This window comes from Ciconia boyciana, chromosome 7 (genome assembly GCF_034638445.1).
Source record: "Ciconia boyciana chromosome 7, ASM3463844v1, whole genome shotgun sequence".
NCBI classification, from domain to species: Eukaryota; Metazoa; Chordata; class Aves; order Ciconiiformes; family Ciconiidae; genus Ciconia; species Ciconia boyciana.
Window position 1 is genome coordinate 46,786,629 of NC_132940.1, and position 129,315 is coordinate 46,915,943.

The 129,315-nt window shown below is 43.0% G+C and overlaps 3 protein-coding genes and 1 long non-coding RNA gene across 5 annotated transcripts; 2 read left to right on the forward strand and 2 right to left on the reverse strand.

Moving 5' to 3' along the window:
- The first annotated feature begins 5,104 nt into the window (after nucleotides 1-5,104).
- Nucleotides 5,105-43,089, forward strand: SGPP2 (sphingosine-1-phosphate phosphatase 2). The gene is made up of 5 exons (XM_072868610.1): nucleotides 5,105-5,317; nucleotides 20,434-20,592; nucleotides 33,043-33,222; nucleotides 35,763-35,852; nucleotides 42,544-43,089. The coding sequence occupies exons 1-5, from the start codon at nucleotides 5,105-5,107 to the stop codon at nucleotides 43,087-43,089; spliced, it is 1,188 nt and encodes a 395-aa protein (XP_072724711.1).
- On the reverse strand, nucleotides 37,553-47,340 carry LOC140654831 (uncharacterized). 2 transcript variants are annotated; one of them, XR_012043542.1, is made up of 4 exons: nucleotides 46,144-47,340; nucleotides 41,976-43,931; nucleotides 40,682-40,831; nucleotides 37,553-38,156 (listed from the first exon to the last, which is right to left on the reverse strand). It is a non-coding gene; the product is annotated as an uncharacterized lncRNA (long non-coding RNA). The 2 variants fall into 2 exon arrangements; XR_012043541.1 differs by having other exon boundaries at nucleotides 40,682-43,931.
- A 2,870-nt stretch (nucleotides 47,341-50,210) lies between these two features.
- On the reverse strand, nucleotides 50,211-91,659 carry FARSB (phenylalanyl-tRNA synthetase subunit beta). The gene is made up of 17 exons (XM_072867775.1): nucleotides 91,553-91,659; nucleotides 90,226-90,281; nucleotides 88,903-89,057; nucleotides 88,292-88,364; nucleotides 87,700-87,815; nucleotides 87,098-87,248; nucleotides 85,747-85,855; nucleotides 83,281-83,351; nucleotides 81,873-81,934; nucleotides 81,735-81,786; nucleotides 80,000-80,061; nucleotides 79,361-79,568; nucleotides 78,855-78,935; nucleotides 75,795-75,887; nucleotides 73,538-73,655; nucleotides 66,651-66,803; nucleotides 50,211-50,481 (listed from the first exon to the last, which is right to left on the reverse strand). Exons 1-17 carry the CDS (start codon nucleotides 91,608-91,610, stop codon nucleotides 50,330-50,332), a joined length of 1,770 nt encoding a protein of 589 aa, XP_072723876.1. The 5' UTR covers nucleotides 91,611-91,659; the 3' UTR covers nucleotides 50,211-50,329.
- A 1,278-nt stretch (nucleotides 91,660-92,937) lies between these two features.
- MOGAT1 (monoacylglycerol O-acyltransferase 1) lies at nucleotides 92,938-117,415 on the forward strand. Its single transcript, XM_072867776.1, has 6 exons — nucleotides 92,938-93,031; nucleotides 103,252-103,430; nucleotides 103,853-104,054; nucleotides 106,764-106,938; nucleotides 110,477-110,676; nucleotides 113,809-117,415. The coding sequence occupies exons 1-6, from the start codon at nucleotides 92,938-92,940 to the stop codon at nucleotides 113,961-113,963; spliced, it is 1,005 nt and encodes a 334-aa protein (XP_072723877.1). The 3' UTR covers nucleotides 113,964-117,415.
- Nucleotides 117,416-129,315: the final 11,900 nt, after the last annotated feature.

A 129,315-nucleotide genomic window follows, 5' to 3' on the forward strand; every position in this document is an offset into this window, starting at 1 on the left:
AAGATTTTTTCTCAGACAATTTCTTCAAAATGAATTTTATTTGAACTTTGATATGCATTAGATCAAAAGCAAAAGATTCAAGTGCTGTGAAAACCATAGTCTCTTGTGCACTGATTTCTAAGGGCACCTTCTACAGAACTTTGCCATCTTTTCACCTTACTTCAAAATCTTCAGTTCTTCCAGCTAAGCTGAGAAAGCTCCTTTTGTTCCCTGTGAGGTTAGTGGGTGGTTGGGTCTGACATTCAGTACAAAAGTTTCAGATCCAAAATAATGTGTTCAGTAACATGTCAACCTTCTTAAATCTTCATCACCTCTCTAGCGATTAAAGATATTAGTATGTCCTTTTCCCCTGGTACCAGGACATCTCGTAACGCAGTGGCTCTGTGCCTACTGTATGGCATTTCAGTGGAGGCTTCAGTTTGTCCATGTTCACGTCATCTCAGTGTTTTTTTGTTTGGAAAACTGCAGTTCCAACATCTGCGTGTAACTAATAACTAATAACCCGCTGCTGCCTGAAAGGGCTATGAGCTGAAGGAACTCTAAGTACGATCCTCCGCAGTGAAACGTGGTTGTTGTCCATAGAGAGACTATAAAAGTTATGCTCGTATCTGCTCCTTCAGACCCATTCCCTGACAAGACTTGTCTGGCTGTCAGGACTGCAAACTCACACTGGCATCCAAAAACTGAGCTGTGTTCCCCTAGCATCGTTATCCACCCCCAGTTGTGGAATTTGTACTTCGCTCTTAGCTTTGTTGATGCTGGAGGCAAAATTATCCACCATCATGACAGTGACACCCGTTGTTGTTAAGGAAATGCCTTCAGTGCAAGGCACTATTTTCAGTTTTCTCAAAAGTTGCCCTTTGTATTCTCATCTTTCACGCTTATCCTCAGCCCAGAGGTGATTTTCTTCCCTTGTGAAAATGTAGCTGAATGCTGACCAGCTATTAGTGAGATATTTCGGCCCTAGATGAGGTAGTTTCACCAGTTAAAGCTTTAAAAATGTTTTTTTTGCAGCTGGACAGTTTATAAATAGCTTCTTTTAAACACTCTTAGAATGCTACTCATCTAGTCCTTTGCAGTGATGTTGCTTCCTTTGGTTTTACAGAAAACTGTATTTCTAAATGTCAGAAAATCTGTATGGGGCATACAAAGTGTGGGACAGTTCTTGAATTTTTTGTTTTATTTTCTTTTTTTTTTCTAAAGCAAATCCTGAGTATTTTTCTTGGCCATCAGAGGTAATGCGAGGTAGGTCTCAGGAAAAGGCGATTACAGCATTGTTCTATAAGAGGAATAGAAAGAGGAATGATTCATGCTCTTGCTTTGAACAATAATAAACAAGTTGGTCCATGAGCAGTGCAAATGATAAAACAAGCTTCCTATAGATTTTTATTTGACATTTCTAGGCACTTCCCACTGCAATAGTCAGTCTTCTGCCCTCGGTTCTCTCCTCAAACCCTCCATCCTCTTTGTGGCCCAAACACCTCCCACTGATGTGCTGCGGTCCTTCCTATGACCTTCTATTCCATCCTGGAAGTATCTCTATTTCCCTCTTCCTGGTCCCCCAAAACCACGCTGTCGTATCCTGCAGCCATGCCCATATCTGTTGGGTACTGGGTAGGAAAGAGGTGGAATTGCCAGCAGCATGCCTGGAAATAAGCGTGTCCTGAGTGGGGCCATCAGGCAGGCCAAATTATGTCTCTGCTATTCCACTGCCATTTCTCCCTAAAACTGCCGGAGTGCAAGTCTGTGGAAACTTCTGCTCTCATGATGGACGTGGTTTGAATTTGCCAGATGTTCAAAAATTGGCTGAGAGGATGTAGCAGAGGCAGATTGATCAGACTGATCATTATCTTCCTAAGAAAATGTCCAAAAGCCATCGATGAGTTTTCTTTCATTAAAATGTTGTGCCCTAATCCCAAACTGAAATGTTTCTTTCATTCCAGATATCAGTCTATGTTAGGAACATAACTTTCACAAATCCCTTCACTTTCCTTAGCAAAAAAGGGGTCACAAACTTCCATCATCAGCTTATGTACCACTTAAAATTGCTCATGTTGATTCAATGACTGTTAGGCATCTGGCCTCTCCAGGCATTCCCACAAATCCCTTTTGCTGGATATTTGCACCCCTGGGCCCCCAAGCACCTTTGTAAAATGCCCCCACACCTCCAGCCTAATTAGGGTCAGCTCATTTCTAAGCTAGGAATGACAGGCAGCATCCTTTCCACACAGCCTTATTTTGCCAAGACAAAGGGTCACTGCAGTCTTGACTGAAGGGGATGCTTAAAGTTCCTTCAGATCTGGCACACTTCAAACCCGGTTTGCATTTTTTTTCAATGGCGCTGCAATTCTGGCCTTGCTTGTTCTCCCATTCCCCAGTGGTTCGTATCTGCCTGCTGATTCCCCTGTAAGTCGAGAGGGCTTGCTTAGTCTGGTGTTCCCCATTCCACACAGCAGGAGGAAGGTCTCTCAGGCCTGGCTTTGTCTGATGCTTTGCTACTCAAGCTAGCATAAGGAAATACGGGGGTAAAACTGCAGGCAGTTGTTCTGCGTGAATGCCTCTGCTAAAATAGTCTATTAACCCAATCTAAAGTTGCAGCTCTATTAAGCTGATATCAAGAAAATGGTAAATTCTTAAAAATAGATTCCCCCCACACCCTTTTTGGCTTTCTTGGAAGCCTTAGTGAATAAGGACAAACTAAGAGCTGGAGTGCTCAAAGAAATGGACAAGGCAGACTAAAATTAACAATAGGTAGAAATCCCCCCCCCCCCTTTTTTTTGGGGGGGGCCTCTATTAGGTTTAGAGTAAGTTTGGAAAAAAAATCTCAGTCATCCTGAATTCTTATCTGCTGGATGCTGAGGTCCTCACTGAGGCACACTCTCCTACTAACCTAAGGGTTTGCCTGAAGAAGAATTAGGTAGAAGCTGGCTGTGAATTGTTAGTTCTATTTTAATACTTGGGAAGTATTATAATGACAATGGGGAGACACAAGTATGTAGGCAGATCAGATAAATATTGACTTGTGGTTGACAAAGAGATGTTTTAAAATACCTATAGAGTGCTGGGCTCAGCCATGCACTTTCATTCCTGCTTTCCTGCTTTACGCCGTGTCTCTGGATGAGATCCTATCTCACTGGCATCAGCGGGAAAACTCCCAGCCACACTGGTAGGGAGTTTTTTACTCTTAATTTTACTCTTCAAATTAACATGTTAAAAACTCTCCTATACGCTGTCGTATAGGTGGATAAAATAAGAATGAAATAGTTTTGAAGACTCTTCCTGCAATACAATGAAAATAACCATGAAGGAACTATGGACCAAACTCATCTCTCATCCAGCTCTACTGAAGTCAGTCTATGTAGAAGGAATTAAGCAATATAAATGCAATTTTTAATTGAAATTCCACACTTGTGGACATTTCACATATCCAAGAAACAGGAAAAAGAACAGAAAAGCTTCCCAGATACTTGTGAGTGTACCTAATAAATTATACATCAATTAAAAAACAAAACCAGAAGTAAACAATGAATAATTCCTGCAAGTAAACAATACAAACGTGTAACCGAGCCGGAACGGGCAGCCTTCCTCCTCAGCCTGCGCGAACTGGTTCTGCCAACAAGCGAGCTGCAACCCTGTCATCACGGCCGTGGACGAGTGCGTGCGCACACAAGCAATGAGGAAAGCACTTGAAACATGATGTCACCTGGAGCTGTGGTTGGGCAAACCTTGAATGACAGAAGATTACATTTTGAGAAGATAAAAGAAAATGAATCACACGAAACAATTAGATGGGATCTATGGAGCCTGCCCTAGAGTCTGGATGGGAGTGAAGGAGACCTGTCCCAGTAGTTCCTCGCGGAGGCCACACTGCCCACGGCCGTGGAGCTGGCCTGGCCCGAGCTGGGGCTGGGTGAGGAGATGACCCCGCCGTCTCGAGGGCACTGGCACTCGCACAGGCTGGGTGAGCAACTCCCACAGTCCGCACAAGCAATGGCACAGGGACAAACTGACTTTCTAAAAAGCAAAGGAGCATGGCTTTGGTTTTCAAGGGCTCTAGAAAAAAAAGCCTGGATGCAATCCTGGATAATTTGGGGTATTTGAGAGGGGGAAAAAAGTAACAAATTTGCAATGAGTGTACATCGAGCGAATGATGATTTTGTAATCTTTGTACAAAATGTATTTCTGAGGATAGAAATAGGCTGTTCTAAAAAATCAAATGCACCAACAAAACTAAGGTCCTTAACATTTCATGAGCAGAAATCAGCAAGTATCATCCACGGCAAGTTTTGCAGCCCCAGAGCTTGAGGGGTATCTTCCAAGTGATAACTTCTCTCTTTCTGTGGGAAATTCCATAGCTGTATTTAAGGGAGAAAACACTTGCGGATGTGTGCTTATACGTGTATGTGTACATGTGTATGTATACAATATATATGTGTAAATATTCAGGACAAAAAATAAATGCTGGCTTCAAGACAGGACAAAATGAAACTGGGGCCAGCCCAGGGTACGTTTTACACCCAAGAGGGGAACTGATGGCGGACGAGCCCAGGTAGCCCTTCCGTCCGGAGCAGCGGTAGCGTGAGTGCCAGCGTAGGGAGGGGACGAGGCTCTCCCCTGCAGTCCTCCTCACCTGCCTTTTCATGGCACGCACCCACGTCTAAGTGTTTTCCAGGGAAATCCCGAAGCTCTTGGTGAGATTCAGGGCGTTTCATCGTTAGGTTAAGGAAGCGGGCTGTGCTCATCTCAAGGCAGGTTATATTCTTTATTTTAAGAGCGTCCTCATGGGAGGAAAAATGACAAAAAAGAGGGATTGCTGACTTTCCGACTGACGCCGGGGGGTGGCGGGGGAGGGGAGCACGGCCCGGCCGGCAGGGGGCGCTCCGGGGCGGGGCGCCGCACCTGTGCGGGCGGGGCGGGGCGGGGCGGAGAGCGCCCGGGCGGGGGCGGGGGCGAGGGCGGGCGCACCTGGCGGGCGGGGCGGGGCGGGGCGCACCTGGCGGGCGGGGCGGGGCGGGACGCACCTGCCCGCGGCCCGGCGGCCGCCGGGGCCCTGCGCGGGTTGGGGCTGCGCGGCGCGGCGCGGAGCGCGGAGGCTGCCGGCAGCATGGCCTGCCTGCTGGGCACCCTGCGCAGCTCCCAGCCCGTGGCGCGTTTCCAGCGCTGCTGCGGGCTCTTCCCCGCCGGCGAGGAGGGCGGCGGCGACCCCGCGGAGGGGGCCCGGGACTGCGGCGCCTGCAACGGCGCGGGCGCGCAGCGCCGCTCGGCAGCCGCCGGCCGCGGCCCCCGCAACGGGCTGCGGAGCGGCCGCGGCCCGCAGGTGAGTGCCGCGGGGGGCGGCCGGGCCCGGCCGTGACTCAGCAGAGCCGCCCCCCGCGGCCGTACGCCCCGGGGCTCCCCGGGGTCCCCCCACGCCCCCCATCCCGCCGCCTGCCCGGGCGAGGGGCCGGGAGGAGGGGTGATGGGGGGGCCGGGCTGCGAGGGCGCGCCGGTGCCGGGGAGCGCTGCGCGGGGCCGCAGCCTGGCATCAGCTCGGCCCCGCCGGGGAGCCGTTTCTGGGGTTCTCCGCTTACGGCCCATCGCTGGCGCCCTCGACATGAGGTAATGGGTGTGAGCGGGGTCTGCCTGCAGCGGGGCCCGGAGGAGCTCTGCAGCAGCGCGGCCTCGCCCCGGGATGCACGTTTTCCCGTGGGCAGCGGCTGGGAGCGCAGTTCCGTTTCGCGTGGATCTCTCTCCGTCCGGGGCTGCACCCATCGTGGTGCTTCGCTGACCCACGGCTTCTTGCTGCTCTCGCATGGGATGGGGCTCGGCACGGGCGAGGGGCTCTGCCGTAGCCGTGCCCTCGCTGCTGCCCAGGCCTGTGCTAGCTCGTTTCTGATTATTGCGGCGGGGGCTGTGATGGAGATGGGCTGCACTCCCTGCGCTTCCCTCGGGCCAAGCAGGTCTCGGCGTTTTCTGGCACGGTCTGTAATTCACTTGCGTATCTGAAGGGAACAGGGAAGGGCATGACGCAACCGATGTGTACAGGTTGGATGACCTGCTTTTTCTCTTACTGTAATGACTTTAATTCATTAGCAGATGGCTTTGTGGCGCCTTTTGGAAAGGTGGTGTGATAATGGTCTTCCAAACTCTACCCGCAAAGTAAACGTGGGCCAGCTGTGAACGCCGCAACTCTACCGCTCTTCCCCTCTCATACTATTTTACCCTTCCCTCTTCTACATCTAGTGCTTGGTTTCCCATTTCAAGCATCTAAAATTCTTCATCAGCTGCCGTTTGACTCTTTCTCAATTAGAAGACACGAAAATTGGGGTAGTCCTTCAGCCTGTTCACTTCTGAACTCTACAGTAAACTATTTTTAGTAAATTATGCAGATAATTCACTAAAAGATTTCTTTTCACTACTTGCTTTTGAACAGTGACATGACTAACGTAACAGTATTGATACTAAAATCTTATCCAAGTTAATGTTCCACGAACGGAGCCATTCATTTCACCTGGAGCAATTGTTTTGGGTTTCACAAAATAAGAAACAACTACCTTTACTGAAGGGTGAATATGTCCTGGGTAAGACTTCATGAGACCTGGAGATAAACACAGAAGAGTTTGTTTCCACATAATTTGGACACTCACTTCTGAAGCATGTGAAAGTTGGGTTCAAATTCAAAGAAAATGGAGACGGGAGTAATGGCTTGACCAATGTTTCAATGAAGTGCTAGAATTATAAAGATAGACTCTCTCTGCTCTGTGAAAATCCATTTATATAAAGAGGATTCTTCTGCAACCTGCCAGGAGAAGCAGAAAGTGAATTTGGATCTTCCTTATGCCAAAAACCGTACTGCTCTTGCTAAATGAACTGGGGTTGCCCTGATGTATCTGCGAAGAAGTGGAGGAGTCTAATACACGTAGCAAAGTCTTTGGCCGTAAACTCTCTATGGACAGTGGTGTTTTCTTGCTCTTGGCTGCAGGCATTTGCAGAAAGGTGCTTAAGCACTGCCCCTGCATCTCGCTCCTGGTGACCTTGGATGGCTCTGTGCTCAGCTTGAGCATCCCTTTCTGAAGCTTGGGGCTTTCAAAGTCTGTATTATCAGGACAGAAGGTTTCTATGAGGTTATACTCCTTTGTCTTTACTGTCACAATGCAGTAGTCTTAAGCTTTCAGATTTTCCTATGTAAGTTCTTGAATGATCAGTAGGTTATACCTGTGAAAACAGAGTATGTAACTGAGTGCTTGAGTGAAGATGACGTGAATGGTTGGCCAGATGCTGGGGCTGCCACAGCTCCATCTCCCTAGGACATTCCCCTTTCTTCTGGGCCAGGTCTCCGGCCCCTGCATCTGATGTGGGCTGGATCGTGTGCCAAGGTGGCCCAGCTGGAGGGACTCTGGGGAAAGGGAGCTGAGGGCTACCAGCTGGTGGTGGTTTGGGAGGGGATGGACATACCTGGTAGGGATGGATGCCATACTGCATGGAGGGAAGGGGGGATCCCTCAGGAGGGTAATGAGGCAGGATAGCTCATGATCTGGGAGAAGGAGGCCTTTAATTACCTGCATGCATTTGTTGCCAGCAGCGCTACTTGTGATGCATCAGTGTCATCTTTTATGTATAACCTGCAGATTACGTGTGGGGTTTTTTTTTTTAAAAAAAAACAACTCAGCAAGGCCTCATTACAGTGGTCAGTAGCGCAATGAGTGGCTGTATTTCTGAATCTTTGTGATTCAGTCCCGTCTACCCAACAGGAGCTGCCCTGAGATGATGGGACAAGGAATTAAATGCTTAGGTGTGACAGCAAGGGCTGCATGTGTTTCTTAAATATTGAATCAGTTGCTTAGCCCATGTTCTTGATGTTCTCTTGGTTACCAGATCAGTTAGAAACACTTTTTAATACTTCAAGTGAAAACTCAGGTATCTGAGGATGATACAAAATGGTGCTAGTCCAACATGCTAGCTGGATTTATGCCCTGGCTTGGACTTAATATTGAGCACATGAGCTTTTAGTGAAGGAACTGTTGGGCTTTATTACTATGGAAGACAAGACAGTAACTTCTTGTAATTATCCTGTCTCTAGCTAATATTTCTTTGTTTTCTGCACTCCTTTTGAATATTAATTTGTTTCACAGGGAAATTCTTTCTGAAACTGCTTGGAAGAGATCTTTTCCTGATGCTCTGAAGTCCTTGGGTTGCACACTTAAAAATACTGAGTTTCTAAAGACTTGTCCAGTGTTTTAGTGAGTGGCCAAATAAATGTTACATATATTTAAAAAGTAGAGCTCTGCTTATCTGTAACCTCCTGATTGACTTTTGCTCCTGAAATTGACAGCCTGAATTAAAGGGAACAAAGAAAAAAAAATCTCTTATTCAAAGTTCTCTGTAGAGATTTGTTTGTTTTTTCTCCACTCTTCCTTTTCCCAGATACTTTATCATCTCTTGAGATCTGTCTTTCTGCCTTTGAAAGAGTACAGTTCGTATTTACTCTGTAGTTATACCTTAACTGTCAGAACTGCTCTGAACTGGTGCAGTGTTCACAAACTGCCCGATCGCGTTTAGTGATTGTATAGTTCTTGCTCGTGCCTTAGGTGAGGAGGCTATAATAAGCAGGATAACAGCAAGGTGATGGTAACAGAAATGGAAAAGGTAGGTAAAAACTGCACATCCATCTCAGATGTATTGCAGTCCCCAAAAATGTAGTGCATTACTGGCAAGACATAGATGACAGCACTGCTTTTGCTGTGATGGGATATCTGGTAACTTGAAGTAGACTTGCTCTAGAGCTTGAGTGAAAGTCTCTCTTCTGTGGTGTTCCCTTGCAATAGATTTTTGCATCAGCCTCAGAATCTTGCTTTTCTTTTAAAAATCATATTACTGGCTTACTTGGTTTCACGTTGTTTCCCTTTCCATGCAGCAGTAAGCTGACAGTAGCTGAGGTAGGTTCAGCAGGTGAGACAAAGCTTTGTGAGAAAAGCCCACGAGCACCACTAGGAGAGCTGGCAGCAAGGCATTTCTGCCTCAAGTCCTAGCGCTTTGTCCTGCTAGAGAATGTAGCTGAACTTTTGGAAGTTCCTCAGTTTGGAGCTGCAGCTGGAGAAACATGAGATCCAGTTTCTTATTTCGATGGGCTGAGCACAAGGCTCACGTTCCTCAGCATCGCTCCCACTGCTCTGGTACTTTGTGTTCAGCTCTCCCCTACCTGGTGTGGCGGATGAGGGAGCTTGCCTGTGTCCGATTTTTGTTGTAAGGTTCCCATGGAAAGCAGCTGGTAAGGGATGTTGTTAGTCTGTATGAACGAGACGGTTTCATCGGATGGTTTTGGCCAGCCCTATGAGTGATGGTCCTTTGGAAGATGACAGTACAGTCACATCCAAGATTCAAGTAGTGTGTGGCAACCCTGTGTAGATCTGTTAGTGCTGGGTTTGCTGCTCCTCAGCAAGAAGACCAGTGTCCCCTCTAGAGAACAGGCAGCAAAGCTAGGCCCGTGCTGTTTGTTACCAGTGTCTAGTCATCTTCTAGATCTTGCTGCAGAAACATCTGATGCTAATAAAGGTTTGTGAAACTTCACTCACTGACTGTAATAGGTATCCTGTGTGGCTGTGGGTGCCTGCTGCTGAGGAAGCTGCTGCTTGGCGAGGTGGGTGGCGGTGCAGGGGGCATGCGAGGGGCTGCGCCGGGAGCCTGAGTCCTTACACCGATGATTAGGTGCTTTGTGACTCGGCACTTCCCGGCTCCCAGCCTGAGTCATCTTTTTGGAGGCTGCTGGACCTCGTAGTGAGGAGCTGTCAGGATCCTAGGATTAATTCCAGTACTTGGAGGTGAGCCACTTACTGTTTTATAAATCTGCTGAATGTCTTGGGCCATTAGTTCAGATATCAACCAGAAGAATAAAAGCTCATCTGCTGTCATGTTTCTCCTTTGGGTCTCTGGAGAACAGGGGTAGGTTTAATGCGTGAGGAGCCAGAGAAAATCTGTTCTTCCTGGAAAGTTCCTTTGGACAGCCAGTTCCTTTACTTTACCTCGTGTGTATGCTCTGCAGGGAATACTTATGGGTTGTCTGGGCAATGGAAGGTGACTATTGGCTGCTATGGCAAGTAAATCCAAGGTCTAGAATGTACAGGTAGTGTTGTCTAAACCATGAGATTTTTATTTAAAATGGCTATTCAAGCTCCTGCTCTATAGGGCTTCATATCAGTTCAGTATAGTTAGCACCTGTAACTTATTTTTCCAAGGTAAACTGTTATTGGTCTAGATTTAGAGGTAAGTGAATGCTTTAATATAGGGCCGCATTGTTAATTTATTACTATTTTATTTTATTACTATATTTGTGAATATTTTTTACTAGATGTAAAAAAAAAAATAGTATGTTTAGTCCTTCCTTTTGAAGACAACTGGCTGTTGCAAACTACTGCTAATAGAGTTCCCTGCCAGTTCTGGTATGCGCAAAGCTGTGTGGTCATTCTGTAACAGCAGACCAGGTCATTGTTATCTTCTTTGCAGCTAGATCAACTTGACATAATTATAACTGCTTACTTTTGCTAGCCAGTTTAATTAGGTGTATTGCCTTCAGTGTTCCCTATTGACATTTCTCTGTGCAAAAGGAGAAAGTTGAGATACTGTATTTTCCAGGAGAAGTGTCAGACACCTCAGTCGTGCCACAAAGATCGAATGTTTGCATGGGAAAGGGCTCAGAGGCATTAGCAGCGAGGAACCTGTTATCTGACAAATAGAAGGCCCGTGGACCAGGATATATGACACAAAGCAGAGGACAGAATAAGCAAAACACTGTAAGAGGGGTCTAGGGAGGAGAAGGGGGTATGTACGGCAGGGTGGCTGTGATGCCACTGTCACCCCTGCCTGTGAAGTGCCAGGGTGAATAGTGAACTGGCACAGATTGAAGTGTTAAACCTTGCAAGCATGTGCCAAGCAGTGCTGGCACATGGAGGCTGGTGGGGTGCCAAGGGGGCTTCATGCACAGAGTCACTTGTTTAGCGGCGTGAGAGATCCTGGCCGTCTGCTTGAACAGAGCTTGTTGGTGACATCGGGTCAGACAGTGGTCTCCTTGTGTGCTTCCCCATCGGAAACAGCTGACTGGCATGGCCTGCACTAATTGCAACTAATAATGAGAGAGCAAGTGAATTAGGAACATCTTATCTACAGCTCTCGTCCCCAGGGCCTGGCTGCTGAGGTGTCCTCCAGCATGCCGCTCTACAGTCGCTGCTGCAATTCAAACACCATGTCCTTTCCTGTTTACAGTGGTCTCTGCCTTCCAGGAGCACATCTACCCGGGACTGGCATATTTGCAATGATAGTTAACCTGAAGCCTTATTCGGCACTACCTTAGAAAACTGCTCTTTGACTTGAATCCTGGAACTATCTGCTGGGGAAACAGTCACTTCTCCCTGTGCTGTTGCTTGATTATAACAGATTAAAAAAAAAAACAATTTAGTTGTCTGAAAATGGTATGGTGTTACTCTACCCATTTATCTTCCCGAAGCCTTGCTGCTCCATGCCTCTCAAAATAGACCTTTACCACGGAAACGATCTTTGTGCAGGAGCAGACTGACTGGGTTTAGGATGCTGCTGGGTAGAAATACATGACTAATCTATGGTGTCAAATTTCCAGGCTATAGTTAATTTCTGAATCCAGAAAACTTAACACAAGAACAAGCTTTTTGCTCTGGAAAGAAACATAATATTGAAGTCCTTGGTCATTTGGCCATTCCTGTATGCTTCTGTTGGGTTAGGCTGCCATCAGCTGGGAGGTCCCCAAACCCAGGCATGCTGGGGTAAAAACAAACTGGGGGGCTTCCCACTCTTCTTTCTCCATATCTCTGGAGAGCAGCCTGGGTATCTAGCAGCCATGCAAGTCCTAGTAACGCTCTGACTCATGTGTTTTGGCAGGAAGTCAAAAATAAGAGGTGGTGGTGCTCACAGGGAGCTGGTGTGTGGGCAGGGTGGCTGTCTAATGCTGTGCAGTTTGAAAACTGTTGTTGTGTGACGCATCCTTCTTCTATCCAAAAACGCTTTTAGTAACACTCAACCTTTCAAGATATGAAATACGGTTGAGTTTCAGAGGGATTTTTTTGATCTCCATTTCGAAACAGGAATCCCCATCCTTCTGAGCCCTCTGTAATTTACTTTCTCTGGTTATTAACTCAATTTTCTAACTATTTAATATTTTTTTCTTGATATTAATATTTGAATTTCTAACTAGTCAATAACTTTTCCCCCCTCTGTCCACAGACATTGCAGCTACCTAACCCTTGAAATGACTTCCTCAGACACTTTCAGGTGTAGACTCTGTGGTGCACCTCACAAAATTGCAATCTAATTCTCACGAATTAAAATGCAATTAAACAAACCTGTTCTTCCACTGTAAATCAGGGAGGAAGGAAGCATTTTCCTTCTGCTCTTCCCTCTCTTGCCTCTCTCTTGCCCTGTTACTTCTTTATTGCACAAATCAGCCAGTTCTTCCTGGAATGCAGGAGAATGCTGAAGCGCATGGGAAGCTCTCCCACCACTTTTGTCAGGGGCACCTGAAACAGCTGTGTCCAACCTGCCTAACCTCTGGCTGGCAAAGCAGGGCTGGTCACTTGCTGAGAGGATGAAGGAAGTGAGCTGCCTTTACAGTGCTCATCAAGAAGTAGACGCACGCAACCCTACTTATGCCAGTGTTGTGTGGCTTTCTTGGCAGGAAACTGCTGTTGACACTCATCAGTGATGAAAAACAAAAGTGTAAGAACTGGATGTCTGAGGAGTTACTTGGGCAACTGGAACAGTCGTGAGAGGGACAGCCTTCTATAAGGAGCGTGCAAGGAAATAAACACAAAGGCATTACCCTTTGTGTCAGGGATGTGTGTATAGGTGTTTGCTCACAAGTCTGAAGACCATGGTGGAAGGTAGACCTCTCTGGGTTTCTCTGAATGATATTGGAAGAAAAGGGCTGAAACATCATTCTGATACCATGAGACTACTGTGTGGAGAAGATCAGATGATCTTGCCTTTTTATTAGCAACTAGCACAAGCTTCAAAGCATATGTGCTGGTAGGAATCATGGATGTCAACTCTCCAGGCATCTGCTAAGAAAGGAACATATGAAGTTGAACGGCGTGCAAGTTTGAGTGCCATGAACAACACCCTTTGATGGAAAGCGGTGAGTTCAGAGGCTGTTCAGAACAGGTTTCATAGCCACGTGGAAGTGAGAGGCATGCTGCCTGTGAGATGAATTTAGGAGGAGCTGCCAGTAGGCTGGAGAACAAGAACACAGAAATCAAATGGTCTCATCACGTTGAAGGTATAGTTGAAAACTGACTTTATTCAATAGGTGCAGATACCTATTGAACAAGCAGATGTAATAAATACTCAACTACAGAATGGGAAACAAGAGTCTTGGTAGTGCTTTCATGGAGAAAAAAATTATTAGAGGAGATCACACGTTGAGCATGGTTCAGTGGTGGCATGCTATTCTGAAAACAGCTTGTAAAATGAATGAAACTGTGCAGGACTGTTCCTTCAGCATTACTGTGTCATGTCTGATCTTTGGGCACTGTAATTCAGGGCAGGCATGTTAAGTGCTGTGTCTGGAAAATGCTAAATATCTTCTGTAAGAAGTACCAGGTACTGGTACCTGGAAGTAAGTACCAGGAAGTAAGCAGTGGAAGAGAGGACAGTTACGTCCTTTTTTGAACACTTGTAATGAGCTTCTCCTGTGTCAGCCTTGCAGAGGAAGGAAACAATTTGTTTCTTGTCTCCGGTAGATAAGAAAATAGTCATAGGTTTAAATTTCAGTGAGAAAGTTTCAGGCTAGGTGTCAGGGAGAGCAAAGCACATGGGGATCGCCTGGAGCAAGCAGTGGAGCCTCCACCATTGGCGTCAGTAAGGACAGGTTAGACAAACTTCTGTCGAGTGATGGGAGTGTAAACCATCCGTCCTTGGTGGACAAGCTGGACTAGACATTGGTTAGGCTGACTTTCAGGAAACACGAGGCTGTCCTTCCAGCTGACTGCAGGCATAGTCCTTCACAAGCACTCTGTCTCATTAGCAGCCATTCCCTTATGTCTCTGAAAGACTTACAGGGTTTTCTTTTTTCTTTTTTTAATTAAGAAGGCTTTCTTTTAGGAAGATGACATAATCAATTTTTTCTTTCATTGATTCTTCCTATTAATTGCCTAAGCAAGTGTTCTGTCAACTCTAGTCTTATTTTATTCCACTTTATATTTAAATGGCTTGGCAGATTGTTACATCTACCTGTGTTCTTTCAACAGAAGGAAGGAGGGCTAACTTCAAGAGCAATGTAAAGAAAGGTAACCTATAATTCAGTCTACCTCCTGAGTACTAACCAGAGTTGAAGGGAAAATAATCTGAAGATTAAAAAGATGAAATCTTCAGGGATAAACTGAGGTGTCTTAACTATGTCCTGGACTGCTCCCAGCTGCAGTGTGCTGAGTGTGTGTTGATCGTGCAGGTATGTGTATCTGTCTCAGCTGACCATCCTTTACAGACTGGAGGGGAAACTTTGGATGAAGATGCACTGATGTACGATGTGATGAATGGTGCGACATCGATTGGGCGAGCATTGTGCCCAGCATGGCAGCGCTGGTGGGAGTCCTGGACACACCTTTCCTGTTTCCTGCGTGACTGGTCTCGGCCTTTGGTCCTGCAAAGCCTGGTCCATTTCAGCCTAACAGCTTCCAGCCGTCCCTAGTGCTGCTGGCCGTGTGGCACTGCTCTGCTGAAGTACCTTGCTGAGAGCTTTACCTAATGGCCTTTTTTGGTGCTTTGAATGAATTAAGAAACTACTGAAATGCTACCAGAAGTCCGCCCAATTTTTAGACTCCCTGCTTGTTCTGTGCCTGAGACTACTGAAAGCGTTACGGTTGTCTGGCTTGAAGCTCGCGCATTGTTACTTCTCATGCAGGGATTGGCTTGCTTCTGCATCGAATGGTGATTCAAGGCCATGTCCCTAATCATTATGCCATTAGTGCATGCCACTATAAATGCATGTGCAACAGCTGCGAGTTGGACGTTGCATATGTGTGTAGCAGTCGACAAGCCCCTTCTGGTAATAGCAGAGCTGGTCGGAAATTTATAGTGTTGAAGGAGGGTTTTCTCGTGATTTCTGTTTGTCTCTATCCCCACACTTCTCAGGTTTCAGTTATCTCTAGCTGTCTCTCCAGCAACAAGGATGCTATATAAACCTGAGCACCTCTTGTTAACTGGCTGCATCACATTCTGGAGGGGGCTGCGGGGGTTGGGGAAGAAAATAATTACCTGATTAAAAGTGCTTGAACAGAGCAGGAAGCTGTGCATATATATGAGCTTGGTTAGGTAAGCTTTTCAGGCCTTGGGGCTCCTTACGTGCGTTTGTAGGCTCTGTGTGCTACTGCCTTCCCTTCTGCTGTCTTTCTGACATCTCTGCAATTTCTTCTGTGTGCCTGTATCCCTCCTTTGCTGCCTCCTCCCTCACCAGCGGTCCTGTGCCCCCGACCCCTCCCTGCGAGGGGCTCACGGCCACAGCAGGATCTCCCACTGGGGCACAGCCCCTTTTTCCTGGCCACCCTGTTCTTTCACCTTGGAGCGGTGAGTTTCTAGCCTTGTTGCTCCCAGGAGGGGTGAATGCATAGGTGCTGGAGATGTTACTGGCCGCTCTCAGCTGCGTGTTGGATCTTCAGAAAACTCTGAAATTGTTTGGCACTTAGCTGTGCAGATGGATGGAAGAGCTGAAGCCTTTGATATAATGGTTTTTGCTTTTTTTATTTTCCAAAATCTGATCACCGATACCTAATTTTTGGTTGTGATGTCATAGGTTGTTTTATTAACTCGGTACAGTTAATAAACATAGAAGTGGCATAAAACTGACTGCTTATACGGAATACTGCAATACAGAAGGTTTTTTTCCCACCAGTTATACTCCACACTGTACTGCACTGTGGGACTGAATTGTCTGATTTCTCTTGTCTCTGTGTACAGCAGCATCTAGATGGGAATTTTTGGCCTTTTATTCTTGTGCCTGGTCTTTGGTGGCTTCTCTCAATTTTGTGCCCTTTTGCAGCATAAGAAAAAAAATCCCTTAAGTGAGAAGTATCACAATGCATTAACTAGGGGTTTTGGGAGGGAAATTCCTGATCTTCTGCAAGGGAAGGGAAGCCAGGGACTTCAAGAACTTTAATTAAACATGCACATCTTCTGAAAGATCCAAAGCAATTGAGAGCTGAGCACAAAACATTGGTTAATGGTATCTCTGGGTCAGGCTCTGAGCCTTAGGTGTCTGATGCTGCAAAGCTTGTCTCTAGAGACAGGGCAGGGAAAGCCAGTGCTTTTTTAGTGTTTTGATGAGAGAGATCCTACAGCTATTGGAAGGAGTGGTATCTTTACATAGCTTTTTTTTTTGTCTTGTGGGGGGTATACCTCTGCCTAAAAATAGGTTTTAAATCCATTACATTAGTGGTTCAGCTGCTGTTCCTTTACTTCAGCTATAAAGGCTAAATATTCCTTATGTATGTACTGTCTAAAATTATGGATCCCTGCTTGTCATGGTTTAACCCCAGCTGCAACTAAGTCCCACACAGCCGCTTGCTCACCCCTCCCGGTGGGATGGGGGGGAGAATCAGAAGAGTAAGAGTGAGAAAACTCGTGGGTTGAGATAAAGACAGTTTAATAGGTAAAGCAAAAGCCGCGCATGCAAGCAGAGCAAAACAAGGAATTCATTCACTCCTTCCCATGGGCAGGCAGGTGTTCAGCCATCTCCAGGAAAGCAGGGCTCCATCATGCGTAACGGTTACTTGGGAAGACAAACGCCATCACTCTGAACGTCCCCTCCTTCCTCCTTCTTCCCCCAGCTTTATATGCTGAGCATGACGCCATATGGTATGGAATAGCCCTTTGGTCAGTTGGGGTCAGCTGTCCCAGCCGTGTCCCCTCCCAACTTCTTGTGCACCCCCAGCCTCCTCGCTGGTGGGGTGGGGTGAGGAGCAGAAAAGGCCTTGGCTCTGTGTAAGCACTGCTCAGCAGGACCTAAAACATCCCTGTGTTATCAACACTGTTTCCAGCACAAATCCAAAACATAGCCCCATACTAGCTACTATAAAGAAAATGAACTCTATCCCAGCCAAAACCAGCACACGGCTATACTGTGTCATTGTGTTAGTGTCTCCCGAGAGTCACCATGGTGGTGGTTTTCTCTGCTGGCCCTGTCACTATGGCTCAGCAGGGAGGCTTTGGGGATGCTCCCATGCTCCGTGGGAGGTTGGGTGGGTGTTGCAGCAGTGTAGGGGCTGCACTTGGACCCCCAAGTGTGCATGGGGCAGCACCTGCTGTGGGCGACCCACCCATGACCAGTGTGCAGAGACTGCAAAATTAGGATGACCTCCAATAGCCATTTTCTGTGCCAATACTTCAGGTGAGTATTTAATTTAGAGACTCACATGAATGTGTAACTCTCTTGTAATTTGACCAGTTAAGTTTTTTCAAAATAGATATTTTATAGTTGATGAGAAAGGTCATTTGTGTGAAATTACCTGTCTTCTGTGTCTGCGAATGTCGTGGCTTATTACACCTTGCTTCTGAAATGTTCTTACGATTCTGACTTTCTCTACAGCCTTTATTACTGCCCATTAAAACTCCTCTGATCCAGACCGAATAGTAATGGAGATGGATGGAGAGGCTGACTCACTGAAAGTGCTTCAGAAGTGGTGGGAGGCATCAGGTCACTTCAGTACATTAAATATAAACAAGTCTACAGATCAGAGTTCTTTAAAAGTAGAGATTGAATAAACTTCTGAAAGTATTAGAAGATGCTAAACATTCACACAAATAATTGTAATGTTTTTTTCCTGCACTGGGGTTAGAATGAGAATCAAAAAGGAAGGCACTTCACAAAGCACAGTAGTCTTTGCTTTCTCTAGAAATAATGGATATAAATAGTAAATGTGAGCCAATTGCTGCAACCGAACGTAGATGTCTCATGGGCCAGGGTGCAAAGGTGCATGAACTGGACTTTCTGTACTTAAAATGCTTTAGGATCACAATGAATGAAAACATTGCATTTTTTTATTACCAGACACTACCTAAATGAAGCGGAGTGATTCTGTGATACCTTGCATGCCTAACATGTGGCTGTTACCATCGTGTGTCACAGGCGTGATCTTTGTCCCCCGCCTCACGTGTTGGGCTGTCCACAACTGCTGATGTAGTGTTTAAAAAAAAAAAAAGGTGTTAAAAAAACAACCAGACAAGTGGGGAGTGATTTTTGATAGAAAAAGAAAGGAAAAAAGAAAAAGAAAGGTTTTAAAAATCACGTGGAAAGACTTGGCCCTGCCTTCTGCCTGGAAATATTTTTTAACTCCAGATTTCTTTTAGAACCTGAAAAATTATTTTTTTTCCCCACAAAGCAGATTACTGGACTTAAAATTTTATCCCTCGTCCCACGAGTCCAAGTATAAAAGAGTGACCTTAGGGATATGTCTGGTGATCTCTGATCTAAAGCACACGAGCGTGTAATTCCTAATACATTGGAGACTGATGCTTAATTGAGGAATTAGCGATGCCAGAAGAGAGCTTTCTTTGGGGCAATGTAAGTATGGCCAAATATGGTTTCAGGATCTCAGACAGAAGCATCAGAATTGCTAATTGCATTGGGGGTGCTTTCTAAGTGGCCTATGAGACTTGAGACACTTAGACTGATTGCTCTGTCATTTGGCCAGCCATAGCATACTGCTGAATTATCTTAGAGGGATGCCAGTAACTCATCTGTGACCTCTATTACTAATACATGGGGGAACACTCCTGTGACCTCAGTGTTTCAAAAGCGTTGACTCATCTTTTCTGTTTATTGATGCAAAAATCAATTTAAATAAGTTGTTGGGTTTTTTCTGTGATAGGTGAATGGATGCAACTTCTTTCCATCTTGCTTTTGTTGTCTTCATGCGGTTTGCCTCATCTCCATATTGAAAGCAGATTAAGGGACTGGAACTTCTAATGGCTTTTACAATGAGTCACAGTTGCATGTGTAGACTCCTTAGATGATTTTTACATTTTCTCGCTGGCACGTAGGATGAGGATTTCTCTCTGGTAGATTAGTTACACAGTCAAGTCCAAGCATAATAGTTTGTTCTCTTAGAGTTTTAGGAGCTTATGTCCAAGCTATATCTCAACTTAGTGTGTCTGTACTGAAGCCTTCATGATCCCTTCTCAGCTCTCATCTTTAGGAAGTTCTTTCATCTCATATTTACACACCAACTTCCATATTTTATTTTTTTCTTTTTGGGGAGATGGAGAGAGACAAGATTGCCTCCCTTGCTCCTGCCCCCAAATCAAAAATCCTCTTCATATATATCTCCTTTTTTCTGAAGTGTACAGGTGTTTATATAAAATGGGATTCACTTGCATATTGCTCCTGCTAACAGGGTGGGAGGCTTCTTAGTGGTGTACTAGTCCCAAATGGCAGCACAGCAAACCTTGCCCCAAGTGACCAAAGTCATGGCCTTAATATACGCTGTTGTGTGGCTTCCCAGCTCTGCCAGGCTGGGTGCAGCCTTTGAGAAGAGAGAAAATGAGTATGTTAGGTGGGGTGCATCTAATGAAATCATCCAGCTGCCAAGTCCAGAGGACAGTGAAACCTGTAGCTTAATAAAATGAATAAAGTCCTAAACAGTGTCACCTGATACAGTTTGCAATATATCTGCTGGTAATGTTTCAAGAAACACCTGGTTGTTGTTACTTAAAGATATTGGAGCGAAAATTTGGTGGTGACAGGGGCAGCTCTTCGCTCTGCCCGCACACAGCCTTGTTTCCCCTGGATCAGCTCCTGCTGCTGCGATTACTGAGCCGACTCACATGTAAGGGCTGTAGCTTACAGCCCCAGTATTTCAGCGCGGGGCGATGGGATGAGCATCCTGCTGTGGGGGAACGCGGGGTCGGAAGCGCACGGAAGAGCCCGGTGTTGAGGGCAGTGCAGGGGATGCTGTTACCAGTGGCACCCGACGGCAAATTTCAGGGACTAGCAGGGTAATCTTTGCCTGCTATAATGAGGCAAATTTAAAATTAAATGGTTCAGTAACTGCAGTTTACTTTTTTCATCTCAAAACACATTTCCGGCAAAAGCAATGGTGCCTCTGTTTATCTACAGATGTAGAAACTTCAAAGTTAATGCATCGGTACCCTTTCTTAAATATACTTGATTTCCCTGGAGGAAAGACTGATCCGATCTCTTGAAAATCTTTGTCGTTGTGACTGCTACCCTTAGTTAGTTTGAACAGATTTCTGATCTGCAGGAAATGTAATTGAGCTATCACTGTAGTCTTCATTTTATTATAAAAATTGAAATTCATTTCTTGACACTTGTTCCAACAAAGTATTTGGTTTAAGGGCTGGGAACTGTAACAGTTAAAATATCTGAAATGTTTGATTAATTTGCTAATTCGCTAAAACTTTCTAAAATCCTCTCATTTCCAGGGTTGCGTGCAGAAGTATATTGTGAAGAACTACTTCTACTACTACTTGTTCAAGTTCTCGGCTGCTTTGGGTGAAGAGATTTTTTATATCACTTTCCTTCCATTTACCTACTGGAACATAGATCACTCTGTGTCTAGAAGGATGATAATTATTTGGTCTGTAAGTATTTCTGTGACTGACTTAAACATGTACTTGTTAATTCTCTAACTGTAGCAAATTAATATTTGAGAGTAAGAATAACCCTTCAAACAACCCCCCCCCCACATTATTTATATGTGTAACTCGTGCATTCATGAAGCAGAGGCATTGTGATGCTGAGAGCACTGAGGCACGAGGCGTTAGCTGACGCAGGGTGTCTGTTCATTTCCCTATGTCTTGCACTGACTTATTTTTTTCAGCCCAATAACTGAGCTGTTTTTGATAGAGTTTGCCCAGAACAGTTGGGAAAATGCTTCCTTCCCAATGTATCATGGTATTTTAAGGATCCTCCTTTATCATCTTAGGAAATCTTTCTCTTACTCCAATTTCTTCTGCATAACCTGTTCGTATAGTTCTGGCTCAGTTGAATGAGTATGAATCTAATAGGAAGGGGATTGCAGGCTGCAGCGGAATAAACAGGGTGCTTCTGCAGTCACTTGAGGGGAAAAAAAGTAAATCAGATTCTCTGTTGAAGGCTAAGACTTAAAAGCATTGATTTTTGTTAACACCAGAGCGTTCTCAAATTAACTGGCTTCAGCATTGCTTCAGCCTTCACAAATGTGGTTTGGGGTATCCAGAATAATGTATTTCCATTCTGGCACTGAAAACCAGTAGATAACCAGGCACTTCAGTGTGGGAATGGCTGTTATTTTGTCGCTGCCATTGCTCATCTTGGTATCGATCAGATCTTTGCTGCCCAAATAAGACCGTTTTAGAACAAAGAAGGGAGGTAGGAAGCATCTGTGGCAGATGGCAGACCCTGGAGGTTTAGCTGTCAATCTACGTTGATTTAAGAAATGGAAGCTTGGTAAAAACTTGGATGTGATATCTAGCTTTGTTTCTTTACAGTGAAGCTTCTCCTTGATTTAGTCAATTCCGGTTAATAATATTCTGTCTTTTGTCCAAATAATATGATGGGAAATAATAAAAACAATCTGAATTGGGTCCTACACTTCAAACGCACCCGGTCTTGGACAGAAGGCATCAGTTGTTCTGTGCCAGTAACCCTAGTCAATACATTTTATAAAGAGAACATGAAAAATAACTTGCAGATGAAACTTAGGAGTAGGTGGACACTGTATAATTAGAGTTGGGTTTTGGCCAGGAGTACACCTACTGCTTCTGGAAACGTGCCACAGAAGATGATAATTGGTAGTCACTGCCTTCTGGGTTTGCATATTGCTCAAAACATGACTCTCTAGAGCTCCTCACATGCCCTTCTGCAGACTTGCCTTGCCTTCACCTTGCAAGGAGTCCATCTGAGTACTGGTCAGATCTAGGCTGGTTTAATTAGAGTATTCAAGCATGTGATATTATGATTATTAATATTATTCTTCAAATTAGGGAGTTCTGGAGTTGCATTTTATACTGAAAAGGAGGAGCTGTTTTAAATACACAGGCTTGTGACAATCTGTAGTTTAAAACATTTTAATTATATGTAATTGTGAAATGGCTAAAAATGTCTGTGCAGGCTATGTGTTAATGTTATGGCAAGCTCAGCTGGGTGGCTTATTTGCTGGTGAGCAGGCTGTGAACAGGAATCAGCACTCACGGTGCTGTAAGTGGTGTCGGTCTGTCTTAGACACCTTGGTCACGTATGCAACAGCAAAATCAGCTTAGCGGCATGGGAGATGCCAAGGTGTTCAATGTAGCAAAGCTGTGCTTTTAATGTACTGGAAGGTTTTTGGCGATAGCACTGGCAGGACGCCTGCCTGGCGACACCCTGGTGAGCAGGAGTGCAGATCTGCAGGCTATCTGCAATTCAGAGTTTTAAAGAAACGCTTCTGTTTCTGCATGGATGACGATGTGGGGCTGAGAACAGCCATGTTAGATAAAAGTGAAAATCTAGGTAGCCTGGTAGTCTCTGACAACAGCTGCCGGTAGAAGGCCGGGAAGAGCACTAAGGGGCAAGTGCAGCACCCAGGCACAGTCTGCAGAAGGCTCTTGTGCAGCTGGGGAAAGGAGTTGGTATCGAATGGAGATCCATAAGGAGGTAGTAGTAGTTCCCTTTCAACACTGTTTGGTATGAGGAGAGGTTGTTAGTGAAGCTCTTCAGGAGGGAGAGAGACGGTGGACCAGCAATGACCTTTTTGTGAGCCTGGTGCCAAGCACACGGGTACGTTGGGAACATACGTTGGTAAAACACGGTCGGCAGGGATGGTCGTGACGAAGGGGGTTAGACCACCGTGTGGGAGAAGTGGGCTTACCCTTGGGCAGTGGAGAAACAGAAAGGTGGTACTGTGTGGTACTTCCTTTTGTGCTATTGGGGAAATGGTGTGGAAATGTTGGAAATGACAGTCGGGGTCCCAGCATGAATCGGGGGAGTTTCTTCCCTTAAAAATTAAAGCAGTATTAATGCTGTTTACAAGGCCTTCCTGCCATCTTATCTGGCGTAGTTTATGCAGAGCCAGTCCCCCACATTTGAGAGAGATAAATTCGAACTGGAGCAGGGCCAGGGATGATTAGGGAACAGGCTATTTTCTGAGGAGAGACTGAAAGCTTAGCTAAGTCCCTAACAAAATGAAGTCGGAGAGAGAATGGGGCTGGCTGTAAACACCAGGGGAAGGAGGGAGCTTCTTAAAATAAAAGTACAGTGATGAGGAGAAATATGCATAAGACAGTTGTAAATAAGCTAAGTTGAAGCCAAAGGTTGTGAAATAGCTCTAGAAGGGCAGAGGGCAGTAAGAAAAATTACAAAGAGAGGTTATTTCAGCAGCAGCAGAGGAGTGGGCTTGGTGCCCAGGGATGTCTTCTCCACTCCTGGGTCCCCAAAACTGGCTGCGCGTGGCTTTTTGTTTAGCTGGACAGCTCTGGGAAACACTGGCTGCGGCCACATCCAGGTGCTTTGGGAGCTTAAAGCAGCACGTTGTGCTTCCATGGTGCCTTTCCTCTGGAGATTCACAGCATATATGTAGGCTTTCCCTTTCCCTTTACGGATAGCCAAGTGACATAACCGCCTGAAACCTCCAATCAAGATGCTGGGTCAGTGCCAAAGGTACCCTGGTGTCTTCGCTTCCCTTCTTCAGCTCTTTGAAGTAAACACTCTTGAATCTGCACAGACGAGGCTGCGATGCCTGTGACTCGCTACTTCAGCCAGGAAGTGCAGAGATGCAAAAGAACTTCACATGAACCAGCCCCTAAATGTACTTTAAATTTACCGCACATCTCGACTCGAGAGGTGAAAGTTCAGTTTGTTTTTTTAAATCTCTGCACCCCTTCAGGGTTGAAAGCTTTATTTTGGTGTGGAACTTCAGCCTGGAAAAAAGTAGTTAACAGTTTCTACTTGCCATTCAGGATGCTTGGAAATTTTCTTTGTTATTTTTTTCAGGGTGTGTGGATGTAAAATGTACCCACACCTCTTTTAAGCCTAAAAAACTTTAATTTGTACAATATAAATAAGAGCTGGCCAGCGTGGACTTTGTTGGGGCAGGTGTGGAAGCTGTCGGCGTTTGACAACGATGAGCTGCTGGCTCAGGTGAAGGCGGCATCTCCGAAGGAAGGCAGATTTTGGGTGGCTGACGGTACCAGGCGGGCACCCGCCGGGCTGCGTCTGTCCCTCCGGGCTCCCCCAGCTGGGGTCTAGGCGGTGCTGGGTGCAGCACGGGCAGGTCTGAGAAGGTCCTGGGTCTGAATCCGTAGCAATTTAGTTTCCCGTCTTGCTTTTCAGAGGAACAGTTTTCCAAAGGCTGTCAGCATTTAGTTACTCGGGAATGATGAGCCCTGAACTCTGGCTCTCAGAGTAACTGGAGTTTAATAACCAGCAGGAATTTACCCACAATCATTATGTGCAGCAATTGAATCCCTGGATGCTGCTTAGAAAATGCACTTTGCAGCAAACTCTGGGTTTAGTGATTCTTGTGTGTTTGTTATTTTTTGTGCTTCTGCAACATTTCGTCAAAACAAGCTTGGAACAGCTGATAAACGTAGTCATTGGAAAGTCAAACTCTTTAAAGCGCCATATATTACACTGCATAAGAACATGTAAGACTGTATGCAGGCATGTAAGTAACTACAAAATGTTGGAATACAAAAATAAATGGTCCATAAAAGAAAATGCCATGTGCAAGATGATAAAGTGTTTATTGAGAGCGAATTTTGTACGTGCTGGTAGCTGTACTCTACCCTTGAAGAAAAAGTGCCAGTGAAGCTTTCATAACTGAGACGCTGAATTAAGACACTGCATATCTGATGTCACTTCAAGACTGCTAAATTTCAGTCAGAATAATTTAAGGTGAAGTTTAAATCTGAAACCTTTTGTATTTCACTAGAACTACAAAGTGTAACAGTTTCTCAGTTTTAAGTGTTAGATGATAAACCAGATCAATATGACAGTAGTTTTTCCTGCTACCAGGAGACTGTGCCCAAATTTCTCTTATTTAGACCCCTCACAAGATAGCTATCTTATAATTTTTGTCTGAAGCCTTCTTTTAAAGACAGAGTGAACATCCTAGGACGTTGGTCAGTTATACTTCTGGAGGCACAAGGCTCTCTTGATCGTCTTGTTCTGGTTTTGTTTTTCTGAAGTCTGACTTGAGAGAGACAAAGTCCTCCCTCCTATGTATGATTTTTTTTAAGGAGCTGCCTGTGCTGTCTCTTCCCTCCTCCTGTCCCCTGCTGCCCCTTGCCGTGACATCCATGCTGCGCTGCCGCTCGCTGCTGAGCGGCACTGCGTGTGGTGGGCTGGAGACCTGCCTCCTGGATGTGCTGCTCACCTCATGGCCGGGACAACTTGAGTAAGTGTTTGAGCATCCCACCGGCTCAATGCAAACTTGAACGTCCCGTTGCACCTGACCAAATCCTTGACAAATGTCGTGCAAAGTTCTTGCGCAGCTAGCACAAGACTGCCGTGTTTTCTGGAAAATGAATAACCACACTGGAGGTGGCAGGTCCTCGAGCTCCCCTAGCCAGCCACCCTCTCCCGTAAGGTGCGTGTGCCTCAAGGAGGTGCCCAGCCTCGCGGTCGCTGTTGGATGCTGTCCACATGCAGAGATGCCAAGTGGCTCGGGGAGGGGATGGAGAGCAGGATGCGATCAGAGGGTGGCTTCGGGCCCCCCAGCCTGGGGGTGCCTGCGGTTCTGCGGGGCTTTATCCACCTGGGCTGCCACCAGGGCAAAAGGCCAGCAGTGCTGCCCAGTGACTTCCATGGTTATTTCCCTGAAGCCAAACCTTAGTTCTTGGCATTGACTGGGGATAGCAGGAGCAACTCCAGAAGAACATACTCTTCCTCACTCTGCTCCTCTTTCACTGTGAACCAAGTGATGTTCGAGGGGCACAGTCACAGCTATTATCTGTTGCAGCGTTATCTGTTCACTTAAGCCTTAGTTGGGGGATGCTGCGAATAGAAGCTGTGAACAGTGCAGACTGGATGCTTGGTTTAATTTCCGTATGGTGAATCAAAATTACACCTGTCTTGACAACCACAGAAGATAGCTGGCACTTTCAGGATACAGCCTTTGCTGCTGCTTGACTAATCTCCTGCAAATGCCAGTTTATTAATAGTGCATCCTTATTTTTTTTCCCCCTCTTTCCAATGTTCCTGATGTGTTCTGTCACTCCTATCAGCACACAGAGATGATGATAAAAACAAAAGCAACATCACTTTCAAACTGTAAATTTCCTTTCTGGGAAGATGACAAATACTATTGCAGGGCAGGGTTTCTAGAACCAGGTTATAGAGTTTCTTGTTTTGGAGCCAAAACAGCAGATTCGAAGTCAGGCTGCCACAGCATGAGTCTCAGGGAAGAAGTTGCCAGTGCTATTTGACCCCACATCTTCTCTAGAATTTAATCTTGTTCTTTTAATTGATCAATAGCGCAGATGGGAGAGCTGCAAAATCAGAAGTTGAAAATAAATATGTTCTGGTTCACTTTTGTTAGCTGAAATATTACAGAGTGCAAGAAGAATTGCTCCTCCCGACCTTCTCACGCCTGTGGGACAGTTGCATGGGTCCGTCCCTGTGCGGAGGTTGTGGCAGAGGAGGGATGACTGGTGCATGAAGAGGACGTGCCACACGCAGCACACCTGCAGCACTGGGCCTGTTTCCTAAAACCTGCCAGATTCAGGGTCTGGGCAGCTGCCATGTAAATGTTCCAAAGGGGAAATTGTGCCTTGAGGCACCAGTCCCATGCCTCTGCATATGGAGCTGGCTCGGCTGTGTTTATTTAGGTGCCTTCATACATGTCTGCACTGTGGTGGTAAATATGTGCAGCTCTCTTGCTTCCTGCCATGAAAGTGCTGCCCACAGCGATTGCAAGAGTAGTGAGGGAGAACCATTGAAAATGCCAGGCAACACCTGCAGGTGAGCAAACCCACTTCTGAAATTACTGAAGCAATACTGGAGTTATGCGGATGTCGAGGAGCCATGTCACTCTATGGGACTCTGATGCCCACAGGGAGGGGAACAGCCCCTCACCCCAGAGGGAACCCCCACAGATGTTGGGACAAATGCATTGGCACCTGGACCTATGTGGATGCCAATGCATCAAGTTTGATATGTCATTGTTCGCTAAAGCAAGATCTGTTAAAACACAAAGATAGATTCCTCTTGTTTACCCCAATACAAAGCCCTGGGTGAGGATGTATTTTTGGAGATGAACCATATATATGACTCAGAGCCAAGTCAGAGGAAACCTCAGAAAAAGGCTGTTGTGCTGCTAGTAATTGCTAATTACACTTGTGTAGTGAGATGTAATACTGTTGAGCCATAATGACAATAAAGCTTTGCCTTTCCTTCACCTGATGCATTGGCTCTGAAGGATTGCTGTTCCCCTCACACAGCCCAGGCCGCCCCAGCAGTATGGTCGGCAGCAAAGTTTGAGGAAAGTCTTGTTTTTAAGTTCCTTACAGCACTACAGAAAAACCCTTTGAGAGGGGAACAAGTGTGTACAAGTGAGAAGTCTTTACCCAAGTAATTTTTAAATGCTTCTTGCATTTTTTGTAAGGATTTCATTCTGAAGGCTTCAAAGTCATCTGCGTAGCACTGGAAATTCAGAAAATCCCAAACCGAATAATGGTGGTGTGGGCTTGGGGTTAGAAAAATGCCCCCATGTATCAGGCTTTGCTGCCTTGGCCCACATGTTCAGCCTGCGCAGTTATAAATGCGGGACCCTCGGGAGGGACGGCAGCTTCGGTGCAGCCTGTGCCGCATTGCATTCCCAGCACACCCGCAGCGTGCCGAGCTGATGCGGTAGCACCTGGCGGTGCAGAAACAGCAGAGGCTGGTTCAACTCTGAACCGATTAGGGTAGCCCTACCCTAGATTTCAAGCGTGGCTCAGTAAGCCAGGCTGCTTACTGCTTCACCGCGGAGCAGAACAAGACATGGGTAATATACTCCCTTGCAGTGCAGGGTAGGAGCCCTCAGGAGGAAAAGCCTGCCTCGCCTCGCCCTGGGCTCTCCTCTGCCTGTGAATGCAGCTCATGGGTTCAGCTGCATAAATGAAGCGCCCAGTTTGTGTTTCAGTGGGACAGAGCAGTGGCAGGGGCCGCAGGAGCTGTGCAGCCCACAGCAGAGCAGCACACAGCCAGGGAGCTCCCGGGGCAGGGAGGAGCGGCAGCCACAGCCCCGCAGCCATGGGCTGTGCACATGTGGCTTTGGAAGAAGGGGCTGGGAGGATGCGTTTTATTTCCTACATCTCCAGCTGGTGCTGCTGTGTCACTGTCAAGTGATGTTACAAATATGAAGGAGCTGACATAACTTCCTGAGGGTCCCCACCGTGGCAGCAGTATGTGAGCAACTCTTCCTTATGTGTGTGTGTGTGCGTGCGCACCTCAATACAGAAGGGAAGGCGACATTTCCCTGCGTTATACGTGGGCATGGTTGTTGCTAGTGACCCCTCCACCACACCTCTGCTCCCGTGCCATGGTCCCCCTTGCTTTTGCCATAATTTCTTTAGTAAGGACTTGCATCGTGGCATTTGTCACAATCGTAGCTTGTAGGACTTGCAAATACAGAGGCAGAGCAGAGTCCCTTTGCCTCCCCTAACAGGGCACTCCCGTGGGAAACTGGTGAGGGTCTGGGAGTGAGGGCTCCCTGTACAGACCTGTCTGATGCCCCAGGGCATCACTTTGCTTCTGCCCAGGTTTGGGCCCCGCTTGTGGGTGTCCAGTGACCCGGGAAGGCTGCGGTGCTGACCTGTGGTGCTTTTCCCTTTCCCATCCTTGAACTCCAGCTCCCTTCTCTCCCTGCCAGCCTGAGCAGCCCCCCTCATTTGCCAACACATCTTTGTAAGTTGGATGTGAAACGGTTAAGTTTCATTTGGAAAATTTGAACAGTCTGGGGTACATGGTAGTTAGAGTTGCTGCCGTCAGCTTTCACAGTAAAGGGAATTAGCCATGCCCATCCCATCAACTTCTGTGAAATCCCAACTAAATTCCCGTGCATTTCTGTGTAGTTATCTGCTCCAGCTAATTGTGTCCTACACAATCCATCACGGCTTTGACTTTGTGGCTTCAGTAATGGAAAAGTCTCCAGGTTCAGACAAATTCCCCATGCAGAGACAGAGGTACTTATTAATGTGCAAATTAAAGTTATTTATGCTGAAGATGTCTGCAAACTGTTTTCCACCAGAACTGCAGAAAATTCAGTTTATCTGTGTCACTCAGATGGAGTGGAAGAGAGCCTGTGCTAGAAATAAACACAGAATAGCAGCATTGAGAGCTGTAATATAGCACGCTAGGTAGGCAAAAAAAGTCAGCAAAGTAGGAAAGAAGCAAACAAAACAATAAAGCATGAAGAAATTATTTGCTTCAAGATTTCTTTTCTTTGCCATGCCTACAAGACAGGAAATGGTGTCTGGTCACTCAGTGTTTAAGGGCCTGTTCCCTCTTCTCTCTAACATTCAGCTTTGGCCCTGGAGACCCATCGGGTGGAAAAGTCCATGAGCTCATAAAGACTTTTGGAATGGGTTTTATTTAAATCTTAGGTGAATATGGTTTGAGTCTAGCTCCTCCTTCCTCCCTAAATCTTCCCAGCCTGTGTGAAGAAAGGGGAGCTGCGTGAAGCCCAGCACTGCAGGCTTGAGGCATCACCCTGCTTTAGCCTTTGAAATGCATAAACTTGTTGCTACAAGGTGACAAGCTCCTGGGTCAAGCCTTAACCTACCCTCCCCTGTCTGTCTGAAGCTGTCGCGAATGTGCTTTTTGGCTTACCTAAGCTAGGCTGGAAGTCACAGCAAAATTACCCAGTCCTGTGGACTTAAGCAGTCCCAAGTTACTTGCTGGTCTGGACTTGGGGTAATTTCTGCCCATGCTAAATTTATTCCAGGGCCATCAAAGATTTTTGGCATTGCACAAATAGGTAATTCAAGTCAAGTGTAGGTGAGGCTTAGCTCTGTGTTCATCTTTAGCCTGTACCCCATGCTCATCTCTCCATCTCCCTCTCCTTTCTAGTGCTTCAATGCTTATGGCTCACAATGTTTATTACAGGGGTTTTCTCATCTGCTAGGTTGAAAAAAGCTCATAACAGGCCAAAACTTTCAGGCTGCTTGCTTTCTTTCCTGGGACTGTTAGAGTGTAAATCCAAAATGACAGAGAAATAAGATCAGGAAATAATGAAAAGTGGCTTAAGAGAGGATATGCCAGTTAACCAAGGCAGATATCTACCACCCTCAGAAGATGAGAGCTGCAATAGAGTGCAATTCAGATATATCCTGCCATGAAATAGAATGCTGTAAGTGTGTTTCTGCAAAACGCTTGTCATGTAGTGACTGCATCGGCAGTGGCCTCCTACTTTTTTTTTTTTTGCTATTTGTGGCTGAGCTCTGGGAGTTTGTGCCTGGTACACTCACAGGGGTACTGCCCTCAGTCGCCAGCTGAGTGATGGTCCCTGGCAGGACTGGCTGATGCTCTGGGCTGGGCTGGGGAGGGATGCGCAGGTCCCAGCTGGTGCTCTGCCTGCCCCGCTCCGTGCTGCGGGGCTGTCTCCCCGGGGAGGGCACCCCTCTGCCCACCACAGGCAGATCTGGCAGGAGCTCTGGGCTGCTTGCTGTGCTGTGCTGCGAGCTGGAGAGCCCGCGTGGGGCCTGGGCAGTCCTGTGTTTGTCCCGCTGCTTGTGAGCAGCGTATGGGGAGGCAGGCGAACCAGAGCAACACCTTTGCTGGGTGGCTTTTAGCAATGGTGCACTTGTCATCTTTCACCTTCTCGGGGAAGGCTGCCAGTTCGGCTGATGGGGGATGTTTTACTGCACCCACAACTGCCGCTTCTGCCAAATGATCCAGGACATTGCATGTAAAACCACGTGCACAGCACGCAGATAAGCTAAAGGCAAAGGTTGGCGCTTCAGAGGGCGGTGCGTAGTCTGAGCGTATCCTGGACTCCCCTTCATATTCTATGGAGGTTGTCTTGCCTCTCATTACTGTACGTATCTATACAATATGTTTTTTTAAAAAATATAAGGGTCAGAATTTAATCTGGAATGCCAGGAAGGAAGGTATTGTGAGGATGCCTGGTATTTCTGCTTACCCGTACCACCTCCAGCATTCAGCCTGTTTTTCACCATCAGAGGAGTCCTAGCATAGCCTTCATTTCAAAGATGACTCATTTCCCTTTCTGTAATACTCTTACGTACTAGTGCTAATAATACTTCTACAAGTGGAAGCCATTATTTTAGAGGACTGCTGATAAACTGGCTTGTCCTACCTTGCCTCTCAGATGGTATAATGAATGGTAGCCTCAATATTTTATGTTCCGTTGGAGAGAGTAATTTTGCTTTCAACCCTGGAATTTAATTAACATCCAAAGATGTGCCTGCATCCGTTTGGAAACTGGTGGCATTAACCTAATAAACCCACACAGTGGTTTCTTTAAGACTCTTGTACCTTGAGCCTTTGTTTACTGTGAACAGTCCAGGCAGGGTATTTGCTGACTGCCCTATGCCCGATATATCAGGGTGAAGCAGGAGCAGCCAGGTGTGCCACAGGTGGTGCCGATAATAAGGCGGTGATGTGATGCACGTGATGAGGGATAAAGGATGCAAAGGCAGTAGCAGTCACTTCTCCAGGCTCTGGTCTGGCTGTAAGCCTGGCACTCCCTGCGGCATGCCGTTTGCTGTAGGGAGAGGGGGATGAAGGAATGTGACATTTTGGCTTTTTCCTGGTCACGATTTGTAAATCCTGAATCGTGATGTCTTTCTTTTAATGTGAAGCCATTTTTTAGGTGGCTGGTGGGAGAGAGAGGGATGCAATGTGGCTGGTGACAACTGTGGCAGTGGATGATCATGTTGCTGTTCTGGCATATGGCTAACACCAGCATGGGAAGGGTGTTATTTTAAGACCCCTTCTTTGCTAGTGGAAGCATGAGAAGCAGAACAGCGAGCCGTCTCGCACAGCAACTGAGCTTTCATGGCAGACGTCAGTTAACCCGATTTTTGTATTTAAGAAAAAAGGCTTGCTTTGTTTTGTAGAGCTTCCTTTGCATATGTCTTGCTGCACTATCCAAAGGAAGGATAGGGGCAACAGAAAGCAAATACATCCTCCAGGCACAGCCTGGGTGATTTTTTTTCACAGCCTTCTCACTGTGGATGCTGAGAGCCTGTTGCCTTTGGGAACGGGGTGCTGAGGAGCAGAGGATGTCAGCATGGCGGGTGCCCAGGGCACTGCTGGATGGGCTGCACCTCTCAGGGATGCTGGTCAGCTTTGCCTCTTGTCTCTGCTTCCCATTGCTACTGCTGGCAGTGACCTGAGAATATAAAGTTTCCCCCAAAATCACTGCACCGCAGTGCTCAGTAGCTAATTCACGGAGCCCTTGCTTAAACCTCTGGTGTCCCAAGCAGGGCACAGAGGCCCTTTGTTGTTAGGGAGTTAGGCAGGAGAACTGGTAATTTCTGTTGCTCATCCAGTTTTCTCTCTGCTGCCTCCCCAAGGATGCCAAGGTTATTATTTAATAGCCGCACTGGTGGTGTGTCCCAGGGGGGTTCCTGCAGCACCTCGTGCGGTGGGTGCAGTGGGAGCTGCTGGGAACAGGAGAGCTGGTGCTGCCCTTGGAGAGCTGCTGCGTGGAGCTGGGAGGGACGTGGCTGGGCAAGGTGGTGATTTGAAGGTGGTGGCAGAAAAATTTCTGTTATACCTGTTTGCTTTGCAGGAGAGGGGTTGTAAGGGATAGGGAGGAAACTTAAACTTCTCTAGCGTGGGGTGGAGCCAGCTGTCTGCCTCACACCATCATGTGTTGCCGCATTTCGTCAGCAAACCCTCCTTTTGGTGCCACTTCTGATCAGGTTCCAACATGGTGCAGTAAAACCGCTGCTTCCTTCGCTGACCAGGATAATGGAAACCCCATTAATAATTCAGGGGATAAATTCTGCGCTTGGGGTGGTGGATTTTGCAGGAAAAAGCGCAGGAATAGAGGTGGTTCCCAGGTGGGCTGAGTGGGGGTTGTCTGTGCTGACTGACAGCCCTGTGGCCTTTCCTCTCCCCAGATAGTGATGTACATAGGCCAGGTCTCCAAGGACATCCTGAAGTGGCCTCGGCCCCTCTCGCCACCTGTCGTCAAGCTGGAAGTGAGGACGAATGCAGAGTACGGGATGCCTTCCACCCACGCCATGGCAGCCACTGCCATCTCCTTCTCCTTTCTCATTGCAACCATGAACCAGTACAAGGTAGGGGGTACTAAAGAAAAAAGAAAAAATTAAAAAAAAAATTTAAAAACCAAAAGTATGCGTCTGCTTCCAGCAAGCTACAGAAAACTAGCAAATCCAAAGCTGTTGCCACTTCCAGGGGAGCTCTGTATTTCTTTTCACCGACGTGTGTTTTTCCCTGTTGTTACCCATAGCTGGCCAATAATAGACACAAGAAGAAATTTAGTGGAAATCTCCTTTCTTTAGCACGAACCCCGCTCAGAGCTGCAGGCGGGCTGCGCTGCCCTTGGCGGGTTCGCTGGTTTCACGTGTGGGGTGACCGTGGAGGGAGCTGCGCTGCTCCTGCGGAAGATGCCTGGTGTCAGCGTTTCGTGCTCGCCCCGTGCCCGCTAAGCCGATGCTGCATGTCAGGAAACACCGGCTCCCAGGGAAACCAAAGGGGCTCTGTGTTGCCTGGTTTTTGTATGATGCGGGAAAAGCCTCCTTGGAAATCCCCTGGCTCTAACCTGTGTTGGACTAATAGCATACAACACAATTGGAGAGCCTGTTTGTCAGAGAAATAACAGCAATTTCACTGCACTGGAGCTGTAGGCTGCTTGGGGAGATCTCAATTATTTTTCCCAAACCTTCAGCCTTTTATCTTTCGAAAAGGTTTATTTCCCGGAAACTCATTTCTCCGTGATGATTATTTTAATTTCATTTTATGAATCCAAACACGTGTTTCCTGTACTCTAGCAATAATAACTTCCTGGCTGCATCATATTTAAGCGTGTTTCTCAGCCCTCTCAAGGGTATTTCAAAGATAAACCCGTGTAACCAAGAGGGCTCGCAGTACGGCAGGGGGCTCTCGCTGTCACAGTGTCCCTGGGTGTCCTCCCCGCAGTGCCAGCGTGCATGCAGGGACAAAAGGTGGTCACTCGTTTGATGAAAGGTGCTGTGTCCTGGGGCTGTAACTCATAGAAACGGAGATCTCTGAATTAATTTAACTTCCAGACTCATCCGGTCCCAGCTGTGAAGCAGTGGGCTTTGCTGCTGCCCACAGTGCAGGGATGAGTGAGCAGGTCAGTGGTTCCCAAAGCTGTGCTGCCAGCCCCCTGCTCCCTGGGAATTGCATGGTAACTGGTCGGAGCAGCTTGGCAGTGGGATGGGGATGGGGAGGAGGAGCCATAAGGTAGGATATTTGTCAGCCCTGGAAGGCCAGATCCATCCCATGTGTCAGCACTGCCAAAAAGACCTGGTCAGCAGCACTTTCTCCTCCTCCTCCTCGACTGATAAGCTACTACCAGTGGGACACGCAGCTCTTCACAGGCTGTCTCGTACTTCTTGGAAACTGCCATGAAACAATAAAGCTGCTGTAAAATAATTAAATGATTTAATTGCCTCTATTAAGAAGGAACAGTCTACCAGTACATTATGCTGCTATCTTCTAAAGCTGCCCTAGTCATCAATTACCGATCTGGACTAGCTCCCAGGCTGCCTGCTGAGGGGGGAGTAGAGTGGGCGTAAATCCTCTGAAGGCTTAGAGAAGTGAGGAAAAAATAGCGTTTTATGAACTGGGAGTGACATCTGCAGCCGGGTCTGAGCTGTCTGTTCCGGGGGCTAGAGTACGCCAGGGGGAGGGGGTCAGAAGGGAGTTGTTATGCTTAAAATTTCCACAGACGCATTTTTGCGCTGACCTATGGCCACCCTGGTCAGTCATCAGCCTCTCAGCAGTAGATGGAGACTTTGTGTCAAATCAGGTGAATTCATTTCATTTATTTATATTTTGGGTTGGTTTATTTTTTTCAGAAAAATGTCCCTTACAGACTGAAAGGAGCCCACCAGCCCACTCGGTTTCAGCATTTGAATGAATGGATTAAGGGCTAATTTGTTAAGCTTATTTTTTAGCAAATGTGTGGTGTTTTTTTCCTTTTTAAATGTCAATTTATTTCAACACTTCTTTCCATGTTGATAGGCAACTCAGAGAGGGAATTAAGCAAAACCAGCTTCATAAGAAGATGATTAAACCTGAAGTGTCACAGGGAAGAGCAGTCCTGACTGCTCTCATAGCTGGACTGTGGTTTCAGCCCAGACATTGATTTTCCCATCCCAGCCCGCTGCTTGAGAACTATTGATCACGCTTCTGGTCAGGCTCTGTGGCTATCGTGTTCCTCTCAGGTGATCTGAGGCTGCAGTTCAACCTCGGGCATCGCTTGTACAACATGCTGTGCCTTTTTTCCTTTGGGTCTTTAGCACCAACATGGATTTTGCAGGTAGATATTGTGGGGAAAAACTCTGCAAATGCCATCTATTTCCCAGGTTTCCCCACGCTAAGGCTAGACCTTTGCAAAAGTGGGCACCAGAGGTAACGAAACGACCTTCCAGCAGGATTGCACGTTGGCCGATGTGAGGTCTTGTTTTGGGTCACGTTAATCTCTTTGGGAAAGTACAGCTCAGGAGCCGTTTCCCAACAGAAGATTCTTATGTCAGTCCGGCTGCTTGGATGTTTTATTTGGGATATATATTGATGTTAAACTGGATAACGGTGTAACGTGTGTATTTATTTTTTTCCCTTTTCACAGTATCCGTTCGAACTAGGCCTGGTAGCAGCCTTTGTGTTCTCGACGCTGGTGTGTCTCAGCAGGCTCTACACAGGGATGCACACGGTCCTGGTAAGGCTGCCCTGCGCCGCCCCGTGCCGCTCGTGCCTCCAGTGACTCCCTGCAGTGCTTACCTACAGCGATTCCCATCTCCCACTCTGCAAGCGATGTACGTCCTGCCTTGGCCATGCCGCTGCAGGAATATAGGAGTCATGCCACTAAATTTCAGGCTGTACATTCAAAGGCAGCTGTGAGGAAACCCTCAGGCTATTGCTATTCGAATAGGCAGGGGAATTATTTGTACCATTAGGGAAGCAGCAGTGCGTGTGGGTTGAGGAGCCCGGTGAGGTCGGTGTGGCATCCGAATTGTAGTTCTCTATTTTGAAATTTTAATTGTGAGGAATGCATGTGGGCAACTGACGCTGCTCTTTAGCTAAGCCTTTTGTGCAATAGTACCACTGTTGTCAGCGAGAAATACTCCGGGCTGGTTTAGCCTGGGAGTGTCAGGGAAGGAATAGCAGGTGGGTGAGTCACGCCGGCGACCAGAGGAGAGCGGAGGAGAGGGTAAAACGTGACAAGTGATGTGCCCTTGGGGAGCTGGCGGACAGCATGTCTCCTCTTACCATACAGGGACATGGCACTTGAAAAAATATTATGACAAGCTTCTTGTTTTCAGCTGGTAGGAAATTTATTCTTAAAGGATCGAGATGCACAAATACTTCGTTCAAAAATAATCATCAAATATCTGTGACTTCATATGACAGACTTGTTGGGCACAGTTGTTCAGAAATGTCAGCCGTGCTTTAAGAACAGATTTCAGTGTAACTTTGATTAGGCAGTAGCTGGTTCCTTCCTGACGAGAGGAAACGTTATTGATCTGTTATATATAATGGTCGGAGGGGTGGTCCAGCTGCCTAACCATGGATAAAAACTCCTGGTTACTTCCCTGCAGGAGTTTGATACGCATTGTTTGTTGGTTGCATATGCATAAATAATTTCATTTTTTTACTAAGTAATAATTATGTTTGTAATAAGGAGACTCGATGACTGTAAGAAAGGGAGCCTTTGTGAGATGAAGGTTATCTATAAAACATAGCTTGACCTTCCCTTCCAGATCAAAACAATATCTTAAATCGAAGCTGGAGACACCCTTTCTTGACTAGTGACCTTAAGTCAATCAGTACCTTCTTCACATACTTCCCTTGCTGGTCCATCATAACAAAAGACTCCTCTAAATTTAGATGGATTTTAGGATAAAGAAGAAGTCCTTTGTGCTTTTGACACAATAAAAAAGGGCTTTACAATAAAAAAAGCTCCTTAGTTGAACTGTGAGCAACGCTGCCTTTCAAAAGGGCAAACGTACTTCGTTGGGGTTTTCATGCCGTGCGTGCCATGGTGGGGACGGAGCTGGGGAAACGACTGATGACCACAGCTGCCCAAATGAAACCCCTCTCTCTCTGTGGTGCCATCTGTCCCACCTGCAATGACAGGTTCTGGTGTCCCACCTGCAATGACAGGTTCTGGTGTCCCACCTGCAATGACAGGTTCTGGCGTCCCACCTGCAATGACAGGTTATTTCGGGGAAGAAGTGTGGTTCAGAGACATTTACCACACTTTAAGGGACGGCTCCCACCCTGAGCTGCTCAAGATACTGCAGGGCCGAAGCACAGCGGCTGCTCAGCCAAGCCACCAGCCAAAACAGCCTCTATCTAATGAATTCTTAACTGAGGTCTTAATAGAAAATGAATACTGACAGGATATAATTATGTATTAAGCAATCATAATATTTTGCTAAAGCAAATGAATGGGTAAAATATGCCCACCGACTTAGTGTAACTGAATTTTTCCCATTTGAGGAACCAGAAAAGGAGTGGCAAGGTGGTTGCACCATGCTTTGCTACAGCCGTATCTCAAGCTCCAGTGCGGGGCCTCATCTTCTGTAGCCTCAGCTCTACAAACCAGTCTGTATTTCAGCATTGCTGGCATTGCTTTTGGATCAGGAGTGGCCTCAAAAAGCACAGTCATGTCAGTAGAAGAGACATTACCATTAAAGACCTTCTGGAGAGGCAGTAAACTGCCTCATTATATCCAGTATCTGCATCATTATAGCTGTATCAGAATGAATACTATGCTTAGGAAAAAGGGAATAAACACCCACTGCCTGGGCCGTTACCAGGAGAGCATCACCCAGCTAGAGAGTGGGGTGGAAGCAATACACTTGTGCTGCTGAGAGATAACTTAATTACAACAATCCACCTTCACCACCTCACAAGAATATCCCGTGTGCGTGGAGAAGCAGGGGAAAGGCAGGGTCCTTCCTTTTAGGTCTTAAATGATGGAGTCTGAGGAGCTGGGGAAGTGGGAATCTGGAGTTACCTGGAAAGGGCAAAGTGAAAATTTGGACACATTTTGAAGCAGAAAATCTGTAATTTTGTAGAGGTTATTTTTAAGGAACAAAATGCAATTGGAGACAATAGGACTGGGGGTTTTTGTTGTTGTTTGCTTTTTTCCCCAGACAATTGTATTTTAGAAAATATCCCTTTACTCCCAATCTTAAAGCTTTGGCCCGATTTTTGATCCCTGTCTCAGTGAGATGAACAAGTTTTGCTGTCTCAGTGCTGCTGGAACACATTGGAGTCATCTCATATTTGAAACGATGAGCGATGGCGTTCATGTGAGCGCACAGTATTCCCAAAAGATGCGAGCAAGATCACTGCAAATCGTATTGGGAAGAACTTCATCAGCCAAGGGCAGTCCCCAAACCGGGGGCGAGGAGGGGAGGCTTTTAGCCTTCTTTTAACTCTTCAGGGCCAGCTGTAGGAATTTCTTAATGTGCCAAGCTAATGGGTTTGGCATTGGCTGTGGAGGCAGAGCGGGGTCTCCTCCTGGTGTAATGCATACTCCCTGTCTCCAGCCAGCGACGGGGGCTTGGGGAAGCAGACAGTCACTCAAGAGCCACGGCTGATGCTGTGACAACCTTACTGGTACTGCCGCTTCTGCTGCCCTGCGTTAAAGCCATAATGCCCTGTGCCAGCCGGTATGGCGGGTAGCATACAGGGAGAAGTCAAAAGGTCACTTTTTATGACCAAAAAGAAACCTGAAAGTTGTTTCTGTAAACAAAGTATATTGTTTTTTCCCCCTCGATACACTGCTTCAGTGTTGATGCATTTATTGTTGATTACACCACCCTCAGGAGAGGGTACTCTGTAGCCCCCACCCTGCTCCTTTGCTGTGCTGTATCTCAGGTTTTTTACCACCACCATTAATCCTGAGATTATTTTAAATATTTTTGGCTCATAAACAAACAATGTATTGGCATCACTTTACACGCTGTGGCACTACAGTCCTCATGGGATGAAACTGAGTAACCTATAGGAGTGGAAAGCAAATAAGATATTTCTGTTTAGGAGAGCGAGTAGCATCTCACACTGTAAGTGAAAACGCGAAGGGAAACGCAATACGAGGCAATACGAGACAGAATAGGAAAAGCGTTGTTTCTGCTTTGACTGGAAACATCAGGGAAGACACTTGAGTGCCACCACGTTGGGGGTGGTGGTTCGATGTTCTGCGGCCTTTTGTGAGTGTTTACATCTCCAACTGTGGTTTCAATGGGAAGAGCATAGAACAGTCTTGCCTTCAGAAAGCCAGACCACGCGCTTGTGCAATCCTAAACCAAATTGTGCTCTAAGACCTCGTGAAACAAAAACCCAGCCCAGCGCAAGAACGGCAGCAGCGGTGCTGCTATCCACGGACCGCTCTGCTGCCGTGCTTCCTCGCTGATGGGCAGAAAGCACTTTGAAGTGCCCCCGTCCTGCATCCCAGGCACCGCATCCAACGGGATTTTTGCCTCAGTTGTCTTTCTTTATGTACCTGTAGCACAGGAAAATGAAGGGCTTGCAGCGTTAGAAAGCCAATGCTGGCCCGTTCTTGAGGTAGCAAAGCAAAATGACAGCTTTCTAGTTAAAATCGACCGGAGCGAGGCCTCCCTTGTGCGGAACCTGGGCAGATGCTCGTCGCTGTGGGGGAGGCAGGGGGGTGCTGTGCGGGAGCAGGTCTGAGCTGCATGGCGGCGGGGGGACTTTTGGGGAGGGATGGAGCCTGTGGAGGACTGCCGCGGGACTTGTTAGTGCTGAGGGAGCTGGAGCACCCCAGCAGGGAAATGGGAGGTTTTAAGCTTTGCCAGTAGTGCTGCACCTTGAGCAAAATCCTGCCCTCATTTGAAAATGCCTTTATAATTGCGGGTTTGGCGAGAGGCTAATCTGTTTACACAGGCAGACAGGCAAGAATGTGCTTCCTGGGAGTGCTAACAGCAGCTCCGCCGCCAGGAAAAGCTAAGGTCCCGCTCCTGGGTGCACAGTAGGGAGAGTCCAGGAAAGCAGTTTTTCCTCACAGAAATCAGAGCCATCCCTCCTCTTCCCATCTTCTCCTTAGTGTAACAGGCGAGGGGGGAAATAATGAACTCTGCACTGCTAAATGTCTTCGTAAAGAGTTGGTCTTGGACTCGCCCACCTCTCCTGGGTGTTCAGAAAATCAAACCTCTGCCCGTGCATACCAGAACCAAAGGGAGTCAGTACTGATGGGCTGTGGCTGGCTATGTCCCACGCTCTCCAGCAGCTTCTAGTAAGGAGTCTCCAAAATGAGAAGCCCATATATTGGTGGATGGGGGGGAAAAACAGTATAAACCACTAGTGTCCAAACTTTTTTGATCATGCACTCCTATAAGTAAAAAATTTTTTACCATGCACACCCAATATATGTATATTTATGAATTATATACATGTATTACTATACTGATAAATACATTATAAAACATACAGAAAAATAGAAATTAAAAAAAGGATGAGATAAGGATTAAACAAACGCTACTTTTAAAATATATATCTATTTATTATTTTACTTACTAGTGGTGCAGAAGTATTTTCTTCCCACAGCCTGATGGGTTGCCTTGCACACCCACTTTGGAGACCACTGGTATAAGCCGCTGGCTGGGAGCAGAGCTGGTTATCTGGGTCCTGCCTGAAAACTACAGGGGCCGTGTTCCTGTGTTGGGGCTGAGTGGGAGGATAACAAAATTCAGAAAACTTTAATCAGGTTTGTAAATAGAGGGTGTCTGCGCTCCGGCCAGGAACTGCTGGAGTCAGCTGGGTAAATCTGAGCAAAGCATTTGTTAGGGGAATGTTAATGTTTGGTTAAATGTCTTCAATGGGAACAGAAAAGCATGTGAACAGCTTTTGAATTTCACTCCTTAATCACACATGGAGGGGGTATTGAGATGTCAGGACTTTTTTCTTTTAATATGAAGTGGGCAAATAGTGAGGTAGGAAGTGGAGGTGCACAGAGGTGATGGGATTTCTGAGCATCGGTGCTGGAAGCAAGCCCCAGCTCTTTCGTGTCGATGCAGTTACTTACTGTTAGGCCAAAACATGCCTGTGCGTGTAAAGTTATAATCTAAAAATCTTGATGTTGTGAAATATTGACACCTAATGGTATTTTACATATTAGACATCTGTGAACAACTTTGTGTATGTCCATGGCTATCCTCATGTCATGGATGAGGGGATAAATGTAAGTGGAAATTTGTATTAGGCATATGCAAAATGGCTCTGGGAGTTCCTTGAAACCAAATGTGCTGTGAACCTATTGCCTGGAAGTTGTAAACAGCTAGAGTTCAGCCATACTGGAGTAATGCATTTACCAGAAAGTCATTAAATATTTCTGTTGTGAAAAAGTGCCCTCGTTCCTGCCTAACTATAAATGAAGTTTTCATAAATAATTCATTTTTGACTGTGACCAAACATGGTGGTAGTCAACTGTCATGACTCAGTGAAAAAGATACAATCTTGAGAAGAGGACGTTTCTGTCTGCGATTAACTCTAGCTTTTGCAGAGCATTTCATGGTCAGAATACAAATTCTGCTGCCTCCTGAGCAAGACGGGGAGAGCAGCATGGGGAAATTTGTTATATTGCTTTTTATCTGGCTGCTCTCATACAGACAGCTTTTGTTAGGGGTTAGCTTTTGTCTCCTTTCCCAGCCTTGAGGTCGACAACAATCAAGTTCTCAAAACACCTTATTTGCCTCTGTTAATAAATTAGGTTTTAACTATGTGCTTGCCTCGGGCATTTAACTACAAGCTGGATTTCAGAGGCTTGGGCAACAAATTTCTCCTTGATGTATGCTTGCCCGGCGGTGCCTACCTCTCGCCGCAGTCGGCAGAAATCATGGCACCATGTCCCGCAGCTCTGCATTTTTCTCCCCTGGAGCCTGTGTTCCTGGACTGGGTGCTCGTCTCTGACAAAAGACAGCATCTTCCCATTTATGCAAAGCAAGTGATAATCCTACTGATATGATGAAACTACTTGTAGGATTATGGGAGGGGAAGGGTTTGTATGAAGGCAGTTTACTGTGCTATTGTCCCTGAGATGGAGTTGTGCATGTGCCTTCTCCGCTGAGGTCGTAGGCGCAGAGTGCCCTTAAAACATGAAAGCAGGTGAGGGGAAGAATCTCAGTTGCTCAGGGGAAAAACATGAGTCAATAGATATATTCACAGGGACAAGGCTAAGGATGGGTTCACAGATTATCACGTTTTGTTTAGCACAAGCTTTGGGTTGTCACTGTGCATGAGCAGTGCCATCGCTGTGAATTCAGGGCGTTCCTCTGCTGCTGTGTGCTCACGAATGCAGATACCGGTCTCTTATCATCACCCGAGAATATCTGTTTTACCTTCCAGGTCTCACAAAGCTTTTAAACGTGATCTTTTTGCAGGACGTGATCGGCGGAGCACTGATTTCGGCTGTGCTGCTCGTGCTCTTGTATCCTGCGTGGGACATGATAGATCACTTGCTGTTAACTAGTCCCTTCTGTCCACTGCTTTCCATAGTTGTGCCTCTTGTCTTATGTTACAACTACCCCAAACTAGACTATTACAGCCCTACCAGGGGAGACACCACTACTATCTTAGGAGCAGGAGCTGGAGCAACTGTGGGATTTTGGTTAAATAACCAGTATGCCACGCCAGCCTACACCAGCGCAAATTTTCAGCTTGGATTTCCTCTGATTACCAGTAAAATAGCGGTGGTTGTGCTAGCCAGGTTCTTCGTAGGGATCTTTGTCGTTCTACTGACACGCCAGCTCATGAAGAGTGTGGTCCTTGGCATGCTGGGTTATCGGTACAAGTTTCCCATTGGTGACCTGGAAGCCCGAAGACGACTGGAAGTTGAAGTGCCGTATAAATTTATAACGTACTCCTCAGTTGGCTTCAGTGCTACTGTGATTGTGCCGCTGCTGCACGAGCTGTTAGGATTGATGTGAGTGCAGCGCCTTCCTTCCTCACAAAATCATGTATGGCACCACCATTTCAGAGATGCGATGAGTCGATCAAGGCTGGTAACTTGACCAAAAAGTGTTTTGTGCCTTTCTGCACTGGCCTAAAATACCCAATTTGGAAGAGTCATGGGAATCGCTGTACACACATAACTTCGGGTTAGAAATTGCTGACCCCACTGTGTCCCATAATTAGAGACCCCTGGCCCAGATGACTAAAGATGACAAGCACAGAGTACAAAGCCAAAATCCCTGCCAGAGCACAGAAGCGACTGGTTTGCCATGGGGTCGGGGGTGCCGGGAAGCATGGCTGTGCCTGTGGGACGCTGGCCCCGTGGGCTGCAAAACTGCCTGCCTGGCCATGGGTTGCTTCTGCTGAAGAAGGAGAGCAAGCCAAGGAAAGGCTCATGCTTGGGGCACAGGGGACTGAGCGGCTGGTGAGGTGGGGGAAGAGGCAACCAGCCAAGAGCGAAGCGCCGTCCTTGGGGTGTGCAGAGCTCTGTCTGCACCCCACTATTCCCTGAGGACCAGGGGCGAAGGAATAGTGGCCGAAGATGGGAAGGTGATGTGGAGATGGAGGGAGGTGGAGGCTTTTCAAGTGCTGGCACCTTCCCGCTGTCGGGCTTTGGTGGGAGTGTCCTGCTGGCCAAGACAGCAGGTTTCTTCAGCAACCAGCATCAGCAGGGATCAGAGGTGGCCACGCTTGGGTACGGCTGTGCATTTCCCTAAAGATATCTGATGATTATTTTACTTGTCGCTTGTCATAGCGTCTTCTGACAGCACCGCCAGACCTGGCTAGTTCTGTGTGTATGGTTTCACCCACTGCAATCCTTTAAAAAAAACAACAAAAAAGTAAAACAGAAGAAAGAAAAATCCAACACAAAACATTTTAAGTGATTTATAACAAATCCATGTTGAATAGTAATAAGAAAGCCTCCACTAAAAGATCCTTTAGCTACATACAATCGAGCAGAGTTACCACAATGTTGAGGCTTGTGTTCAAACTGTTTAACTCTGATTTAGCTTCTCTGTCTAGGAGATGGGACAAAGCCCCTCCTATCGTGCAGGGGCTTGGTGACAAGTAGTGTCCTTAAACCACATGGTGGAAGGAGCTGAGTGGTGACTCTGGTGACTACAACGTGTGGTTATGACAAGATGCCATCATTTTCTGGTGCTGCACGGCATTACGGTTGGTCTTCCATGCATCTTGCAATACCGTGTATACACTTGTAGAATAGCAGTTGAGGAGTGTTCATAGGAGGGTCGTCGCTGTAACTCAGGCTGCTTATTTTAAAAAAAAAAAAGTATCTGCTGTTGGACCAATGAGCTGTTGAGATATACAGCGGTGAATGTGGTCTGCTTGGCTGGAAAAATGTAACACACTATAACTGCAGAGCTTCAAGCATGGCCCCTGTGCCTTTCCCTGGCAGAACGTACATAAAAGCCAGCTTTTTAACCACGTACGCTTGTCTTCCTGGCTGCAAGAAAAATTAACCTGAAGAATGTAAAGGAGATGCTTTGCCATCAGTTTGACTGCTTAGATAAACATAATCCAGTTAAAAAAAACGTAGCTGGGAGTTTTGTATGAGGAGCTGGAGGCGTGCACATGAAAGAGCCATGCAATTTTAAAACCAGGTTGGTAGTGTCCAGAAGAAATGCAGGCAGAAATTTTGACCATTTTTAGATTTTCCCAGGCTGTGGATAAACTGTTTTAATCAAGCTGTGTGGACTTTACATGTGCATGCAAGCAGCTTCAATGAGTCTTTCAGCAGGGCATGTGCCCGCGCACACGTGCCCTTTGGCAAGTGCTGGACTCGGGCCACCAAAGCCACGGGGTCCCATCCTCAGTCTCCCTCCCTTCCACACACCACAGAAGCGCTGCCGTCAGGCCTTAAAACACCTTTAAACACCTTCTGTTAAGGGTGCTTTATGATGTACGGCTGCAGGGCAGAGTTGAAGCCCTGTGGAGGGACCACATCACACGGGACGGGACCAAAATTGGGAAAAAACTTGACAGCAAGCTGAGTGTTGAACCTGTGGGGTGAAATCAGTTGGTCCCAAGAAAGGCATGGTTTGACTGGGACATTCATGCAGCTTTATCTGTAAAATTTCTGTTCTGAATCACAGCTATTTTACGCTATGAAAATTTTATAAATTATATATAAATGCTTGGATTTATAAAGTATGTGCACAGGTATTTTTATCTTTTATAGCATTCACCTGCATGTGATTCATGCAATACATGCAAACTGTACTTGGTTCAAATTTTAAAATGTACCTATTTTACAAAATTTGGTGTTTTGCTGTTCATTTTGCATCCTCTGTTGCTACTTGTAAAGGACTGATGTAAGGGGAATGAGTTGCAGTTTAAGAAGCCTCCCAAATGCAACCACCCACCTCTCTTCCCAAGCTGGCCCACTTGCATCCCCTCGTCCCCTGCTCAGTCTAGCTGCCAGCTTTGGCTCCTCCAAGCTCAGCAGCAACATCCTGCTTTTTTAAAAACAAAAAAAAAGACTACTGAGCTACTCACAACTATTTGTTACATCCTTTGCAAACGAAAACGTGCGAGTTGCTGTGTCATCGGTGATAGGGGACACGGGCATCTGCAGTCTTCTTCACCTGCAATATCTACCTCTTAATAGACTAAACAGTTAATTGGAAGCCAAATTTGATTTTAAATGAATATATGCAATTATAGCATGAAATCCCATAAACTGCAGAATATTCCATGTTCATTGAGGAGCCTAACAAGGTTTTGTTGTCAAGGATGTGTATTTGAAACCGAGTGGGGCCATGTCTTCCCCTCAGCATCACATCCTGGCTTGAAGTGGCATGCCCATGGACCCCCAGGTGCTCACAGCTGATTGGGGTGAGCCCCGATTGCTGCAGCATCTCTGACCTGGCTGGGACCAGGCAAGGCTTTCAGCTGAGCTTTGTGCTGAGGCCGCGCTCGTGGGATGCTCACATTCCCACAGGGCCAGGCTTGAAAAGGCAAGTCCTCTGACAAGGTAAGACACGCCACCCTTCCTGTATTTCACTAACCTGAAACACCAGGTCCTTGCTGCAATCCAGTGTGTGTCTTTGCTGTCTTTGGAAATGCTCCCCACGTCTTCATCCCTGCGGTTTGGGTGCCTCTGCATCTCCAGTGTGACAGTAGAAAATGAGGTTTTGCGGCTGGTTTGCTGGTCGTGTTCTGTACTCGGTACCACAAAGGCATCAGCTGAATCCTCTTGAGTAGGCATTCTTGGTTTTTAGAGTGAAACACTGCCTTTGATGTGAATGGGGTAGGAGATAACTTCCAGATACAGGGCATCAGCCTTGGACCCTGGGCTGGTGACTTCTCCTCGGTACTGTACTGTACATCCTGGTCCAGTGCTACAGCTCTCCGTCCTGTGCCCTTCTTCAGCTGGAGGGGTGGTGCCAAGACAGTCTCTTTCTAAATTTCCTTCGTTACGCTGTCAAGAGGGATGGAGCAGGCACCTCACCCTTAGCTTAGTCCACTCTGTCCTGCCTTGAGGCTGCCTCCTCCTGACGTGCTCACTCTGCAAGCCGCTTTCCAGGCGCATGGTGCCGATCCAGGCTTCCTCCTGTCGCAGGGCATCTCTGTGTGCCGGTCCCCCAGCACAGAACCAGCTACTCAAGGCAGCAGCAAAATGTTACCGCAGCCCTTGGTGGGAATTAAAAACCAAACCAGCAAGCACTGAATTTGCATGTTTTAATCTTCCAGCAGTAACTTTGTCATGACCCCAGTCTCCTCATCCTTCCAAGCTTCTGGGTAAAACTGCAAGCAGGCTTCCAGGTTGCTTTTCTGGATACAGGTGATTTGATTTAGGGGACAGAAAAAAAGAAAATAGTTTCATTTTTAATCTTTCTACTGCCTGCTGCAAGTAGAAGTTAGGAAATATGGGTACATCTCTGAACAGGGTGGAATTGTGGCTCTAGCAGCGGGTGGGATCTTCCACATTTGCTAAAATGTGTAAAGCATGACCCTCGTTTGCTGCCAGACGAGCTCCTTGCTCCTGTCGGAGCGCATTGCTTCCCCTGCTGCCTGCGTGGGACCATGCTTGCCGCTCAGCCCGTGGGCATGGCCTGCCGGCCGTCCCCGCTGCCACTCCGCTTGCCTTCCCTCGCGCCGGGCTTGGTTTCAAGGTGGCCGGGCGGTCAGAGGTGCCGTGTGTGCCCGAGGCCGTGATCCCACGGCAGTCTCCTGGCAGGACCCGTTGCTTTTGCTTGGCCTGTTCCATATTCACCTGCCAAACCGAGAATGATTTAAATTGCAAGCAAGCACGCTACCAGCCCAGAGATGGAAAGAGTCACAAGCATTACCTTTACATAAACACTCACAGGCGAGAGCAACAGTGACCTGCAAGCACGGAGCCGTGTTGCTGGGAGCTGGAGCCAGGCTGTCTCGGGGTTCTGCTGTTTGGAAAAGCACCTTTGCAGGACCGAAGCACAGCAAGGACAAACCCAAAAGTCAGTACTCTTGTCCAGCTGAAATGAACCCAGCAGTCACCCAGACAGCACATTAAAATGGGCTTTGACCTCTGTCACCAGTTCTCTAGCCTTTTGTGCTCGTGTTCAGATCCCGAGCTATGACCCAGCAGGAACGGGCCAAAAGTAATTCATAATTGGGGACCACTAGTGAAAACTCCAATGTCCAACTCTTCCTTAAAGAAATACTCAAAGTTCAAAAGATGTTCAAAAATTGCTCAAAAGTCACCACCATCAGCACACAGTGTTTCCTTTGCAAGAGACCATAGCTACGCCAAAGGGTAAAAGCAAAATTGTAATGCTCACGGTGGCTCGCTCTAGCGCAAAGCTCTGTGTTAGATACCTTACTAAATACAGCTATGAGCAAGCTGTAAATATCAGAGAATTGGTTTGGGGCTACGAAAGACAACGTCCTGCAATAAATACGCTAGACTTGTATGAAGTGTCCCACTTGTCAGGATTCACAGCTAATGCTGAACACAGCACTACAGAGCACTACAGCAAAGCTTGAATTTCAGAGCTACAGCAGCCTCTGCAAGGCTGCTGGCACCGTGTCTAGCTGTGAGAGGGGTTGGTGGCTCTGAAGAGGCTTTTTAACCTTTCTCTCAATTCTCTTCCTCTACTTTTAGCAAGTAATGCTACTTCCCCAGGACAGAGCTAATGCCCTGCTTGTGGAGCACTTAGCTACCGACACACAGGCAAATGGTATGAAAAAGAAGTGATCCCTAAAAGCCTCACAACACATACCACTGCAGCTCAAGCCCTTAGTCCCAGCCTAATCTGGTCTTTACACTCAAAGGACAGTAATTCATGGGAGAATTGGGACACCCAAAGAGTCAAAAAATCTTGTGTAGAGAAATATATTTAGTGCACGCAAATATGCCTGTACTCTGCTGAAATGCAGATCTGCCTCATTGTCATCCTAATCCCCATGCATGACACACTAATGAACAGGGAGTTTTAATACTTACCATCTGCGTTACAGATTGCTTCCCACACTGCGAGCTTGCTTGGTTACAGTTGTGTAGGCATCATGGAGAGATATATCCTGCAAACGACAAGCTGGCTAATCCCTAGGGAGACTTTAAAATGTGAGCTGCAGTTTTCTCACTCTCCGTGGGCACTGGAGTCAGTCGTGCAACGTATGGCAATAGCTATATTCTCATTTCACATCTGTCATGCAGAGATAATTAAAATCTATACTTCCATCTGAGGGGAACTGTAGGGTTTCCAGATGGGTAAGTGTACTGCATTTTTCATACTGGATTAACACTTGCACCAAAAAGCCTTGCCTGTTGCCCTCCCACCTGTTAAGATTACCGACAAGGCTACCATCGAAAAGCCATCATGGGTCCAGCAACAGGGAACTGCGCAGACATGCATCTCATAAAACTATGAGCCTACCTTACCCTCACCATTGCATATGTCTTCTTGTTGAGCCAGTAATTGTAACACCCTTCTCCAGCATCACCCAGATGTCCACCCTGGGACGGTCCCCTTCTGGGATCAGGGGCTATCTGTCTCTCACAATGGAAACGAGCCACAGCGTATTGGCCTAATGCAAAATACTCGCTATTGTTAGCCTGCAACATTAGCAAGGGTTATAATATCACAAATGAGGGATAGCCTCATTAGCAAGCCAGTAAAGAGCCTGCTTCAGTGTACTGAGCTGGCCACCCACTCAGTGACATTACACCAGGAGGGATGTATTGGGCATCGCCTGCTGGATGGAGCTTCTCAGTTTCCCAGACAGCAGAGGCACAATGTGCCAGGCTGTAGCATAACTGCTGCCAGAAAGCCACCTAGAGGAGAAGCCTGACCTACGAGAGGTTTTCATATATTGTCAGGGGCAAAACTGCAAGAAAAGTAAAACTGTCCGAAAGCCGCGTGGTCCCTGCTGCGCAGCTGGGGTTCAGAAAGCCACTGGTAGGGCTACGTGAGTGCAGTGGGACCACGCTAACTTCTGGAGGCAAATATGCCAGCCTCAGTCGGACAAAGGCTTTGATATTTTTCAGCTCTTCATGCAAAAGACCACTGGCATATGCTCTTAAATGTATTTCCCCAATTTGGTTTGGAGCTTCAAAAACCACTAGGCTTACATCAACCATGAAAAAATTTAATGCCACCCCCTCCCCTTTCTGAATTTAGAATGATAAAGGTTCAACAGTTATGTCTGGAGTAGGGAAGCAGATATTACACATATCTTGCTTACAAAATAGCTCTGTTTTTCATGAAACAAGTTTATTTTCCTCCCCCAGCCACTGATGAGCACATGACAACCGTACAGAATAAAAGCTCAACTCCTTAGTTCTGCTCACATTCACTCAACATTTGCTCTAATCAATTATCTTATTTCATGCAATAAGAAAAGAATGAGATTCCTGTTATGCAGCCATAATCAGTTACAGTATGAAGCTGTGTCTGTGGAACATTTCTGATTTTGAAAACTAATCATGTGCTCTGTCATTACATTTCTCTTGTAAAACACTGGGCTTTTACCCAACTTCTTCCCCCCCCCCCCCCAAATATCGAGGGCATGGTCTAGTCCAAGATGCCACATTCTTACCCTGCAGAAACTAGCCAAATTACACTGTAAAGAACGTATTTACCCAGGGAGCCAGGCTCTGTTTTTCTAGTTTATTGGAATATAAAAGTATAAGCACATGTCCCCCGGAGAGAAGAGCAGAGAGTGCTGCATGTGACAGTGGATGGCTGTAGGAGGATAAAAGTCCTGTCTTCACACGAAGGGTTCAATATTGATCTCTAGGGCAGAGCATGGCATGGTGAGCTCAAACTTGGTGATAACATCGGGGTGTAGGACTCCAAGTTTCCCAATGCTTTGACCTTTGGCAAAAATCTCAGCACAGCGACCAGGAAAGAAAGCAGGGCCTGTAAAGAAAGTGAGATAAAAATCAATATTTCTCTGGGCCAAGGAAGTCAATAGGCATTTAACATGGAGAACAAAGCTCTCAGTATTAAACACTTCTCGGTGCTGAGATGCTAAGAAGGGGCTCTCACTTTCTTACATTAACAGTTGTCATGATTGATAGAGAATGAGGAAATACTTTGAGTTAAAAATAAAATGTGAAGCCCAAATCGTGGGCATTTTTCACACTCTAGTTTTTTTGACTAAGTTACTCCTGTAATAGAAATTAGCACAAATAAGTCAAGTCAGAGGACTACTGAAATGAATAACTTTTGCAGGCTTTAGGCTATTTAACACCTGAATGTTTCCCACCTTACTCTGCTTAAGGAAATAAAGCTTGCTGTCATCTAAGGGGTAAGCAGGCATGTCACACTTGATTACATGTCACATAATTAGAAACAACCTACATTCCTCATCTGGAGAAGAGCTTTTAAGCAGTTTCATATACACTGTAAAACTGTGGAACAATGAACAACTCAAAGGAAGTCGAAGATCATCTTCCTCTTACCTCAAACCAAGCCCCAGGTTTTAAATGTTATTTGTGAGTTTAAAAAAAAAAAGAAAAAAAAAGTAATTGAATCGGTGATGAAGAACTTGGAGGAGCCGTGCAGACTTTTTTACAGAAAGCCCTTCCTACTTGGGAACTTACCTGTGCATGGTGGCTACACCAGCAATACATTCAAGCTTGTCTGTAACAGCTACACTTGCATTTTTTTTGTCTCTGTCCTGAGGTGAGTGGCATTTTGACCTGATAGCCCTTCAAAAGACAAAACCAAACCAGCAAGCTGCAGCTTCTGAAGCCACCTCTTTCATAACAAGTGTGTGGAAGCAAGGCATGGTGCGCAGGACCTTGTGCTGCAGATGATGCTGTGAACTCAAAAGTGGAAAGGGGAGAGGATGAAGCAAGGCCACTGAATCCTACTGTGGATTCAGGAAAGCTGCCTCCACCATGTTTTTAATGCTACTGCCCTTGCAGGGAGGGAAGGGCTCTTTACTAGATTCCCACTCAGAAGTTAAACAAGTTGGCAGGGAGAGCATCGGGCACCAGTCAGCTTCCCTGCCCTCACCCCCTGCTCTGCATCTTTATCTCAATAGGCTAAAATCCAACAAAGCATCTTCTACAAGAAGAGCTGGTTATTGGGTATGCGTGAGGTTGCATCAGTGCGGATGAGAAACATCCCTGCTCTACGTGCTTCTGTGCCACTATGAAGACAACAGCTGAGGAGCTGCTTCCAGTTCTGCTCCCTGCCTGCTACTGACACAGCACTCAGCCCTTCAGCATCCTCTGCATCCTGCAAAGGGACTGCAAGAATTTCCTAATGGCAACTTACTCTCTGGTTGCTCCAAATGCTATTTAAGGTTCAGGATCAGCCCAGGACATTTTACTGCATTTACAAGGAGCTATTTAAAAAAGGCAATAAAGGGCCAAATTAACCTCAAACGTCAGGAATGACACTCTGATCACTCTGATCATGACACTCATGACACTCTGATCACTAGTGGTCAAGCCCAGAGATATATTCTTTGTTAGCTCCCCAACAGAAATAGTTTATTTAAGAAGTCTCCTGTGAGGTTTGTAGTCACAACTTGCAGCTACAAGAATAAGAACAGCGATTCGGTTTTTTTCTTGTCCAACTTGCTGCAAGTGCGAATTAAGTTAAACGTGTACTTCAGTTTGGGCTGCCTTGTGAAATCTGATGGTGGTAGTAAATGATCACCGTAACATTACCTAAAGACTGTTTGAAAAAATATTCAGAACCAGTATCTTTTAAATCATCCAGTTCCAGTCTTAGCTACGAGCCCAAACCAAATACTTACACTGCAGGTACAAAAGTGACATTATCTAGCCCCTGGATGTTACTGGCATGTGACTCTAGCCAAACAGACACTTGCCGCTGCCAAGCTGCGCTATTCAAAACAAGTGTTAAAATAAAACTTGACAAAACAAATTTAGAAAAGAAACAAATGCCACACATACAGATCACTCTGCAGATTGTGGGTGAAAACATAACCTAAAAATAAAGTACCCTTGCAGTTAGTGGTAAAGGCTTTCCTATTTGTGAATAAAGCTGGTATTGTACCAAGGATGTGAGCAGCACAGTGACATTCTTTTAGAAACTTGACTGTAAGCTTAAACTGGCACAAGAGCAAGAACCAAGCAGAAGTTAACAATGTTGGCATGGTACCCCACTATAAAATTATAGGAAAAAAGAGCTTTGACAATATGGTTACTTAAAAAGCTGTGAGTCTGACTTGTCTGTTCTTCTGAGCTGCCTTGTGTGTAGCCTTGGGAAAGTTACTTTATCTTCTTGCACATCTAGACCAAATTATATCATGAGACTTAACTGTTTTTAAACTTGTAGACATCTGGATGGGGTCTAAAATAATACTGCACTCAGTCAATGAGTCATCAAAACTGTGAAACAATTTTATGTTTTCAGGCACAAAAAATGCTCTGCTATCCGGGCATCACAAGTTATCGGTCTCCCAGTCAGAAGTTAGGTAGAAGGTGGACGGGTAGCAGAGGGACTTGAAGCCTTACCCAACCCTCACATCCACCACTACTGACCTTCCCTAGAAGGTTCACTTCAGTAGAAGTTCCCTTGCATTTAACTAAGTAATATGCATTTGTGATAAATTTTGAAAACTGATGGCAATTCATGACATTGTATCAGAAGCTATGAAGTGGCTTAATGATTATGGCATAAAATGAAGAGTTATGTTAGCTAGAATCTTAACACCGATAAAATTTATCCCTTCTTACCATGAGCTTACAGCACAGCTTCATAACACAAGTGAACTGAATCAGTGAATCACCACCGCCAAAAGCAAGGTGGTGGCTCTCCACCTGCAGAGGGGAGGAGAGTGGGACAAGCTGTTGATTTGGCTGAAACCTTTACCATGAAACCATACATTCAGTGTGGCTCTGAATACACTGCTCCAGGCTATGGGTTAGGCATTCAGCCACATTTTCCATCTCATATGCAGCAACCAATGCTGGACCATGATGTTATTTATTTTACTTTGCACTCCCTTGCAGTGAAGAGGTAAATATATAATTAATATCAAGGGGGAACGTTTAGCTCCCCAAAGTGCAGGAAGCAAATCACCTCTACGTTTCTAGTTAAGCTAACCCTGAAATGTTGGTTACTTCACAGTGCAGTCACTAGTGTGTCTGGTCCTTTGCAGACATGGCACTTGCAGGGTATAATTCTGTGACTGGAAGAGATCAGACAATAAGCAAATAAAAATGAAAGAACCTGTTAAAAGCTTTAGGGTCCCCATCTGTCCATCTAACACTTGGCTCTTACACCAAAGAAACATGAGCTGCGGAATAGGTTTACAGAGAGTTTATGAACTCTGGTTAATAATGAAACTATTATTATGATAATTGGCTGCACTATAGAATGTTTCAAAGTATATTCCTGCCTGCCAAAAGGGCCTCCAGACTGCATCCCACAGATGGGGGATCTAAGGTCTTCCTCATCTTAGTGACTCTCCCTTTGACCATACACGTGGTAAGGCAAGGAAGTTGGCTCATGACTGAGACTGGGTGTTGTTGGTCCATGTATCTCTGCCAGGGCACCAAATGTAAATTTCACATCAAAAAATGCAGACATTGAAAAGGAAGAACATAAAGAAAGAAAAAACTCAGAAGTAACATGAAAAATCTGAGCAGAAAGGGGGGAAAAGAGAAATGAGCATTTTGCAGCCAGGAGTGCTTTGACTGACCAACCACGACTACAAAAGGAGACCTGAGCTGGAGGAACCTCACTGTGCTGATGACAAGCCACGGGTTGCAGGAGGATCTGAGCAACCCACAGAGCAGGACAGGAAACCTACAGGATTTGTCAAAATAACCAGGAAACAAAGGTAAGGATTTTTTTTTCCCCTGATTCATATGTTTCTTGTATTATCAAGTAAATAGCAATGGTGTTTTAGATTTCTAGCAAAGCTTGTGTTACGGACTGGACTATCACGTTAACTCTTGAAGTAAAGTATAAAACTTCAGAGTGAGAGTCAAGGCTGTATGAAAGACGTGTTTATGCTACTTGCGCATATGGGGATCAGCAAAAAAACCACGCGCTATTATCTTGTTCGAATAAATCACACCATAAGCTGAAGCCCAGTGCTCTTAAGCTTCAGTAAAGACCTGATGCCAAAAGGAGTCTAAAGGGTGCCTTCCCGAAAAGTTAGCAGCTGTGACCCGCAGCTTTTGAGCGGGAGTTCAAAGTTGACAATAGAGTTTGTCCTATCTGTGTATGTAATAGCATCAAGAATGGTATGGTTGTGAAGAGCATGGTTTTCCTGAAGAAAGCTTTCACTAGTCAAGCAGTCACCAAAGCACAGCTGGAGGCACCATTATCAGTAGGTGTGCTAGGAAGGGACTGTGTTTGCTGCTGGTGCAATTATATTGAAGGGCTGCTCTTGTAGGTCTGGTTGGTTGTACCATCAAGTACATCAAGAGCCAAAATTCGTTTAAAAATTGTAGTTTACTATACCATCTATTTTAAGGATAACAGATTTATCACTCTTGATATAGTTAATCCTTTCTGCTCTGCACACAAATAGTACTTCATAAACTTCACCTTGAAATCTAATTAGAGATCATATTGTCCTTGCTGATAGAGACCTATACAATGCCAGAGGAAGCCAGAAGGTCTAGCAATGGAAATCCACCTCTTAATATGTCAACATTATAACTGGTAGTTACAAGAAGGGGTGGGGTGAAATACAATATGCGTTCCTAAAGAAGAGATGCCAAAGCCAGCCAGGTCTTATGCTGACATACTACACGCAAGCGAAAGACAAAAGCTACTTCTCGTGGCTGCAAGTAAGAATTTAATTCCCAATGTTCAGTGATGTAGAAATAATACCTTTAATTAAGGCTTCTGTAGTATGTCCTCAAAATCTGTAATTGCCGCTCTGTATTCAGGCAACAGGGCCACTTCGATTGCTTTGGGGTAATTCTTTGGCCAATAATCCAATAGAGCATGTAGTCTTTAACACATTTTCTGGCTAATTGACCCTCAAAGAGCTCCAAGGTCCCTGCACTCTTTGTTGTCAAACACCTTGCACAGTTTCTTTTCTCTACCTTACTCTCTCTCCTTCTCAAAAAGAAATAGATTAAAGTAGTATTATAGGCCGACAGTTGTACTAAGCCTTCAAACCCACTCGTTTGTTCCTATAATTTGAAGGAACATCGGAAGCTGAAGCTTAAGAAGGTAATAGAGCAGAGCTCACCTGGCCTCTGAAGTCTTTCATCTTAATTCTCCATCCCCTTAGTCACTCCAGCTGCCCTTTCACTACCTCAGCCTGACTGGTGGAGTATTTTACCTGTGCTACATTGGATGGAATTTAGTTTTGTGAGGCTAGATGTTGTTTTTCTTTTTAGGATCAGGTTCTTCACATTTTTGACTAATTCCCTCTTTTGGCAGATACACTCAAATGCAAAGTCACAGGACACTATCAGACCAGTCAGTATTTTAAAAGGCAACTACCTTTTCTTGCCCATGTGCGCAGTGCAGTCAGGGTCCCAGAGCCTCATGCAAAGCAATAGCAACCTCAAAATTGTATCTTGTCATGGGATGACTTACCTTTAGCTAATTTTTAAAATCACAGAGATGTCAAATCTTGCATGATTTTTGGAACATACTGAGAGACCAACTGCTCTTTTAAGTTGCACATTGTCAGCAGTTCTTCCCCCATATATTCTCATGCCTAGAAAAACCATACTTTGGGATCAGTGGTGTATTTATTAACTTTAGTTTCCTGGTTTGTAACTCCTGACTAAAGCCATGCCAGAACAACCTCCACTCCCCAGATCACACCTAACTGTAATGACATGTCAGGAAATTCAAATCAGTACAGTCAAATTTAAGGTAAGCACCTTATTTTTTTCCCCCCAAAGAAAATAATTAACGCTTGAAACGATGACAGAAGAAATATCTGTATGATATGAACAAATATGTCCTCTGTCTGAAGGACATCTTTCATTCTGATTTCTTCCTATGTTTCCTCAAAAGCCTCCACATACAGGGCAGAGCAGAAGAGGGTAAAGGGACAATCAATTATTTACCTGGACTGGTACACTGAATATCCAAAAATAGAGTTGAATACTAGAGTCCTTGTGCAGACAATGAGGGTAGGGAATAGGGAGAATCATCCACAAATTTGCAGTGGTCAGTCCATTAATCATCTTCTCATGTTACAACTAAGTCAATGGCTCCATTTTTATTAACTTGTATCTCAGGAAGGGTGTAAGAAAAACTAATTCTTCTATCTCATAAGAACCCTCATATACAACTCTACAACTGAATACATTCTATTCTGTATTTGACTATATTTAAGACTACTTAGGGATCAATGATATTGTTTTACAAATACAAACTTAAAATACACTGTAAACAGTGTGGAAATAATCAGAATACTGCTTGGGTCCAGGGTCAACTGTTGTTAGTCATGTTAAAGTGTGTTGCAGTGATGAACTGGGGACTGGTGTAGCTAGCAATCGCTTTCCTTCATTTGCCTTGAGAACAGAGCCCAACACAGACTTTTAGGCTAGATTTGTTTTTCATTCTTGCTGCAGAGTGCCCCAGGAGCTTTAACAGAGAACGTCTGGTGTTGCTGGACGTCAGGAAGTGGTTCAAGAATGTAACAGGTTTGGACCTCCTCTTTATTCGTCTGTATTATTCTCAGTATTACAGCAGTGTCAAACACCTAAGATTATTTGGGTAAAATCACTGTATTCCTGCCTTTCCTAATGAAAGGTAATATTTGGGTGGATGCTGAGGCTAAGGAAAGCAGACATTTTGTGTAACTGATCTGGGTAACAGGATTTCACATATTCAGTGCTGGAGTACCAGGGTGGCTGCTTAAATAATGTGTACAGAAAAACTTAAGTAGGAAACCTAGAAAGATATCTATCAGATTCCATGTATTTTTCTAGAAATCAGTATTTGTGTATAAAGCTCAATAAATTTGCATTTGTGTGGCAGTTGTGAGAAACAGCAATTCTACACTGGAGTTTAGCTGCACTGTAGACTTACCATTACATAGCTAATCTTTGCTTTTAGGCCAGTTTTATCCGATTTATCCAGACTTATCTGAAATGTTATACTTCATCCTGTCTAAAAGTCACAAACCTAAGCTGATATTGTGTCACAGCTATTTGTAAAACTAGAGAATTCCTAATCCCAAAGAAAGCTTTTTTTTTTTTAAGATGTCTTGCTATTTCACTTAAGTTAGAGAACACAAAGCTTTGAATATTAAAAAACTTAATTTCTTTCTATTCCATGACTGTTTTTATTCCTCTTTAAATATCTAAAGGAATAATTCACCCTTGCAAACACCAAATCTGTCAGACTAGGAAACAATAAACCATATTCTTTACGGTAGGGGGTATAACATACTCTATGTATACACAGTAAGGCAGCAGACTTTAGCTTTTAGGCTCTGTTTTCATACAAGCATTAGAGAATAACAAGAACCAGCACTAAGTCAGTCTGCAAGTCTACTTTAGTATGTCATATTTAGTTTGCATGTTGTTTATTCACTTCATGTCCTAGGCTAAGCTGTCCTCCCCTCCCAATGACTTGACATTACTGGCTGAGATAAATAACAGCCACCCGATGTTATGCTTTCACAGCTAGCACATTTCATGCCTTTTAGAAAACGACTTGACAAACTAGCATGGAGTTATACATAATTAAACAATGAATCTCAGCGGTCACTGGAACTGTTAATCACTTAGTTTTAGCAACTAAGATTTCTGTTGCAAACCAATGCCTTGTGGCTGAAGCACATGGCTGCACCACTAGGAACAGAAATGCTTGAACTGGCTGAATGTGAGCCAGCCCGGTACCAGAAGCAATACTGGGTCTACAACAAATATGGCTATTCTGCTTCTGGACCCAAACAAGGAGGATGTGTGCCTAGTTCATGTACTGGGTTGAGTCTGCAGTAGCTCAGCATTTCTTTGCTATCTATCGTTTCAGCATACAGCATAAGCAATAAGCATACAGCATAAGCAAAGGTAAAGTCAATTCCTCCACCATGGGCAACAGAAATACTATTCTTAGGATCCTGCATTCTAAAAGTTGATCTAAAAGTTTGAGCCAAAATCTTGCAAATTCCTGTTTAAAACTTTATTGCATAAATAAAAGTTAGAAAATGTATGTAAGACTAAATTTGAAGCACTACCCCTCTGCCTCCATATCACAGCTCAAAAATCTGAGCTATCAATTCGGCATGATCACAATTGCTAGCATTAATGTTGTAGTGAAAATGAAAGCATACAGACGCTCAGATGGCCTCTACCCATAGCAGACTGTGCAGGAGGTGAAAAATGAATCAAAGGATGAAGCTGTGGCGCTGGTCAAGGGTAGCACTTCACCAGAGAAGCCAGTGCAACCAGACCTGCACCTTGACCCTCCCTGCTTAGATCACTGCCCCCGTTCACTGAGAAAGGAGATGTGCAATTTGCTGCTATTTCTGCTGCTGGCTTGGATGAATAATTTATTTTCCAGAGAAGGCTTTGCAACATTGAAAATATAGTTTATGATTAAGAAATAATTTTCTATTTCAAAATGTAAGGAGACAGACAGAAAAAATGGAAATGACCTAATTCTATATTATATAATGTAAGCTGTGCCAGACGCTTAAAACTCTTGATGCAAGGAAGATTTTTATCTGTTAAGACTCATTATGATGTATGATTAAAAAAGATAGTTGCGGGGGGGGGGGGGGGGGGGGGGGCAAGAATTAAACTCTGAAGAGGCCTCCCCAGTAAGGAACAGCAGAAGAGCAAAGACTTAATGTCAGGGAGAAGAAATGAACACCTTGAGCTCAGGAACACAAACGCCAATGTTTTAGATGGTTCTGGCAGTTGACAAAAGCTGTTAGAAAATGAAAAGTCTGTTAGGAGAAATGCTACTACTTCTTGGAGCATCCCTACTCTGTCAGAATAAAATGCAATGGGATGAAAAACATTGTAATCTTTATTAGTTAGTACTTGCAAAAAGAGGAAGGTAAGAGAAGATAGCTTGTGTTTCTTTACAAGTTGACTTGACAACCCTCCCCAGAATATTTTTGCAGTTACCATAGATTTTTTCTCCCACTGTTATACCATAGGAAACATACTTCCAAATGAGTCAATTCAAAGGAGTTTCTCTTCTGAAATTAATATTCTGAATCTGAGAAATAAATATGTTCTTTGTTCTCTTACTGAACTTTCTAATTTCATATGTGGGGGAAAAAGCATGTCAACCATTAATTTGGTGATGAAAGTTTAAAAGACACAGAAGTTAAGCCTGTCAAACCTTTTATTATCCTGTGCAGTGCTAAAATAATTTATTCTTCCTCTATCTGATAAATTTTTTTTTTTTTTTGGGGGGGGGGGTGAGGCTTGTGCAAACAAATTATATTTGAAGGGCATTGGGAACATTGAAAAACTTTCAAATGAGGAGCTGAAACGACCATAGGAATGGAAAAAGCCCTCCTCAAACTTCCAATAGCTTCTTTTTTCAGAATAAAGATCAACTGTCTAACACAAAGTTAATGAAATGAGACTTATTTCCAGAAACAAACTATGGGTTTTGCCACAAACTATTTCAGTGTTGTCTGGCATAATAACTGCGTCACTTGCAACAGCAAGACACCTCTGAGATATCCAGTGGTACAGCACGCTGTCAAATTTTGATAAATCAGGTTTCCCTGGAGAAACTCCAGACACTGTAGACTCGCACTTTGGCTAATTAAATAATATAAGCAACTCGCCTGGTTCGTATCTTTGCCAGGTACCTCCTTGGGTGTTAAAATGGTTACAACCAAATTTGAGGCATCAACACTGATATGGGAAGATACTTCATAAGACAGAAATAAACTTAGCCTAAGTTTGTAGGGATTTAGTCCTATAAATCTGAAGTCCTGTATTTACAGGAAGGAAATAAAGAGCAGAGATAATAGACAAAGAGACATTAAGTGAGCAGCCACACCCATTTTATTAGATAATTTCATTTTGAGTTGTTAGAACTGTAGTTCTTCACTTCACTAAGCTCCCTTGATGCTGCAGGGAAAATTGCTCAAGAGAAAAGGATGAGAAATTAATTAGAAATTCATTATATCTCAAAGTAGTGGCCAACACTGGAAAAGCCGCAAGAACTAGTGACAAACATCCGATTTTGCAAGTTGCCTTATAATGAAGCCATTGTAATGATCAGCACTGGAACTCCTGAAATCCCTTGCAGAATCAGAGTAATACATTTAAAAGTACTAAACTCAGTCAGATTTAAAAAACTGTCCTTACCTCTCAGTGTTGTTAATTCATGAAGCTGACTGGGGGGTGGGGTGGGAAACTAAACAGAAGAATAGGAGTGGAAGATCGGGAGATCTTCAAGCATGATTTATTTGATAAACAAGTAGTACTAGTTTCACAACAAAAACTGGGAACATTTTTGGCTAAAACACTACCCATATTTAGTGCTGAAGTGAAAGTGGTCAAAAATCAGAAAAGCTACTTACAGACAAAAACGAGAGAAATAAATTGCACTTCATAAAATGTGATTAATAACAGTGGCTGAAAATTCATCAAGGAAACTGAATAATTTAGGAAAGATTAATGACTGGCAGCAATAAAGACAGCATTAGAAAGATTTTTAAAAATATTGGAAACAAATTGTAGGTAGAGTGTTTTCATCTGCTAACAAGACTGGCTGGACTTTTTGAGACAGAAATGTGTAAGGTTTTAATAAATATTTATTTTCATCTGGGAGTAAAAAAAGGGTATTCTTGAGTATAATAAGATGTCTTCCAGTCCTGAAAAAATGAAGAATATGTTTGGTTACATCTTCCAGGACTAGGATGTTTCTGAGATGCTAGGAGTCTCAGGCACCAGAATTCTGGTGTCTTTCTCAAAGCAAATATCCTGCCTGCTGCTGTTAACTTATAGTAACAATACTGGGAATTCTGTAGTACTAGAAAAATGTTAATGTGGTGCCAGTATTCCAAGGTGGATGATCCAGATTGATCCTGGGTGAGAAAAAATTATTTGGGAATCAGCAAATGTGAAATTCAGAGGACGTGAATACAGTCAATTACCAGCTGATATGTTTTTATTGAAAACAGATGTTGTCACATAAATCACATTATCATCTTTCAAATTACAAGTTTGGTAGCTAAATACAGTTACAAGGATGCAACTGCACCTACAAAGTATCTATTTTTGAATGCCAATTAAATGGATTAAGAATTGACTGATATCTTCTAGTATGTCACAAATGATATTTGGAGGTTTCATAGTAAAATTGGCACACTTCCTTTAGTTTTCTATGAGTAAATACACAATTATTGACATTCATGAACGATGCAATGGCTGCCAAGACAGGCAATTGAAAGGCCAGGATTGCCATTAAGAGCAATCAAGCTACGGTTCCTTAAAATAAAATGGGTATTAATAATGCCAAGTTCAACATGGGTACTAAACATCTGTGTATATTATAGTATCCCAATTTAAACTGATAACCAGAGATAGATGCTGGGGTTCAATTCTATACAAGTAACTCAGAATTAGTCCCAGACTTCCCTCCTCTTGTCTTGTGAATTGAGGTTTACAGTCTATATCTTCTTTTAAAGTTGTTTGTTGTACAATTATTATTATAAAAGCAAATGTTTATTGATGTTCTTAGTTATGGAGATAACTATTACACCTCTAATTTCACAGCTAAACCTTACTAAATGAGAAGCTATTACTATGATTTACTGTGGAATTAAAATTTTATACGCTTTACCACACCTTTCATTTAATTAAATAAGGGCAGTAAAAAGAAGGGAGTGCAATTTCTCCCTTTTTTTTTTTGAAAGACAACTGTCAATTACTGAAGGAAGCAAGACTTAGTATGCATTTATTAAGTACATATTTATGTTGAACACAAAGGGGCTGACTTCCCAGCTTTACTAAACTGTTGATTACCCTAAAAGAATGAATGGCATGAATGTTTACTTAAAAAAACCAAACAAATTCCAAGAGTTAGCTGAAATTCACAAGAATCAATAATGTACAAAGAAGTAGCTCATGTCACAAGCTCACACTATTTAGGGACTGTTTTCACATGAATGAATGCTATTTTATCAAATGTCAATTTTGTCATGCAATGCAGCGGGGCAGACAGTGAAGCAGTATTGATGCACGGATTTACCATTAATATTTTCTCTGAACCTGTCAAATTGCTTCATTTTCATAAAATATGGATATTATTTTCCCTTTTCAAACAGTTTGTGCCCAATTTACTTCCACTTGCAAAGTACAAAGAATCTCAGAAGGTACTGCAAAATCAGGGTTTCTTTCCTTAAATAAGGAACAGTCATTCTAAATGTTATAACGTGAGCGAGGATAACTATAACTTCACACCACTCTGTTGAAGACTGCAATATAGAATCCACTGTCAATATTTACTAAGCCCTTTTTAAATTCTTTTTAGCCTAAGTAAGACTTTACCATGGACCCAAATCCTATTATTAACATCACCTCCTGTGATCATGGTCCTGATTTCTGGAAGAAAACAGTCATGTCAGATGGTCATCTAGAAGCACAAGGTGACCAAAATGTTGCAGAAAACATACCCATTTCTACAGAGATTAAAACTTGAAATTAAGAATACCTTCCAATATAATTATCAGAATGCCTCTAGTTTTCAATTCAAGGGAACTGAAACCAATGAAAGTGAACTAATAAATAAATAATTATATTAAATAAAATTACCTGACAATATATGACCAAATTTCTCTTTCTACCCGTATTTTTATTGCTTAAAAAGTTTGATTTTATTTTTCAATACACATCCATTTATTTTCATTTCAATCCACATCCATTTCAATACATCCATTTCAATACATCCAATTCAATACATACATTCAACACATCCATTTCAATACACATCCAATACATTTATTTTTCTCCTACACATCCATACTGATCTTTAAATTTTATTAATGGTATGGAACTGGCTAAAATTTCAAGAGTTTTATGCAAAAAAATTTATTATGGAGCACATACAAATTAGAGGATTGATGCAATTATCATAGTAGTTTCAATCTATGTTTGATTATGGATGCCTATGCTATAAAACAAATAAAGAAAAAAACCAAAATGCTTTTCTAGGCCAGTAATTGTAGGATTCACTAATGTATCAAAAAGTTCATTCTGTGCATTTTAAAACAATGGGTAGCACTTCAGAATTCTGTCTTTAAAATGTTATAATTTTGTCTATTTAGTGGTAATAAGAAAAAAATGGTTCCATTAGTAACTCTAAGAAACTGAAAAGCATTGAGTGCCAAATGTATGTTGAAATCCTTGAATTCAGTCACTCAAACTCCTCTCTTCCTTAAGGCTGCTCTAAACAGCTCTTCTCCATTTATTACCTAGCTCAGATTACACCAAAGCGTAGTGCAAAGGCCAGGGGAACATCACAATTTCACCCATATTTTCTAGCATCTGTACTTTTTTCACAGGTGTTGCTATAAAGGCAAAAAGGCTCTGACCTTAAGGTCAAATCACAGGGCACTTAGGTGTTGGTAGAACAGAAGGAGCTTAAATAACCATGATTTGCACATATGGACCAAAGAGGACTATAGTACAGGCATTTCATTTTTCAAAGTGAATTTGGAAAAGAGGCAAATATGTGTCCAATACATCTCTATCTATTCTTTGTTGCTCATTTAAAACAACATTTTTTCCCTGTATTGTTTTTCAATAATCACTGGAACTATTTTCATCAGTTACACAAGGAATAAAAACAACTGGACTAAAACCCTACCTTTACACTCTGTTGCTTACTAGTCTCAAGTTTTGCTTACGATCATATACAGAAAAAGGATCTAGGGTCTTTCTAAATCAGAGTCATAGGATAAACCCATTTCTCACTGTACAAATTTTAATTTGGCATAGGCAATAAAAAAGTGTGCTCCATAAAGATACATCTAAAAATCCATGCCATGTGTAATGTCCTGATTTAAAACCTCTGAAGTAACTTGCACTGTTCTTCTGAATTATTTCAGTATGCTGCAGTCTCTTAAGATGTTACAGGATATTTCTTTTTTCACTCAGCAATTGACCTTACTCCATCATCTGCTGACATTTTCTCTCTCACACATGCTTAATTGACAGATTGCCAAGCAAGTTAAAAAAAACAACCAACCAAACAAACAAAATCCCCCAAACTACTTCAACTTCCAACCATCTCTGCAGTCAAGGTCTTTTAAGTTGGTGCAGAGACACTGCATTCACTATGGCACTAGAGTATCAGCCATCTGCATTATTACCAAGGTTAAATTCCAATGTCAGGAGAACTGCAAGGAATCTATATGCCATCCCAGGAGAGTTTCTGAATCACTGGCGAAACAGAAAGTAGTCGGCACTCTTTTTGTCTATAGCCAAAAGCCACAAACTGCTTGTAATATATTGCATATGACAAGGCATAATCCATCCTTTACACTAAATGCATTGTGGAGTAATGTCATGGGAATGTAGGGATTTTTGAATGGGCATTACAAATCCCATGGCATCAGGAATACTAAACAGCAGTAGTATCTTCAAATAACTTCTTCACTGTGTTAGGATTATTCTTTGAGATCTTTTTTTCCAGTTTCTTGAAGCGAGCCATGCGTCGTTGAAACGCTACAGTATAGAATATAAACCACTTGCAAATATTTTCAGTACTACAGCAAACTCTTGATACGTCTATTCAAAAACAAGCTACAGAAGAGTTTTGAAAAGGAATCTAAGAGTTTGGTTTGACTTCAACGACAGCTGAGTACCCAGCTCCTAGAGGCTCTTCAAACCCCCCCACCCTACCCTCCTTCCAAATAAGAAGCTTTGCTATTACCTGTTCTGTGCTTGGTAGAATTAGAACAAAAAGTACAAATGTTTAAACATTCCTCTGGTCAACCTGGGAATCCTATTAACAATATTATAATAAACCCTTTGAAAGTCTGCCTAAATAATACTGAGCAAAATACTACTTTGTCAAAAAACAGGAGGGGAAAAAAAAAGCATCAATATATGACACAAATGTGCGTTAAAGTGCTAGGAGACCGGTTGAAGTGTTATGTTTGGCATCTTGGCAGTGCACTGCAAAACAGGGAGACATCTAACAATTTTTCATTAAAGTTCTATGAATAGGCAAGCTCGGTCAGGTTGTCAGGGGCTCTGTCAGTGCCACTTGTTCCAGTAAGTGCAGAATGGAGGCACTTCTTCAAGCTGAGTCAATTTGAGTCAGTGCCTCATATCTCTCAACACCAACGCATGACGTATAAGTAGAATCATAGCTGCTATCCCTGCAGCCTTGCTTTCTATGCTGTATTTACTACACTGTTATTTTAGGTAGCAGAAGAGATTAGTTGCTGATGTTTGCTCTCTTGCATCAACCTATGCTCTCTCAATGAAGTAATGGGGTCAGCCTCCTTGCTTTCTCTCTTACATGCATATGCACATACACAGAGGAGATTTCGCACTTAAGAATGTTATTTATAATTAATGTGCAGCTCACCCTGTATGGAGAAGGAAGAGGGCTGTTATACAAATACTTGTCTAAGCAGCAGGCTCAGTCTCAAAGACAGCAGGTCTTTGAATAAAAAAATATATAAGGCATATATCTTCATATGAGTATATAAATAAAAGGTACATATGAATAGAAGCTATAGATAAAGCTATAAAATAAAAGATCAGGTGTAAGAAGTTGTCTTTTCCAGGTACTGTTAGTCAAACAGAATGCAGTGGGTACCTGGCATATTCATCAATTTGGTGAATTCCTACCTACCCTTGCAATCGGCAGACTAATTCATTGTAAACAGTCCATGAAGTTCATGGCATACGCTTTACTGTAAGTCTCCTTAAAAAGCTGTTAACACGCAATTTATATAAAACTACTTGGAACAGCTCACAGAAAGACAGAAATCCCATTTTACAATCAGTGAATGCAGTTAATGCTTTTTCACTTATACTGCAGTATGATAGTATATAACATAATATTAATTCTTAGTGCCTACTGCTGAGAACCAAAAATACACCTCGGATTGTAGGGGAACATTTGAGCTCCAGAACAACCTCTGCTGTACACTGCAGCTCTGTCTTCCTTACCTTCAGTTGCCTTGATTGTGTATCCATTCTCTTCATTTGGTGGTACTTCCAGAAGCTGCATGACCCTGTCCAGCAAACCATGGATGATCTCAAACCCTGGGCTCTTGTTGTAATAAACTGCACAGAAATGCTTGTAGTTTCTTGCACCTACATCTGAAGAAGAAGGAAACAATTACGTTATCTGGGAAATTTTATCATACTTTTAACCTTGCCTTTTGCATCAGTTTTCTTCTGCTGTACTGTGAGGCACTTGTGACTGAAAGGAGAAATGAGTATGTAAAATGGCTTCTCTGACACACTTGTCATATAATCTCAGGAAATAATGGGATTTCTTTAACCCACTGGAGTCTCAGTCAGAACTGTAAAGAAAGATTTAAAGTATCCTATGCCTTGAGCAGGAAATAGGCTTGTTAAATACAAGTATTCTACACAGCGACAGGTACCAAGCATATAGTTAAGTGTTAAAGAAATTAAAAACAGACTAGCCAAAATGTAAATACTCAGTAAGCACCAGGAAACTTGTGATGCTGGTGGGAAAGATAAGTATTTATAGAACTCGGTTGCAGAATAACTACCAGTACAAAACAACTTGAAATGAGTAATAATGGTAGCATGGTGATCTGTGAAAGGATCTAAATTCACACAGGTTTCCAGATCACAACTGATGCTTTTCATGATCGTCTTGGACATCCCTGAAACCAAGTGACTATGAAAAACGTGCTGTATTCACAACCTCAAGACTGTGACATGAGTGTCGCCCACTTTGGACAGTTCCTTAAGTCAAAACCCTGCCTTCTCCCTGCTGTAAGTTTTCTTACATTATTGATTTCACCAAAACACATTTTTCTTTTTTAAACTTCCAAAATCAATACATAGTAATATGTTGTTATACTTGTACCTTTAGACTACACCACTGCAATATACACTCTCTACGACCACTGTGGCCTACTTTGAAGCTTTAATCATTACGGATTTCAACATTTCTGCTTTTTGGAAGGAATGATCTAGGAACAGAGTAACAAGTCTATTGTCACAGCTGCCAATTAGTAGCAGTGAAATTCAAAATACTGATTAATGTAGTGAACTCGTTTATTGCCCTCAGGTCTTTACCTTCTCAAGGTTAAAGTGCAAGCATGTGTTCAGCAAGGTTGGCGTATACAAGGGGAAAGTTTGCTGAACCCAGGGAAGGACTTTTTATATGACTGTCCTCTTCTTCTGGACATTCATATGCTTTGAAAGCATCTTAAGTATATATACTGCATTTCAGTTTGGACCAGACCTGCACTTCTGAAGGAAATATCCTGATCATCCCCACTTACCATGCTTCTGTTCACATTGTAAAGCAACCCTGCAGCATATAAGCCAGAGTCCTTTCAGTTGCAATTCAAGTCAGGGCAGGTGTTCCAGAAGGGCACCTAAATAGCTTCAACCACTCAAGGGCATTCAGCACACATAATCAGACTAGAGCTAGTCAAAAGGACCAATTACATGCATATAGCACGGACTGTGAGTCATCAACTGATCCCCTTCTATACTGCACTGCTTCGTAATATTGACATATAGTGCAATAAGTTACAGCCAGATTTTCATGCATAGATTTATTCCCTTTGTAGAGAGTCCTCTGTCATTGTGGTCTCCCAGTTGCTCATGTCTCAATGGACATTCGCATATTTATCTCTTCCACTTAACGACAATTAGATATGCAAAATAAATTTATTTACTGACAGCAACTGAATTACCTTCAGAAAAAAAAAAAAAGGAAATCCTAGAGATCTACTAATACTTGTAATATTTGAGGGGAAAGAGGGAATAAGAACTACTTCAGTAGTGAAGGAATTAAGAATAAAGGATTAAAAAGAACAACTCTCCCTGGCCTGCAAGTTAAGGTAGGGCAGCACCATGGGACATAAGGTTGCATGTGTAGAGCTTTCATATTTTTTTCCTGGAAATACCCAAAAGAAATGTACATGAAATCCAGCATATGCCAGGGTGAGTTGTTCTTTACACAGTCCAATTGTGTGCACAGTGGGTATTTGTCAGGACCTCTAGTCATGAAACATCTCAGCTGGACTTAGTGTTCCCAGAAAAAAGGCACTGCACTGCATGCTGCCCAGAGAAAGAGTGGGGTTAAAGATCCCTGTATGGTTAGTGACTTCATGGGAGTTACAGCTGCACCTACAGTCTGAATTGTACTTCTGTGTAGCTCTGGATGTAAGTACCAGAACTGAGTGCCTCAGACCTCAAGAAATGGTTCTTTTCTACAGGCATCAATTGTTTGCTGCTGCATTCAATACAAGAAATAGAGGACATCAAAATAAACAGGAGCCAAGCTCAAAACAAGGAAAGGAGTGGGTTCTTCAGGCAGCATAGAGTTAAGTAGTAAAACTTCTTCCCCACAGGATTCGGTCGATGCTAGAAGTTTACATGGTTCTGAGGAAGCAGAGGAAACTCACAGGAGATAAATCTGTTTGTTACTAGAGACAAAGAAACACGTTTGAGTCAGGAAGTCCCTGAGCTACTCGTGGCTGGAGAACAGGGGAGCACTCCAGAAGTATTATATACGCTTACCTGCTCTCATGCTTTTCCCTTGACAAACACTTTTAGCTAGAGTTACAGACAGGTTACTGGGCTAAATGAGCCTTTGGTCTGACCCGCCATAGCCAATCTTTATGCTTGATGTACAGTAAGATTAAATGCAAGCAGGAACTCTAGTGGTCCTTGGATGTTCCCCGAACTGTTAATATCTACCACATAAGAAATTAGATTTTTTTTTTTTAATTAAATTTACATCTTGCTTATTTGGTCCAACTAACCATTTAGTAACAAAAAAATCTATCAAAAACTAAACAGGAAAACATTTACCAATTGGGTAGAAACACAAGGATTAAAAACGACTGCAAAATACAGGAGCAAGAGCCTACACAAAAGACGAAAGCACAGTCTTTTTGAGCCAAAAGTCATTCAAAACTTCTAGAGCAGCAATTTGGCAATACAGCTGCAAGTTTTCTCAACAATCACTGAAAGCTGAACTTACTGTGGCAGTAAGTCTGTATTTTGTCACTCAGGAACTTTTTCCTGTCATTACAATAATTTGCAGTATTAAATAATGCTGGAGAATCCATTCCTGAACTTAAAATGGCAACACAGAAAAGTAAAGCCTACAGAGAAAATATCAATAAATGCAACATCTGATTTCTGGTCTGAGTACGCTGGCTGTTCAGTCCCATCATTATGTATCTCTGTTTCCTAGCTCTTCTAAGATACCAATTAGTAATACACAGTCATGAATGGTAGATAATCTACTTTCATGTTGTACTGAGCAATGGAAAAGAAGAAAGTGTTTTCCCCTTCCCCAAGTTTTTATTTGTTCCTAAGACTGAATGTTCTTTGGGCTAGATGTTCAATAGAACTATTTTATTTTTTTCTGTGATTCATTATGCTGGCAGAATTTGTGACAACTATCTGAATTTAATTTCATTATTATTTAGATAGTCAATGCTGTCTTCAGATGACTATTCTTAACTAATGCATCAGAAATAAACATACACAACAATTTTTATACCTCATGTTTTCAAGCCAACTGTAAAAATCCTTGGTAAAGGAAAGGATACATTTTCAAGCATTTCAAAAAACTGTGTTCTAAAACTTACTCCTTTACAGAGTTGTATTACAACACAAGAAGTTCATTCACAACAGGCAATAGGAAGAAAAAAGAAAGTATTAGGAACTGTATGCAAAAGCTGGCAGATGTTAGAAATGCTTTGGTTCTTTATAACTCACTTAAGAGATCTCTTGTGTCATGCCATGAAACAATTCTATTTTTTAAATGAGCCTGCCAAGTATAGTTATATATATTTTTTTTTTTTCTCAGACTTCAAAGCACTTCCTGGGGATGCTGCTGAAAAACTATCCAAAGGATGGGCAGCTGGTTAGGAATATGTGAGCCAAAAGAGTGCAGGGGAAGATAAAGCAGTGTTGTGCACTGCCCCCTTCCAAATTAGAGATGCTTCAGAAAAATGACTGGGTGATCTGAAAGGGGGCACCTGCTCATTTAAACTTGTCTCACAGCCTCACAAAAATCACAAATTATTTTCTGCATATTAGTAACATTCCCTGACAGTTTGGAAAACTGCTTCAAAATACAGCAGCAGCTGTACTCACAAATCACAGAAATAAATGATGTAAATTATGCTAAATGTGTGCTACCATAAGCTTGCCAGATTCTCCAAGATCACTGGTCAGAGGTGATTTTCTAATGGATTAATTTCTTTTGTTGCAGTAAAGGAGAGAAAGGCTATTCTCTGCTAGGACTTGTGGTGTAAGGTGATGATGTATATGCTGAACTAGTGTAACTATCCTACCAGAAGTGACTATCTAGTGTTACAAGCTAACCACAAATGCTGTGTAACGTATTCAAAATCAGCACATTTCCTCCTGTCTTGAAAAGAAACATTTCTGCTCAGATTTGGTTCCATTTAGTTATATTAAATCTGGCACACGTTTTGCTAATTTAGTACATCAAATCTTTCTGCCAGATATGTCTGAAGAGAAATAAGTTCGGTTCACCTTGGTAAGCATGAGTTCTGTGTAAGAAGGTACTTTATTAAAAAACAGTGTGTTTAAAAGAGCTAGGTTCATTCACACATGAATGACTACAAGATGCCATTTCAAATACAGTTAATGTCAGTACTCTTTTGACCCATACTTTTTAAATTATTAATTGGAAATTCTGCATGCCAAAATCATGAAACAATAAAATTAAATTAGTCAGTCTGATGACATAAGCCTTCTGCAGGAAATCTCATTCCATATGTGAGAGGACAACCCCACATTTTTCAGTGTTTGCAGAGTTACCAGTTTTTCTTTCTCCCCTCCCCTTTCAAACTGTTTATTAGGGAAGTTTAATTTTGGAAGTAAATTTGATAAAGTAGGAAGTAAATTTGAGTAGTTATTCTAAACACAACATTAAAAACAGTTTCAGATACTGGTCACAGTCTGTAAGTGCTCAGCCCACGAGAGGGCTGCACAAGAGCATAGAGTACAAAGCTGCTGCCTCAGAAGTCTTTATCTTTCATCTGTTGCAATGATTCCCATCAAAATGAAGTACACTGCAAAATCAGTCTTTATAAAACTGTTAAGCAGCCATCCACATAAATGAAAGCTTTCAAGAGCTACAATTAACACACATGAAATAAAAGTAATCAATTTAACTTGCAAATTTTATAAAGCCAGAATATTTTATACATTGTATAAATCCTTATTCCAAGATAAATAGCCCCACTCCTGGTTCTGAAGAATGCTGATGCTATTCTGCCATCTGTACCACATTTTTTGCATTCTAGCTAACTCCACGCCCAACAAGGAATGAGCTGTACCACCAAACTGTCTGTATTTAATAAAAAAAAAAGTCTATATGGTTTGCTAAAAGTGCTTATTTTGCTTGGCAAGGCTTTTTTTTCTTTAAAAAAAAAAGTAACCTACAAATTAAATTCATCACCAAAGCAATTTACTTGCCATTTTGTTTATGCCTTATATAAACCTTTGTTTTGCAGATCCCAGATACCTTAAACACAACCACTAAAATCTGAAACCAGATAATGAAACAACAGAACAAGTTCTGCTGCTGAATTTAAAGTAATGTCAGCCTTTTTCACCAAGAGGCAAAACTTCAAAGTTGTAACTCAGTGTACAAGCACTTCCTCCCAAAAGTTCTAGCTTGTGCACTCCTTTTCCCCTAATATACCACATAGAAAGAAACAAATCAGTGAATTTTAGACAAATTTTTAACATTTTAAAAATCCATTTTTACAGCTCGTTTTACTTTGATACATTTTTCCAGATAAAAAAGATAATCTGAAATTTTGATCCTATACAGTGAAATCAGTGCAAAGAGGCCCCATCACACAGGAAGGATTTCACTGAAGCTTTTGAACTAGCTGCTTTGGCTGTTTCACATAAAACAATTAAGGTTACAGAACAATTCAAAGGCAGCCGCGCTTTTTTAGCATAGTTGGATGAAGTGGAAAGATAAGGAAAATCTTTTTGTAGATGACAGGGGAAATTTTATACTTTCGAGCTTTTTATTTATTTATACATTTTTATACACAGACTTGCTCCGATCTTTACCCTGTATCTGTGCTACAAATCTAATTCTTCATATTGGTTGTCAGTTTTCCAGAAGATAATTTTGGAGAACAAATACAAGCAATCCTGTTTAAAAAGGATGGGAACATGGAAAAGGGATCATGCTGAGACACACTGACGCCAATATTTTCTTCTGAGTTACAGCTCTCCAGAATCAAATTAGTCTGCAAGTACAACCTGCTATTCCCAGGCTCGAGACATACTGCTTTTCAGTTGGCACAGCACTGCACATCTTTGAGACTGCAGCAGTTTAAACAGGTTCTAGTACTGCAATAGCAGCATGCCTTCAATATTTACTACTTTCCAAGGTTTGTGCCACTTGAAAACATTCCCAGCAGGGAGTTTCTCTCTTGAGTTATAGCCATGATAAGAAGGCAAAGGAGCACTAGATTAAGAACAAGTAAAAATGGGTGCATCAACTTAAGCAATTTGGAGCAGGTTCTTTTTTGGTGAAAAATTGTCTTGCATTTATCCATGGAGTCTTGCAGTATTCTTGTCAGATTTTAATGGATATTTTGATGCCTAAAAATATTTACAGGGTACCCGCTTGCACTTCTGAGAATCATATCTCTAGCCACTCTAAAATCTAGCCTGTTATGCCGATCTTTTAACTCTGTTAAAAACCAGAATGTAGTATGTAGTGATTATTATATTTCTAAAGAAATACAGATTTACTTACTATTACCATTTAGTATGTAAACATATATTTCCATTATCAAAGATTTTGAGGACTCTTCTCTTACCTGTATTAGGATCTTTTACTACAATATCAGAAATCTCAAAGAGTTTGAGAGGCAAGGGCATCTTTCGGTTAGCCGAAATAGTTTTCAGCAGCCCAGGAAGGAGGGTTGTACGTGCCACCTGCAGGACAAACATGGTTGCTGCAACTGAAATACCTTCCAAAATAGCTAATGTTAGGTTTCTTCAATTTTTGTTTTGGTCACTTGTAACAAGAGTTTAAAAGTAGTCAGATGCAAATACAGCACTAATCTCTTATGTTTGAGCATCTTTGATTTAGAGTTATTAAACCTGAAAATGTACATTCTCTGCACGTTCTTTATGCTGCCTTTTCTGAAAGAGCATACATGTGAGCTTAAGAATAGGTATCATTTCACAGATGCTTGAGCTGCAGCGCAGGGTAGAAAAACAAACAATACAGAAAGAAGTGCAAAAATATTCCCATAAATTTAATCTCACATGCAAAAGGTAAATACTAAGTGTTATTTTGGAAATATTAAATGCTATCTGAAATATTATCTTGATACCTCCTGACATCAATCAATGATATAGGCAGAACCTAAGCAACAGAAATTGATATATTCAGATTGCAGTTGTGGACAACCTGAAATACACAGAAAACAAAGGCAGGATGCAAATCATATTAGTGTTCTTACATTCACACATATTTGCTGTGTTCTCCATTCAAATACTTCCTTAGAAGTGCAGCTTTTTTTTGGTTTTGTTTTCAAACTGGAAGAGTCGGATTCAAAAAATCTAATGGATAAGACATGGGAGTGACTGTGTGCTGCTTGACTGCAGGTAAAAAGTTACCACGTGCTCAGCCATAGTTACTTATCATTTGGCATGCAGCATTTCTGTCTATTTATCCTACTTTTCCTAACCAATGAAGAGTTCCAGCTGCACTATCAGCTGGAAGAGGGTCCCTGGCATCATCCTGCCCTTGTCTTGCTGGCAGATAGGGGATGAGGGAAAAGCTGTCCTGAGAATCCGATCACAGTTAACATCTGAAGCTGAAAGTTTATAGTGCATCACAAAGAGTAATCCTTCCCAATTTTCAGGGAGGCCTACAGATTTTAAAAGATTGAGGCTATTTTAGCCACAAGGAATATTCAGCCAGTAATATAACTGCTTAGAAGCATTGCTACTGCAAAGGCCTGCAGTCATTGAAGAATAGGAATCTGAAAGTGTACCTGGCTAGAGGGGCTGCCACTTTTTCTCTTTTTGTTCACACTCAGTATTGTTTGTTTGTGGTACATTCTATATTGCTCAGTTGTAATCACCATACCAAATGATATATATAAACAGGTGATAATAGTCTAAATAGGTTACAACAGTGTCTTGCATGACTGCTTATTTGTGGTACCAAATAGAATAGAAAATACACGAAGGTACCCAAAAATTCTGTTCCTGAATCTCAGGACAGCAGAAGACTGTTTTTAGTATTAGAGATAAGATCTAGAAAGGTATTTTAGACGCTCAGAGAAATCAGGCTTACTGAAGAAGATCTTGAGGAAAAAAACACCACAAATCACAAAACATTAATACCCACAGACTGCTGAAACTGTTCTAAACCTTTCTAAAGAGTGTTTACCTTTGTATTTCTTAGTTAGAAACAAAAAAAAGCCTCTAAATTTACCTTCCCTGTAAACTAAAGAAAGCATCTTTTTAAAAAAACACTCTCTAAAAGAAATACAAAAACTATGGGTACACTTTTAGGTATTTACAGAATTGTTGAGAATACTGTACTTAAGCTCTCACTCTCTGCTCTAGCAAAGATCAAATGATCTAGATATGGGTATTAAAATACTTAGAGCAATAGAGAATTTAAAAAAAAGAGTCATAATGGTTAATAATTTTTAAAAAAACATTTCCTATCCAGAGCTCAGGAAGTTTAGAGATTGCCAGGCCTAGCAGTTCCATTTATACTGAATGGCTTTTCTAAATGCGGGAGTTGGTCAATCATCTGGAATTTTCTGTAATAAGATAGCTCAATTTTGCCACATGATGTCATACAGAGCGTGGCATTTTACTTTATTGAAAAGCTAATAGTACTTCACACCGAATAAGGTATTTCTCACTGAAGGAGTAACAGAAAATGACTGCTAGCAAGTTTAGCACATAAATATGCACATCCTCTTTAATGCAGGAAAAGTAGCTCTATAGTTTATAAATTTTATTTCCTGTTGGTTCCTTTCTTTCCTCTTTAAATATAGAATCTGTGACAATGTTGCTCTCAAAATTTGACCTGAATTACCTCACCTGAAATTCTGCAGTTTTGGGGTTTGCTATGCGCACTGCTTTTGTTGCAGAGATATCCATGCCAAGTTTATCTGCAATGTCTTCTTGAGAACACTGAGAGGAAGAGACAAAAAACCACCAAGGTCAAGTAGTTAAAACAGACAGTAAGCCAATGATGAAATTTGATATCAAGAATGAACAATGCAATTGTAGCACTTGCTCTGAGGCCCCATAGTATATGCTCTCATGTACAACATCCACTCATAATAAAAATTAAGCCCCAGTCTTAAGTCTAAGTAGGCAAACTGGTTTATCTACAAATGTTAATTACTAACCAAAATAAAGCTAATTTAACAACAACAACAAAAGGCAAGTGTTTATTTAGGCTTCTGTCATGGATTGCTGTCATCTGTTTTAAAAACAGAGCCTCAGATTCTGCCCCCTGACTAGCAATGGGTAAAGTATTTTATTCTGAAAATAGCAGCACTTGTGAAGGGAATGGTACCCGAACTTTCTCACAAAGAAAACAATCCCTTGGGGGCTCCTTATAGAAAGTAAAGTACCATCTATGAAAAAATGGGTCATATGGCCAAGCCTTCAATTTTCATAGCTGCATAGGATTCTTAGTTCATTGTTGTTGTTTTCATTTTTTTGAGTTGGAGTATTTTTAAAGCCCTTATTCTCAAGGTGTATTTTTAAGCTTGTCAGTAAAGCAACACACATGCACTTTATCAGGCTCAGATGATGTCTGTGCACATACAGCAACAGATGCTACTGATAAGATCCACACTACAGAGTTCCAGAATTTATAGCTTTATTAATGTATTAAAGAAACCAATAGCAGACTAGGCATGTAATTGAGGATTTGCTAGTATACTGCAGTCTCCCAGAAGTGTTCTCTTTACACTGGCAGCACTCCGAAAAGTGTGTTGATAGACCAAACGTGAGGAAAATGAGCAGATGATACCATCTGAAAAAGTGGATTATTGAATACAAAAAAATAAAATCTTAAATGAATGCTGACCTTAGGAGGAGAAAACTGTGTTAAACAGTTTTCAGATGTGTATCTAAACTATGGTATATTACTGTGATTTAACTAAATGCATTGTGGCTAAACTGGAGCTCCTCAAAGAAAGAGATGTTATTGCGTACAAGTATAATTTGGGACTCAAACCAAGAAACAGATTGTATGCACAAATACATAAGCAGTGTTTGTCATATAACACTGGGCTACAGGATGTTGTAGCATAAATGATATTTGTCATAGTCATAGGCCTCACACTGGTGTTTTAATAAAGTGTTGGTGACACAGCAGACTGGGTTTCATCATGCCACAGCAGAAATACAAATATGTAATGTGATAACATGATGCACTGTGTGATCTTACAAAATTCTGCTGTTGCAGTTCATAAAGGTCCTCAGTTGTAGTGATGTAATATATTCAGTGTTTTTAAGCATATTACCTATTCAGTGCTGAAAAAATGGCATTATATTTATTAATGAATAAGGAAAATCTATAAAAGCTTGACCATGTTATACATATTATTTCCCCAACATGGTACTACCACGGGTAGTCTGAATATCTTTGTCACATACTAGCACTGCAGGAAGTAATACTAGTTATTGTCCTGGTTACTTAAATGAGTTAATAACAAAATATTAAAACTGGAATGTATTTTTCAGACTTTAGAATTAGTCCAAATTTTGCTTTTGAAGCTCCATGAAATCTGAAGGTGTTAAAATTTTATTCAATCCATTTGGATTACCAACTTTGGTTGCAATATCTGAACTTTTCAAATGCGTGGAAGTGTTTTAGGAGCCTGCATCACTGCATTTTAAAATCTTTGAGCAAGTTATCAAAAAATAATCTGTGATCAGATAACTGTCTCTTAAAAGATTGTGTACTTTCAGGGATGGACAATTCTGGCCATCTAGTAAGTTTTAAGTTCAGGAAAAGGTTGAGAAATTCCACAGAGGTTTTAATAGAATATGTGATGGTAGCTCCCCATATGCTAAAATGTCCACCAATTGCACTTTAAGGCAAAGGCTTTGAGCAGATCTTGCAACAGAAAGGATTTTCTAAAATGTATAGTGTATTTTCAATAGCTGACTATGCCAACCTCCACATATGGACAGTTACCATATAAATTTGGAGGGCATGGGGGTGTACTTAACTTTTTTTTTTTTAAATAGTAGATCAGGTTCTTTGATCCAGTTCACAACTATGGCAAAGGGGTATGAGCAAGTCGCCATGACAAAGATGGTGTTTCCTACTGAACATTTTATTTCAACAAAACAATCCTGCTGCAAAATTTCAGTATTAGACATTATGCCAGCTGTTAGTACTGGACTGGCATATGCTGCTGCAGAGTCCTTATTTTTGGTGAAAGACTACTTGCATGGCTGTAACAAATAATATTAATAATACCTGCAATCAGTGGTAACAACAATTATTATATTTTTATTTGTTCTTCCATGCAAACAAAAACCACCTGTGGTGAAATTTACAGAGCAATTTGTGTCCCTTTAGTGTGCATTATAACTTTTTCACAGGTATTCTTAAAATAAACTCTTTGCTGACTGAATAACTACATATCAGCTTGGTATCTAATGCAAGGAATCATGGGCGAATGACAATGCTAAAAAGAGACAAACAGAAACAGGGTAATCTCTAAACTGTAGTAATATCCACCACAAAGTACTAAATTTTTAAGTTTGTTTTCCTGATTATCAAACTATGATGAATTTCACATCTGGTGATCAAAGTCTCGAGAGAGACTTGCTGTCTTACAATTTCATCCTATCAAGTTAAACTAAAAACAGTACTTCAGCAGCTATTTTCGCCTTTATACTTAAAACTACATGCCACATTAACAGTGACTCATTCAATTTCTCTGACCTACAAACTCATAAAATGTTATACTAATGCCAAAGCATTGGCAAACAATCACCTGTCAAAACAGTAATGGATAATACTGGTACACTTATACAGCAACATATCCTTAGACCATCCTCTGCAGTTTTGGCTGCATCGCTGTTCCAACACACAACTAAGAAAAATATGAAATCAATATAATATACCAGGGCAAAAGTGAGTGCTTCAGTGAATCCAGCAGCTGCCAAGTCCAGTCTCAGAAGTTCTGTGAGCTTACTGAGGGGGAGCTAAAATGAAACAAAAACCAGTTTTCAGCTTCCATCTAAAAACATTTTTCTGTTCTTTCCTGAGGTGATTCTGCCTGTTACATTACAGTGAATTCACTAGGGAGGTACTATGCTTGTGTGCTTAAAATTTTTGAAAGCGTCAGCCAGCTGCCTTTAGGCTTGCCTGAGGAAATGAATCTCCCAATTAGAGATTTAATATGGGCTCCTTACTTAAACCCTGTCTTTTTTCAAGTACCAGCAACCACTGGTCTTGGACTTATTCAGATCAGTGGGGCATCTGTTTTGTATCCTATCCATGGTAAATACTTCTCAAGGCAAAGCATGTCAAAATATTTAATTCCTAGGTTCTGTTTTCCCCAAAGCCCTTCTGGCATGCACTAGTCATTTACTGACAACAGAGCGTTTATTTGAAGGGGCAATCTTACTTGATTAGCTATGGTGTACGTTTTCGGAATAGTCATCTGAATGTTGTTATAACCATAAGCTATTGCTGCATCTTCTACGATATCACATGCATGGATAATGTCCGCTCTGGTAGGAGGGATTTCAATCTCTATATTGTTCCCATTCCCTATGACGTGTGACTTCAAACACATCCTAGTCAGCAGCTTTGCAAGGCTTGATGGAGTTTCACTGAAACAAAACAAGAGAGTAATTTATGGATCTTGCACTATATCGACTGGCTTTTTAGAGTAATCAATGTTTCTCTGCACTGCCTTATATCCTGAAGAATCTCCAAGTACTTTATGGACTGTACATAGACTTAGCATTCCATCAGAACCAGCTCAGATTCTGACTCTTGAGACGATCATTTTTCTTTACTTCGTAACAGCTGTGTGAAGCCATAAAGAATCATTCACTTTCCTTGAAAACAGGGGAAGAAGTCTTACAGAGTTGATCTAATTACCCAAGATAACCCCTGAATTTTTGGTAAGTTAAAAAAAACCCAAACCAACACACAGCATAAACATTTGTAAAACAATGCAATAATCAATGTTTTCTAGTACCTTTATCATGATTAATGTTTATGAGTAAAAGCTATGTTTTCATTTGCAATAACACACCTGATTCCTATTTTCTTGTTAATGAGTTCAGGTTTCACCTTCTCTTTTCGGTAAGCCAGTTCCTAAAAAGAAAGACAAAGCTTTTCAGCATACACAATGCCTGCCATTTCTACCTAAGAGGATTCAATTTTGACATCTTAGTAATCTAGCTTCTTCTAATTACGATACTAAAATGACATCCACAGAAGACAAGTGTGGAATATTAGGCTAAACGTAATATTTTAAGATAACAGGATTCTTGAAAACATATTATAGTACATGATGCAAAAGCTGTTCTCAGTTAAGCTAGAAGGTTGAATGCAGCATGAAATCCCTGTTATTGAAACTTCCGATAATTTCTGATATACGCAAGTAACAGTTTCTAAAAGTTTCTAGTCACCAGTTCATCCTAACTCAAAGCCCTAAAGCAGTGAATGGTCACGCATGAGATCTCATGGTCTAGTACAGATCAAATGACTTTTAGGAGGAAAAGGGAAGAAAACTTTCTATTTCCGTATTGGCACAGAAATATCTACCGGTATTTTACTTAGAAAGTTGGCAACATATTTAAGAAAGTTATTTTGTATGTATTTACTTAGGTGTTTCTAAACTTCTAGATATACAAATCCTTAAAAACCTTAGCATCTAAAACTTTGGGGATTTTTTGCTCTGTTTTATCTAGGGAAGCTACTTTGGTTACTGCAGAGATTTCTGTTTTGTTGGATATCTCTTCAGGATTCTATGTTTTTCCTCTGTTGATTAAAGCTGACATTGCTAAAAGAAAAAGCTAAAATACCACTAGAAAAACTCTCAGTAAAATAAGTTTCTTTCCCTCTAAACAGTTTGTACTTGCTTGATACATCTGATTTTATGGACTCAACCAGATCTCTGTTTGTCTTCAGTTACTTTCAGGAAACAGGAGGAATTGCTCTCTTTGTACTTATTAAGAGAACAAACAAGTAAGACTCCATTACTGCAAAGAGGTCTGCCTGGGACTCTGAATGCAGGCAAACCTGCACTTGAAGTCAACATCCTGCCTTATAGACCTTTATATAGTTGGAGTCTATAAAGTCAAAGACTGAAAAATCCAGTGTTACAAGGTTATTTTAACTGAAGGGCATTAAAGCTTCCAGATCTGATAAGTAAGTTATGCTGAGGCTGATTTCAGTTGTCCACTGGTTTAAGCCTGAAGGACCTCTTCCTGCATTCATTTTTCCTGATTTGGAACACGTAGGTTTTAAAGGCTTTAGACACAGATTATGACCTTTGATTGCAATCTCTACTTGTTCCTGAAAAAGTTCGTATCACATGAACTCTAAACCACATTAGTGGTTACCACTTGTAACTTTAAACCCTACCCTTCTTTTTGGAGTATCAGGCTATGTCAGTGAGACCAATACTCCATTTAGCCTTATTTTTAGCCTTATCATAAATTAGGGGAGCTTTTTAGCCTTATCATAAATTTTTAGCCTTATCATAAATTAGGGGAGCTTCAGAATGAGTTTCCTAGATAAGGGGAAGCTGGAGCTCCAGCTTCCACTACACTCCAGTACCATCTGTACTGGAGTTATTTTTCGTGGGGCTAGAGAAGGCCCTGACTCACTAATAGATAGTGCCAAGCTGAGCTTTTACACTATACCTCAGAACCAGTATATACTGCCTCTGCAGAAAAAGAAGACAATGTCACTCTTACCAAACTTTGTGTAAATAAAATCCTTTCCCCAAGGATACTGAGATATTGTATCACTATGCTTACCGGATAGATGTGGGTCTTTCCATTAGGATAAACTACTTCTACTGCTTCAACACTGAGAGAGACAGAAAAACAGAAGTAAAAATGTTTTTAACACATGGCCCAAATGTAATGTCTCTCTGACTGGAGATTTATACTCACCTGAATGGCTTCTCACAATATTCACTAAACATCGTGACTATAATATCAAGAACAATTTTTGCCTACAAAATAAAAATAATAATCACATTGAAATCTGTCATCTGCTTGTGTTGAAGTAGACTAAATATCTTAACAAAAAATGGGAAAAAAATTTTCTTACACTCTCTTCATTCTGTTCTATTTAATAACTTAACAACCAAAATACTAGCAGTCTAGAATACTAGATTGAATTTTAAAAAATACTTTTCTTCTACTGCAAAGACATTTATGCAAAAACTTGAAATCTTTGGTTTTCAAGGTTCTGAAGCATTTGTATATCTTTGCTAAACGCTGTTCTGAATGTACACAGGGTCTTTATTACCAGTTGGAACTCGGTCTTCCCAACCTTTAGTCTAATTAGTCATTTCACTGAAGTTCCAAGTGAGACTGTAGGGACTGAAGGACTGTGCATTGTTTAGAAATATATTATCAAATAACCTCATCTGCTAAATCTTTTGTTTTACAGTTAATATTTTAAGAGATTAGTATAACAGAACATAATAATGAGATTCAGATCAACTTCTCAATCTACAAGGGTGGTTTTTTGATGCCTCACAGTATAATTTCCTTCACATAAACAGAACAGCACTATTTTTATTTTTACTATCAAGGCAAGCAGTAGCAAGAAGCAGTTAATTATTAGTTTGCTTAGAAGCCACTCCCCAACGTGCAAATTTATTTGTGTTGTTAACATATCATTGTGTAGTAGGGTAAGTTAAACACGTTTTTGCTCTTAAGCATCAAGTAACACACTTCAGAAAAACTATCAATGAATGCACAACCTATATTCAAGAACAGGCAATTATAACTGCTAGGCTTTCATGCTTCAGCTTTGAGTTACAGAATTTGCATATGGAAAGACTTCAATTTGGCAATTATTTGCAGAGCATCCCTGCTTGAAAAAGATAACTAAGAAGAAAAAGTGTTGTCTTCCTTCCCTCTGCCCAAATTTTAAGTAGGAGACAAAATGATTCTTTACAAAGAGTATTCTGGCAAAATAGGCAGTCTCAGTGAATTTTACTCTTTTCGATGCCTTTCAGATTTAGAAAAAGTGCTCAACAACAAAAAAAGCTCCTAATTTACTGAAATTACTTTCTCATACAAACTGAACACTTAGTGTCAATGTTCTGAACACTTAGACACAATAAAAACAAAATCCAATGAAAATACAACACTGTCTATAGAGCAAGCCTAAAACTGTGTTGAGGGAATTCCACATAGTCCTACAACTTATCCTGCCCTTTTGAAATGGAAGGTTGGCTCCATAAAGTAAGTGCCTGACTACTGTAGGTCTTCGTATTGGAGCCCTGTCACCGAAAGGGAAAACAATGATACTACAGCATATCAAAAGCAGGAAAGATTAATTTACCTTTGTAATATCTGTGCCTGTACATTCAATAAAGACATTTCTGGTGTTTACGCTTACTTTTGTATGATGCCCTAAAACATGTGAAGACAAAAACATGTTAAGAAATGTTATTACTTTTCTTGCAATGACACTGACTCCTTTTGCAATTCAGAAAGATCATTGTCATCTTCCGCACCTTAAAAAGCCACTGTCTACTGCACCAACATTCACAGTTCTTACCAGCATAGCAGCTCTTTTTATTTTTAAATTTATGAATCAGAAAGAGGAAAAAGACAGACCAGACTCGCTGACGGGCTTATGCTTTACACTGAAAGACACACAGATCTACAGGTATCTCAGTATCCACTTGAAAAAGCAAACTAGCAGCATAGTGGCCATCTGCTGGTTGCAAAGTGGTTCTGCGCTTCCAGAGCAGCTCATCTCTCCTGGCTTTAGTAACATACTTACATTCGATGTGTGTCATGTGTGTAAGAAAGCAGCCTTGGACAGGAATGAATTAAATTATTTTAAAAAGTGATTTAGACTGATGAGTATCCACAGCTGCTTCTGTGAATAACCAAGATCTCTTGACACTGTCTGCTGATACACTATGGGTTTGTCTACATTAGTGATTCAGGTCCTAGTATGGGTTCCTTTTAGGCATGAATTTGCTGTGTATCTGTACTGGGAGTCATGAGGTGTGCACTGAAGCACATCACTGATGCACTCAAAACTGTTTCTCATCTGGAAGAAGCAAGGTAGAACATACACTTAGGGGCATCACCTAAAGTGTCTCCCTTGCAAACTGGACGCAAAGTCCCCCAGTAGTTGGTTCCCTACAAAAGTGGGGTTCTGTTAGTAAGCCACAAGCAACCTAGAGCATCTCTACAGAAATCTGCCTCGTATTGCCTGTTAGCTATAGATGTGCAGTGCACACCTTGAATGAATTTCATTGCCGGTAACCATGTGGTGTGGACATACACAGTCCTAGAATTGTATGGGATCATGCCAAATCCAACCTCTTTGTCCTTCCCGCCTTTCATTGCACCATTCACTAATGCAGATGCACCCCACAGGAGGCAAAGGGAAGTAAACCCTTGGATACACATGGGCATTCTTGCTTCCGTTGTTTGACCCTGAGCAAGTCATTCAGCTTCTGTGTTTTAGTTTCCTACCAGAGAAATCAGGTCACAGCTAGACTGAAAGTTAGGTGCACTTAAGATCTTAAGACTGAGGGATCTTTTATTCCCTTCCCTTTGATGCTGTGCTGTACCTCTTTGCAGATGGAATGTATTCAGCATTTCTGGACTCACTTCAAAGCAAATATAACCTTTCACTTAACTGCTTGTAGATAATCCAAAAAACCAATACAGATGTTTACATTTCATTATCTGTTTAAAAAGTACCTTTAACCTGGAAGCTTCTCTCAAATACTGACCTTTAAAATAGAGACAGGTATTAAATTTAACTCAACCTTTTTAATTGATAAAATGTAAACAAGATGCAATGCTTATACATGGAGCACCCCAAAGTTGGAATGAGTCTAACAAAGAAGGATCAGATACAGTGGTTGACACCACCTTCAGTTCAGAACAGTTGTTCCTACCAGTCCCTGCCACAGACTTTGAGCTGCCTTTTAAGATTTGGGTTAGCTGTTTAAGACATGGATAAGGTCAATTAGGAAAAATACATCCAAAGAGATTATCACTGCAGATTTCATCAGTCAGTGTAGGGAAAGTTACTGATTCTTGACCTAAATATATACGTATACTGAAATATCTTTGGATATTTCCAAAGGAGTAATTCTTGCCATGTCATTAACTGGCTTCCGTAAACATGGTTCTCAAAAATAACCCATAGTTTCTTTTGCATTCAGAGGAAACCCATGTTTAGAAACAATGCAAAAAAGTCTAGACCAATTTATTCTTTTTAAGCCATTAAACTCTTCTGGAATCACTTGTATGATAGCAAAAGGATCCACAAGAACTGGTTCACACTGCTGATAAATACACTGGGCTTGAGACCTAGGTGAAAAGTTCCCTACTGTGACCACATAAAATGGAGTGCAAAGCAGACCATTACAGTTATCAGTTTACAAAATAATTTCTTACACGCTTCTTTTAGCTAAATGTCTGATGAACAATGTTTATGTATGCCAACAAAATGCTTTCCTAACAAAGGTTCCTGTCACAAGGAGCCTTTCTTGAGTTCTAGAAGGGTATGAGAAGCTAAATGCAGAGGCTTGTAGTGGGACTTTTACATCCTCTTGATGAGGATGAGAAAAGCGGAACACTAGCAGCCTACAGAGGGAGGAAAAAATTTGACTGTGTTTAAACTGAAAGAAGGAAAGAAGACTATATGAAATTATAAGTGAAACAATTTTAAGAAAACAGAATAATCCTTATTACACATCAATGTTTCTGTTAGACACTCTGACTCACACACAAAATAGCAGCGACAGTATAAACTAGTCATAAGTAATCTTACCATTGATGATTGGTGGCATGGACAGAACAACACCGTTGCTGTCATAAATGACAGGATAAAGTGGCTTGTTTTCAATTAGGTGTAAATAGTGCCGAAGGTGGCTGTCAGTCTGGAGAAACAAAGCACAACCTAAATTTCACATGAGCTCACTTGTGAACTTCCACAGTGTCACAATCCTTTGCTGAGAGATTAATGGGAATTTTGAAAAAGGGAAGGATTGGGCTTAGGGCTAGGTACTTCACCAGCAAAAGCTGTTTGCTCTCAGAAGCAGGAAAACTTTGAAATGAGAGAACGGGATTTTTTGTTTTCTCCAGAAGTGTTAAAAATTATTTCTTTAAGGATTCTCTCAAAGATGCATAGGCTGTGCTGTCCAAACAATACCCTTGTTCACCACAGCAGACCTTTAATTGCCAAACCCATGGGCACATATCCTTAGTTTATAGGAACTTTCTACAGTGATAGAAATTAGCACTACAATACTTTTAGCTATAAATTGAATACTGACACATTTATGCTTAAATTTGATCCAAAATTTATACCTGTGCCAATGACATAGGTATATGCTGTACCAAAAACATCATTTACTTTTAGCCTCTCTGATACCCCTTGTATCCTAGCTCTCTTACTCATCTTTAGTCAGAGATCTTTGAGAATTTATTTATCTCTATGACCAGTACCTGTGCTCCAAGAGGGCTGTATATTGTAATGACGGTGATAATAGTACCATTTTCAAATGCTGACATTTAAAGTGGCCCACATAAACATCGTAAAATTAGACCTGATAGCATCTTTTCCTACCATTTACCTGGTTTCAACAGGATGCTGGGCCAAGAGCAGTGCCAGACTTAACTTGAACCTTTTACACAGCTATACTTGCCTAATAAGTAGTTGGGTAGATAATTCAACATCTTCCCCAAGTAAATTGGCCAAATTAAAGTAACATTTAAAAAATCTGGTATTATTTACCCCAAGCTTTTCTCAGCTTTGTACACTGAGTATCTTACCAGTGTAGATAGATAAATATACAACCCTTTTACAGTATTATTAAGAGCATCATGAAAAGCAGTCTTTGTGTCGATATATCAGAGAGTTAGTATCAAACCCACTATTCTAAGAGTTATGCTTAGCCACAAAACCCCATGATGTATCTTCCATGGACAATAAAAATAAAGTATTACCATGCTTTTCTCATGAATAAACAAAATGTGGAATGTTCACTGGCTGAAGCTACAGAAGAGAACTGTGTTTTATTTGTAAGAAAAACTCTTAATAACAAGGATATGAAAGACGTTAAGCCTTGGAAATTTACCTTCCTGCACTTAGTGCAAAAAGTCTGAAAAATCCCACTTACCCTATACAGATCCATAATTTGTGAAGCTGTGTACTCCCGGGATTGATTCAAGGGCTTAAATTTAATTTCAGAAGGTGCTTTAGCTGTAAAAGTAAATGGACCAAAGATGGTGTCCAAGTCATGGGTACCTATTGCTACTAACGCTCTTCTCCTAGAAAGAAAGAAGGCAAAATAATAATTTTGCTAGTAATACCTGGAGTTCCTTTGAGATAATATCTCATGATGCTCTATACTCCTATGCATTCATAGAACTTACTAAAAAAGTAGAAGGGCAATTTTGAGAGGCCTAGAAATTATTTTCACAAATAACATTTTAACGAATGTTAACAACACATCTAACAGTCAAAGGCAAATCCAATAGGACTGTTGCAAAAAGCTTCTTTCTCAACTGTTGTATGAGCTGTAACAGCTATTTATGTTGAAAAATATTGAGAGCAGGCAGAAACAGACAAGGAAATGAGAAGGATCAAGAGAGCTGCTATAAAAGATTTTCCTTAGTATAAATACAAATATAATGCCTCTCTGCAATAGGGATGTGCAGTCTTAACGTGATAAAATCATACACACAGACACTATACACTACTTTAAATTTAAGCACTAACCTGCAAATATTTTGGTGTAGTTTTTCTTGGAGGTCAATGAAACTATCATAACGTTCCTTGGTAAAAGTTATATTACGAAGGACTGCAGCTACAGCATGAGGACGGACTTGGACAGTCTGCAATTTACAACAGCAACATATAAATTTCAAGTACACAGAATATACAAAACTAAAACTGATTAAATGTGCACTTTTCTTCACAAAATCCTCTTTTGTAAAGTAGTAATCAAAAGGAAAATTCATGGGAAGACATCGGAATCCCAAAGGGAGGAAAAAACCAAACAAACCCACTCCACGTCTGGTAGAGACAAGGACGTTTCCAATATACTGTGTAATGGCCCAGAAGGTCAATGCAATGCGAGCATCTGAAACTTTGATTTCATTGCTACTAGATTCACCGGAAATAATTTGTCTATTGTTCCTCCCACTCCCTAAAAATAAATCACAATGAGTAGAGATATTTCAATTTCTTTAGCTCTTGTTCTGCAAATAAGATTTCCAGTCTCACTGCTGTTATAAAACTGGTACTGATACCTATCTTGCTGGTTCAGAAACTCTCAATAAATTTACAAAGGTGCAGTAAACATTTTTACCTCTTCAGTGATAATCAGCCTCTGACCTTCACCCTGAGCTGGTATTATCTTTTCATACCTAGGGAGATTTATCCTAGAATAAAACCAGAAATAAGTCTGTAACCGAAAGAAAGAAAGTTCCCCAAATGCAGGAAACGCTAGAAATGTAGCAACAATTATATGTAGAAAACTTTCTTAGTAACATTTCTTGGCATGTAAACTAGCTAACTGTTTAAAACTTGTTTTCTATGGGATGGTAAACAGATTACTGAACTAGAAAGGAAGGACTCAAGATGATAAAGTCACAGCAGAAAAGTGAAATAAATTATTTGTTTTGGTGTTTATTACAGACGATCACAAGGAAGTTGCTCTGCAGGGTTCTTTACAGAGGGTAAGTCTCAAATGGAACAGCAGTCGAAAAATTTTTAGAACAGATCCAAAACCTAGTAACATTCTAGTCTAGTCTTTCAAAAATATACAATAAATCCTCTCCAGAGGAACATCTGATGAATCTGATCTACACGAGATCGTACTCAAAATCCAAGCAAGTGGCAAGTGTGTTTACTGACCTGAAATGGACTCGTATTTAAACAACTAACAAACCACACAAAAATCTCACAACTCTGCATTACCTTTCTTTAAAGACCTGCAGTCCTCGGACCAACCCTTCAAGGCAAAGAAGATCATAACGGTTGGCAGGAACATCAATTTTATAGAGAATGGTATCAGATGCACCCTTTGCCTTTTCTTCACCTTTTTCTTTACTTATAATGTCTTTCTCAGATGTCTGAAATTAAGCAAAAATGTCTTTTTAACCTGAAATATCTTAACATTGACTGGAGTATGATAGTGAGGTAATATAATAGGAAAAATTGTTTAAAGGTTTAACTTGGATTTATACAGCAAATGGACACACCTAATACCAGAAATGACGTAAAATTTAAATCTTTCTCAGATTCAGAGATTGTAATGCAGTATACCAAAAGAAGAATTCATTATTAGTTTGAATTTACAAAAAGAGATTATAGGAGCAAGAGTCTCCAGGCTAGCAGATCCCACTAGAGAATTGAGACCTTATTTTTGGCAATAGATTGGCAAATGACTTGTCATATCAAGTCTATTCTGAAATAAAGCATAACATATGATGTTCAGATGTCTTTTGATAAACATCATTAAAAGATCAATTAATTCAAATTAAAAAGCAAAACCAAAACATGTCTACTTGAACAAGATTTACATGGACACAGTTAACAGGGCCAGCAAATTTTCACAAGTACAGTATCTAAATCAAAACTTTAAATATAAATTAGTTACAACTTAGGTAACAATGTCCAGGACAAATACATTTTTGTGGATATTGCACAGAAGAACGCATACAAAACAAAGCCAAACATATATTGTAAAATATCTTCAGTACCTGCCCTGTGGCCATATTTATGCTGCTAAATAAAATGGGGCCAGAGACTGAAGACTAAGTGGCACAGACTGCCAACCTCCATGAAGTATAGCAATATGCCATCTTGGTCTCTCTTGCTTCCAATATGGTAATTTTTGCATGTCTGGTTTTCTTTTCAGATTCAAAACACCTGTGTTAATACAGTCTATTACAACAGTATTTTAAAACAAGAACCAAAAGGTATACGTTACATGTTCTGCCCTGTGCTATGGAGATGTATGAGGATGTTTCAGGATGAAAAGCCTGCTGCAGTACTGCTGAAAAGTTTGTATAAGTCAAGAGGACCTTCAAGTCTTGTCCACACTGCTTTTTGAGGATACCTGGGGCATGCTATCCTCCAAACCTTGCCTAGACATTTTCTTGGTACATGCTAGAGGGCATCGGCCAACACTGTAGCAGGGAACATGCTGGAAATAATGCAGTACAAACTCTTACCAAATATAAATGCTGTCAGTACATTACGTCTACTGAAAAAGCAACAAATAAAAATGTTACTTACAATTTCATCAAGCTCCAAACCAAACTCAAAGCAAAGCTCATCAAATTCTTCATCAGCTGTGAAGAAAGAAGGTGAATTTTGGTTAATGAGCAGACCTCAGACTTTTAAAGTCATTTTTTGTGTTTGTTTTGAATGTTTTCAAACAAGATAACAAATGCTATTTTGAAAAAAAGGGTAAAAGTAATTTAAATAATTTTGCTTATATTTGCATCTGAGTAGCAGTTTCTTTAGTACATATTGCATTTATTGACACATTATTCTTACAGTCACAGCAAGGGCTTCTAAGTCTCAGAGCCTAACGTCACTACCAGCTCCTCAGCCAAGTTTGTCAGAGTAACTCTGGCCTGAACAGATAATGCAAACAGGAGGGAGTAATTGGATGGCTTCTGCCAACAGAAGCTGCTATAAAAGATTCTGCCAACTTTTTTAATCAGTCAGCTTGTCATATAGAGGTTGCATCAACTGCGTTACGACGTGCGAGTAACACAACCCTGAGCTGGAAATGGAGATTTGCACCCATGTGTCTTAAGAGCCTACCAACTCCAGTGTGGGCTAGTTAAAGTCCTGCATGTCCCTAAACGCTCTTTCAGCCAAACAAACAGTTCTTAAGTCACATTTCTAAAAAGACAGGGAAGAAGGACTGAGTGAAAGCATGGTATTGTTTGCTTTGCCTGCTCCCACCTCTTCCCTCTCGTTTTTGATTTAACCAGTTCCTAAAACAGAAACTCCAACCAGAAACCGCGATTTGGAAATGCACGGTTCTGATTTCCTGAGTGACTTGGACTCAAACAGCATGTATCCGGGCAAAAGGCTGAAAGGTCCAGGGAGAATATATGGCTTTGTCTGGCATGCTGTGGGCTTGTGAAGAGCAGAGGGCAGGGGAGCACCGCTGATACAGACACCACTGTTGGTCTGAAGCCTGGGCTTCCCCCCGAGGGTTAGTTCAGCTCCATGGACAAGGAATAAGCAACGAGCGAAGCGGTGCTGTCGGTGGACGGCTGGACTGCCCCACCTCCGCCGCCCGACAGGGGTTTGCCCAGGCCGGGGCGAGCAGCCGGCGCAAGGCGCCGCGGCCGATCGCAACCCAGCGCCCGCGTTGACCGGAGGGAGCCGCCCGGCAGGGCTGCGGACGCCTCGTGAAGCTCAACCGGAGGATTCCCGGGGCGCTTCAGCCAGGAGGCGGTGCGGGCGGCTGCGCCACGCCGTCTCAGCCGCCGCCCGGCACCCCGCGAGGCGCGGGCACGGCCCTCCCCGGCCCGGCGCCCGGGAAGGCGGCGTGAGGCGACCCGCAGCCCCGCGCAGCCTCCGGCCCGCCCGCGCCACTCACTGTAGGTCCTGCCCAGCGCCTGGAAGAGCAGGTCCCGCTTCACGCTGACAGTCGGCATGGCGGCACCCGGCTTGCCCGCAACGCGCCTGCGCGACCGCGCGCCAGGCCCCCGCCGCACCGCGCCTCCTGCCGGGCTGCCTGACGGCGGCCCGCCATTCCTGCGGCCCGCGCCCGCCGCTCCCTTCGCTCCGTGGCGCGACGGTGCGAAGGCAGCCCGGCCGGGCGCCCGTGGAGCGGGTCCGCCCGTCTCCTGCGCCCAGGGAGGAGGCGGGCAGCGCGCCGAGCACCGGCAGCGCCGCGGGCAGCTACGGCGGTGAATCAGCCCGTTGGCCGGGAGCCCCCGCGCCCTGTCAGCGGCGTCCTTTGGCGTGAGGCGGCTGGTGTAAGCGGCGTGAGGGGCCGCCCGGCCGCGGCACCAGCCCGCGGTGGGCGGCGAGCTGCGGCGTTTCCGCTGTCCCGACGGGAGAAATGGGTGCAGCTGGGACAGCGCTTTTGCAAGTTTTGGGGTGTGGGTTTTTTTTTTTCCCCATACTGGATTTTTGACAGTACCTGTCACTGACACTCCGGGTTAAGTGCCGAGGGTGGAAGGAGGTTGTGCATGTGCTAGTTTAATTAGACACGAAAGAGTTAAACCCAAATACCACAGGAATTTAAAGTTCTTGGTCAACTTCTATAAGCTCTTTAATTATAAGAGTCTTAAGCGCGAGGATATACCGGGGGGGGGGGGGAGGGGCGGGCTGGGGATAAGGCAGGAATGGCACCGGCCGCTCTGAGGGGAGAAAACCCGCCAAAACTCCCCAGCGTAGCTCTAGTGCTTCCCTCTGAGAAAAGTTCCCGCCGCACAACTCGGCTCCTCAGACTCGAGGCTCGCAGCTTGGACTAATAAAGCCGCGGGTGTCTCCGGCCCAGTTGCCTGTGTCGTTTATTTGAACCGGGGGCAGGTGTGTTTCTCGGCTCGGAGCCGAGGCCGGGGCAGCGCTGGGCTGTGGAAGCCGCGTCGGACGTTTCTGTGGCGGGAGGGGTGTAGCGCCGTTCTGAGGCGGGCCCAGCCCGCTGCCTCGCCCGGGCCCTGCCCGCTCCTGGGTCAGGATCGGGTTTCCTGCGGCCGGGGCGAGGGAGGAAGGTGCCCGCACCCCGGGGCGGGCTGTGCCGGGGCGGCCGTCTCCCCATCCCCGCCTGCTGGGGCCGCGCCTGGGCCCCGCTGCCGCGCCGCGGCTGTGGGCAGCGCCGGTGGCAGGAGGGGGCGCGTCCCTGCCCCACAAGCCGGTGGCCGGGGCCGCGGCTGCAGGCGGCAGAGCGGCGCGGCGGCGGGCTGGGAGCGGGACCGGCACTGGGGCTGGAGCTGGCGGTTCTGTGCTTCCCCGCGCTGTTCTCCCGCCGTCAGCATGAAGGTCGAGTTTGCCCCCATCAACATTCCCCTAAAGAGGAGGATCCAGACAGTCGCCGTGCTGCAGTGGATCTTCTCCTTCCTCCTGCTGGGTAACAGCCTTCCTCCTTCCTGCCCTTGCCCTAGAGAGAAAAGGGGAAGAATCGGCTTTTTCCTTAACCAGCGTCACCCGTGGGCATCGGTCTGTGTCACCCTGTGGTTCCACGTGGGAGGAGAGGCGGCCAGGCGGCGAGCGGCTCCCCGGCTATCCCTGGGCGGGCAAGAGCATCGCACTTCTGGGCTTGGGTCTTCTCTTCCCTGAAAGCTTTTTCTCTTTTTTTGGGTCTATTTCTTTCTATGGGTTATTTTTCAAATATGGTCTTAAAAAGCTAGTGACTGCGTCTTCTTATTGAGATGCCTGCTAGGCATCTCACAAGGCTTCTGACAACTAACAACTTTTTATTGAACGTGAGCATAAAGGCTGACTTTAAGGATGACTAATGCTGTTTTCATTACTGATTTTGTAAAATAACTATATACTGTAGTTCAATAAAATTCTCATTTAACTAGGTGATAAAAATTAATAAGGATTGACAGTGAACTGGCTTAAATGCAGCCACTTCCATAAATTTACAAAAAATGTCCTCGCTTGCTTTAGGAAAGTGTTCCTAATAATTTTACTTGGTAAACTTTTTACGCTGATTATTCCTCTATAGAGAATTTTCCTAATATCTTAATAGACTCCTCTCACTAAACATCTATTCACAGCAGCAAATCTTATTCTTATGGGTCGTTATCTTGAACTTGATAAAATGAGTCCCTTGAAATGAGTCACTTGATAAAGTAAGCTAAGCCTTAACTCTCTGGGACCAGATCCACGGACTGTGTAAGTTGGCAAGCAGTTATTGAATAGTCTGTGTGGAACAACACTGTTCTGAGGAGTAGAGCATCTGACTACCTGGGCATTCCTGGAAATGATGGAACGTGTTATGATCATCTATGCTTTAGGACTTACAAGGAGAAAAGGAATGTGCATGCATCTTCCTTGTATATCTTGCAAATAGAGTATCACTCAGATGGTGGTCTGATGTCTTTCAGATGACTTTTTTTTAGGTTGTTAGCCCACACACAAAAGATTTGGGTATGTGGGGGAAGCATGGAGGGTATAAAGCACCTTCACAGATTTATCCTTAGCACTTGGCTGGTTTATGTTACCTCTAAATTATATGTGGTTGGACTATAAAGAGTTCATGTTTGTGGCTACATTGTAAATAGTCTGTGCTTTTAATTTTCTGTTATTGAATTAGCTCTTGGCTTATGCCATTATTCCAGTCTAATGATAATGCAGTGGAAGTTCAGTGGCAGCAGAAGGAAGCCATTTTTATCCTACCCTGGTTGGTAACAATGCTGCTGCAGAAAATCACGTCCTGTGCTTACTAGAAGTGATTGGGCTGCGGAAGATCCACTCTTGCTGCAGTTCAGTGGGAGAAGTAGGCAGCTGTCTTCTGCAGCTGGCACTGCCTGGGAATAAACGTCAAGGAAAATCAACAAGGAAGTCGTCTTATGGCTGGTTACGTTGAACATAGTGAGTGCACATGATCGTGACAAAATCTGTTTGCAAGAATGCTCAAATTTTTGTGGACAAATTGATTCTAATAATAATAATCTCCTTGTGCTTTCATAGGGATGTTTATCTTTAGAGCTATCCAAGGTGACTTTGTCATTTTGGAGGTGTACCCTTTCAGTCATATGACAGTCGGAGTGATCTGGCCAAAAAGTTTCACTTAGCTCCAGGAAAATTCAGATGGGTGAACCCTAAATGACTTAAAGAAGTGAAAAATGGGTTGGTTTCTGACGTTCTGGATTGCCTTTATGTCTGGATTTTTCAGCCTTTTTTTTGTCTGCTGAGCAAAGTATGGAAACATAGTTTGTTTGTAAGCTCTTGAATTCAAAAGTGACACTTTCAAATCATGCAGGGGATGCCCCAGTACAAGTGAAATACATGTGAATTCATCAGAGGATAGGTTGGAGGGGTAGGTGGTGTTTGGGGGTTGGTATATAGCTGGAACTAGTTTACAGCAAGCAAGATCTTCTGTAGATTCAGTCTTTCTTATGTAAAAATATCTGCATGTGAAAACATGAACAGATAACACCATATGATAGCTAATGGTTTGTATTATAGGGATTCTGTTTAGAGCAGTGAATAAATAGGGTACTGGCTTAGTTCCTGAAGTTGTCCATCTAGGTGTGTGGTGAGGTGCCATAGCCTAATAAAATGGACTGATAGGACCAATAGATAAGGTAAGATAACTCTAAAAATTAATGCCCTGGAAGACAAAAGCTGAATCGGGTAATAATATCCTTTAAATCTGGGAAGTGACGTGAAAACATGATTTGCCACGCGGAGTAAGCCATAGGAGGAACTTGAGTCTATTACAACTTAGAATCCATAATGTGACTTGGATAGAAGATTCAGAAAATCAGGCATTGGTTTTATCTTCCTCGCTGAGACCCTTAAGAGTAGCTAAATTTAAGGTAAAAAGCACATTGTGTTGGCTTGCTTTGTAATGCTGCATGGTTTTCTGAGACCATGGAATTGATGATTGAAATGCCCTCTTGCTTGTGTGACTAAAGGCTACTCACATATATGCAACAGTTGTTGAAGACTGTGAATCTCATCACCACTTGTTAAAAGAGTGAATCAGTCAACAAACGCTGAACGAATAGCTGCAGTAGCACGGTATAAACAAGAAAGTTCTGGTTCTTTGCACAGCGTACTGGCTTGGCCTGGGTCTGCACTACAGATACATTGCTTCCGCTGTAGAGCGTAGGCAGAATAAACATGCTTCTGCCTCAAAAAAGCTGTACAGATGTGCACAGAATTTCATTACATACAAAAGGAACCTCTTTAAAATTCCGGGTGTAAGTTCCTGTGCTTCCCTGCTCTGTACTGCAAGCTGCCAAAGTTTGCCCTCAAGCAGCAAAGACAAGTTTTCATTGTAGCAGTGGTTCTTCTGTTAGTTGTCCAGGGACATGACACCAGAAGCAAAAATAAGTTCTGAAATACTGTGATCTGCATCTAAGAGCTTCTGGATTAGACGAGAGAAATGCCCACCTAACAGTTTTCTGCTGTGTGCCAGCTGAAACTGCCATATGGTTTCCTGTCTTACTTGCTCTAAGTGCAGCAGGCTAAAATAGTTTAGGCAAAGTTCCATGAAAAAGAAAAGTGTTTTAAATGGGCTTCCTTCTTTTAAAAGAAGAGTGGTATCAGCCTGGAGTCTAGAAAAATAAAGCTATGAAAACTGAAAAACAGGAAATGCTAAAAGGATGCTGTTTCTTGCCGTATTAAGCAGAAATCCAAAACAGCTTCAGGCTGAAGCATATTTTCAAGTCATTAGTGTTTCACTGCTGAAACAGCAAATATATGAAGTTTTGCAACTTCAGAGTACCTACTTCGGAAAAAAAAGCTGAAACAGACAATTTTGATAGATGTAGTCTTATGCCTGTAATTATTGTTATTAGAGGTTCATCAGCTTGGCCAGGGGCTGACAGTCCCGGGGCAGGTCTGGCCCCATTCCAAGCTCCTGCAGCACCCACATCGTGTCCACCTCTGAAGCTGTGTGCTGGTATCTGCTTGTGATCTCTCTGTGCCGTTGTCCAGCCCAAGCCCAGACGCAAAGTCACCTGGAGAAATGAAATCTCCAAGCCTGTAAGTGCTGCTGGACCGACTGGGGGTGACAGCAAAGAGGTTACATCACTCCCATTTTTGTACTGTAGGTTTCACGGTATGTATACGCAAAAGAAATTGTCACCATTGATGAATGCAACGGATGTCCCTGGTGTTTATGGAATCTTTGTTTTTAAGCTTGGAAATATTTTTCTTAAGAACTTTGACTGAATTAATTTTGCTGCAGTTAATAGTATGTCTGATATCCTTCTGTTAGGAACCAGTGTAGGTTTTCTGTTTCTCACACAGTAATTGAGCAGCGATTTACCCTTAGTATGTAAGCATGCTGCAGGGGTGAGCTGTGTGCCTCAGTACTGCACATCTCTGAGTGAGGTTCAGTTTGCATCAGGAGGTGATCAGTACCTAGGCAGAAGGTAGATCAAAGGGTTCATTTAAAGGCAAAACAACTTAAAGAAAAATCAATGAGATTTGGTTTAAGTGCTGCTTTGCAGGTGCTTTAGCCTTTTGTTTTTCTTCCTCTCTAATGTACACAAATCAAATGACAGCATTTTGGAGAAAATAAAGCTAGAAGGCGAGTCATGAGCTTCTCTACCAACTTCTGTGCATGCGATGTGAAAAGGGACAGTGGAATTTGAGCATGTACAAAATCAAATGCAGAACTAGGTAACTTGGGTGGACTGGTGGTGTCTTGGTCCAGACAATCAGAGATGGAAATGAGAGAGAGTTTAACCCTATGAGAAGGATACCAGGATTTTGGTTTTGAGACAAGGTGGTGGTAGGGGAGAATGGTGCATCTTCTATGGCTCACTTTCTAGGTCCAGCAGCGGCATGCTGGTCTTCTGCTTACTGGGTACCTAGGAAGTGACTGTTGTGCATGCACCCCTGTGTTTATTTGCAAAATACTTAATAATACAAAATCAGTACATAATAAAAGGTATACTTTAATATGCATGAAGCCACAAAACAATATGCTAAAGACATTGGTGTATATTAAAGTACATCCTGTTCTCTAGTGATTAAACTTCTGTGCATGTAGGATGAAGCACTCTGTTAATTGAACTTGGCTGGAGATAGTTTTGAGTTGTGGATCTGGCTTCCCCAAAGGAATAGAAATGATGAAACATTTGCCACAGGGTGAGATATTGCTGCTGGAATAATAAATGACTTAGGTGTTGAGAAAGCAGGTGTCAGTGTAATGTGCTAAAGCAAAAAATAACCTTTTCCCCAAATATGTCATGATGTTTTGTTATCGGGTGCTGATTTAATTCATCAGCTGTAGCTGGCTAACTAAAATGGTCTCATTCTTCCTCAAAGGCTTTTTTAAAAAACTCTCTTTCGATACCTAAGAAAACTCAGCTAAGCTCTGTGAGCCTTTCCTAGCAAGCTGGCTGCTATTGCTACTTGTTTTTGTCAGTCTGTATTCATCTATCCCTGTTGTTGCTGGCCCATGGGTAGGGACTGATGTGTGATCACAGAGAATAACAGGGTACTTACTGATGCTTGACTGACTAGTATTTCTAGGAATGCTACCTCTGCTACCTACATCCTAGGGAGGGAATTTAACCATGTCTCTGTGTATATTTGTTTGTATCCCTTGAGAATAAGAAGAGAAAAATGGCTGTGCTGCATCAGGCCAGAGGCCCTGGCTTGGCAACCTGTATGTGAACATAACTGATAGTGGATGCCTCAGGAGAAATAAAAGAAACAGGAAATATGTAGACGAAATGTGGCATGCTGTCTCGGGATTTGGTAATTAGTAACTCGGGGATTTACTGTATCCAGACCACTCTATCAACAAGTCAATAGTGCCTAATGCTCCATATCTCTAGTTTATCAGTATTTGCCAATGGAAGGTCTGCTTGCTTGGGAACTGGAACCAAATTCCAGAGTAAACAAGCCTCCAAACCTTGGCATCTGAGGGTTTGTATTTGTTATCATAGTAGTGTTGAAATACAGCTCCCTTGGTAGGAATACTCAAATATTCTTGTGACTGGGGCTCCCAGTTGTGACCAATAAACTGACAAAGGACCTTCACTACAGGAGACTGATATGTATTCAACAAATGCTAATCTCCTTACCACTTCAGTCCTGGAGATGGCTACCAAATTCCTGTGGACTTCAACAATTTTCCAGCGCAGTTAGTTTAAATAAATTCCCAGCTTGTTCTTTGCTGGGGAGTCCATATCTGTCATGGGTAAAAAATGGCAGCAAGTTCCTGTGCTTCTGGTGGAAATCTGTATATTGACAGAATTGCACAGACTAGTAGGCTCTAAACAGGATAGTACTAACATTATGACTCCATTTTTTTAAAAAGAGACTTTCTGTGTAAAAGCTCCAGAGCAGTACTCTGCAGAGGCATGAACTTGCTTACTGTTGCCTTGGCAGGTTGCCTCCTCTCAGGTGTTGCCTGTTGTCTCAGGTATTCCTTTGGTGGGACTGTTGGAGTCCATTTGCTATACGTGTTATTTCATTTAAATTCCTGTCCCTTTCTTTAAGATTTATAAATAATTTAGAATGTATTTCCAGAAATGAAGGCTGATTTAAAATTTTTTTTCTTTTCCCCTAATGAAAGAATCCACTAAGCTGGAAAAATCATCTTTTTAATGCCAAAATCAACTTACTAGTGGTACCTTGAGGGATAATAGAGAGGAGCAAATGTACATTAGGGATGAAAGCATCACTGTGCAATTCTCCTTGTGTGTTGCCTCCAATGTTCTGTTCCTCAGGCACCCAGCTCGGAGGCATTGCTGCTCTGAAGACTAAAGGTGAGGGAAGGACTGTTCTGTTGTAGGTATATCAATGTAGTTGTTGAAGAATATGCCATCTTTCATTTTTTTTCCCCTGTGGCTATAAATGTAAGAAATGAGCTTTTCACCTTGCTTTGTGTATTGGTATGCACATGTACTTCTCTGGGCTTTGAGTACAATATTAAAAATCACATACCTGTGATTCAGTGAATACCTGTGTATTCACTAGAATGCCAGTGGGATAAAGATGTCCTGTTTATCACGTCCTTTGTGGGATGAGGTTCAAATCACTGAACTCTGAAAGTCTCCAGCTCCTTTAAGACATAGCAGCACAATGTGTTTAGAGAAGGCTTTGCTAAGGGCATGTGGGAAACAGCAGGAATTGGCTCATAGCTCAGACCTTGTCTGAGTTGCTGAGCAGTCAGGAGGTCTCGGTGCGAGCTGCTTTGCATGGCTTTGTGGGGTACTGTGGAGAGCCTGTAGTGCTGGTTGGATTGAGACGAGTGCCCTGGCCACCTAGGATACACCTGCACAGGCTGGACATGGTCTGTGACTGTTCTGAGAGTAATGGGAGGCTTTTCTTCTAGTGGACAATCTTAGATTTGGTGGCCCTCACAATAGATATTACTCAAACATTTTTGACTCCTTAGTAACTGCAAATGCATTCAGAGCTTCCAGTTGCTGGGGTGACCTGTATTTCCCCACCCAATGTGCTGGTTTCCTACTTCCTATCTCTGTGGTATTTAACTATTTTATTAATTTGGTGCCCACAGCTGCAAACTTAGAGCCTATTTAATGAGCGAAGCATCAAGTGTTCAAACATCATTGGGCAGGATGGCTGCTAGTGCTGCTAGCTAACACTATATATAATATTTTTTCATCCATTTCCTGCAGCCAATGAGTATCCACATGTAAATGGAGAAATGGAGGAAAACAGATGTAAAGTCTTGCCAGTGTTGGCTGGCAAACTGGATGTTCAGAGTCCCATGGCAGTGATTTGTCTTTTAATCCATATTGTTTCCCTTTTTCCCCACTGTTCCAATACACCACAGAGATATTTTCAAAGCTTTAATTCAAGTTTAACCGAAAAATTACGCTTTCAGTGTACACTGGAACTACATCCAAGAAGGCGACGATATAGTAAAGTGCTGAATTCCAAGTTGTTCACCTTTTGCCTGGAATTTGTTTATGAATTTAGGTAAAGTGGTTGCCATTTATTTAGTCACTGTCTTCTCTGAAGGAGAAAACACTGGTTTTGTGTTTATAGGCTTGTTGGTTTTGAGTCATCAGTGTTTGACTCATCTTGCAGGCTGTTAATGCATTGAAATAATAAGGAGGTATGGTAAAAGGAATTTGCTTTGCATGTCTCATTGCGAATGCAATAATAAACTTGCTTTGTCCTACAAGATGCTGAGCTCTCCTTAGGAATTGCTGACAGCATACTTATCTCCCCATACCTTACATGCATGCAGGAACGTGTTCTAGCTAAAGCAAACCAGTGAGCTTGTTGATCGCGTGTATGTTTGTCTGCATAGTATTAAATAGTGCTATCTGGCACTTACCACTGCTGATTTAATTAGCTCTCACAGCAAGGATGCTTTGATCCAAAGCACCTTTCAGCTATTTGGCTAGGAAACTGATAGTAAAAAGCCATGTGATTCTGCACTGAGCCAAAAGCCCTTCTGAAAGGAAGGGTAGGAAATATAAATACTTACCAATTTTTGCATAACAACCTGAAATTAATTTATTTATGGCAATTAAAAAAACTTCTCATACTTATTCAAACTTAGTCTGTGAACCTTGGCATCCTGTCCAGATTAGCATTCCTAGAAATTTCTATAGTTTCAGGATCTCTTCTTCAAAGAACAGGTAATGACTTTTCCTCAAAATATTTCTGTGCCCTATTTTGAAGTGTTGCTGGTGTGGGATTCCCAGTGAGTTCTCCCTCTGGAGCAGTGGAATTGAGTGTCATCTTTCATCTGTGTTACTCATCCCGCATTAACGATGCTCCCTAGACTCGTTGTTGCAGCTTTTGGGAGTCTTCCACATCGACTTTGGAGGTCTGTGGGCCTCAGTTAGCTGTGGTACTTTTCTAGAGCTCTTACTGAGGTGCTTCTCTGTGTAAGACCAGGGTTGCTTGGTTAAGCAGGAAGCAATGAGCTTCTGTGCTGATGGTACTGAGGAATGGAGTATCCTTCAAAACAGTAGATTTGATCCTGCTTCTGGTTTTCAGTTACCCCATGACAATATATCCATTTCTACTCTGAAGGCACAGTCAAACTAGGCACAAGGGCAAGTTGGCAGAAGTTCAGTAAAAATAAGTATTCAGGTTGGAGGAAACACAAGAGTGCCCATAGGCCAAGTTAAGCTCTGAATTTCAGCAGCTCGAAACCTGCTTGGTACAGGGAATCTGCTGTGAGTTTTCAATGCCCAAGTAATCTCTCTTGAATGAAACTAGGATGAGTGGTTTTTACTGTTGGTCCATCTGCTTATTTCAAAGTTTTCAGTTCTGGTACATTGTGTTAGCCAAATTATCACCTGATGTACTTCTGTTACATTTTTTTACTCTGCTCTATTTACTCATGTATTTAGCTCAATATGTTTCACTGGTGTAACTCTTTTTAGGCCATAACAGGATATTGCCCCATGAAAGCCAGTCAATTGTGGGATATACAAAGTACTACTTCTGCTTTGTAAAGCATCACAGAAAAACACCTGTTTCATACAACTCTGCCTGTTGAGACTTCCAGTGAGGACTGAGTCCTGTTTTGCTTGCCATTGTATAAATACATTATGCTAAAGCCCTGGCTCCCTTGCAAACCTGGAATTCAGCATCTGCTGAATTACTCTGTCCGTGAGCCTGATGCGTTTTGTTCACAAGAAGTCAGGGCGAGCAGGCTGCTGCAGGGTGTACTACAGGGCGGAGAGCAGCAGGTACTGCTGTACTGTGCTTCAGCCAACTCCATCCACAGCTGCTTGAGTTGCTGCAGGAGTACAAAATTCTGCAAGTCCTACAAAGGTAATGTTTCCATAGGGAGTTTTCCCGAATAATTATTTCAGGGCTGAGCCCCAAAGTAACACATTCTGTTTAATCAAACAACTTTTTCTGGCTTTTTGAAGTGTGTATAATACACTTCCTATGTATCGTTATTGTGGTAGGATGTTACAGTTCTTATTAACCTGAGTCTGAAAGTGTCAGGACTTAAAACTGCTGTTGTGTTCCCATAGCAATGGTGAGTTTCCACTTACAGTGACATGTTTAGAAGCTGAAATAGAACCTCTTAATGCTTTCATCTTGTCTAGTGCATCTCCTTGGCCAGTCACAGAGCACTTTTCACGGGGAGTAGAACTACCATCCCTATTTTATAGGTAGAGAAATTAAGAAACAGAAAGGGAAAATGATTGCCTGACACCACTCCTGTTAGAAAAGAGATCTTGCTGTGGCCCCCTTTCCCCTCCTTCCTTCCCTAGCTCTCCTCCCTTTTTCTCATGCACTGGAGCATCACATCTTCATTAGCTCTTGCTGTCTCCTTTTATTCTGCCTTCGGTAAACTGGATGCTCTCTACCAAACACTAGTGTTCACCCTCACCATGGGCAGAAGACAAAGGTGTTAGTTCCCACCTTATGCTTTTGTTTTATTAAAGTAAACCAGCATCATCTTAGGCTTATTCGTCCAGTTGTGCAGTACAGTAAGAAATATAGACTGAGGTGATACACCCTCGCAGGTTTTTCACCCTCAGTGTAACATCATTCACACAACGTGGAATAAGCTTACTTCAATTTGTATGCATTTTGAGTAGCATCTGTAACAAAAATATCAGGGCTGGGAATTCAAGGTCTTAAAAGGAGGCAGGCATGATTAATACTTGCTATGGTTTCCTTTTTTGTCTCTTGTAGCAGAGTTTTGCTGTGGATTCTTTGTGATCCTGATCCTGGGCAACTTCTGGTTCCTCGCTGTTCTGTACCTGCTGTGGCTCTACTTCGACTGGGAAACGCCATGCACAGGGGGCAGGCGGTCCCAGTGGGTGAGAAGCTGGACTGTTTGGAAGTACTTTAGGGAATACTTTCCCATTCACGTGAGTAAAAGGTTTCTCAGAGAACTGTAAACATTGGAACAGAGACAGCTTGAATAGCCATGAGCCTGGACAAATGTCTAAGACTCATCTTTGGTAAAATTCTATACTTACTCCACAGTGAACTTAACTTCTTTTTAAAACATGGGAAGTCTGAGATTTAGTGACAAAAAGGGGCAGGGGCTGATTTTCTACTTGGACTGTTGGGTCACAAGATAGTGCCTCAGTAAATGCTAGACATGATATCTTGAGACACATCTATGTAAACTTTGTTCAGCTGTAAAATGGGACAGTAGTTTAAAGTGCTCAGAAGGAAATGAATTGTCATCGGTTCTGTGTCCTATCAATGTGCAATCTCCATACTTGTTTTTGAGAATCCTTCTGAGGTAAGTATTATAATGTCCTCCACTGTCTCTATTTTTCAGCTTATAAAAACTTCAGATCTGAATCCAAATCACAACTACATACTTGGTTTTCACCCTCATGGGGTCCTGGTAGCTGGAGCCTTTGGAAATTTTTGCACCGGTCCAAGTTTCAAGAATTTATTTCCTGGGCTTACTCCATATCTTCATATCATGCCCATCTGGTTCGGCTGTCCCTTCTTCAGAGAATACATAATGAGTGCTGGTAGGTAAAAGCAGAATGTCTCAGCTGTTGCTCTGTATTATAGCTTCTGCTTCAAATGTAGTGTCTATTCCTGTACCTATAAATGGTAAGTAATTTCACTTCAGAAGGATCTGTGCTGGTGCTAAATTAAACCTCTGTTTTATGATGAACTGTTGTTGCAAAACAATTTGAATGGTTTTATTAATATTTTTTTAAACTATATCACTGAGCTTTTTTTTCTTTCCAGAAAAAACTGCTGTTTTTCCCTTGAACTGTGAGACAGCAGTACTGAGTGCCAGTTATTTACAAAGAGAAGGGCATATTAATTTATAACATTATTTAGTCATTGCACAGACACTTGTAAAGCAAATTGAGGGTAATATCTTACCTGAAAGGCTTAAAGTCCTACTCATTACAAGTATCTTTCTAGTTGGAAGTTAATTACCTACTTCTGAGTGAGGTCCCATGTTGCAAATTTGTGTAATTTTAATGCAGTTGTAAACTCTAAAGACAGAAACTTTTTTTTTTTTCCTGTTCTGAGCAGCCCTTGTCATAAAGGGGTGATATTCATGACTGGTACTGCAGTAATAAAAGATAAAAATAACAAGCAGTAAATTTTGGGGAACAGAAGAATGTATAATGAAATCAGGACTAGTGTTCCCCCACAGTGGTTTAATACAGTTATTTTACTTAAATTCGTTAAACTAGAGCATTTGAGTAAGTATGGTCTGGTGCACAAGACTAGGTTTGGGAGACAGAGATCTAGCTCTTATTCCTGACTGCAACGCAGACGCTGTGATTTCAAAGCTGTGCAACTGCTCCATTCGTAGAAACGTGCCTAGGATGTTGTTCAGATTAGTATCAGAATTGCATATCCATGTATACTTCAACATACTAGAGAATGCCCTACCATGCAAATGTTATTTCTGAGGGGATTCTTTCAGGCTTGTAAAGTTAAGAGATTGGCAGGGGTGGAAGATGACGATTTTAAACATTGCCTAGCCTGGAAGTCAGCTTTACACATTTTTGGCATCTTGACCTGTGGGAACAAATATTTAACTGCTAGATAAGAAACAACTTGAGTAAAAAGCATGCTAAAGAATAGTCAGCATTGTGGCTTGTTTTTCACAGGTATGCTGCTCGTAAACCAGAGGGGACCTTTGGTATAATGCAGGTTATCAGTCAAATCATAAAACCCTTGCAAAATCTTCCATGTACTGAAAGCCATGCTCCTAGCACACTGTTTCATCTCCTAGGCTTTTGCTCCCTGTCTCCAACGCCTGCCAGGCTGCAGCTGTTGTCATCAGGAAGAGCAGTTGCAGCACTACCGAGCCGCTGTCTGAGCGAGCGGGGAGCAGTGCCCTGCACGCAGGCTGACATCTCTGCTTCAGCAGGGAGATACCTTTGTCCTGGGGAAAGACAGTGGCTCTTGCTTTCTCTTCCAAAGGAAATGCATGCCGACTGGTGAATGAGCATCACTGAAATTATTTGTGAGTCTCAGGTCAGCTGCGTTTTTCAGAGTAACAGTGACTGTGAAGACATATGGCAAACAGAAATAGCTTTTTACTGAGGTCTCTGAACTTGCTCCAGGAGCAAGCTATTTCTCTTGGTGGCCAGCTCTCAAAACTACATCATGATCATCTTGCTTTTCATGTGATATTTTTATAATCCATGTTGTAATGTTCCTGATGAGGAAAAAAAGAAAGTGGGTAACAGGAGATGAAGTATTTGCTTGGCATCCAAAAGAGCACGCTTTGACACTAGCCCAGAAAAAAAAAACCCAAACAAAAAAACCCCAAAAAACCAAACAAACCGAAAAAACCAAACAAAACCTACCCCACCCCTCCCAAAAACAACACCACAAACTAGACTTGATCTGTAGACTGTCATTTAGACTATATTAATTCAACACAATTTAAGGGTAAATAGTACCACTATGAGCCTTTGAAGTAAAACTTAGGGCACAAAGGAACTCTGGAGGGGTCAGATGCATATCTGTTAGAAAGGGGATTTTAAAAAGCACCAAGTTCAGAGCAAGGTGTAAGTCGATGTTAAAGGCTTGTACAGCAGTGTGCCTTTGATTAGAAGTATTAGGATCAGGAAAGCTTCATATATTCTGCTATTTTAGCCTAAATAGATTGAGTGCCAGGTCCTGGTTACTAGAGAATGAGCTGATGGAGTCACTGGGAATGGTACAAGTCAGGCTTTTCTGCTTCTTCTGACGCTGTTGTGCTGTTGCCTTAGATGGAGCTGCTGCTTTATAGCTTTGAGAAGAACGAAGGGGGATCAGCTTGGCACTGTAGATCCATGTTTGAGTTAACAAGTCCTCCATTCATTCTGTTAAACCCTCTGTGCCTGTGTTTATATGCACCTGCTCTATGGCTTTAGCTGCTGCCTCTCAAGAGTATCTGCTGCCATTCAACTCTTCTGTTCTCGGGCAGAGAATATTTCTGACGGGGAATTAAGTTGGCAGAAGAGCACACTCTTCCCTGAAGATCTCACAATTCTTATGGTAGGCAAACAGCATTTAGCTCATCAGTGTGAAATCAAAGGACTTACCTAAGACCAAATCTGTTGCAGAGTGAGGGGGTTGAACACAAATCTTTGAACTCTATCCTATGCTGTAATCATTTTGAAACATCGTTTAGATATTTTAAAATATTTCTTAAATTCCACTGTACTTGTATATGAAGATTTAGCAAGTCACTCTTAAAATGTTTGCTCCTGAAGGAATGGTTTCTGCATCCAAGGAGAGCATCTCATATGTGCTGAATAACAAAGGAGGTGGCCATGCGTCTGTCATCGTGATTGGAGGAGCAGAGGAATCTCTGAATGCACATCCTGGAAGTTTAACTTTGAACATCCTCAAGAGGAAGGGCTTTATTAAAATGGCCTTGAAACATGGGTAGGTTTCCCATCTGGGCTGCTGTAGTAAGCATGCTTTGAATACAGATTGATTCTTAAAAATAGTTCATATTATATATAGTAAAATCATATAATTAGAATTTAAAAGAGTTACTTGGCTAAGAACGTGCAGATGTCTGGCATAGGAGCCAGTCTGTCCACCTAGATCCAATCTGGGAGTGCTGAAAACTCCCTTTGACTTTCATAATTTGTAAGCAGTAGGTGTTATTAGCATATCTTGGTGTTTTGTTTCAGCTGGTTTTTGCACTAGCAAAGAGTAAGAATTATGAAACAATATTAGTAAACCTTGGCTGTTATGGCTGAGTGGAGCAGACATTCTGTTTCTTGTTCTGTAAATTGAAGTTATATTAAGATAGGATTTTCTTATTTTAAGCAAACAAAAAAATATTAGAAAACTAGGCCCTGTTTTATTAAATCACTGAAAATTGTGGTCTAGGAAGATTTGTTTTCACCTTTATTCTAAAGACTTTCTTTTGAAGATTGTAAGTTTCTGGGAATTTTTGATGAAAATCTCAAGAAAAACTAGCTTACATTTTACTGTCAAACAGCTATCAGTGTGTAACTAAACAAAGATGGTTATTAATACCTTTTGAGTGATTTACGTAGTATAAGCTATTGTGTTTGTGCTGGACGGATCGAGATATCTTGTATACTGGAAACATTGGAACCAGTAACTTGTTCCTGCTAAGCTTTCTGAACAGCTCCCAGGATTATATATTGACATGCAAAACAATGAGAAAAAAATATTAGTCTTGAGAAATCTGTAACAGTTTAAGGTATTAACTGGAAAAAAGGTGGTCTCTGAGAAGAGCGCTCCATTTTCACGCAGGGTGCTAAGGTCCATTTTTGCTAGAAACTATTCTGTGTCAAAATATTCCAAGAGGGTTTCTTATACATATCACTAGAAGTCTCATAAAGGACGTATTCTCCGATAGAAAGTAACATTTTAGTCTAATTTGTACCCAGAAACAACACTTGTGTATTTAAATTAGGACTTTGGTGCCTAAATGAGTCTTTACTCAATTTCTGCTCAACTGCTGATTAATCCAGTGGGATCCTAAACACTATCAGTAGCTTTTATTTTTTTAACCATAAAGTTTAGAAGAATATTTAGGTGACTTTTTTTTTGAGCATGTTCATAAATGTCTGATCTGTCAGATCACAAAGGTTGGTGTTTATCTCTCATCTAAACTGGTTTGGATTGAGAAACTAGATACACCTGTGCCTCTCATGGCCTTGATTTCAAAAGCATCCCCAACACACAACAAGAAGATCGGGACACTTACAAAACACAGGATGGCCACTTCTTTCCTTATGAAGTCCTTTGGTTCAAATGATGGTCCTCCTCTCTAAGAAAGAGGCTTAGTCATCTAGAGCCCTCCACTAGGGTGATAACGCCTGTCTCTGCCCGAGTGACTTGAAACCTCACACAAGGTCACCTTAACCACCAGGCTACAAGTCATTCTGGATCTGAGCACTGGCAAGAAAAAAACGCTTCTATGTGAAGCGTAGGAATCCTGACTTCATTTCTATACCGTAGGGCTGTGGGACAGTAGGACAGTATGACTCTAGCTGTTACATTTCTTGCAGCACTGTTGGCAGTCCTGAGCTCTTGTCCAAAGACTCTGCATCCAGTAATTGCTTCTGGTTTTAATATTTTGTTTCTAGCAATTAACAAAACGTGAAACAAGCTTCCAACTCACGGGGAAATGGAAGGGTGAGGGAGGCTTGCAGGAGGCGGATGAGAAGAACCACCTGCCAGCAGTGCCTGCATATGTTTATGGTGCTTTTGATCTGCAGCATCAAATACCAAGAGAGGAAGGGGCAATGCAGAGACTGGGGCAATGTGGAGACCTGTGCTCTCTGGCCCTGGCTCCTGTACTGACAGCACAGAGAAGCTGTGGTTCCTCAGCTAGAAACTTGTCAAATGTGGTCTGAATATGTCAGCAAAAGTCCTCTGCACTTCTGGAAAAGACATTGTGGTCTGAGGTAGTTCAGATGTCTGATATGAAGTGAAGAAATCCTAAAGACATGAAACAAATGATGAATCAGCTAACTTATCTTTAGTTTCACAGTCACAAGTCACTTATTTCTCTGTTTCAACCTCCTACAGAGCATCTTGCAAAAGCCTTTACCAGATTAAAAGAAATCCCACAGTCTCAGGGTGCTATTGCACCACAAGATGTTCCTGTTTGTTCCAGTGTTGTAGTAAAAAGTGGAGTATTGACACAGCCACAGTATGGACCAGGCTTTCTGCTATTTCCTTTACAGGTGGCTGGGTGATATATGCTCTATTTGAGAAAGAATCTTTGAGCAGACACCAGTCAGAATAGTGAGTGGGAATTACAGTCTTTGGGGGTCCTCAGGCTTGAGAAGCTGTAGAAGCAGTTGGTTTTTCCATACAGGTGGGTTTTGATTGTCCACAGTACTTTCCAGCAAGCTCTGTCCTTGGTGCATCCTCCTCAGGCATTCAGAGCTCTGCAGTAATTCATCCTGACATTATTATAGCAACGCTGCTGTTTTACAGTATGGTTTTTCTCAAAGATAGTGTGGGCTGAATGGAGCTAAGACTTAAGTAAAGCAAATAAACCACCTCGGTATCCTTCAGAGACTGCTTAGGATTACCCTGCTCTTTTTTTCTTTAAACTGTGTAGAATACTATTTAATGAAACTAAGCATTAATTGAAAAGCATACTGCAGTCAAGGTTTTAAATATAGTGGTGTTTTTGCATGTTGGAGACAACTGCACTGATTCCATCAGCCTAAGTAGTTTGTCCAGGAGCTAGTCAGTGCCTTTCCTCCCAAGCCAATTCATGAACTGAATGAGAATTCATTAGGCTGTGAAGGAGCCAAAGTGAGTTAGTGTAATTTCTGTGGGTAGGATTTGACCTCTGGTAATAATGGATTACGGCTAGTGTTTTCGAAGAAGTCTGGAGGAAGCAGGATTTCACCGGGAATTGAACAGCGGGGGAATTTGGCATTGCACTCATGTCTGTAAGGATGTCTGGTTTTTATCACAGTTTTTGTGCTGAAATCAAGTGCATGCATTACTCCGGTCAAAAGGCAGAGGAAAGCCAAGATCTGGTTTTGATGCCACCCAGCTGGGAGCATTATAAGGTTAGCAATGAGGCTTCTTTGCTTGCCAAGGGAGAAAATGCAGTGGAACAAGGGTGGACTTGCTGAAACAGTGGTGGATAAGATCATGATCATAATTATGATATATACAATTATTCATTTTTATGATTATGAACAGTCATACAAAGTTGTGATGGGTAGCAACCAGCTAAGTACTGCCCAAAAGCTAGTTGCTAATTATATACCAATTACTTTTTTTTTTTAAACCCAAAAAACCCAAAGCAGCTGTATATCAGAAGCGTTTAATGCCTGTTGCTGGTGAAGTCTAGAGCTGCCGAAGCTTTCTGTGCTGGTTATTGTGAAACCATTTCCACGCTGCTGATGTGAACAGCAGGGCAAGTGCAGGCTGATGTGGGATTCTCAGTGTGTTCATTGTTTTACAGGGCTCATCTCGTCCCTGTGTTTTCCTTTGGTGAAAATGAACTCTTCAAGCAAGTTGCAAACCCCAAAGGTTCATGGCTCAGAAATGTACAGGAGAAGTTGCAAAAGATAATGGGCTTTGCTTTACCGCTATTTCATGCTAGAGGAGTATTTCAATACAGTTTTGGCTTAATACCTTACAGGCAACCTATTCATACTGTTGGTAAGTTCCCTATGCCTCTTCTAATGCTTTTGCAAATGTTTAAAAATGCATAAGGGTGCTACTAGTATCTGTGTAAATTTATAAATCTGTTCTAACAGAAACAATTGGTTACTATGCATCTAAAGCAAGTATGTAAGGTTTAAAATATTTTTTTTTAAAAATTCCTGTCGCCCGCCCCCCCAATTAAGAGGGGATTATTTTCTCCCTTTCCCCTTTCTGTCCCAGGCCAAATCTTATTCTTCATTTGCAGTTATTCACAGGCTTCTATCCTCAGCAATCCTCAAGGAAACCTAAGGGGTTGTCCAGTCCGTAGCAGAGTGCTGCCACAGCTCTGCAGCTGTTGCTGCAGATTCTGGATGCTGCAGTTTTGTAAGATGCCCAGCACCTTCATTTCTTAGCTCTGCAGAGAAGCAGCAGTTGGGTGTTTCAGCTGATGCATGGCCACCGCAGCGGGACTCCAGAGCAAGGCTAATGGAAGGAGCTGGTGCAGTCCTGAGCCAGCGCTCATCAGGACAGAGACAGAGGAGGGAAGGGAGAGGGTGCCTTGCGGCAGCTCTGCTGCAGCCCTTCAGCAGGCTGCTGCTTAGATGGCATTGCAGCTCCCTAGGGTGTTTCCTTCCCTTTTGCTTTTTCCCCCATGGAAAGAACCGTTCCTGTTTAATTGAGAGCATGCATGCCATATCAACAGGCAGGTTGGAAGAGAGTTTTTTCCCCAAAAGCTTTTAACCCTGGTTGTCTACTCTCACTGGAGTGTAGGACTGAATGTCTATTGATTTTTACTGGCTTTAACTAGTGCTATTGACAACCACACCTTTTAAAAAAGTTGTGCTGGGCATCATGTGAAGGGAATAGCTGGCTATCTATATATTTTTGATAAATCATTTTTAGACAGGTTCTGAGCCAAGTGAACTAATGAAGCTTATTTCTACAGAAAAGTAAATTGAGCTTTTCTGGTATTCCACAAGGGACATATATGAAGGCCCTCCCTTTAATGGAGGGATGATTTGATTTTAGTATGGATCAAATAAAAATGTTTAAGACAAATGTAGCTCTTTTTATGTTACATTTCATGCAGCTCTGTATCTTATCAGTGCATATAGTTAAATGTTTTAGAAAAGATTTAATTTTTAAAGCCCACATTGTGCACCCGCAGGCTAAAAATGTCACTTATTTTAAAGCCAAAAAGTTTTCAAAGCATTGGAATGAGAGCAACATATTTTCTGCAGTTTTTCCTTGGGCTGATGACATTGAGACTGTTCTGAAGCTTAAAATGTCTTTCACTTTGAGGCAAATCTTCATCATTGTCATATTTACTGCAAGGACAGAGGTGGTCCATGGCTAAAGCGTGGGAGAAGTTCAAATCAGCAAAACCAGAGTCTTGCAACAGAATTTGTTGTATGATCTCAAGAAATCCTTTACCTTTGGTGTCTCTGTTTCCTCACGTTTGAAAACTATCTCCGTGTCCCTGCATTCTTGAGCGGGGTCTCAGTATGGCTCAACACAGCTTTGAAAGTGTTAGCTCAGCTCCTGAAAGCTGCAGAGTCACGTTGAGCTCCACCCGAGCCAGTTAGCCGTGTTGACAACGTGGCCGGGTATTGGCGAATTTCCTCCTGGTTCAGAAGCCGTGGTTCCTAAAGCAAGGAGATGCAATTCAGCAAAACCAAGGTCTGTGAAGTCTGAGTGTTTTGGACTTGATGAGTGAAGTACTTTTGTTTTTCCTGAAAATTATTACTGCTTTTCAGAAATAGAATCAACTCTAAAATATCAAATTAAGCAGGTTGCTTAAAGCTGCACAGAAAATTAGAGAGATGAGTGTGGTTTCCAATTCCACAAGAAATCTCCTTTCTTAGGAGAACAGACTGCTGCAGAAGGGCTTGGGGGTTGTTTGGTGTTTCCAGTCATGCTTCTGGAAATCATGTATGGGGTGTATACTGATTTCGCACCCCCTAAGGTATTGCTCAGTCCAGGGCTGGGTTCTCACCCCTAGCCACATAAAGTCTGAATTTCCGCACTGTGTAGAGCCCGAGAGCTGTTGGCAGCTGAAGCTGCAGCAGGAAAATGCAGAATCAGCATCTCTGTGGTTCTGGCTAGCCTTCCCTTCCCTTTAGTCAACATCATCCAATTTGAAGTGGCAATGTCTGTTGAAAGGGATTTTCAGGTGCCTTTGTAAAAGCTCCTGGGGGGTGCTTTTAACTCTCTGCTTTTCTGCAGACTTCCTCTGTAATCTCAGTCAGGTCTATTAAGCTCTCGATGCCTCCAGTGCAGGAACAGCTGTCAAAATCTGTCGTGATTGAACAACACAAGGAAGACTGAGATAGTGGAAAGCTTCTCTTGGCATATTGCAGGCTTTTTAGCTATAGCTTTTTGCGGAGGAGGAGGCTGCCTTGTGGACTTCTGCGGAATTACCTCCCATGCTCCCTCTTGCTCTTGCTCCGACAGAGCAGGTAGCAGGCTTTGCGCAGTGCCTGGAGAACATTTTGGTTGGAATGATATTTGTGGGCAATGGATGGTTCAGAGACACCTTACAGGGTTTGGGGATTTTACGTGCTACCACTCCCTAGGCCGAGGTAGCCAACATTTCCGGTGCTGGGGCAGCGATACCCATTTTGAATAAATCGCCAGATACTTGTATTTCCTTCAGTTCTGTTCATGTGGCTGTGTGGCTGGGGGCACCACTGTCCTCTTAGGCATGTCTCTCACATTGGATACCTTTAGTATTTGGATCAGAACAGAAGACAGTGAGAAGGTACATTTTTTAAATGCTATTTTGAACTTGTGGAGTACTTACTACCCTGATGGCAAGACAGCACATAGCCCATGGGATTCTATGTTGAAGTGTAAACTGCTCCTTCAAGTTAGAGATTAACCCCCTTCTCATTCGCTCTTTTGCTGCCAAACTGAAATGATGGGGTTTTAAAATTCATTTTATCTGAACGTGAGCAAAAGGAAGTGGAGAACCAGACCCAGGGCTCAGGTTTGTGAAAGGCAGGATCAGGCCCCAGGGCAAGAAAATTGTGCTGTGATTCTGCCACCTTGCTGGGAGCTGTGGTGGAGCTGTTACAAGAGGGAGAGCAGTTTTACTTAAAAAGAGATGTCGATGAAGCTAATGCTGCTGTTGTGTTTGATTTACAGTGGGAAGCCCCATCCCTGTAAAACAGAACTTGAACCCCACCACTGAAGAGATTGAACAGCTACATGCGTTGTATCTACAGAAACTAAGAAAATTATTTGAAGAACACAAAAGAAATTATGGGATCCCTGAGCATAAATCTCTCATCTTCGAGTAGCAAATTACAATTTGTAATTCCACATCTCATGAAAAAAAACAGTGTATGCTGAAAGATGTCTTTCTTGCAATCTGTATTTTGCAATCTGTAATTATCCTTGTGTGAGGAGTAATTTTAAGAAGGGATTATTAGATGATTTTTATCTTACTCTTTGGGAAAAAAAAAACACCTTAGGGTGTGAGCCTGGAAGCTAGTGCTGTTTTGAGTTGTCCTTTTAGGTTCATCTGTACCAGAAATGCTAGTGAGAGACTCCACACAAATGTTCTTACCACCATGGTACCTAACCATAGCTTGAGCAGAGGAAATTGCCCTAGCATGAGATCACAAGCAGGAAAAGTATAAACCTGAGAAGTCTTTGATTGAAAGTTGGGAGACTTACCAGCATGCATCAAACATGACATCAGGTTGTTCTCTGAATATCGGAAAACCCTGTTGCTCTTCCATAGAAATGAAGGTGTATGTTTTCAGCACATGGCTATTATAAGCCATTTACGTGTGAATTCAAGAATAAATAGGAGCTTTCTGCCCTGAACAGGATATCAGCAAACATGGTTTGTTGAAGTTATGGAGCAGAGCAAACCTTCTGTTTGGAGGAGAGCAGTGTGAGTTTTCTGTGTGCATGTATCTGGTGGGTGGTAGGAAGCACTGAATGATGTGACTTTTTTGGACAAGCTGTGCTTTGGATCATCAGTGTGGAAGATGAAGCAGCTTTGTTTGGTAGTTCCACCTTCAGAGGAGATAGCAGGCACAGGACAGGAGAAGTGTACTGAGGAAGCTAGCGGGGGAATCATGTGAACTTTGTCTTGTGAAAATTAAAAATGATCATATGCCAAGCACTTCCACAGAAGGAAAGGGAGCCCAGTTTGTTCAGTCTTCTGAAACTTCACCAAGGAAAGCGTACTTGATATATGCCTTTTTCTTCCCCACTGATAGATGTGAGGAAGTTTGTGGAAAGCTGTGCTGCAGTGTGACACAGCTATAATTGCCAAGGCAGCGTGAGCACAGCTCTAGGGTGCAGCAGGTTAAGAGGATGCTTTGTATACAAACCAGGTGCCTAAATTTGAGAGAAGGTTTATCCTAAATGTCGATATCCATTTAAGAAAAGAAAAGAAAAAGAAAATCTTAGCCAAACTCTTTTTCAGTTAAAATGCCTAGGTCCTGGAGATGATGGTGTGTGAAGAGAATTATAGTATATTATTGAATTTTTTACGAGATAAATCCTTGTATTTGTAAATGCTTTCTATCTGCACATGGACTTTGCAGGTCTGGTTTTATTGAAATGTTTGGTTTGCTTTAAGCAGTTTTAGTGCCTGAATATTACATCAGTTAGGTGCTCTGACAGAACAGGCACAGGCTTGTCAGGCAGCCTGGGGCATCTGCAGCTGGGTCAGTTCAGCACTGGGGTGCTCCAGGAATAGCAGCACTTGCTCCACAAAGGCACTGGACACATTGCGTGCTTGCTGGGCTGGAGTCTCCTTAGAAGAAACGCAGTTGGGACTTTGGGAAAAAGTTAAAACTCTGGAAAGAAAAGATCTTAGCAAGATGAAGGTGTTTAAAGAAAAGAGTGGAAATATCTCGACTTCTGTGGAGTGGACTCCTGATGAACCAAAGCCAAATAAATATTTGCCAGACAGAGCGGATGTATGTTGATCTGATGTGCTCCAAAAAAAACCTCCAGCAACAAGTTGGTTTCCTTAGGAGGGCTGTTCCTTCTAGTGCCTATCTGTCATTTGGATGTGACCAGCACTGAGCCAGTGAATCCTGCTCTCGCTTTCTCTAGGATGACAGATGTCTTTCTGGGAGCCAGGGATAGAATTCGTGATGCCTGAAGAAGTAGCCTCCTCTTCCCTGACAGACTGCTGTCGATGTGCCCACAGTTCACCCCTACCCTACTTGAGCTTTCTTGGCACCACGTGTACTTGCCTTCCCTTCCCATGCTTTTGCTGCCTGATGGTCACTGTGGTGTAGACATCTTACTTCCTCACTCTCTGTCCATCTTTCCCTGGGTTAAGATCTCTGAAGGATTATGTACGCATACAAAATATTGAGTGGTGGCTTATTCAGCAGAAATGGGTTTTAGGAGCAGGGGTTGAGAAGAGGAAGCACTATGACTGTACCTGTTTAACACGAGCTTAAGATCAGGATTGTTTCAGCTCTTGGAAGGGCATGTGTCTAGGGAGGTCAAACATGGCAGGTTTGGTACCTGGGAAGAGGCCTCTAGGGACCCGAGGATTGTAGTAAGTGATGAGCCCTGAGTAGTCATTTTTGCTTAGCCAGATGTGTGAAATTTCCTTTGGATTTGTTTTTTTGCTGCCTGCCCTGATGAGTAGTGCTGATTATTCATGAAAGAAGAATTTGCCGTCTGTGTCAGACTGTTCTCTCCTAGATCATCTGCTCTAATGAGATACTTCCTCTCATTCTCAGCCTGCTTTTTTCCCATTACCTAATGATATAGAAGCTCAGGATGTAAATTTAAAGGCATTAGCATTGGGTTGAGGATGGGAAGTAACAGTGGATTGTTGTTGATCAAATTAGCCAAAACTTCTAGGGAATATGTGGATACTGATTTTGGGACAATATCTGGTCCAGAAGGTACCCTACAAACAGGCTTACCTCTGAATTCCATGAGCACATTATTTGTGGGCTCTGAATGCCATCCATAACTGGCACAGTCAGAACAAATAGGCATTGTGTTACTCTGACTACTGAAACTTTCATTGCTTTGTAACACAGGAAGATGGAGGAAAAGAAAACAAAATCTCCAAGCTACTTAAATATATATTGTTGCTCAATAACTGCTGCATATTGCTTATGATGGTCCTTCCAAACTACCTTTTATTAACAAATTGTCTTGTGTATCTAGGACTATTTTAAAATAGAGTATGAGTCTCTAAACCTGATAGGCATGGTGTCATCTAAAATATTTACCTCTGTGTTAGTACGTGGATTTGTAAAACAGCCCTGCAATACTAACCTTAAAGGCCAGAGCCCTGGAAGCTGTAGACCCGTTGTGGCTAGTGCAGGCACCACTCCTACCATTGCCACAGCCAGGAGGAGGCTTCCCATGTTTGTTAGAGTAAGTATCAACGCAGTCTTCAGTTGCAGTTCATGCTTGACAAAGCAAGAGCAAGCAGCTAGTAGGAATGGTGACACCCCCCTCCCCCAGCTGTGATTAGAAGAATCAGGTACTGCTCAAGATTTCTGGTGGGATGTCCACACTTACTGGGGCCTGCTTTGTGGCATGTTTCTCTTTGTGCCTTCTAATGACACAGGTAATCCCAGGGAAGCTAGTTATCTATCAACAAGATAGATACTCTGCCTCTATACCATGCAAACACTGCCTCCCCCATGTGCTCAAGATGACAATGCCTGCCTGTTCCCCTGTGGGTGAACATCTCTACCAAATTTTGTTTACAGAAAGCCATCCTCAAGAATTTTTATTTTGTGAATTACAAAGCATCTTTTACACTTTGTAACTTTTAATGGAACCTGTAAAATATGAATGTCAGTTGTTTCAATGATAGCTGTGGCAAAGAGGTGTGAGATAATAAAGGTTTGTACCAAAGTGTGCTTGTGTTGACTGGAATTCAAATATGCATCGCTGCTGTTGGGTAAGGGCTTCATCCCTCGGACCTTAGGAGCCTGACTGAACTCAAGAGGTTGTATTAGACTAGCTATAAGGCTGTGGCCATAACATGCTGAGAAATCGGGGGGGGGGAAGATGGATGGATTACTCACTGCTGTCTCCTGAGGGATCACGTGAAGCCAGATTCCTGCTGGCAGTCCCAAAGGGTCTGAGGAAGAAGTGGCAGGGAAGGGCTGGGCTGCAGCAGCCCATGACCAAGAATGCAGTGCCAAGGGGACGCAGCAGGGAAGCGGGAGCACAGGAGGGTGGGCGATGACTCTGAGGAACTGGTGAAATAATAGCTTTTGGAGTTGAATTCAACTTAAGGTTAAGGATATGTTTGAATTTTAACTGCAACTTGCATCAAGGAGTCCAAGTCTTAATATCTGTACTCTAGAAAGAAGGACAAACCCTGCAGAGGCTCTGCTTAACTCTCGGAACTGGGGAACTAAATAGCTGCTTGGAGTAAAAAAGTGTTGCATTTGTCTATTGGGATAGAGGAAAACCAGCCACCTTAAAGCAGTGATGTATTTTAGGGTTTTCTAAAAGTATGGCAATGTTTATACTAACAGCTGCAGTAAGAAGTATGAATTCCCAAGTCTGGGAAAGGCTAATTGTGCTTTGTTATTGTTTTAACACTTTCTTTATGGAACAATCCCACCTTGCATCTCAGTTTACTATAAAGGGGAAAAATGGATAAAAAGTAAAGTAGCCTTGGATTGCTTTGAAGTAGTTTCATTATACCCGCATGTGTGTAAATGGGAGGTGTGTCATGGTTTATCAATGGATCAACATCATGTCCTGTTTTTGCTGGAATACTAAAAAGAAGCCAGTTATACCTGTAAAGCACAAATGGAGAAAAATGAGGAATGGAGAGCAACTGCATCTTCACGCTTCTCAAAGTGCTGCAACAACACTAATCCTGATCACGACTGCTTGTGGTAGGTAAGTGATGTTACCTCCATACCCAAGTAGTTGACTCCGAAGGGAATCGGGTGGACTGAAGGATGTAGACAGTTTCTCAGCTGATGTTTCTTAAGGTTGGTATTAATTTCATGTCAGCTGAACTGCTGGAGCACTGCCTGTATTGCAGACCCCATCAGTCCCTCGTCTTTTCTCAGTTTAACAGACAGAATAGAGCTGTAGAAAAGGAAGAGAAAAGAAAAAGGAGGAAATTAATTTACTTAATGTATTCATATGCTGGAGAAATACATCCATCTAAAAAAGTAACTAAACAAAGGTGAGGAACCACGTCCTTTACAATTGCCTTCCATACCCTAACCATGTTTCACAAATAGCAGAAGTGTGAGAAGAGCCTCTTGCAGCGCACAGAGGAAGAGGTTCCCTTAAAGTGTGCTGGGATCAAGAAATACTTGTTGCCTTTCCAAATGACACCTTCTGTTTGTGCAATTTATTTTCAGTTAAATTTCCTACTGACATGAACGGAGCCCCACTGCTTTTTTGAATGGCTACGATGAAATTTAGTAAACAGACAAAGAGCAAGCGCGGTGTGTTGGCTGTGAGCTTTTCTTGGCTAACATGAATCAACAGTGCTCTAATCTTTTCCTTCTGCAGTCAGCAAGCACTATTTACATATAGAGAATAGGTTTGTTGACTGGAAAACTGGCATTCTAGCTATTCGTAGAGCAGAGGCTGTCCTGTAGAGACATGAATTACAGTGTTTTTCCTGGGGAAATTGTTGAGGACTAATTCTTAGACATAATAATATGGACATACATGTGCTTTAAAATACACTGAAGTAAAAATACACATTAAAACAGAACCTAGGTGTTTTATTTGTTGCTAAAATTTGTGCTGTTTCTCTAAGTTTGTTTGCTGCATATGTACAAAGCAAAACCTGATTGTTCTATTTAAAGCAAGCATTTTGTTCATGATTTTTCCCAAATTACTCCTGCCCAGTAGCGGCCTGTTTAAACAAAAGAGTCCAGTTAAAACAGGGCAGCCTGTGTACTCTGTACCACTGTAGTTCTTGCAGAAGATGAGACAGGCTGGGCTGAACCGTGCCTGTTTGCTTGCACAGAGCATCACTTACCAGTAGTAGTTACTTAACGCGTGACCTCGGTTCAGCTCTGGAAGAACACGTTTCAGGTGAGGAGGTTACTCGCTGCCCCAGGGGCTTGACCCTGAGGGGAAGCCGGTAGCCAGCGCAGAGCAGCTGGTGCCGGACTGGCCTTGGCTGCAGGAGAGGGCTCAGCTTCACGGCTGGCACGTGGCGAACCTCGCCCTGCCACCTCACCACGTAAATATGCGTGTGCTTTGATCGGTAAACGAGACACCTGTGTTTGATAAACGACGGCCTAAGGCTCTACCGTTTAAAAGCAGCTTTTCTCGTAAGTCACACGTGGCGTTGGCTTTTTTAACGGTTTCAAGAAAGGCGGGAAGCCCTTGACAGCAAGGGACCGAGCTGTCCCGGCGGCTCTGCGAGGGCCTGCCGGGGCCCGCGGTGCCCGTGCGGGCTGGGGGGGAGAGGCGGGGAGCGGCACCGGAGCCCGCTGCTGCCGGGCCGGCGCGGGGGCAGCGCGGGCGTCGCCCGGCCGCGCCGCCAGGTGGCGCCGCCGCGCCGCGGCCGCTTGCGGGGGCGGCGGGGGGATCCCGGGCGGGGGCGCGGGCAGGGGCAGCGCTGCCGCGGGCGGCAGCGAGCGGCCGGCCCCGGGGCACGGCTCTCTGCGCCGGCCGCCCCACAGGAAAGCTTAACGTTTGCACGCCCATGCCGCTAACAGCATGCGTCGGAGCCAGGGTTTTATAGACGCGTCAACACTTCCGGCAGTGAACTGCAGATGCGCATCCCTTCCAGGCGCTCGGAAGCTCACTCGGAGGTGGGCGCTCTGGCAGGAACGCGAGGCTGAAGCCGCCGCAGGATTAAGGTCCTGCCCTTAAGTAGCCTTCCAGAGAGGTCTGCTTCTCAGCTGCCTTTCGCCGGCGTGTATTTTTAGAGGCGTGTGCGAGGCAGATTTTCAGGAGCGCTCACTGCAAAATCTCCAAGTGAAGCCAATATAACGTGTGACTCCTCAGAATGGGTGAAAATTAAGACCTGGAAGCCAGGCTTTTCTTAAGAGTCCAGCTTTGTGGTTTTTTCCAGCATCAGTGAACAATTTTTCAAAACGGTGCTGAATTTTGTTTTTAACCTGGTCACTAGAGTCACAAATAAGCATTTCGAGAACAGCCAAGGACCGGTCCTCAGTACCAAGGGACAGGAGAGGGTGGGATATTCTTCAATATCTGTCCCTGGGTACCAAGATTCAGGCATGTGCTCGCTCACGCTTCTAAAGCGGGACGAAACGGTGCCCAGGCAGGGTTCCCTGCCACGCCGCGTGCGGGTGGTCTGCAGCGCGTGGCTGTGGAGGGACTCGCTGTTCTGGCTGGCCTCCAGAGCAGGTAGCCGAGGCAGGTGGGATCAGAGGGAAGAGCGGAGGAGGTGAGTCTGTCTTGCTGTTCCTGCCTGGGGGAACTGGGGCTGACGCTTGCTCAAGCTTTATGGAGCTAAATGCACAGACTCTTTGCCTCCTGAGTGCTCAGGACTTTGCATGTTTGTGGTCCTGTGCTGAGGAAGGTGCTGCTGCTCAAATGCCTTCATTCCCTGCTATCTTACCTTCTTCCATCTTTTTTCCTTCTGGTTCAGTGTTTCGCCTGAAAAATTCCCCTCTAAATATGACTTTGTAGCATGACTTTTTTTTCCTGAGGCTGGGAGGAGAAAGGAAGATAAAGAAGAGGTAACGCAACTGTGGTTGCTCTGGAAGCTATTTGAACTATATCATCACTTTTTGATCTTCAGCAAAAAGAAAAAAAGACTCTGTGAAAAAATATTTAATATTCTCAAATTGGAAACTTGTTTATGTCATAGCAGAGTTCATTTTTCAGTGTGTTTATCCTTTTGAGCCTCTCTCCCAAGCCCCAATCTGCTGTCCTGTACTTGCCACGTTGCCTCTGCAGGATGCTTTTGCCTTCCTCATTTGCAACTTTCTGTGCCAGTGCTGTGTGAAGTGAGTGGCTTGGCTAATGATTGACCAATATGTTTGCCTTCTTTCTCTTCCTGTGAAGTCAGAGGTAACCCCCTCTTTCTTTGGATACACGCTGTCCTTGGGGACAAGCAGAGAGAAGTGGGGTGTCTGGTACATGAGCTGCTGCAGGTCTTGCTGTGGTGGCTGAGACGTCACCCCTCTGCTGCCTGCCCCATCTCCCTGATGGACATCAGCACTCCCTTAGCAGAGCTGGTAGGACAGGATGCGCGCCCACATCTCAGCCTGGCATCTTACCTCAAGCCATCACTGAAACTCAGGCTGGCAGCAACTGGCAGTGGCGCGAGGAAGAGGCAGGCGTGGGCAGGAACGTCTCTGGCTGCCACCAAGACTCGTGCACTTTTTACCAGTGAGCATCGTCCCGGGAGACCATCACTGCGTTGCCACACATGGGAGGTCCCAGCCAGCAGATTTTAAGGGAACCAGCTTCAGCTTGAGGTAGATGGCTGCAGGTTTAAGAGAAACTTTTGTCCATCCTCAGGCATCAGGGCTAACAGCTGAAGCATGCTGTGCGAGGTTAAAAATTTCTAGACGCTTGTTCACTTTTAATTTCACGTCTCTTTTTCTTGCAAAATCTCATTTTTTAGAATACAGAAGACTGATATTTCTAATGTAAAAAAAGTATTGATGTGATTTATATTTAATTATCCTTTTTTAAAAATAATGATTCAATTTTACTGCATGTACAAGTCACGTGGAATAAGAAAGGCTTTTAAAAATGTGGAAGTTTAGTATCTCGTGCCTTGACTCTCAGCCAGCAGTAGACAGCCTTATCACATACTCTGTCATTATTACCTCCATCAAACAAAGTTTTGTCAGCTGTGAACCAGAGAGAGAAAAGTCTGTAATTTGACCATAAAATCTGCTGAGGTGGAAAAGATTTGCTTAACTGTCATATAATGCATGGGTGGAGGAAATGGGCGTTATTACCGTAGCTCAGTTACCAGTGGTGTCGTATGAAATGCTGTAGTCCTGGCTACCACTTACAAATCAAGATAACCGGTATTATTTACCCCTCCAGAACAGGAAAAACATTGTTGGAAATCCTGAAATATTACATGCCATTAATTTCTGGAATGAGGGTTATTACCCATCTGAACACATTTTATTTGCACTCTTTTGGGGAATAAGCAGGCCCTATGTAAACACACGTTGATGCCAGAAGGCATTTTGCCTGAGTAATGACTGTAAATGAATCCAATCAGATTGGACTCAAGTTGTGAGAAGCTGAAGTTCCCAGGAAGCCCTTCACCTTTCCACCTTCTTCTGCCCATAGGGATGACTGGCTGTTCAAACTGGACAGCTTTCTTTGGCCTATCGGTATTCATTTTGATAGAAACATGTATTAGGGTTTTTAGTTTGATATGAAAATAATGGCTAGTGGCTTGACTTCATTCTGGCTCATGTCTTGACGTAAGGATGTCTTTCGTGGGACTGTTCTCTGAAACTTAGAAGTTTTTCATCTGAACATGCAGAAGTGGGGCAAGGGGTCAAGGCTGATAATTTCCTCTTGAAATGAGGGGTGCGATACCTTCTTTAAACCTGCCTGTTTGTCATATCTAGCTTTTGCGTCCGCCTCCAACGTCCTGACAGCAACCAGGGAACAGCGGGAGAGGTTTCTGTTCATGGTGCTGGTCAGCATTTCCTCACTTGAAGCAACTCTGCCGCTCTTGAAGAGAGCGGTTTCCCTGCTGATGGGCCAGCCTGTTACATCAACTGCTCTCTGAACAGTAGCTGACAGCGCTAATCTGCATTACGTGGGATTAAACAGGCACAGTAATTAACTAGCATAAGCGCTTTAGCAACTTTTGACCTATGAATTGCAGTGTGTCCTGTATATTGTGGTGCAGAGGCTCTGTAAGGTGGGAAGCTGGAGAGAAGTTGGGGAGAAGAAAAGGAAGCTGAAATTTCAGCTGCAAGCAACAGCGAGAGGGAGAGAGAAAATGCACACAGCCAAGCCTAAATAACCGTTGTCATTTTTGAGGAGTCAGGGTATGCTGAATATCTTACAGGTGCGTTGAAAAGGCAGTATGGGCACTGGTATCCACAGCTCTCACTGAATCCAAACAACTATGGAAGAAATGGTTCAATTTCCAACCCTATGTTAAGTGTTATTCCTGGGTGAGAAGCGAAGTTGTACCTAGGAATTTACTCCTTCAGTTTTATAGTGTTTACTCATCACAAATCAAACCTTTAACTAATTCTTACTGTTATGCTTGGGAGATTCAGTTCAAATGCGCATCCCTAAACTGAACTAAAATGCTAATGTAGATATGTCAATAATTTCCCCCAGCCCCTATCCTCAGGTTCTGGACTCTGCTCAGTGACCAAGCATCTTGTAGCCTTTAAGGCATCCATCCTGAGAAGCACTACAGAAGTAAGTCCAAAGTAATGTGTCTTTTCACTGGAGTATGGCAACTCTTAAATATATCTGATGCAGCTAATTCAGATCTGCTTTGAATCAGTCGAACAGCAGGGAAGGCTGAAATGCATTTGACTGTAGCATTTTCTCTTCCTTTGAAAACATACGGTGCCAGGGGAAAGGTCTGGAAGCCAGCAGGAAAACTTGAGAAGATTTCAATGCCCCAGTAGATAGCGTGTTATCCTGGGTCTTAACATGTGAAGCTCGCTTCAGTTTTACATGAGGCAAAAGTTAGGAGTCATCAGCAGGTCATCTGAAATTTGTAGGGCTCAAGGAAAAAGGGCTGATCCAGTCTGCCTCATAGACCACGTGGGTTTTTTGTTTGTTTGACTTTCAGACTCAGGGTCCTCTTGCAAGCCTCGCCGGAATATGTTCTCAAGACCTTTTTGCCTTTCAGGAAGTGTTGTCTTCGGAGACTGGACATTGCAGAGCAAAACACTCGAAGTTTTCTCATCGCCCAGATAGTCCCATACCACTCCAGATGTCTTAGGAACCATTGAGAAAATGCATACTGCTGAAGTAAACAGAAACCTTAGGTATGATGGACTTCAGCGCTATGCCACAAACCCTATGGGAATGAAGCACTTGAGAAAGTCCTAATTCAGTCTTAAAAACTTGTAGTAACCTTGGGAGAAGTTACTTGCGCCACTTACAGGTACTGACGGTGCAACAACTTCCCTCATGTGTTAAAATCAAATTCAAATAGGAAAATTGATCTTCGGCTGGCTTTTCAGTCCTTTTAACCAGGTAAAAGTGGGTCTGGTCCAGTAGTCTGAACGTGGTCCAGAAGTCAGGACAGGGGGTCAGCAAACAGGGAACAGGTTTACAAAGGGCTGACCATTTTGTAATAAACAAATCAGAGTTCATTAATTGATTGCCTTGGGATTCAGACCAGGCCCTCATCCTCTGTGCCTCAATTTACCTCTTTGGCCACAGCATCATTACAGCTTCCCAGGCGTCTACTGCTGCAAACCGCTAAAAGCATAGCTAAGTACCAAAGCCTGCTGGCACTGACTGGCGGGTCCGGCTGTGTCACAGGCTGCTCCCCCTGCGGCACCTGGCACCCCCACACTTCTAATAACCAATCGGTACAAACACTGGTGTAAGAAGTAGAACAAAATAAGGTAGTTTAGTGGCCTGATCCCAGCAAATGCTAAATTTCCTTGTCTCTCAAAGTCCAGTGCTGAAAACCTGACCCTACTCACTGCATGGTGAGTAGCCCTACCAAGAGTATCTTGAGAAGCTCATCTCCCTCTGAAGAAAACCACTCATGGGTGTGAAAAGCTCTGATTCTTGTCTCAGTCTGGGCATGCTGTCAGTGGAGGTAAAACTAGTAAGGGATATTGTCACCAACTTGGGTCTTCTTTTTTAAGCATTGAAGTTTACCTTCATAGAAGAGACAGTTTCTAGATTCCTCCATTAGCCAATAATTTCTGTTTTAAAAGCTGATATAAACTCCATAGTTGATCTTTTCTATAAGAGATGGGAAGATGAAACAGACACGTTATTTATTATGAAACCATTAGTAAAAAACAAAGTACGTAAGAAAATGATCCACACTTGAAAGAAAAAAACCAAAAGTATGAATGTAACAACATAAAATAACTTTGAAGTTCAACTAATTGTTTTACGAGCTGGAATCCTAAACCCCATGTCTTGTTTCTACAAGAATCTCCTCACCTGATTTTGTATGACGATAGCCTGGCACTCTAAACCTTTGGGAAAAAGGTTGCTGGTTTGGATACCTGCATGGAAATCCCCAGTTTTAAAAATCCCCAGTTTTAAAAATGTGTATTACACTGTTTGTCTACTGTCCTTTGTGGCGGCAGCTGGATATTAATGTTGGCATGCTTAATATTTATATGCCGTTACTACCAATTTTGCTAACATTGTATGTGATGTATCCTTTGTGGCGGCAGATGGATATTAATGTTGGCATGCTTAATATTTATATGCCGTTACTACCAATTTTGCTAACATTGTATGTGATGTATCCTTTTCAGTATTAGAAGGATATTCTTCTAATATTGCTTGACTATATTGCTACGTTTGCTGTGTAGGATTTCACAGTGCAAGATGGTAAGAGCTAGAAAAAAAAGAGAAGAGCATGAAATTGGCTCTTTCCGTGTAAAATTGATAATCACATGCCATTGCACTTTTTGCACAACTGCATCACAAAAATCTGATTCTGCTTCCAATGAAGGTTCGTATTGCAGGGCCCTTGTGACACCTTCTGATATAAATGCAGCTTCTTTGCTTAATGCAAAGTGGTACTTGTAAAAGGGGGTAATTTCAGCTGTGTGCTTAGATTTAAGATGCTCCTCAAAGGCGAGGTTGTTGGGTACGATGTTTTCAGCTTCATTTACAATTCCTGTTCAGCTTGATGCCACTGCTGACCCCATCTACGCAACAGGAGGGCTGCTCTGCCCCATGGTGGTTGAGCAGCAGGCAGGCACAGCCTCCCCAGCTTGGCCTATCTACGAAGGCATCTCGACTGCACTTGCCGTGGCGGTGTCCCACTGGAGTCACCTGCTGCTCACAGTCAATGGGTGGAGTGGGAACGGGGCTGAACCAGGCACTGACATCAATGGGCAGTGGTCTCCATGGGTTACGGAGGCTGACTGGCTTTACTTAATCTGTGAGAAGGCGAAACCAGCTGTCATCGGGGAGTGCAGATGGACAGCTGTGTTTTTAATCGCTTGCATTTAAAAAATATATGAAAAAGAATTGGAGTGTAACGTACAACTGTCCCCAGTCACGGTTCCCGGGCTCCACCATGACCACCTGCTGCCTTGTTCCCTCTCCAGCCCTGACTGCAGAGGGGGATTTGATTCCTGCTCTGTTTTAAGCTGTAGCCTCGATTGCACGTGAAAACTGCGCTCTTGGCCACTGTCCAGAGTTGTAACCCTGTTGCCTGAACTTACTAAAAATGCACCAGCTGACCCTCTGTATCGTTTAATCTTTTCTCTGATCACGAATGGTACAAAGGTACATTTTTAATGCAGCAGGACTGACGCTTGAAGTAATGCCAGTGCTGCTATGGTTTTTCATTATTACTTGGGATAACTTTCAATTAAATTTTCAACAGAAAAATAGCTTTCCGTTATGTGTTCACTGGCAATACATTTCAATTTATCAAGTATTGAAATAAATGGTATGTTACAAAAGCAGGCTGAGCTGAGGTAAAACATGATTTCTCTACAGCACAGTTAGCTAGATCTCCTATTTTAATGATTTATAAACATTTGAAATAAAAAGAATTAGAACATAATGTCCAGGTCCTGTTAATATTTGAAAAGGGCTTTGCAGCCGCCTCTAAGTTTTGGTTAGGGGCTCGCACCAAAGGAGCTCCAATGGATGGGAGATATAAGAAGTTAATTAATGAGTAAATAAGCAGTTCCACATACATGTACATCTATACGTGTGTGTGCATGTATGTAATAAAATGATAGAACTTTCTGTAGCTAATTTCCATTCCTAATAGCTCTTAGAAATTTTGAATGATGGCCTTTCGTTTCATGAGCTTTCTTAGTTCTCCCGTAAAGCACTTGAAGTCTAACTCACTGGTGTATAAAGCAATCTGAGGGTTGTCATCGCTCTACTACACCCCAGATCGAATTAATACTGAAGGGAAGGGGTTTATGTTTTAAATGTGCATTAGTTGCATCAGCACTCTCATCATCAGTCCTAGGCTTGTTCCGCCTTTTTATGTGAAGTGCATACCTGGATTCTCAAAACTATTGTGCTTAGTACAGCAATATTGATGATATTAAGTGAAATCTTTCAAAATGTATATATGTGCAAAATTCACCTGGATTTCTGTTCTGGTCGGAGTCTTCAAAAGTTTCCTGATTCATCATCAATTTCAAACAAATCTTTGCAACAAAAGAAATAGGCACAAAGAACTAGAGAGGAGTCTGGATGGGAGTTTTCCGGTTTTAAGTTTGAAGAGTGCAAATCTGGAACCTGACTTCACGGCCAAAGCCCACGTGTAGTTGAATGCAGTGACCTAATGCCATGATTTCAATTGCTTTCAGATCATTCCCCTCCAATAAAAACGAGTGAATGAGGACTGAACAAATTCATTCAGCGAGGCTAAATCGTGGCCTTAATTATATGCGATGTAAGGTAATGACCGTCTTAGGCTGTGATGGCAGGTTGCTGGCATTCTCGCTGCTCACCTGTTGCTCATGCCTCTCCCCCAGGGGAGAAGCTCCATTTTGTTTATTTCCTAAACCGAACCATTTCAGAAATCTGGCCGAGAAGACGGACATACCCAGAGTGAGCTGGAGGAGCTGAGGGGGCTAACCGGGGCTGAGGGCACAGCAGCTGAGAAGGGGGCTGCGGGTGAGCACCCCTTGCCAGAGGAGATGCTCGGAGGAGATGCTCGGTGGAGCTGCAGCCTTAGATGTGGGCTGGTAAAGCTGCAAGGAAGTTGAAGAGCAATATCATGTATGTCAATAAGACACGAGAGTCACCCCTGGATCTGCACCCGCCTGAACTCCACAGGTATTTGGATATAGAGTGAAGTCTTCACCCAACTGGTGTTAATAGGAATGCTCTGGCTTGTGGGGGAAGGGGACTTACCCATGCTTTTTTTAATTCAGCGGTGAGGAAAGGAGGGCCTAGCTTCACTCTTTGGAGCTGGCCATCACCGTCCGGTGGTATCAGGTTGGACGGGGCTCTGAGCAACCTGATCTAGCTGAAGATGTCCCTGGTTATTGCAGGGGGTTGGACTAGATGACCTTTAAAGGTCCCTTCCAACCCAAACTATTCTGTGATTCTATGATGTCCGATGTAAATGTCTGTTGGGGGCCCTGGTTGGTGCTTAGCTGTTCAGCCCAGCAAGAGGTTTCCTGAGCTGGGCCTGGCAAAAATAAAGATGTTGGGATTTGGTTGTTAGCAAATACAACATGTCCTTTTGTTTTGGTATGTAAATCTTTTTATTTAATGGGCAGTAATACTGTATAGGTGACCTAGTGATGGATTAAAAACACCATAAAAGAGCTTCATAGAAAAAAACCACAGATGTGTTAAGAGCATTTTTGTTTCAGTTTTCCTTATTGCAAGCCTCTTCATGTTTCTAAGACCTTGTCTGCAATGGGCTTTTAGCCTCTGCTTGGATTATAGCAGTGTACCTGATGCAAACTGCTGGCGCAGATATGCTGCCACTAAATACACAGTGGCTGGAGCAGCAAATACCCACTGCAAATGCAGGGTATGGACAGTAAGGAGGGAAATGAGCATGCATGGGGCAGGCTATGAAGT

Coding starts and splice junctions, on each gene's coding strand:
- SGPP2 (XM_072868610.1), top strand. CDS start 5,105: ATGGCCTGCCTGCTGGGCACCCTGCGCAGCTCCCAGCCCGTGGCGCGT. Junction 5,318..20,433: donor GGAGCGGCCGCGGCCCGCAG/GTGAGTGCCGCG, acceptor TCTCATTTCCAG/GGTTGCGTGCAGAAGTATAT. Junction 35,853..42,543: donor CAGGGATGCACACGGTCCTG/GTAAGGCTGCCC, acceptor ATCTTTTTGCAG/GACGTGATCGGCGGAGCACT.
- FARSB (XM_072867775.1), bottom strand. CDS start 91,610: ATGCCGACTGTCAGCGTGAAGCGGGACCTGCTCTTCCAGGCGCTGGGC. Junction 88,365..88,902: donor CTGCAGGTCTTTAAAGAAAG/GTAATGCAGAGT, acceptor GTTTTATTCTAG/GATAAATCTCCCTAGGTATG. Junction 75,888..78,854: donor AAGCACTCACTTTTGCCCTG/GTATATTATATT, acceptor TCTTCCTCTCAG/TGTTCTCAAGAAGACATTGC.
- MOGAT1 (XM_072867776.1), top strand. CDS start 92,938: ATGAAGGTCGAGTTTGCCCCCATCAACATTCCCCTAAAGAGGAGGATC. Junction 104,055..106,763: donor AGAATACATAATGAGTGCTG/GTAGGTAAAAGC, acceptor TTGCTCCTGAAG/GAATGGTTTCTGCATCCAAG. Junction 110,677..113,808: donor GCAACCTATTCATACTGTTG/GTAAGTTCCCTA, acceptor TTTGATTTACAG/TGGGAAGCCCCATCCCTGTA.